At 51.7% G+C, this 140,962-nt stretch overlaps 1 protein-coding gene across 2 annotated transcripts; it reads left to right on the top strand.

Annotated features, from left to right (window-relative positions):
* Window positions 1-29,340: 29,340 nt before the first annotated feature.
* RGS3 (regulator of G protein signaling 3) lies at window positions 29,341-116,070 on the top strand. Of its 2 annotated transcripts, XM_054584497.1 has the most exons (16): window positions 29,341-29,438; window positions 33,442-33,523; window positions 34,303-34,408; window positions 35,165-35,516; window positions 36,398-36,437; window positions 41,728-41,924; window positions 44,530-44,613; window positions 50,085-50,196; window positions 56,288-56,331; window positions 61,505-61,627; window positions 100,888-101,856; window positions 109,422-109,486; window positions 113,136-113,237; window positions 113,614-113,675; window positions 114,240-114,406; window positions 115,151-116,070. In XM_054584497.1, exons 1-16 carry the CDS (start codon window positions 29,385-29,387, stop codon window positions 115,334-115,336), a joined length of 2,745 nt encoding a protein of 914 aa, XP_054440472.1. In that variant the 5' UTR covers window positions 29,341-29,384; the 3' UTR covers window positions 115,337-116,070. The 2 variants fall into 2 exon arrangements, with proteins under 2 accessions (XP_054440472.1, XP_054440473.1); XM_054584498.1 differs by lacking the exons at window positions 29,341-29,438; window positions 33,442-33,523; window positions 34,303-34,408; ... (7 more) ...; window positions 100,888-101,856; window positions 109,422-109,486 and adding an exon at window positions 112,824-113,036.
* The last annotated feature ends 24,892 nt before the right edge of the window (window positions 116,071-140,962 follow it).

The following is a 140,962-nucleotide window of genomic DNA, read 5'->3' as shown; positions in this document are numbered from 1 at the left end:
GTTTCCTGAATTAACTCTGTTTCCTTGACAAAAACCACCCCTTTTCCAGGCTGCTTGACTTTGTTTATACATCGAATGATCTTTGCTGGTCTGCTCATGAATGAAGATTCTTATAGTGGCTACTAACCTGGCCAATTATCAGGAGCACCTGGGGAGCCTGTTAAAAACACACACCCTCCCCTAGGATCTTCTCCCAGAAATCCCAGTTTACTAGATCTGGGAGAAAGCCTAAGAATCTCTAATTTTAAGAAACACTGCTGGCTGGTGTTGCTAGTGGATTGAGCACTAGCCTGCGAAACAAAAAGATCGCTGGTTCAACTCCGGTCAGGGCACAAGGCTGGGTTGAGGGCCAGGGCCCCACTTGGGGGTGTCCGAGAGGCAACCAATTGATGTATCTCTTGCACATTAATGTTTCTCTCCCTCTTTCTCCCTCTGTTCCCCTCTCTCTAACGGTAAATAAATAAAATCTTTAAAAAAAAAAAGCATTTTGGCAATCAGGCAGGTTTGGAGGCTATTTGGAGTGAGTTTTGGTCACCAACATAGACTCCCTTAACAGGAAGCTCATTGCTAAGTTTTCCTCACTTCATTGGTTTTTATCTAGCATAACAGGTAGCTCCTGGCCATCAGCAATGAGCTATGCCCTGGAAGAGCCAAACGAAAGTACTGCCTAGTTGTCAGTTTCCTGAGCCCCAGCATTTAAAAGGAAGCTTAATTTCCAGCATCTCGGGAACTATAGAGACAAATCATTTCGACCAGAATTCTTTTCAGGGAGAGTACTGTAGGGTATAAGTTGTGCTTTATGTTTTGTGTGTGTGTACACACATGGGTACAAACTCTTGTCCCCCAATAAGGAGCATGTTCAAGTAACATTAAGTGGCCATACACTGCCTTCTAAGGAGGTGACCTGACTTCGGTGGTGGTGGAGGGAAGTATGGAAACTGGGGTTAGAGCTCATCTACTCTAGAGGGATTTTTATTTATGAGAAATAATGTAATTTGAAGAAGTCATTGTAAGTCACATAAGTGCTAAAATTGCAATAACTTTATTGAGATATACATACATACAATTAACTCATTTAAAGTATACAATTAAATAGTTTTGGTATATTCACAGAGTTGTGTACCTATGACCACAGTCAAGTTTAGAACACTTTTATCCCTTTAAAAGGAAACATTGTACCATTTAGCTTATTGCCCCTAGTGTCCAGTCCCCCCGCCCCCTGCTCAGCCAGTCCTAGCCCATCTCTAATCTACTTTCTGTTCTATAAATGTGCCTATTCTAGACATTTCATACAAATGGAATCACATGTGGGTTTTTTTGGTGACTGGCTTCTTTCATTCCGCATAATGTTGTTAAGGTTCACTCATATTGTAGCATTGTCAGCACTTTATTCATTTTTTATGTCTGAATAATATTCCATTTTATGGATAAACCACATTTTGTTTATTCATTCATTAGGTGATACACATTTGGACTGTTTCTATCTTTTGGCTGTTAAGACTAATGCTCTGCTATGAACATTCATATCCAAGATTTTGTGTGGACAAATGTTTTCAGTTCTTTTGGGTATTTACCCAGGAATAGGATTTCTAGGTCAAATAGTAACTCTAGGTTTAACTGTTTGGGGAACTGCCAAACTCTTTTTCAAAATGGATACACCATTTTACACTCCCATCAGCAGTGTATGGGGGTTTTGATTTCTCCACAATTTCACCAACATTGGCTAGCTTTTGATTCTAGTCATCCTGTGGGTGTGAAGTGGCATCTTCTTGTGGTTTTGATTTGCATTCCTCGATGATCAGTGATATTGAACAGTTTTCACATGCTTATTGCTTATTTATATATGTTTTTTGGAGAAAAGTTTATTTAGATCCTTTGCCCATTTTTAAATTGGACTATTTGTCTTCTTATTGTTGAATTTTAAGAATTCTTTATATATTCTAGATACAAGTCATTTATCCAGAAGCCTCATGTTTGATGATATGTAGCTATTTTCTTTTTATCATTCAGTTCAAAATATTTTTAAATTTCATAGTCATATTCTGTGTGTACTTGAAGGGCTCTGTGGTGGTTGGGTATAGGGTTCTTTGTAGATGTCAGGTTTAGATCAAGTTTGCTAATTATGTTGTTCAGATATTCTATTTCTTTGCTGATTTTTCCCCATTTGTTCTATAGTTACTGAGGGAAGCATGTTAAAATTCTTACTATAATCGTAAACTTGTCTATTTTCCATTGTAGTTCCATCAGTTTTTCCTTTATATATTTTGGAGAAATATTAAAAGCACACAAATTTAGAATTATTATCTTTCTGGTGAATTGAGGCTTTTATTATAATGAAGTCTTCTTTTATTATTATGAAGTCTTCTTTTATAGTTATGAAATTTTTTTTTTACTTCTCGGGGAGATAAATTCGACTTTTACTGACATTAACAGAGCCACCCAGCCCTCTTTTGGTTTGTAATTGTTGGGCAGATCTTTTTCCATTCTATTTTTTTCAGTCTTTCTGTTTCTTTGCATTTTAGATGTACTGTGTCTATTATAAATGGTAGATACAGAGTTGTTATTTTTCTTCTTAATGCAGACCTGGGATGATAACTTCCTTCAAAAAGATCTTTATTCTCTTCTGTCAGGTGCTTGAGGTCACTAGCAATCTGGAATGATCTTAATTGAATGTTAGGGATTGAATGTTTGAAGTTGAGATTGTTTGAAAGTTGCAGTCCCTTGGGAAACTGTGTGTCGTCATGGTTAACTCTATTTCTAAGGAGAAACACTTTAGAGTTCCAATTCAAAAGGCTGGCGCTCAGAAGGACCCGGCTCTGGGCAGCCCTAATCTCCAACTCCTTCCCATTCCTTGAGTCCCAAGACACAGAGAGATCAGCCTCAGCCTTCAGTTACCTCTCTGAACTTAACTCCATAGACCACCACTCCCCAAAATCTTGCTTTGTACTTCTTCTCTATCTTGTTGCATCTCCAAGAAGCTTCTTTTAAATATTTTGTCTAGTTTTTATAGATTTCCTCAGTGGGTCTGTCATTCCAGAAATAGAAGTACCCTTCATATGCTTCCTAATATTTCTGAGTTGTTTCTTTTTCTCTCCTTCTTCCTTTCCTTTCTTCTTCCATCATTTCAGTGGGAGTGCCTTCTATTTGACAGGAGCTTCATATATACTAGCTCTCCGTTTTACAATAGCCCTATTAGAACTGTATTACTGTTATTCTTTCCCTTGTACAAATGAGGAAACTGAAGATGTGATTAAGATCATCATTTCGAACCTGGTTTGATCGTTGGATTCAAACGAGGTCTAACTCCAAAACTCATGCTTTGCTCATAGTTCCATGTTTCCTCTCTTTTTTAAAATTATGTTTTATTGATTATGCTCTTACAGTTGTCCTGATTTCTCCCCTTTTGCCTCCCTCGACACAGCACCCCCCACTCCTTAAGGCAATCCCCACACCATTGTTCATGCCCATGGGTCATGCATGTAAGTTCTTTGGCTACTCTATTTCCTGTATTGTACTTTACATCCCTGTGGCTATTCTGTAACTGCTTATTTGTATTTCTTAATCCCCTCACCTCTTCACCCATTCACCTCCACCCCCCTCCCATTTGGCAACCATCAAAACATTCTCTGTAACCAGGATTCTGCCTCTGTTCATCTTGTTTGCTTAGTCTGGTTTTTAGATTCAATTGTTGATAGGTTTGTATTTGTTGCCATCTTATTGTTCATAGTTTTGATTTTTTTCTTAAATAAGTCCCTTTAACATTTCATATAATAGTGGTTTGGTGATGATGACCTCCTTTAGTTTTTTCTTGTCTGGAAAGCTCTTTATTTGCCCTCTGACTCTAAATGATATCTATGCTGTGTAGAACAATCTTGGCTGTAGGTCCCTGATTTTCATGGCTTTGAATATTTCTTACCAGTCTCTTCTAGCCTGCCAAGCTGCTTGTGAGAAATCAGCTGACAGTCTTATGGGAACTCCCCTGTAGATAACTAACTTCTTTTGCTTCTTTTGAGATTCTCTCTTTATCTTTAACCTTTGGAATTTTAATTATGATGTGTCTTGGAGTGGGCCTCTATGTATCCATCTTGTTTGGGACTCCCTGTGCTTTCTGGGCTTGCATTTCTATGTCCTTCACCCAATTAGGGAAGTTTCCTTTCACTAATTTTTCAAGTAGATTTTCAATTTCTTGTTCTTTCTCTTCTCCTTATGGACCCCCTATGATGCAAATGTTGAACCTCTTGAAGTTGCCCCAGAGGCTGCTTATACTGTCCTCATTTCTTTTGGATTCTTTTTTCTTTTTGTTGTTTGATTGGTTGTTTTTTGCTTCCTTATGTTCCAAATCATTGATTTGATTCTCGGCTTTATCCACTCTACTGTTGTTTCCCTGTAAATTGTTCTTTATTTCAATTAGTGTATCCTTCATTTCTGACTAGGTTGTTTTTATGCTGTTGAGGTCCTCACTAAGTTCCTTGAGCATCCTTATAACCAGTGTTTTGAACTCTGCATCTGATAGATTGCTTATCTCCATTTCATTTAGCTATTTTTCTGGAGTTTTGATCTGTTCTTTCATTTGGGCCATGTTTCTTTGTCTCCTTGTTTTGGCAGCTTCCCTGTGTTTGTTTCTATGTATTAGGTAGAGCTGCTTTGACTCCATGTCATGGTGGTGTGGTCTAACGTAGTAGGTGTCCTGTAGGGTCCAGAAGCATAGCCTCCCCAATCACCCAAGCTGGGTACTCGAGGTGAGCCCTTCATGTGGGCTGAGTACACCTTCCTCTTGCAGTAGAACCTTGGTTTTTGTTGGCAGATTGATGGGAGGGAGTTACCCAGGCCAGTCAGCTGCAAGGATTGGCTGTGACCACTGACCACCAACCTCCACCCTCCATGCAGGATCAGCTGTGCACGGGCAGGGTGGTGGTGATCTGACATGGTCTGTAGCTGTCCACTGGGTGCGCTGGCCCTGGGGGTTCCTGGGTGGTGCAGATCAAGGTCAGTCGCCATCTGTGTTTTGCCCAGGGCACCCTGCCTGAGCTCTAAAGCAATCTGAGAAGGCTGCTACTTGTGCTGGGCTTGGAAATTCCCAGGCAAAACCAAGCTGTGAACGTAAGCTGTCTGCTGCTAGTTCCAGGCCTGGGGCTCACTGAAGCCAGCTGTTGCTTGTTTGAGACGACTTAGGAAGTTGTGTGGTATGAGCCAAGACTAGCTGTTCATATGGAAAAGCAGCTTAGATAGGCCTTAGCTGGGTGGGGAAGAGTCTGTGGGGATCTCTGAGGCGGGTCAAACAGTGTTAGCCAGGTTGATGGAGTCTCAAATATGGCACTAGTTTACTGGCTCTGTTGGGGAAGGGTTTAGCAAAGGGACAATAGCCTCTGCTTGCTTTGATGCCAGACACTTCAGTTCCTCCCTTTATGCCGCTGGTGCCTTTCAAGCTGCTACCCTGGTGCTGGAGCTCAGAGTGTGTGAGTCTGAGTAGGTGAGTCCGTGTGTAGTTTTTTAAGAGGAACTGCCTGGGGCTCCAGAATTTTCTTCCACCTTCTTCCACTGACTCAATCTCCACTGGTTTTTGCAGCCAGAAGTTGTGGGGACTTATCTTCCTGGCACTGTAACCCTGGGCTTTGGGGTCTGGCGTGGGGCAGGACTCATTTCTCCCGAGTTATCCCTCCAGAACTGTATCCACCACATGTGGGTGTGGGACCAGCCTGTTCTGAGCCTGCATCCCTCCTACCAGTCTGGATGGATGTAGTTTCTTTAATTCTGTAGTTGTCAGACTTCCATTTAGCTTGATTTCTGACAGTTCTGAGTGATGGTTTTTCTATATTTTAGTTGTAATTTTGATGTGTTTGTGCAAAGAGGTGAGCCATGTTTGCCTATGCTGCCATCTTGACCAGAAATCCCATGCTTCCTCCCTTGTGTTTTCCATGTTAAACTCATTCCACTGGGAAAATTTATTTGACAGTGAAAAAAACACCACAAATAGAAAACATAATGAAGAAATTATTGACTTCATTGTGTGACTTAAAGCTATCTATACGCACCTAACAGACGTTCATCATTATAAAGTAACATTTGACTATGGAAAAAAGTCTATTATAAAAGTAATAAGGATGCTGAGTAATTTATAAAATGTATTAAACTGACAATTTGGAATTAAAATTATATGACTTTATATGTGTGATTAAAAATTAAAATCTAGGTGATTGTGAATAGCAAAATGAGATTCGCTGAGTTGGTGCCGTACAACCTCACCAAGGCTGTGCACAGGGCCTTGGAGGATTTTTGTTCTGCTGCAGCCCAGCAACTTGATCTGGAAGTAGACAGCTACTCTCTCAACATTGAACCAGCTGATCAAGCAGATCCTTGCAAATTCCTGGCCTGTGGCAAGTTTGCCCAGTGCGTAAAGAATGAGTGGACTGAGGAAGCGGAGTGTCGCTGTAGACCAGCGTACCAGAGCCAGGGGCACCGGGACCACCGGGAGGAACTGGGCCTCTGTGCCCCCGGAGAAGAATGGGAGGTCATCCAGGGAGAGGGAGCTCCGTGCAGGTAACCAGGAAAAGAAATTCTGAATTACTGACTGCAGGATATGAAGAATTTAACCATCAAGATTGGGAAAGAAGTTAGAAAACTGAAAATGTACATATTATCATTTAATCGATCTCAAGAGAGATGGATTGCTTTCTCAAGGAAAACTGTATCCACTCTTGTCAAAATTCTGAAAAGATGGTCAGGCTTATTCACAGGTGTTCAGAAGCCAGGCTTATAGTCAACACTGAGAACCAGCACACAATGTTTCAAACAGAGAATCATGCACTCAGACAGGTACATTCTGAAGAAAAAGAAGCGTCTTTATCAAAACCCAAAACACAATCAGTGAAACCTTTCGGCTACTCCTGGGTGATAGCGAAGGTAGTATTAAACCAGGTTTGCTTCCAGCTGCCCTTAAAATATTACTCATAGATCATTTACAAGTGCAACTAGTTGGGGTTTTTTGGGGGAGGGTGAGCAATATATCAGGAAGCTCTTCATGTTAGAATGTACATAAAAGTTGACTACTTGTGCGAGGAGATGCCTGTTTCTAAATGCATGGATGCAAATAGTATGTAAGCACTGGCGAGGGTACATATGCTCCATACTTCAATGTGTGTAACACACACACACAATTTCATTTCTTAGACACATTAGTTTTATAAGAAATTATTGCTTATGTGGTAGATTGTTTTGATGCCAATTATTTCTGGTTTTTTAAAAGAGAAGATTACTGGGCTTCAGACACACACCATAGAAAATCTTTTCTTGTTACTGCATACAGCAACTTAAAGGAATACACTATACTAGGGGGTGGGGGTGATAAGGTTGTACTTTGTGACATAAGCAATTCCCGTTTCCCCCCACAGATGAACTGTCTTCCTATAATCCATTCATTCCATTACACTAACTCCAGCGTGTGTTTAGGTAGATTAGCAGCAAGGTAATCCAGTTCAGCCAGTTTTTAATGTGCTATTTAATGAAAAATGAATTCCTCTGTATCTTTTCAAATATTCCACTATCAAATACATTTGTTGCAAAATCTTAACTTCAATAAAATGTGAGCACCATATATTCATTGACTTATAATAAAGTGGCTATTAGTGGCTGTGTTTTAGTAAAAAAAAAAAAAAAAAAAAAATCTAAAGGAAAATTGTGAAAGGCAGAGTAAAGTGAATTTTTATATATTATAGTATTGTAGACAAAATATATAAAATAAAATCGTTTGGCCCTGGCTGGTGTGGCTCAGTGGATGAGTGCTGGCTTGCAAACCAAAAGGTCACCAGTTTGATTCCCAGTCAGAGTGCATGCCTGGGTTGTGAGCCAGGCCCCCAGTTGGGGGCACGTGAGAGGCAACTGATCAATGTATCTCTTGCACATCAATGTTTGTCTTGCTCCTTTACCCCCTCTCAAAAAATAAATAAATAAAATCTTTTTTAAAAAAGCACTGTTCTTTAAACAAAAAAAGAGAGAAAACCGTTTGTCCTGCAGGTGAAGCATTTTCATGAATGTGCTGGGCTGTCCTTGGGTTAATATGGAACAATTTCAGATTTTGCAGTTGTAGTGGTAACATGCAATATGGTTTGAATGTATCAAAATTCTTTATTATTTTGTTATTATTTAAAATTTTTTTATTGTTGGCCCCATTGCAGATGCCCCCATTTCCCCCACTTTGTCCCCCTTGTCCCAGTCCCCGTTCCCTCTTCCCTCTGGCCACCACCACAATGTTGTCCATGTCCATGGGTTAAACATAAACCCTTTATTACTAAGAAAATCCTTAACAGGAAGTCTTCTTAAAATGGTTTTTTCTTTACAAATTTTAAAATTGAAAAACTGCCTCAGAATTGAGATCAGATTGATGTCACCCAACTATGTAGGTAGTGTGGGTTTATATTAGTTATCTCCTGCTTCAAAACAAATTATCCCACTATCTATTGGCTTAAAAAAACCCATACATTTATTATCTCACTGTATCTGTAATTCAGAAATTTGGGAATGGCTTAGCTGGGTGGTTTTTGCTCAGGATCTCTCATGAGGATTGCAATCAAGATGTTGGCTGACTTAGGTTAGCCAGAGCAATCTATCCCTGAAAGGAAAAACAGCTTGGGAAACCACAGTAATACCAGGTTTCATAGGGAGCAGAGAGTCAAATGAAAGTGGTTGAAATTGACCCACCACGATTTTTATCCCACCTCAGCAGCTGCCTGCTCACTTTTGCTCTGCAGGTCTCTTCCTGCGAAGGGCTCCATCAAAAGCCAGGGCTGCCCCTCTGAATGGAACTCAAGATTCTCCCTCTTCAAAACAAGAGACACTTGAAATTCTCCAGGGCTGCATCCCAGAAGCCGTGTGGCTTCCAGTTCCCCAACACCGCTGCAGCTGACCTACCATTGCTCCCTTAGAGGGCAGAAAGTGAAATCGATAAATATTCACGGCCCTTTCTGAACCTTAATCGGGCTGCTGTTCGGGTGAGGTGGCTGGGGCCCACAGAGAGTGGGGTGCCTGGCAGCTGGCTAGGCTCCCCTCCCCATTCCTGCAAACATAGCTCAAGGTATAGACATGTCTCCACAAATGGAGGGAAGATCTTGAATGTTAGTGGTTGGCTAGGATCCACACAGACCCAGCCTCCTCCGTACATTTGTCCTCAAGTTATCTCCCTTTGAAATTATCCCCCTTCCTGTGGCTTTCACCGCATGACAGTTCTTTTTCTATTTTTTAAAGATTTTATTTGTTTATTTTTAGAGAGAGAGGGGAAGGGAGGGAGAAAGAGAGGGAGAGAAACATGGATGTGCAAGAGACATATTGATCAGTTGCTTCTCGCATGCCCCCAAATGGGCACCTGGCCTGCAACCCAGGCATGTGCCCTGACAGGGAATTGAACCAGCAACCTTTCAGTTCTCAGGCCACACTCAATCCACTGAGCCACACCAGCCAGGGCACATGACAGTTCTTAAATGGGAATTGTGTTTGGGGTGAGTTGGGTTTTGAGATGACTTTATGCTAGCCAGACAAGGCCCTCATAGATGCCTTCTCTGTCCACCCTGGGGTGGCAAGAGCTCTCTCTAGGACGCATTCTAGAGTATGCCTCTTCCCTACAGTGTCCTGAGTGTCAGAATTCATCTTCCTCAGATCCTCTACTGTGAGGGCAGTCTGCCAGACTGCATTTCTTTAGTCGGCTTCTGTGCCCTTTTCCCTCAGTGCTCAGTGAGTCTAGACTCCCCAGGTGCTGTGCCCAGCAGAATTTGGGTTCATTGCCTTCTCAGCACTTTGTGAAGCTCACTCTGATCCAGTATTTTTCCTGCTATCCAGGCCCCCTGCCTGTTCTTCCTTTGCCTCTGGGCCCCAGCTTTCTGGTGCATTCCTGCAGCCTCTCTGGGCACCCATCATCACCACCCTTTACAAACAGAGTTGGTACCCAACTGCAGGCTCATGGGAGCTGGGCCATGCCCTCCCCAGGGCCCCTGAAAGCCCTGATGAGGATGGCTTCAGGCCTTTTAGCCTGAACGTCCCTGGGTACTCTCATAGGCCATGCCCTTAGCCTGGGGAGAAAGTGGAGGTGTTGCCAATACTAGAAATTTGGAGGGCTTGTGAGGGGCTTAATTAGCTGGTATACAGACCAGCTGAAGGCCCCTTCTCCTAGTGACTTATTTTTCTAGACTTGGGGATGTTTCTTGGAGCCTGCCCTCTCTTTGGCTTTCTCCTGGCTTCTCGAGCAAAGCTGTGGCACACTGTCCCATGCCTGATGGCTCTCTCTGCTCCTGGACCTCAGGGTTGCACTGGCAGATTCAGTGGTCCACATTAGAGGCCAGTGAGTGTTCTAGAAGATGGGCCGATACCCAGGAAACGGTGCTGGAGCTGGGGCAGAATTCTAGTCTTAGTTCTGGCTCAGCTTACCCTGGTCACTCTGGGCCCAGGGCAAGTCACCCTCCGTCACTGGTCATAACTGTTTTGGCCACCAAATGAGGAGGCTGGGCAAGATGACTTCAGGATCCTCAGACATTTGATGCAATGGCTGAGTGGGGAGGACAGAGGGGACAGGCATGGCTGAAGGAAGGGCCTCGTTCTTCATCTTGCCTTTATCTGCGAGCCCTAGGCTGGGCTGGGGTCGGGTGTGCCCTGTATTGAGGCTGTCCTGGGTTTGGTTTCTCTGCTGTAACAGGGCGTAGAGCGTGCTGGCTGTTCCTGAAGAGCCGTGCTTGGCAGGGCCTGGAGGGGAGCTGTGTGGAGAGGTGCAGACCCACCCGATTTCTGAGTCAGTCTTCAGCCCAGGCCCGTCCTCCTCTTCAGCTCTGCCCTCGGCCTGGCCTGTGCCTCTGCGTTGTGAGCTCCCTGGGAGCAGGCACCAGGCTGCTCAGATCTGCCCTTCCTCACTAGGGTTTCGTGCCAGTGCCGGCAAATTTTTGTCGTATGGAATTAGTGACCTCTTGTGTTGGGAGATTTCAGAAAAAAATGTTTTGTGTTCTAAACATAGATACCTTTGGGTAGATGAGATCCAGCCGCTGACTGCTTGGCCTTGTGTGTCTGTTTCCAGCCTCCCTCTCCCACCCTACGCTGGGTCAGGCACAGTTTTTATAGGAGGTTTCTCAGTGTTGGGGAGTCCCAGAGTGGTAATTGCTCAGCCCTTGAGTTAATGATACCATGGATTCTCCTGGCGCCTTTCATCCAAGGGCCTCCTTAACCCCCCCCCCCCCCCCCCCGGCGTTATCTGATCCCCACACAGCTCAGAGAGTGCGATAACCCCTATAATTAGCTCCTTGTCACAGCCATGGACATTGTGGCTCTGAAAGAGATTAGCTGGTGCTGGAACGAGATAGAACAGGCCTCTTGGGCTTCTGAGATCGGTGTCCTGGGCAGGAGAGCAGCAGGGATTTCTGATCGGTGGCGATATGAACCGGAGTTTGTTGGAGTCTGGATTGCTAGGGGTTGTAGCTTAAATATCCCGAAGAATGAGGAGCAAGTGGTGCCAGGTCACAGTGGTTGGTGGACTGCTGCAGAGTCATGACACACGGAGCTTCCGTCCTTTCTATTCTCCAAACCCTGCTTGGCCTTCCTCCAGCCAGCGTCAAAGCACAAGCCCTGGTCACCACTCCCGTTCCATGGGGCATGGCCAGAGACGAACAGCCTAATGATGAGGGATGTCTCACTGTGCCATGAGGAACGGTGGAAGGATTTTTGACTTTGGTCTAGAGAAGGGATCCCACACTGCAGAATGAGGTCCACTCAATGAAAGGTGCTGAGAGGCCTCTCTTTCCTCAATAAAGATGGAGCATTGCACGATCAGAGCTATCTCAAAAGTGAAAGGGCTTCCATTTCAGGATACAAGCTTCTCATCACTGGAGGTGATCAAGCAGAAGCAGATGACAGGATTGTCATGGATGGAGCGGATGCAAGGGTCGCATGGGGTCGTCGCAGTCTGGGAGGTCCTGCCTGCCCTCTGTGCCTCCCCAGTCTGTGTCCACTGGGTGGGTTGAGTTCAGCAGCTTCTTGAGGTTTCAGGAAGAATCCTTTGCACTGAGGGAAGATTTTTCAGCATGTCGTTGTGGAAGAGGAATGTGGTCTTCTCCTCTGGGTGTTTGTGAAGATGACCCGATGTTTTGGGCTACCTGGTAAAGTAATGAGCTTCCCATCCCCAGAGGGGTGTAAGTCTAAGCTACAGAACCACTGCTGGGGTACTGCGGAAGGGACTCCTGTTATGGTGAGGAGGTTATACTAGGTGGCTTCTGAGCACCCTTCCAACACAGAGAATGTGTGCATCTTTGAATCTCTTCACATGACAAAAGAGCATTCCCGCCACTGTTACTCCACTTTTCACCCAATGAGGAGACGAGGTTGAAGCTGTTTCTGTTGTTATTTCCTTAGGTCAGCTGAAGCTGTCGATTGATGCCCAGGACCGGGTCCTGCTGCTCCACAGTGAGTATGGCTGCATGCCAGGTCCACCAGGGAGGCGGTGGGCCGCTCGGCCTCCTGCCTGGAGGTGGTGTCCATGCAGGCGAAGGCTTCTTTTCTCATCTCTGTGTAGTGTCCTTCCATGTGTCCATTGAAAAAAGTGGGTATTCACTTGGAACTCTTTCTAGAGACCCTTCCCTGGCCCCGCTCCTTTTGTGATGAAGTCCATACATACAGTAGTCTTTGCTTGCTGGCTGGCTGGAGCTGTTCCTGGGCACGTCCACATCACCCTCCGCCCCGGCGGAGCAGGGTCACAGAAGAGCCTCCCCGTCCTCCCTCTCTGGTGCTTTACTGCCGAGCAACCTTAAGCAAGCTCAGTTTTCTCATATGTCAAATGGTGGTAGTAACAGTACCTATCCTACCAGCTGTTATGAGGATTAAAGGAGTTAATATTAATAAAACACTTGGGACAGCACCCAGCATGTAAGCTGTATTTTAGTGTTTTTAAATAAGATAGAAAGCCATGCATTCCAAAAATAATAATTGAGCAGTGGCTATGTGCGAGGGGATGGCGACACCCAACGGGAAGCCCCCTCCCCTCCATCTAGGTGGCGCTAATAGGATGGCAGGGAAGACTTGGCAAAGTGGGTGGTGCCCACACTTTACCCTGAAGGAAGAGCGGGCCTCAGCCTGGCAGAAGGGAGCAGCAAGGCCAGGTGTTCCCTGCAGGGGGAGCGGCGAGTAGAAAGGGGTCAGGGAGAGCAGGATTCATGTGAAGAACTGTTTAATGCGACTAGGGCATGGCACAGGGTGGGGCAGAGGGGTGAGCTGGGGCCAGGTGCTGAAGGCCCTCTGTGCCACCCAGAGGGTTTTACACTTTACCTGTCCACTTCTTTGTTTGTCCATCCTTCTACCCAGCACAGGAATTGTTATCAAGCTGCTGTCACGGCCCCCTCCACATGGACTCTTCTGTTTGGCCCAGCAGGCCCTGCTGCCTCGCCAGCTTCCCTGGCTCTTGCTGCAAAGGCCCCATCCACCCCTGTTCTGTTCAGTGACTGCAGCCCCCTTGCATGCATCATGCTTGCTAATGCTTCTCTGCCTTTGCACCCTCTGTTCCTGCTCCTGCCTTCTTTTTGAACTCCGTTTGAAAAATAACTCTCTCTTTGATTTCGCAAGGCCTGTGCCTGCCTTCCTCATCAGTAAGACTCAGGAAGGAGGCTCATTTACCCTCATGTTTTCCCTTCTAGGAATCACCCCTCTGACCTAGCTGCCTCGGCTGAGTTTGTTGTTTCCTCCTCTGTGTCCTCATCACAGCCCTGATGACACTGTGTCGCTTTGATCTGTCCAGCAGGGGAGTGCATCCCCTGAGAACCAGGGAGACCCAGGGCTCAGGGACCACACCCTTGAGGGGACAGTAACTAGGATACCAGGAAGCATAGACCAGCAGGCGCCTGGGGCCCTGGGGTCTTGGCCTTGGGGGGGCCCAAGGTGAAGTTCCCAAGAACCAGCAGAGCGGGATTCTTTGCCCGCCAGAGCCTGACTCCAGCTGTGCAAACAGTTTTTGCAAAACGCCTGTTGGCCTGCACCGCTCCATTTGTCCTGCACAGTTTGCTTTGGCTTCTCCCCAGTCTCAGGCCTTCATCCCGTCCAGCCTGTTCCCCTCTCTCCTTTGACTTCCCAGGCCTCATGCCTCAGACTTCGGGAGTTCCGTTTGAGCCAAACCCCAGGGCTTAATCAAAACTGAACACAGAAGAAAATAGAAAAGAGGTTAAGCTTCTGTCTGGTCTGCTGATTTCTGCAGAACTCAGGCAAACGGGCCAAGCCTGCTTTCGTGACCCGGCCTGAACCCCCACCCCCACCTATTCCTTGCCTGTATTTATTATTCTTTTCTTTAACAAACATTTGTTGAGTAGTTACCTATTTGCCAGGCATTCTATTAGCCACTTTAGATATATTATTTCATTTAATCAGCACAACTACCCTGTGAAGCAGATAGTATTACCACAAACCCATTTTAAAAATGGCAAATTCATTCTTAGAGAGGTGACATTTCTTGCTCTGGCTCACATGGCTCATAAGTGGTAGTCACGCTTTGGTTTTTCTACGCCTGGACCCAGGTTTTGCCTCGTGTGCTGTGCTGTGGGTTAGTCGCAGCCCAGACTGCTGTGCAGGGTAAGTTCTGCACAGGAGGCAGTCTGTGTGGTGGAAGGAGCACTGGCCCGTGGAGTCAAGAGACGTGGATCCATCATCCCATTGCCCTGTGACTTTGGACAAGTTTCTTACTGGCTTTGGGCCCCCCTCATAACCTCATCTTCGTCACCGAATGAGGGGTTGGACCCAGTACATTTTATGTTCCCCTCTGGCTGTAAGAATCAGGGGATCGAGTGCACCCTGTAACACCTCGGTGAGGGTGCTGCCTGAGCATGCAAGATGGTAGGAGTAGACTGGACCAGACAGGGATTAATATCCAATGGTGGTTTTGCAGATTAGGGGCTTGGTAGTAATCTTTCCCACCAACCGACCCCAACATTTTAATTCTCTCTTTAGTCATGGAAGGCAAAGGTCTGATGAGCAAAAAGCCTGGCATCTGTGATCCCTACGTGAAGGTATGTAATGGAGGTGGGGGTGGGCATGTTGGGGTGGGGGGTGGCGAATGGCCCTTACTGGACTTAGTCCCAAGGTCCCAGCACATCTGTGGGCCTGGGGCCATTTGAGCTAACAGTGACTGCTTCATCATTTGGTCAGTAGGCATTTTTTTTTGCCCAGAGATGAAGGCCTGAGCTACAATAGACCCCTTCCCTTAGCCTCGCTTGGTTTCTAGGGCGTCCCACAAGAGTGGGAATCTTCCAGGTGGTCTTGGCCATCCATATGGGTGAGCACAGTGAGCTTGCGGATGGTAGAAACGTGCAGATAACCCCAAGCCCTTTCGTGGAAAGCAGCATCTTCGCCCCTCCCCTCCCCCAACCTAGAGGTGGCTTGGCCAGCTTTGTGTGGCGGGGTGGAGGGAGTGTCTCCGAGGGCTGGGCACTCCGCTTGAGCGGGGCCTTGCAGTGAAGGCAGAGGCCGCGTGCGGTGGGAGAACCACTAGCCAGAGCCAAAGGCCAGGTGCCTCCCAGAGTGTGGCAGCCTCAATGCCAGGGGCAGGATCGATGCACTTCTCTGCATTCTTCCAGATGCCCCCAGGCAGGTCAGAGGTCCCTGAGGACAAGAACTTAGCCAGGAGCAGGGCGGGAGCCTGGGGCAAGGGATGAACACACAAGGGTGACAGCATGGCATGGGGTCTTGGCAGAGGAACCTGGAGCCTCTGTAAAGGGGGCACTCGCAGCTGCCGGGAACTTAGAAGGGAGGAGGCCTGTGCTTTGGGGGCAATCCCTCTGCTTGGAGCAGGAATAGAGGTGGTCAAGTTGTACCCCATCTCTGGCTGGGCCTGTGGCTTCCTTTCTGGTACCAGCCACTATGGGGCCCTGTCCTGGTGTCTGATACCAACGCCTCTGGCCGGGACTCCTCGTTCTTCCCCAACATCTGACTGAGGACTCTGCCCCCAGAGGCTGGTGTGAAGGACACCTGGGGAGCCTTTGATGGGAGATGTGCAGAGTCAGCCTCTGGGCTTAGGTGACTACACAGCCACAAGTAATCATCTGATGCTCACCTTTCTCCCATTCAAGATTTCTTTGATCCCTGAAGATCATCGACTACGCCCTCAGAAGACGCAGACGGTTCCAGGCTGCAGAGACCCAGTCTTCCACGAGCACTTTTTCTTGTAAGAGTCTGGTATCCGGGCCCTCGACAGGAGAAGGAAGGGAGTGTTTATCTGGAAACAGCTCTGTTTGCCAAATCTAGAGCTAGATCTAAGCAGAAAAACAGTGACTTCTAAAGGATGTCTTTGTTTTCTCATTCACTGTGTCCTTGCATCCCTGGCACCTGGCCCGGCAGTGAGGTCCACGGTGATAAGGTCTCACTTGGCTGGTTCTCATAACTAAAATGCCCAGCCTGAGGCTGGCAGCCCCTGAGCAGTAGGCGATTTCCCACTGTGCCTCGGGCCAACCTTTCTTCTTTTAGCAGAAGGAATTTTCCAAGCTGAGGGATATTTTGCCTCCCTCCCTCCTTTGAAAACTTGCTAACCTCTTTGAGTCCTGGCTTCCTTATTTGTAAAGTAGGGTTATTAATAGTGCCAACCTGAGAGAGGTGAGGTGTAAATGAAACAGTAATACTGAGTGTTGTTGTTGTTATTATTACTATTATTGTTACTACTACTACTGCCACTACTACTATTTCTTTCCTCCATCCCTGAACTCTGGGGCCAATGGGAAGATAATGGACATTTTTGATTTTCCTATTAGTGCAAATTAATAACATTTTGTTATTTTTCAAACCTCCCAGGGTAATTTTGCTTATTATAGAAAAATGGAAACTATAGATAAGCAAAAAGGAGAAAAGAAAAAACCCCCTCAGCCCTACTACTCATGGATATGTCTTGGTTTATATCTTTTCAGATCTTTGAATTTGTGTGGGTGTGTATGTCTGCGTGTGTGTTTATAAAAATGGAATTGTTCTGTGATATTGTGTGGTAACCTCCCTTTTGTCCTTAACAACATAATGTAAACTCTCCTATGTGTGTTAATACTCACTTCCCACACTATTTTGCTTAAGTTTCTTTAACCAGCTCCTTATGGTTGGATGTACAAGTTATTTCCAAGTTTTGTAGTTCTGTCCAACTCTGGGTGGGTCTGGCCTGGAGCTCGGCCCCCTGAACACTCTGACAGCCTGGTTTGCTTTTACAGTCCTGTCCAAGGGGAAGATGAACAGAAGCGCCTCCTGGTCACTGTGTGGAACAGGGCAAGTGACGCCAGGTGAGGGGAGCTGCCGAGCCAGGGGAGAGGTCCTGCTCGGGACCTGTGGGTGGCAGCCAGGTGGCCAGCGTGCAGCAGGGGCTCCGTTAGTGGATGAATGAGTAGCAGTGGCAAAGCTATCACGTTATCAAAGAGCATTTGCTGTGTTCTTGGTATCAGCAAGACATTGTGTTGGCCACCAGGGATGCCAGCCAGCCTACATTCTGCCCTCAGGGGACCTACTTTCACTAAGGGACACCAGGTACTCCGTGGAGCCAAGTTATAGTAACAGCACCACCAGCTTAGTCCACAGGAGTAGAAGCTCCATGAAAAATGGGCCCACTTCTCTCTTTGTGACCACTGTACCCAGTGCCTGGCACATAGAAACTTAGTGAATATTAGTTCAATGAATAAAAGAATAAAATGAGTAATAAGACAGTAAACATGGGAAGAGGGAGAATTCATTGTGGGCCCCAGTGATCAAGGAAGCCTTCATGCTGAAAGGGGATTTTGAACTTGGTGCAGAGATCCCAAATAAGAGGAGAGAAGGTTGGAAAGGATAGTCCAGGCAGGGACACAGCATGAGCAAAGGCAAGGAGGCAGGGCTATGCCTGGCGGGCTCAGGTTGCCATGAGGAGGCCAGGTTAGGAGGCGCAGAAGTTTTGTGTTGGGGGGCTCCCAACAGGCTGATCCTGCAGGCAGCTCTGGGCCCAGGAGGCCAGCTGGGGCATTAGTGACAGCGTTTCGTGTGGAGCAGGGAAGGCGATCTAGGCAGGTGAGGGTGAGGATCCGGTGTGCAGGAAAGGGGGTGAGAGCGCTTGCCTGATGGCCGTGGCCGACTGTGAGCAGCAGGGGCGCGTTTGTCTGGTGCAGCCTGAGAAGTCTGGGCGGCTCTGAGGCCAGTAACATTGGTCAAAAGTTGTAGAACCAAAGAGTGACCAAAACTGGGTCTAGGTGCATGAAAGTCAGCTCAACTCACCTTCTTAGACCCAGAAAATATTTTTAGGTTGAACGCTTTTTAGTACCCTAACTTTTATAGCTAGTATGCTTTTTAAAGTTGAGCCTTATTTAATCTTCATGATCAAAGATTTGTCTTTTAATAGAGCATCTACTTTTTTACTATCGAATTGTACTTACGGTGCTTGTAGGCCTCATTCATCAAGCTGTCATTTCCTGGGTACCAATGTGCCACATTGTTGTAGGTACTGGGGACACAAGGGGTCAATCAGAGACCACCCCACTCTCCAGAGGATCTCTGATAGAGACTTGGGATGTGGGTCAGGAGGATGGCATCGCCTTGCTAATAGGAGCAACCCTTTACCAGTGTTGACCACAAGCCAGTGATTAACAGTGCATTACCTCATCTACTTCTTAAAACAACTCTAAAAGGAGTACATTTTTGTCTTAAGCTTTCAGAAGAGGAGACTGAAGCTAAGAAGGAAGTAACTTGCCCAAGGTCATACAGCCATTGAACTGCAGAGTCAGGATGGAACCCAGGCAGTTAGACCCCAGAGCCCTCACTCTCAACACTGTTTGTCTCCTGGATGCTCTAGTCAAAGGACAGAAGAAGCAGTAGAGTGCAGAGGGGAGGGGGCAGGGCAGGGGTGTGGAGGCATCTGCAAGCTCCTCAGTGTTGCTGGAGGGCAAGCACAAAGTAGGAACTGGCTAGAGATAAGATGAAGAAGTTGGCCCACACCCAGCCTGACGGTGATGCAGGTTTTCTCCTACGGGCCAGTGCTTCTCAATTCTAGACACACACCCGAATCACCTGGAATGCTTGTGAGGAACACAGATTCCCAGGTGCCACACCCGAAGCTTTATGGGCGGGGCCTAGGAATCTGCAAGTACACAAGTTCTCAGGGTAAACCCCATGTAGCCGGCTTGGTGTTGGGAATCTGGCAATGGGGACATCTTGAATGGTGCTGAGCAAGGGAATGATGAATGTGTATTCTAGACCTATTGTTCTGTTGGGTCCTGGGAAAGCTGGGGAGGAACTAGTTGAATCTTGGGGTGATCTGTAAGAGAGATGATCTAGGGATAGAGAGGAGGGAAACAGACCCAGGACATAGGACATATATCAATAGTATTTAGTGGTGATTTGAGTATGAGAACAGTGGGAGAATTTAAAAGGTTGACTCCTGGGAATTGGGCAGGGTCCCCAACAAAGCTAGTGTCCTGCAGGAGCAGGGAACCAGCTTTGGATAGGGGGAGACGGAGGGGCCTGGAGAGCAGCCAGGGCAGAGCTGTGAGGGGGGACTGCCTTTGCTGACCTGGGGATCAGGGGACAGAGAGGTCTGTGCCCATGGTGGGGGTGTGAGAGCCATAACCACCAAGGCGGTGGGCGAGGTTTTAAGCAGGTGAGATTGCCCAGGAAGAAAGTGAGGGCCAAGGACCAAGGGAAAGTGTCTTGAAGGGAAGGCCCTGAAGGAGTCAGGGGAGGGGCCAGAGAAACGCCCGGCAAGCCTGCTGGGTAGAGGCAAGGAGTGGAGCAGGTGCTGGGCGCAGACGCCAACCAGAGCTGTGGCTCCCCGCACTGTGGCCTGCCCTCCTGGGAGACCGGAGCAAGCAGCCGCGCAGTGCGTAGTTTTTGGAAAAGGAAGTGCAGCCCTGAGTGAGTCAGCACCCTGCAGCAGCATGACAGAGGCAGCGGGTGTCTCCACTTGTTGCCTATTTTGGGAAAGTGAGATTCCTTATTAACAAAACATAGTCGAACTTGTGGTCACAGTCCCAACCCAAAGCTTGAGGGACAGAGCAGGCTCAGGCAGGCCTGCTGGCGGAACAGAGGGCCCTGCCGAGGAAAGCTGCTGGCACCATGGAGCCGGCTCCTCCGGTGGGAGGCACAGTGCCGATCCATCATCTGACTGAGGAGCCTCTGGGCTGGAGAGGGCAGACAGAGTGAGTGCAGGAAACTTCTGCCCTGCTCAATGCTCTCAAATCAAATTGTGCTTCTTTGAGGGATGGACATTTAATTTATCAACATGAAAGACAATTACAGGAGGAAGGAAACAAACATTTATTGAACTCTTCTCTGTGCCAAGCACTTTACATACTTTACTTCATTTAATCCTCATAACAGCCTTGAGAGGTAGGAATTATTATTGTCTCTTCCTCAGAGAAGAGGAAAGTGAGGCTTATGAAGGCTCAGGAACTTGCCTAAGGATACATAACAGCTCATATTTACTAAGCACTGAACACTGTCCACTGATCGTGGACATTAAGCATATTCCATGCATTATCTAATTTAGCCCTCATAACACCTTATAAGGGAGATATTATTGTTGCTCTTTTACAGGTGAGGAAACAGAGGCACAGAGAGGTTAAGTAATTTGCCCAAGGTAGCACAGCTAGGGTGTGGTGCAAACAAGAGGCAAATCCATGCAACCTGGCCCCAAACTCGTGCTGGTAACCATGTTATAGTACACATGACTGTCTCACACAGGTGAAAAATGACTCCAAAACCATACTTTTTCTGCGTCAGTACATGTACTCCTCAGGCCTTGGGCTACTTCCCATAGCATGTATAATGTAGTTTTATAGGCCATCTAGCTGAACATGTGACAATTACATTTTGCAACTGATGGGAGATAAAAGGGAAGCATCTGCTTTATGAATTCTCATGATCCTTCCAGTGAAGGCTCTAAACTTGTATTATGGAAACAAGGTGAGCTGCGAAGAAGTTCTGGGGAAGGGCTGGCTGCTTCCAACTTCTCATGGTGATCACAGTGGGAGCTGAGGAGACCTGGGCTCAGCAGATTTTGGCCTTGCTCAGACTTGCTGTGAGCCCACGGTAAGTTCCTTCCCCACCCCTGGCTTCGGTTTCCTCATCTGTAAAATGCACAGATCTCTAAGGTGACTTTCGGTTTTTCAGGTTCTATGAGTTTTTAAGAAATTATAGACATTTTCAAACATGTGGAAAGGTGGAAAATATCATATAATAAACCCTCATGTTCATAGCGTGGCTTTGTCAATTATCAATATATGGCCAGTATTGTTTCATCTATGTTCCCACCCTCCTTCCCCTCTTCCAGTGGGTAATTTTAAAGCAAATCTCAGACATCCTATCATCTCATCTCTATATATCTATAAAAGATGGCTTTAAAAAACCACAATGACATTATCATGTTTAAATATTAAGAGCAACTTCTTAATATCATTGACTGAGGAACTGAGCTATTTAAAAGTTGTGTTTGATGATATAATAAAAGCCAAAATGAAGCTTATAGTCATAGCATTTTCAGAACTTGTGGCCGGACAACAATCTTAGAATTTTAATGTTATGCACCAAGTTAAACAGCAATAACAACACACACATAAGTTTGAAGACCATAATCTTTTATGTTAATGGTACCTACACTTGTGGAGAGTCTGCTTGCTCTGTCCCACATGGTCCTGGTTCCTCTAAATATACTCTTTCCTCTAATCTCCTTTCATTACTGGACCTCAGTGTCAAGTACAGTGCTGTAATGTTAGAAATCTTGCAACCAGAGATGGTGACTGAGCCTAAGGAAAGAAAGAAAGAAAAAAAAGAATGGAAAAATGTGTTCAGTTTAGCCCATCAAATTAAAAATAATTTGAGATTAAGTGGCGTAACCCTGGAACATTAACAGTTCAAGGTCCCTGAGAGAGAAAATTAAAGGGCTTTCCCTCAAAATAATGCCTTTTGTTTTGCAGCGTGTCTCCTACCTTATTCTCAGAAGTAAACTGAACCAAGTACTGTTCCCCATGAATGTTTCATGAAGCCTTACCTCTGAGCCTTTGCATTGACTATTCCCTCTGCCTGAAATGCTCTTCCTCTCACTCTCTCTGGCTTAACCCTCTAGGCCTTCTTCGAGCATCTCGGCTCCAAACTACCTCTTGCCTCCCAGAACTTTCACCATTTGTTGCCTCCGCTGGCCATCTGTCAATCTTGCCTTGTCTAGTGACATCCCCTGTATTGCTATTTAAATTCCTGCATGTTTGTCTTGTTTCCTTAATGCTGCGGCTCCTTGCCCAGTGCCTGCCAACCATGGGCATGATGGATTCATCCATTTGTCAAGCCGTCACTGAGTGCACCAAACCCTGAGCTCAGGACTTGGCACTCAGAGGTAACCGAGGCTTGGTCCCTGAGACTCAGTGCCTAGCAAAAGTTCAGGCAGTTTCTAGACTGAGTGCTAGTTCCTAATTTTATAAGCTGATTGGTACATTGCTGTACACTCAGGTTGCACATAAAAGAAGTCTTTTTTTTTTTTTCCCCCTGCCAGGATTTTGCAAAAGCAGGCTTAAGAAGTACCCATTTGAAGAACACTTAGCAAGAGGGTCCTGCTTATGGACATTAATTGCAACAATTTACTCTGCCTGAATTATTATAAAATCATTGGAGACCCCTTAGCAGGAAGCAAAGTTCACGGGAGGCCATTCACCATTTAGCATTCTTTAAGCACTGGGGAATGAAAACTGAACTTACCAAAGAGCAGAGAGAGACAGCCTTTATTACAGCTAATGCATTGTATCTGGAGACTTAAAAAGTTACAGCCTTACCCGGTGTGGAAGAAAAGTATATAGCCAGGCAGTGTGGGCATCTAGATACCAGCTGGCTTGCTCTTGCATGTGTTGACAACATTAAATCAGTGATGAGGATTTTGGCAAAATCTTGACGAGGCTTTTCTGGAATGGCAGCTCAGATCAGTGTCTGTGCTAGTGATGGTCCCTGCAGCTGCCTCAGCTGCCTCTCCCTGCTAGTGTGACTTGGCCACTTGCCAGGAGGGAGGAGTGTTTGTTTTTGGTAGTGGACTGGGGAGGGGGATGTGGAAGGGTCGCTTTACTGGGGTGATCACATGGTCCTCTTTGGGTGGATTATTAATATGGCCTTGTATGGTGGGAGCGGGGAGCAGGTGGAGCCCTGGCTGCAGGAAACGGGGGCAGGGAGCAAGGACAGGGAGAGTAGCTGGTGGGACCCAGCCAGGTGCAGAGTGTGTATCTGGAAGGCAGGTTTGCTGGTCCGAGGGTCTGGCCTCAGCATTTTGCGTGCCTGCCCTTCACCTGACTTGGTTACCCTCAAGAAGCCAGCTTTGTTTTGCTTAGGACTGTTAGGTGGTGAGCTGCCACGCCTTTTGGAGAGTCCAAACCATATGTATTTATGGAGGCCCTCTGGACCACTGGTCCTTGACTGGGGCAGGCACGGGAAGGTGCTTTCTCCAGGCTCGCATGCCTGGAACCTGCTGGGTATGGAGCTTTGGGAGCAGGCTCTGGGGCATAGGACTTGGACATCTCTTCAGGGGGTTCTGTGGTGCACCCATGGCTGCAGCCACCAGCCTTGCTTGGCCCCCCTCGCTCAGCGCTCTGGAGAGACACATCTCCAGGGAGTTCACTGCCCATCCAGGAGCTCATTCCAACTTTGGCTCTGCTATTGTGCCTTCCACAGAACATGGTAGATCTATGTGGGTTTTTGAGACATTGAAGTCACGTCAGCGTTATGCTCCAGTCTAAATACCCATGTTGTTCTTTGATTAACACTAAACCAGTCTATGAAGGGGTCTGAATTGAGGATGTGCTACAGAGAGGAGAATAGAAAAATTAAAAAGCAACTCTAGTGTTAGGATAGAGAATGATGTGGTAGAATAGAAGTACTTTCAAATACATTTATACTGTTTTTTTATTTTTTTCTGATTAGAGAAGTACTGCTTGTCCCTGTGAAAATTTGAAAACACCGAAAACCCAGAGAAAACAAAACCCCCTCAATCCCGCCTACCAAATATTCATAATACCATTGTGAATATTTTTTGTGGGCGTCTTTCTCATTAAACTACAGATTTGAAAATTCCCTTTTCTCCCATAGTAGCGAGATTATGTTTTGCATTTCACTAATATTAATCTATGCCATCATTACTGAAAGCTGCCAAACATATCAATCCGTCCCTGACTGTTGGGACTCAATGGCGGACAGTCGTTAAGGAACTTTGGATTACCCTTGGCCAAGAGGACCTGGCTGAACTCAGTCTGTTGCCACAATGACATCCCCATGAGGCCTGACCCTGGTTCATGCCCACCTGTCCAGCAGGTTAGGTTGGTCTCGATGACTTTTGGTTGGTTTGGATCTTGATCTGAAACTGTGAAACTGTCCAAGGACTGCCCAGGTCCTACTTGAGACAGAGCTCCTTGAGCTTGAGGTCCCATAACTTTTGTCTTCTATTGAGCATCACCAGCTAAGGTGGGGACCAGCTCTTCGGATCTATTGGCAGCAGAATAATGAAAACCTGTGAGGTAGCTCTGAGCTTCTGCAGTTGATGGAGGGAGTGCTGCTCCATGACCTAGGACACCTGGGTTTCCCACGGGACACTGCTACTGATTAGTCCAGTGACCTAGGGAAGGGGACCAACTCTGAGCCTTAGTTTTTTCATCTGTGAAATGGTGAACTAGCTTTTCTTCAGCCTAACTTATGAAGTTGGGAAGATCAAATGAGATGATGTACACTTGCAGTGCATTCGGCAAACCTGTGTTACACTTGATAATCGACTTCCTGATACAGCCCAGTGAAAAGGTGCTGACCCGAGTCTCGATTGTTCTCCCAGGCAGAGTGGACTCATCGGCTGTATGAGCTTTGGGGTGAAGTCTCTCCTGACTCCGGACAAGGTGAGTCCTGGGGAAGCTTCTGTCAGGGTCATGCCCCCTAAGCCAGCATTGGTTTTCCTGGAAACCCTTGGGCAGGGCCTCTGTTTGCGAGATGGTGCCCTACTGAGACAGGTGCCTTGTGGCCTGAAGAACAACACTGTATTTGTCCTCTGTGTGACCAAGGGTTCGGGTCTCCTTGGTTTGTTTTTGTCAGAGAGCAGTTGTTAGGAGGCGCTGGGTCTGGTGTCTGCCACTAAGGACGCTGGCAGCTCCCTTGGAGCCCTGAGCGGTCCTGGGACAGCCCTGGGGGAGGAGTATCAGGTTGCCTCCTAAGGTCTGCTCCAGGGGTCATCTCGATGTCATCTACCAGGTCCTGTGTTTTGTGGTCTAGCAGGTGCCCAGGAGTGAAGGGAGCATTTCCTTCCGGCTGGGTGAGGGGACTCTTGGGGTCTAGAGACCTCTCCCCTGGGCGGCCAGTCCCTTATGTGTCTCTACTCTGCGCTGCACCCCTCAGCTGGAGGCTTTTGAGCAGGGGAGGGACGTGCTCCTTTTGCACATCCCTGGGCATGTCCTGGTGACCTGCTGCATGGAGTTGCCAGGTGGTCATGTCACCGAGCTTTGTGTCCTGGAAATGAAGTCTAGTATTGGTGGTTGAGGACCCTTTATCCTGCACGTGGGTCTCTAATGTCTTGACTGCCACCTGGGCTTTGTTCCCTGCGGCAGATCTTCCGCCCTGGGGACTTCTCAGGAGCCTCAGGGTGCCATCTTTCTGCTGTCTCCATCACTCATTTCTTCCCTCCCTTGTTCTGTCAACACGTATTGGCTCCTACTGTATACCAGGTACAGTGCTAGGCACATCAAAGAGTCTGTGCACAGCCTAGTGCAGGAAGCAGGTGTGTGAGTAAACTGCTCTTCAGGGACCAGAGGCTGTGGGACTTTGGCAGAAGGGAGGGCCAGCTCTGTCCGTAGCATCAGGGAGGGCTTCCTGAAGGAGTAGGCATGGCAGTTCCTTTGGGGGCAAGGAGGCTGGAGTGTCCATCTCTGCAGAGACACTGCTCCTGAGGGAGGATCTCCAGCAGCTGCTTTTTGAGGGGGGCTGGTTGCTGCCTGACCTGTACCCTCTGCCTCCTCTGAGAGTGTCATATCTTCTCTTGTGACAGGAGATCAGCGGCTGGTACTACCTTCTGGGGGAGCACCTGGGCCGGACCAAGCACCTGAAGGTGGCTAGGCGGCGGCTGCGGCCCCTGAGAGGTGCGTGCACACCGCCTTCCGCCCCTGCCCCACCATGGCTTCCCCTCTTCTTCCCTTCCTGGGCAGTAGCTCCAGTGCCTGTGTTCTGTGGCAGCTGTCACCCCAGCTATGATCTGACCACGGGTCCAGGTACTTCTTATGAGTACCTACTAGAATGTAGGGGCAGGCGGCCTCTGGCCCACGTACCTTTATTTATCTGGTTGGACTTTCCTTGGAGAGGGTTATAGGCCTGACCCCATGTGGTTCAGCCCCATCCTTAGCTCATGGAGAGATGACTTCAGGAGCTTCCCATATCCCCCTTCCCAGGGTCCGTGGCTGCAGGATCACCCCGGCTGCCTTGCTAACGTTGGGGAACCCACCTCTGTGGATAGGGCACATGGGCCTGGCCATGAGTCCTGAGGTTCAGGACTTGGATTTCACATTTCCCCCGCTCTGACCTTCTCATACACAGCCCTGGCTCCTGAGCCCCTGCCTGACCTGAGCTCGGGTGTCCCCGTCCTTGGGCCAGGAACGGCGTGGGCAGCCCCATGGGCCTGGCTCCCTGGCCTCCTGCTCTCGGTGGTCTGTGGAACCAACTCTTATAGGCCAGCAGAAACTTTCCAACGCTGTTCTGTTGCCTTCCAGACCCGCTGCTGCAAATACCAGGAGGTGGGGACACTGAGAACGGGGGAAAACTTAAGGTAGGTGGTGAGGAGCTTGGGAGGACGCAGGGGACCTGAGCCCTGCTCCAGCCTCTAACCTGCCCCTGGTCAGTCCCTAAACAGGGAAGCATTTGGTATGTGAGGCTCAGGTTCACGGGGTGCTTGGGAACTCAGCAAGCTGGGCATTTTAACGGCTTATTTCTTAAGCTTTTCTCTGGTTACTCAGGCTGCGGGCAGGGGCAGGGGCAGGGGCAGGGAGAGCCAGGCCCTGGCGCCAGAAATGGAGGAGTCTGGATCTTCTGGCTTTCAGTCTCTTGAAGCTGAGTCCTCCTTTTGCACAGGTCCCCTTCCACAGAAAGACCCCTTGCCTTCTGTGGCACGGAGGCTGAATTACCCTCTCAGGTCAGGCCCTCTCGGTGTCAGGGAGTAGCTAAGTCTCATCCTGAGACCAATGGTTCTCACTCCATCAGGACTTGGAATCTAGGGAGGAACCTTCACATGGAGGGATTGGAGAATTCCCCCAAATTCGTTCTGTCTCTTTGCAGGACATGGCAGGTGATCTGTGGTACTCTCCGGCAACTAAGGCAGGGAGAAGCAAACTCCCAGAGACTGAGGAGCCCCCTTGTGTCAGGAGCCGTTGTTATTGAATTTAATCCTCTCTGCCCCCTCTGAGGTGGTTGTTACTTCCCCAGCTCACAGATGAGTGGGATGTGTAAGGTTCAGAGATGTTAGGTTGCTCACTGTGGCCCCACACAGCCATATGGCAAAGGCAGGATGCGAAGCAAAGATGAAACACCTTTTTTAAAAATCCTCACATGAGGCATGTTTAGTGTGAAAGAGAAACATCGATCGGTTACCTCTCGTATGTACCCTGACCAGGGATCGAACTTGCAACCTAGGAATGTGCCCTGAATGGGAATCGAGTCTGCAGCCTTTTGGTGTCGGGGACAATGCTCCAACCCACTGAACCACTCGGCTAGGGCAAGGCCTGGCAACCTTTTAAATGCATTATGTTGCACACTTCCCGCATGTGGCTTAGTTGGGAAGATATGATGGTGATATTTTACACATTAATATTTTATATATACTTATAATCTATAAAATATTTTCCCTTTCATTTACTCAGTTCATTCACTTATTCATTCATTAGGTATTTATTGAACATCTACGTGGGCTGGGCCCTATCCTGGGTGCTGGGATATAGCCGTGAATGTGTCAAAGGTCCCTGCCCTCTTGGGTCATACAGTCTAGAGTGACACTGTCTACTCTGGTAGCCGCTGGCCACCTGTGGCTACTGAGCACTGGAAATGTGTCTAGTATGACCAAGGTCCTGACGTTTACTTAATTTTGATTAAGTTTACCTCGCACATGTTATCTAGTTGCTACTGTATTAGTAGCACTGTGTTAGAATAACTTGAAAGTTACTGCCTTCTGTGGCTTTGCTAGAAGTTTAAGGCTGTCTTCCAGTTTCAGTGGAGGAGCCGCAATGACCTTTCTCCCTCTCTGTACTTGCTGAGCACTGAGGACACTGGGCACAAAGCCTCACTGATGATCTGTGGGGATCACAGGGGCATCAGCCCTGCAGGTTTCTAGGTGGCTTGGGAAAGTCCTGCTTCTGCACACAGGCCCTGAGCCCAGGGGGCATTGTTCGGAGGCGCATTTGCTTCCCGGGCTTGCACACTCAAAGCTGTCTGTGGGACTCAGCCATGTGGGCGTGATTGTTGGAGGCTTTGTTGGAGCAAGGGCAGAGCCCCTGAAGTCATCTATTTAACTCGCCCATCCTGCAGATGGGGAGATGGAAGCCCAGAAACTTGGGTGACCTACCCATTGTCTCAGCAACCAAACCTGGGCTGGAGGAAGGGACATTCTCTGGCTTCAAGGATGTGGGTATGTGGGTGGGGGGTGGTTTCCCTCAGGCCCTGAGGTGAGTGTCCAGTGGGCTGGGCTCACTGGGTGCTGCTGTGTAAGGCAGGGAGCAACGATGGGGTTCTGATCCAAGCTCCATCCTACCTGGCTGTGTGACCTTGACCGCGCTAGGCCCCTGCTTCTTCATGGGTAAAATCAGGAGCCTGGATGATCTGGTAAGGAAACTGACATTTAAGTAGCTGCTGAGTGGCAGGCAGGTAATCAGACTCCAAATGTTTCATGCTCCCTGTCGTGAAGTGATGTCTGAGGGTTCAACCCTCCAAAGTGTGCTTTGATTCTTTAGGCGGGGTAGGTCCTCTGGATTTGCCATGGGGACCCCGGGATTTGCAGAGGGGGGCCACCGTTGTTATAGAGCAGGCCGTGTTTTCTGCCTGGATTCTCCTCTGGCCAGGAGTGTTTGTGAGAACATTGGAATCACAAAGTGGCCCATGGCGGAGAATGCAGCCAGAACAAAGGCGCCCTCTCCCCGCTGGGCCCGGGGAATACTAACTAGTTGACAGGAATTTTAATATAAAACTCTCCCTCTTCCTTGTCATTCTGAAGTTTCAGGAAGCCTTCGGGCTTATCGTGCAGAGGCACACAGTACAGACAGGGCTTGGGGAGGTGAGAGGTGATTTCCTGCCATTCTTCTGAGGGGCGGGCTTCCCAGGGCGGTCATGCCAGGCTGACGGGGCGCAGTGTGGGCTCCCGCTGCTCGGGGGGAGAGCTGGGTTTTCATGGGGCAGCAGCCGAGGCAGGACCTGCAGCCATGAACCGCTTCAATGGGCTCTGCAAGGTGTGCTCGGAGCGCCGCTACCGCCAGGTGGGTGCTTGGCCCTTGGGGAGGCTGCCTGGGGTGTCGCTGGCAGGGAGGAAGGGGGTCAGGGTTGGACTTCTCTCCCCACAAGACCTTCCTTGTCCCCGCCTGCGCCTCGCAGGTTCATTCTGATCCAGGGGGAGCGCAGAGGCAGGGGCTGGACCCGAGATCCGGGCTGGACCCGCTGCCCCTCTCCAGCGGCAGATGGTCCTAACCACTGGCAGGGTGGTGCCCCTCGTGAGATTATGTATTGATTTTCTGTTATTTTTATTTTGTGGGAGTATAGGTTAAAAAAAGCATCCCAAGCCTGAGAATAGAAATGGCTAGGTGGCTGAGCGGCTGCGTTTTGTGTTTTTTGCTAAGTTTGTGTTTTTGCTAACTTTCCCTACTTCCGATGGGACAGCAGTGCCTGTTCTGCACTGTGTGTGTGTGTGTGTGTGTGTGTGTGTGTGATTGTGGGTTTCTGCCTCTGTTGGTGTGTGCCTGTATGTGAGACAGGATGTTTCTGTGTATATGTACACACGTAGGATTTTCCACGTATGATCACCCATGGATGTGCACACAGGATTTTCCTCTCCAGTGACCCTTGGAGGCAGAACCAGAGTCCTCTGGCCCTGGAGCCCAACGTCCCCAAGAGGGTCTGGCCCCTCAGCCTCTGGTCTTAGGATGTAGGGCTGAGCAGGGGTGGCGATCGCGCTGAGCCTCTGCTGGAACTTTGATAGACTTTTTTTTTTTTTTTTTATAAAAAGCCACAAGGTCAGCAAGGACCAAGGCAAAGGATGCCCAGATTTTGAGACTGCCGCGGTTGGAAGGGAGTTAAGAAATGGTTCTGATTTGATAAATACAGAAAAGTCCTACTGTGTGTTTTAATGACCAGACTGGAAGCTGGATGTTGGCTCCTCGGACAGGCAGCCTCAGGTCTGAGGGAGACGCCCAGAGGGGCCTCCTGCACTGTGACCCTCAGCCAGAGGACTCGCATGCTCTCCCTGTAGTCCTCCTGCCCTGCACGGCCCAGCCATGCACGGCCCAGCCGTGCACGACCCCTCCCTGCCCTCCTGCCCTCCTGGAGCCAGGCAGGGCAGCCCCTGCCACACCAGCGTCTGGATGGCAGAGTGGTGAGGCTGAGAGGCACTGGGTGGGAGGTCAAGAAGTCCTTGGTCACCTTGGGACTGCGGACCAGAAGACTGGGGCACATTGCAGTCGGAATGGTGCCAAGCAAGCGTGTGGGCTGGGCCTGGGGCCCTGGAGCTCTGGAGCTCAAGTTCAAGACAGCCCTGCGCTAGTAACCAGTGTAGTGTTGAGAGCACCAGCTTTTTGTCAGAACTGGGCTCAAATCCAGCTCTGCCTCGTTCAGCTGTGGCTCTGGAGCACGTCATTCTTCTTCCCTGAGCCTCAGTCTCCCTGTCTGTGGAAGGGGATGATGCTGTTCACTGATGATGCTGGGAGAATAAATGGGATGTTGTGTATACAGTGCCTGGCACAGCACCTGGTATGTGCCCTCAGAAGGTGTTCAATAAGTGGTGGCAGCTGGGGATGGAAGCCTAGACATGGGAGGGACCCTAAACCAGGCAGGAGAGCAGGAGTGAGGTGCCGGTGTGGGTGAGATTCGGCAGCAGTGGCCGTTCCTGCCCAGGGCAGGAAGGAGCAAGGACCACCCCCAGGAAGAACGGCCTTGGCCAGGAGCCACCAAGGTCCTGGAGTCAGGGCAGGGTTGCTGCCCTCCCCTCCTGAGCCTGAGGCCTGAGGTCAGAGAGGAGGGCTCAGAGCCGGGGCCGCCACTGGCCCACCTCGGGCTTCCCTTTGTCTCTCTTTACCATGGGCGTCCTGAACCAGCTTGGTGTTCCCCTCAGTGATGACCAGGTTCTCCGGACCCTGTCTTCTCAACGTGGCCAGCGCTCATGGTGGACAGAGAAGGAATTGTTTCCTTCACTTGGTCCCACCCCTTTGCTTTCTGGTACCCTCACCTCTTCCCGTCTTTTCCCACCCCCAGCTGGTTTGGACTGTTGTCCTAGCTGGTCCTTCTTAGGCTAGTGCCTAGGAAGGCAGAAGGAGCTCCTGTCCACAGTGCCGCCTGGATGAGGGTCCGGGGTGTGGGGGTGGGAGGCTGTTTTGCTGGATCACATGACTCAACTCTGGGACCAGTCCCCAAACTGTTAGCTCTGAGCCCATGGGTGCTAGGAGCTGTTTCCAGAGTCTGCACTGAGGTCGGGTGGGCTGTGGCCCTTGTGAGGTAGGACTGGGGAAGTGCTGGCAAGAGTTTGGCATCCCAGCTTCTGCTTGGGTTGAGGGTGAGTCCCCAGGGCCCTCAAACCCCTGCTGGTCCTATGGAGGGGACCAGGCTCCTGACAGCTTCCCTCAGCCTGCGCTTTCCGCACTTACTCCAGAGTTTGTTTTTCTTTCTTTCTTTCCATTTTTTTCCCTTCCGGTCTTAGCTGTGTGTTTTCCCAGAATTCTTATGGGAACAGGGTATTTTCCTGCCCCCTCCCCCTTCCCCTTGTCTGTCAGGTTTCCTGTTTTACAAACTTGCTTTGAATCCAGGCCCAGGGCTGGTGGGAAGCAGAGCCTCAGGGACCTCCTGGTAGCTTCCAAGGGCCTTGGTCATCCTAGGCCCCTGGCCCTCTCCTTCCTCGCGCCTGGCCTTTGGGACAGCTGGCAGGTGAATGCCAGGCACCCAACCTTGAAAAGACAACCTCTCAAGGAAGGAGAAAGAGTCTCCTGACAACAGGGCTGCCCTTGACCTTTTCCAGTCTTGCTGAGCTGGCTTCCTTCCCAGCCTGCCTGAGACACTCTCCCTGGGCCTCACCAGGGCCTACTCCACATCCACTTCCAGGGAGCCTCTTGGGGCCCCACTGAACCCTTTTTCTGGATTTTAGGTCTGTAGCTTTCATACACCTGCTGCCAGCAGCTTGGAATTGCTTTTTGGGTGAACCAGGCTTGGCCTTCTGCACTTCACCCAGTGCCTAATTGGGGATGCACAGAGGGGGAGCACAGCAAGGCTGAACTGAGCTGAGCCAGCAGCCTGCACCTCACCCCCACAGCTTCCTGCTGCCAGCGGGATGCTGCCAGGCTGTCCTCATTAACTTAGCACTTGCTGAGTTTCTGTGGTGCCCAAAACCAAACACAAAGGACCGTTCCTAACACAGTCTGCATGTTTTGCTGTAATGCTTGTCATGTCCTGCTTTGTTTTGGAGAGGTCTGTGTACACTCATGCCTCTCTGCGAGCCGGAGACCAAGGCCTCCCGCTTCTGTACCTCGGCAGAACCTGGCATGCAACAGAAACTCAATAATTGTATTCTAAAGACCATTTAGATGGCATAGCCCTTTCTGGGGACTTCTGAAAACAGGGGTTGCGGAGCTGCCATGCACATGGGCCTTAGCAGGCACAGTGAGGTCAGTGGCAAGTTCAGCTTCAGCAGGGAAGCCTATGTCCTCCCTGCCCCCTCACCTGGGAGCCCTCTCTGAATGCCTTGAGGTTCTGGTGATGGACTGCCCTGAGAGTCCCAGCACTTGCCCTGTAACTATGACTTGAGTTTGTGAGTGCGTGTGTCCCTGTCTTCCCTCCCCTGTTCTCTGGAAGGGCAGCAACTAGGTGGGCTTTGTTTCTGAGCCCTCAGCACAGGGCCAACCCTGGGCCAATGCTCTGTGAACTTCTGGGGAAAGGAGAAAGGGACCAAACAAGCAGTGGGTCACAGGCTAAGTGGAGACGTGCTGGTGCGGAGGGCCCTCTGGTAAAGGGCCGCGTGTCAGCTGGGGCTGAGGAAGGCGAGGTTTGTCCTTCCAAGGCTTTTTCTACCCTGGCCTCCTGCATCAGCCTGGGTCTGCCTCCTGAGCTCCCAGCCCACAGCCCAGCGGTCAGGGTGCCTGGGCCGAGACAAGGATGGCGAGGGCCTGGCCGGCCTCCTTTTCAGCTCCAGTTCCCGTGGAGAGGAGGGTGGCTCTGGGGTGGGGCCTGTGGGCTTCCCGACTGAGGATCTGCGTCCCAGAGTAACTGGGCCGGGCTGTGTCCTAGATCACCATCCCGAGGGGGAAGGACGGCTTTGGCTTCACCATCTGCTGTGACTCTCCGGTCCGAGTCCAGGCTGTGGATTCCGGTGAGTGTCGTGGGTGGTGCCAACCCCATTCACCCCGCAGTGCATGTGGGCTTCGCAGACAAGACCTTGGAGCTGTGAGAGGAGCCCCAGAGTGGAACAAAGTTGTGTCCTGGTGTTTCAGAACGAAAAGAATAATATTTTTCAATGAGCACAGATAAAATTAAGGTTTATGAAAATATACTCACTCTTTTTCTTTTTGTTTTTATCAAAATGAAAATAAGTTTTTATATTTTGTTTCCCAAGCATTTCAAACAGGAACTAAACCTATACTTTCAATAACGGCCGCATGGGAAAATGAGTCATTTCAGAACTCTGTTTGGAATTGATATTTTATCCTATCCCAAACTTGATTAGCACGTAAATACAGGCCTTCCCTCCCTATTTTTTACAAAGAAAAGATTTTTTCTAATGCCAGTGTGAGCCTGTGAGGATGAGAACCCAGGGCTTGGCGATCCGGGTGACCCCCAGCGCCTGGCGAGCGGTGCTGAGGGATGAAGTGTGTGAGCCTGGCAGCAAGGAAGGGTTCTCAGTGGGGTGGGAGGCCTGGGAGGTCAGAGGGGCGCTGGCCAGAAGGGCAAACAGCAGGGAAATGTGAACAGGTAAAGGGTGCGTTCCTTTAAGGTTCCAGGGAGCCACCAATGTTGGCCCCTCATTTCACAGACCAAGAAACAGAGAGGGGCAGGCCTTGCCCTAGTTCACTGGGGAAGGAAAGACCCCAGGCCCTTTGTGGGGGTTGTGGGTTTGAGGAGCCCTTGAGTGCCTTTTCTTTGTCCCTGAAGGGGGCCCGGCAGAGAGAGCAGGGCTGCAGCAGCTGGACACCGTGCTACAGCTGAACGAGAGGCCTGTGGAGCACTGGAAATGCGTGGAGCTGGCCCACGAGATCCGGTGAGAGAGGCGGGGGGCGTGGCCTGGGGCCCCAGGCGGCCGATGGCACACCTCCCCTCCCCTGCCCTGGGCACAGGGCCTCATCCTCCCCTCCTTTGCCCAGCTGTTCGCAATTCGCTTTGCTCCTCAGGGAATCAGGTTCTCAGCCTGCAAATGGAAGGTTCAGGCTCAGAGCAAACAGCGGGGAAGAAGCTTTCAAACGAACCCTGCGGTTCCTGATGCAGCTCCAGGGGGTGGCTTTCTACTTTAGCTAATTATTTCTGCTACCTCAGAGCTAAGCCCATTGTTTTTAAAGGATGTGTAGATGTTGCAATGTGTCAGTTGCACAATTAAATAAATTAGTCTTTAAAATGTTTGGGTCCTCTAAATTTTGACCTGCTGGGGTAGAACCCTCAGGGCCCATTGTAGGTTTGCTTCTAGAATGGCTAGCTGAGGGGTTGCATGTGGATGGTATGCCTGCTCCTCCTTGCTTATACTTTGTCCACAACAGACGTCATTAATTGAGTTTGCTACTCTTTCTTGCTCGATTTGGCCTTGGCCTCAGCATCCCTCTCAGCCTCTGTCAGTCGATTAGAGTTGTCTTAAGGGGCTGCTTGTGCTGTCTGTGCTCTCCATGGTCTCTCATCTAACTTCCCACCCTGACTTTAGGGCCTTCTCCCCCTCCCCGACTCCTCCTCTCTGCCCCTGCAGGCCCCTACCCTGGCTGACTTTGGGGCCCCCCAGACTCAACTTCTCTATGTGATTCATCCCCCCCAGGAGCTGCCCCAGTGAGATCATCCTGCTCGTGTGGCGCATGGTCCCCCAAGTCAAGCCAGGACCCGATGGTGGGGTCCTGCGGCGGGCGTCCTGCAAGTCAACGCATGACCTCCAGTCACCCCCAAACAAGCGGGAGAAGAACTGCACCCATGGGGCCCAGGCACGGCCTGAGCAGCGCCACAGCTGCCACCTGGTATGTGACAGCTCAGATGGGCTGCTGCTCGGAGGCTGGGAGCGCTACACCGAGGTGGCCAAGCGCGGGGGCCAGCACACCCTGCCTGCGCTGTCCCGTGCCACTGCCCCCACCGACCCCAACTACATCATCCTGGCCCCGCTGAACCCTGGGAGCCAGGTATGGACAGCTGGTTTGGGGAAGGTGAGGGGCTTGGGTCCCTGTGTGAGGCCAGGAAAGGACTCAAATTTGTGCGGGGAGGAGCCTGCAAGGGGCTGGGAACATTGAGCAGGGAAGTGGGGTATGTGCCCTCCCCACTGCTGCGGGCTGTCCTGGGTCAAGAGAGCAGGCAGGTCTTTGTGGCCTCGGCACAAATCCAGAACCAGGGATGCCACAAAGTAGAAGATTGCACCTCAAAAGAAGGGAGGGCTTTGTGCCAGTCTGCACTTTTCCACAATGGAAAGGGCTGCTGTGTGGCAGGTAGCGAGTCCCCTGTGACTAGAGGTATAAAAGCAGATGCTGCGTGATGGCAGGGTGGGATGATGGATTGCATGTCCCCCAAACATTAATGCCTTGAGATACTCTGGGAAAAAAAGTGTTCTGAGGTCAAACAAGTTTGAGAAGTGTCCCGGTGCATATTAGCCAATTCTAGGTGCTGAGGGCGTTCAGCAGGGGAGACGGTGGTTTAGCCTTGAGCCTTGTTTAACTTGGCATTTCCCCGGACTCCTCTGATGTGCACCCTTTGTGACTGGGTGGTTAGCATCCCACGGTGCCAGTGTTCCACCGAATGCTCTTTGGAACAAAGCTGTCATCAAGGAAGTTGGGGACTTGGCCAAGGGATTAGACTTGTTAACAGCTATAGCCTTGTTCAACTCTAATATCCTGGAGGATTCTGGGTTCTGTGTTCCTTCTGAGCCCCCTCTCAGCTTGGTAGCAGGACTGCTGTGTTGCCTCGTGCCCCGGGGTGCTCCTTCCCCGTCCCCGTGCTGGCGTGAGCAGCCTGCCGGGTCGTCCTGCCCCGTTCTGGGGCCTGAGGTGGGTCTCCTGTCTTTGCCTTGCAGCTGCTGCGGCCTGTGTACCAGGAGGATGCCATCCCCGAAGGTGAGTGAGGCCTCGGCTGCTGTGCCCTCAGAGCCCTTGAGAGATTGCGAGGCCAGCTGGGTGGCCAGGCCCAGCCTCCTCCTCCGAGATCGGAGGCCTTCTCCACAGAGTCAAGGTGCCCCCGCACGTTGCCCCAGGCTCTGCCTCCTCTCGGTGCGTTTTCTCCCTCACTGCCCCACAGTGTCTTTCTGCCGTGGAGCCTGCCTCAGGGGGAACAGAGGGGATCTTACCAGAGCGTCTAAGAGGTGGTGTTTAGGACTCAGGCATTCAACTGAGAGTCATCCAATTTTACTGTGCAACCAATACATGTTAGGTGTTATAGGCAGTATGGTCAGGCCCACGTGGAAGGAGGCATGGAGCTTGGAGCTGGGAGGTCGCAGCTTGGAGTTCTTTCTAGCTGTGTGACTTCGATCAACTCTCGTCCCTTCACTAAGCCTCAGTTTTTTTAAATCTATAAAATGGGGCTGATAATTCCTACCTCAGAGGGTTGTGGGAGGGTTAAAGAAGGTAGTGGTTGTGGGAGGGTTAAAGAAGATAGTGGTTGTGGGTGGTAGCCTGTCTATCAAGGGGTGCTCCACAGAGAGTAGTTGTCTTTGACGTGTGCAGGTGTCTCTGCTGTTTGAATGATTCTCCTCCTTTGGCCTTCAAACCCTGGCCCTGTTTCTTTAAGGGCCAGGGAGAGAAGCTGGGCTCAAAACCAATTCCCTCTCTTAGGAAGCCTGAGGTATCAGTCTTGATGCTGGAGCTGGCTGGGCATTTCTTCAGGCCCCTATGCGCCTGCTGGAGACCCCTGACTCAAGCATCCGGGAGGTTGAGACCACCCTTGCCAGGTGGTTCATGGTGCCTCGCCGGGATATGCCTGAGCCCTTCCTCTAGTGCCCGCAGAATGCCCTTTGACCTCCTTCCTCGAGAGTGACCTTTTCCCAGCCACTTGCACTTGTGTCCTTGCCATCCGCCCTATCGGTCGGGAGAAGGTGATGCTTGCTTAGAACAGGTATTTGGAAGCATGCCTGTGCCTTCTCGGGGGGAAGGAGCTCCCATCAGGCTCAGCGCTACTGATGGAAGACATCTTCGTTCTCCCCTGGCTGGGGCATTCGGGCCTGTTCTGTAGAAAATGAATCTGCATTCTTTCTGGAGAGAGGTCTGGTAGTGATTCCACCCTGAGTTTTAAAAAGCTTGTAATTGGTACATTAGGTTAGAGTGGAGATGCCACTGCTAAATGGCGACTTCATTAAGGGTAGGGCCCCGGCCGGCTTGTTTCTGTGTGCAATGCCTGCTGCGGGACGGAGAGCAGGAGCACAGTAGAATTTCCACTACTCAGCCGACTGAAGGAGCATGCCTTCGGTCGCCTCTAAGGGCTTGCAGACTGGCCCTGGAATAAGGGAGCTGGACAGGTATGTCTCCTGTGTTGGGCCAGTGGCTAGGAATCGGTCCTCTTTCGGCCTGAGAGGTGCCCCTGAGTCTCCCTGCTATCTTCCCAACCTGTGTCCATGTTTCAGTTCCCCTCTGAGAATATACTACGTAGTGGCCCAAGAAAGGCAGAGTCATCTAAGCTGTGGGGAGAGGGACAAGTAAGGCAACGAGGATGACATTAGTAGTGCCAGTACCTTTCTGAATGTGTTATATGAAGAACTTGTCCTTCCTTCATGATAAAAACCCTTTTGATATCCAAGAACATCTTTGCTCTTTACCAGGGGTCAAGTCTTCATAGCTCCAAGGCCTGGGGTTCAGAGGAAGGGGTGGAATTCAGGGCGCAAAGCTTCCTTTAAACACACTCAGGGATCTCCAGAGGCTAAGGCCGTCACCACTGTGGCGGCTCCTGTCCCCTCCTCTGGCTGGGCTGCCTGGCCTCCTCTCAGGAGGGAGGATTGAGCCATCCTGAGGTGAATGGTGTCTGGTGCCCTTCTGGGGCCTGGGGTGCCTGCCTGCCTGTGTTTGGCATGTTCCCCAGGGCTGCTGGTCCCTCAGCATTGTCCACTGCTTTGTGAAGTTGGCCCAGCCTCAGATTAGCCTCTGCTGGTGTGGAATGACAGCCAGGGCTTGCCTCAGAAGCTGGAGCAAAGCCAAGTAATTACTGTGTTTGGTCAGTGAAGCAGGTGTTAGAGCAAAAAGGGGTTTTTTTATATGTGGGGGTTTGGAGCAGAGACGGTAAGGGGGTAGCAGGAGGGGAGTCAAAGTAATTTGCCTTCACAGCACTCAGTAGGTGGATTGTAATCGGGATCGTTTTTTAAAAAGATACTTTAAAAAAATCAGTTTTGGTGACCTATGCCCACTTGCCAAACATCATCAAGGGGTTTGTGGAGATGGGGCTTGAGGGTATGACGGCCATGCAAGTTGGGTTGTTCCTGCCATGTACCATTTACTGGCCAAATGACCCCAGGCCTCGGCAGCCTTGTCTATGAAACAGAGCTGAGCAGACCTTTCGCACCTGAAGGCAGAGGTGTGTGCCGAATGTGCCGTTCATGGTCGTCCAGGCCCAAGGCCGAGAGACTGACGGCCCTGCGCGGCTGGGCTCGGGGAGGGAAGAGATGCCTTCTTTTTATTTTCATTTTATTTTTAAAAAATGAATTTAAATCCTTACCTGAAGATATGTTTATTGATTTTAGAGAGGGAGGAAGTGGGGGGTGGGGGGAGAGAATGAGGGTGGAGAAGGAGGGGGGGTGGAGGGAGAGAATGAGGGTGGAGAAGGAGAGAGAGAGAGAGAGAGAGAGAGAGAGAGAGAGAGAGAGAGATTGATATGGGAGAAATATCAGTTGGTTACTTCTTGTGCTTGCTCTGCCTGGGGATCGAACCCACAGCTGTTTGGTGTACAGGACGATGCCCCAACTAACTGAGCCACCCAGCAAGGGCAGAAATGCATCCTTTTAAACATCTGAGACTAGGGGGCATGGTGTTCGGCATTAGCAAAAGTTATCTTTCTCTAATTTTGTTCTATTTTGCCTCAGTTCTCTGCCTATCAGTCCTGTGTGGTTTTGCCTTCTATGGTCTAGGCTTGCCTGTGTGCTATCAGACCGTCTAGCCCCAGGCTGTCCCTGTGACCCCAGTCACAGCGTGGTGTGAGGCCCAGCAGTCCTGTCCTATGCCAGCTGGGATGGGTAGATCGTTTGTCTCTTCGGGTTTGTAGTAACCACTTGTGCACTCACACTCTGGTACCATTCACCGAGCCCTTTCCCATCAGTCTCTCCTGTGCGCCCCCGACACTGGCCCTGGGACAGGCGAGGCGGCGGCCTGAGTAGCTACACTTTGCAGCGGAGATGGCGCGGGCTTAGAGGGGGAAGGAACCCACTCAGGGCCGCAGAGCCAGGCTCTGGGGAAGCAGTGCTCAATTCGGGTGTCTCATCCAAGTCAAATTACAGGATGGGGTCTTTTTTAAAATTTTACTTAAATTTTCAATGACAGTTGACATTCCATATTATTTTAGTTTCGGATATTAGACATTCATGTAATGTACAAAGTGATCCCCTGCTAAGTCTAGTACAAGACGGGTTCTTTCAGCAAAGGGGCCAGGGCTGATGTCAGGGCCAGGGCACACAAGATATGTGACTTCATCTGTGTGGTTCTCTATACACCCCTACGTGCCCACCCCCACCCTGGACTCAGGCTCTTTCTTCTCTTCTCTTAGTGCCTCCTGAAAAGGCAGGAAGTGGTTTTAGTGATGATGATTTGAGTGCTGCCCCAAGATAGGCAGGGATAGGTGGTCACTTGGGGGTGGTGTTGACATGTTTTTCTCACCTCACTTGATGAGAAGGGGTGTGAGGTGGGCGTAGGAAGCAAGTGTGAAACCTTCTGAGCTGAGTTTTTCCTCTGAGGTTGTGGACCTCGCGTTGGTGGGGAGCTTCCCCGAGATGTATCTGGGGTCAGGACACCTGTTTACCCCCTGGCTTCCAAGACGGGGTGGCAGAAGGAGACCTTGGCCCCAGGACATGCAGGTCAGGGAGGGCTGGTCAGCTGCCCACCAGGCAGCGGGCACCCTTGGAGGGGCCAGGGGCCTGTGGAGCCTGAATGCTCCAGAGTTTGCCTCCTACCTGCTTGTGTCCGAGAGTCCCTGGCTTTTTAGTTCCTCTGTGTTTTGCTCCTCTGCCCATTGGATGGGACATGATCAAGTCCTGTATGCCACCTCTGTTCAATGTGAGGGTGTGTGTCCAGCTGTGTCCCCTTCAAGAGCGACCCCTGCAGCCTCCTGTTCTCTTTCCCGGCAATGTCTCCCACCCCTTTGTCTTCTTCTTTTTCTGACTGGAATAATTTGTGACTTAGTGGTCAAGCTGGGAGGACATTGTGGCTGTGACAAAGCCTAGGATTCCCAGGCTCCCTGAAGCATCTGATTAATTTGCTTTTCCATGTGGAGAAATTACAACAACAAGCACCACCATCAGCTGGCAGCTTATTTTAATTGTGCACTTAGAGGTCCCAGGCACTGTTCTAGGGCCTTTACTTGGAGCATCTCATATAATCCTCGCAGCAACCCAGTGGGCTTGGTCCTGTTGTAGTTGAGGCAGGCAAGATTCTGAGGGGGAAGCGAGCTGCCAAAGGTCACCAAGCTAGTAAGCAGAGGAGTGGGGTTTGGGCACAGCCACCTGGCTTCTTGCTGGCGCTCTTTTGTGACAACTGAAACAGCAGGCGCCTCATCCTGGACTGACTTTAGTGAGCCCGGCTGCTCCAGCTCCCTTGGCTAATAAAGGCCGGACCTCGATACACCCTGGGAAAGCCCACTGTCTCTGTTGCCACTGCAGAGACTGGCTTTCCAGACTCTTTGTTCATGGGACATGGGAGGTGATGGAATGGGTGAGTGGCACAGGGTGTATGCGGGGAGTGGCAGGGATGGCGGAAAGCAGAGGGCATGAGCTGTGCCACCCGGGCAGTCCCTGCTCTGCCCCAAGCGATTGTTCCAGGTGGGACGGTGGACCCGGTGAGGTCAGACCTTCTGGCTTATCAAATATGAGAGATTTCCTGATTTCATAAGTATGAGGCCAAACTGATAGGCTGATTTGGGCCCTGGGTCGCCAGATGGGGTCTGTGTCCTCCATCACAGTTGGCGGTTTCCAGCTCCATCCTAGCTGTGCGGTTGGTAGCTTATTTACATGTCCTCATCTCTCACACAGTCTGAGGGAAGGACTTGAGGTTCAAGGCCCTTCTGAGGCCTCCCTATAGTCTGAGCACCTTGCACAGGGCCTGGCATATAGCAGATGCTCACAGCAAGTGGCTGATGACTGAGCCTGTTCCTGTTTCTCAAGGGGGGATACCTTTGCGGGGTAATGGAAATGCCTCACGTTCTCCCATCTCTGTCCTACAGAATCAGGGAGTCCCAGCAAAGGGAAGTCCTATACAGGCCTGGGGAAGAAGTCTCGACTGATGAAGACGGTGCAGACCATGAAGGGCCACGGGAACTACCAGAACTGCTCGGTCATGAGGCCACACACCCCACACTCAAGCTATGGCACCTATGTCACTCTGGCTCCCAAGGTCTTGGTGTTCCCCGTCTTTGTTCAGGTGAGCTGGGGGCTGGCCCCAAGGACCCCCTCTGGGGGAGATGGCAAACAGGAGGATTGTTACCCCAGGACTCAGGGACGGGGGCTCCTTCCAGGACTGGGGGCCATCTTTAGGGAGAGACAAATAGCATCAGTGCTCAGGATCCTGGGGGTTATACAGAGGGAGCACAGGTCTCCAGGAGGGGGAGCGGGAGAGGTGGGGGCAGGGGAGCCCAGCAACAAGAGGGTCTTTTCCTTGCTTCCCCCCAGCCTTCCCTTTCTCTGGGGAGGGGCCAGGCACTCTGCTCTTGCTTGTTGTACGGGCTCAGGGCCTGTGTGCTGAGGCTTCTGCTTCCTGGCTCCTCTACTGGTTTGTTGTTCGGCAATGACCAAGGCAGAGGCTCGAGGTCTGGCATCTTGTCTGGTCTCTTCGGTCTAAGCAAACCTGTCAGGCCAGCAGTAGCTGGAGGCCTGAGATTCACTTAAATCTCCCTTTTCCTACTTTTCCTTCTTCTTCCCTCTCTTTCTCCTTGTTTTCAAACCTTTATTTCACCACGCAGATCAAACCAGTGTGAGTATTTAGGTGTCTTTTCTGTGTGCATGTACACATTTTAAAAAAAACAAACCCAAACAGGTCTTATTGTACATTTTATATACTGTTGCTCTTTTTAAAGGAAAATTGCATGGACATTTCCTACATCATTAAATACTCTTTGAATCTGTATTTTGTAGTGATTGCATACTCTTCTATTATATGGGTGTTCCATAGTTATTTAACCAGTTCTCTATTCCGACACTTATGTGTCTAACTTTTTTTGGTATTATAAAATAACTCTACCATGAATCGCCTCTCTGATTATATTCCTTGGAAGAGATTCCTAGAAGTAGACTGACTGAGTCATGAGTCATAAACGTTTTAAAGGCTCTTTATACATATTGACAAATTGCTCTCTATAAAGATTTGATTCATTTAACCTCTTGTCAGCAACACAGTAGTGACAATGTCCCAAGGGCTTCATTTCTGACCATTACTTCCTTCTCTTGTCCTCTCGGCATCTGAGTCTAGGCCTGTCACTATTGAGTAGATCTTAGACACATTTTTTTAGGGCACCATGCACCTCTGGCAGGTGACATGCCTCTTCCAGAAAGCTCCATCAGTAGGGCTTTTCCTCTGCCTTCCTCTTGGTCTCTTCTCTTTCTTGGGATGTAGCCACAAAGGTCTTGGCATCCATGGGGGTTATTTTTTGTTTGTTTGTTTTTAAATTTTTACAAAAAAACTGACATAAGTTTTTTAAAAGTTGTAAAAAATTTTAAATCATAAAATATATAACCCTCCAAAATGGCACAACACTTAAATGTACAGTTCAACAAATAATTATAAAGCGGATATTCACTAAGATAAAGGAAGGACCCTCGCCACCACCCCAAGGCCGCGTATGTACCTCTTCTTGATCAGAACACCCTCCTCTCCAGCGGATGTGCCACTAGCCTGGCGTTATGACAATCATTTCCTCTCTTCTCTTTAGTTTTACCATCTATGTGGGCTTTCCTAAATAACATATTTGGTTTGGCCTCTTTTTGAATGTTTTTTAAAAGATTTTATTTATTTATTTTTAGAGAGAGGGGAAGGGAGAGAAAAAGGAGGGGGGGAACATTGATGTGAGAGAGAAACATTGATTGGTTTCCTCTCGTGTGCCTTCTCTGGGGACACCCTGTACAGGGACAGAACCCGCAACCCAGGCATGTGCCCGACCAGGAATCGAACCCATGGCCTTTCGCTGTGCGGGGTGATTTCCCAACCAACAGAGCCACATTCGTCAGGGCAGGGCTTGAATGTTTTTTAATGGAACCATAGCACATGTATTCTTTTGAGTTCTGCTCCCTTTGCTTCACATTATTTGTAAGACCCATCCAGGTAGTTGTGTGTCATTGACGTTTATTTCAGTCTCTTTCCTCCAGCACCTTGCTTGGTGTCCGGTGCCTGAAAGCTGTGTTATAAATATGCATTCATGAGGCGAAGTCCTGCTGGGGAGTCCAGAACTTAGGGAGCTTTCTCTGGGGTGGGTAGGGCATGGGGCAGGGTGATGGGGTGGGGTAGGTAAGATGTTTGTACAAGAATTGGTGCCTGGGAACTGATGGCTGACAAGGAGTCAGTGAACTTTTGAGTGTCATGAATGTAAAGCAGGGACTGGCCTGGCTTTGAAGGTACTCAGGTGACCAAATCTGGCCTAGTTTGGTATCCTGAGGCTTCTCCCGAGGTGTCCTGAGAGCCTGGACCTCGCAGCAGGGGCTATCCCGTGAGGGGTGCACAGCGGGACAGGTGGGGGAGTGTGGGGCTGGGAAGTCCCAGGAGCCAGTGTAGCAGAGGAGCCTGGGGGTTGGGAGGACTGCAACACGTGGTTGGACTTCCTGCCAGAGAGTGTGGCTCTCGCGCTGAGGGCTGGTGGTGAAGGTGGCAGCAACAGTTCCGCCCAGAGCGTCTGTCTTTCTGTTTCCATCTGTGTGTGAGGGGGCGGATGGGTTTTTGGGGTGCGAGGAGGGCTGGCAGGTTTTTCTGTGTCAGGCTGTGTCAAGCTGTCTCCCCCACCACCCATCAGGCCTCTTTGAACTGCCCACTTTGCTTTCAGCCTTTAGATCTCTGTAACCCTGCCCGGACCCTGCTGTTATCAGAGGAGCTGCTGCTGTACGAGGGGAGGAACAAGGCTGCCGAGGTAAGGCTGGCGCGCAGTGTTCCCAGGTGGGGCGTCCTGGTGGGCTTCAGGGGCCGCCCTCCGGGCCCTAACTCTTCTGTCTTCCTCATGGTCTTAGAATTGCACGATCTCAGGGTAGAGAAAATCTGAAAAAGCTCCCACCCTGCTCCATGCTTTCCTTACCACATGGTGACCCAGCTTTTTCTTGTACATTTCCAGCAGGAAGAAACTCACTACCTCTCAACCCTGTTTAGTCCATCTTTGATGGTTAGAAAGTTTTCCCAGCCCCTAAAGACATCCCATTGTTCGCTCTAACCTCCTCTAAGGGGCGGAAGAGATGGCCGTTCCTCCCAGCTGTGATGAAGAACTTTGTAGGTGAGAAGATGAAAGCTGTTAGCTAAAGAGCATTTTTAGATGAGCATCAGTTATGCGGGTTTTATGGGTCTGTATTAACCCAGATCCTCTTCTAAGGGGATAAGTCTGTGGTTTCTCCTGGGCTTTAGCTCTGCCAGCGGAGGTCTGGGTGTGGAGACCATGCCTCTTCCTGGGAGCTGGCCCCTGCTGATATCTGACCCAGGGAACTGGACTCACCCACCAATCCCCAGAGCTGGCCAGGTTCCAGCTCAGTCCCGTGAACGTACACCTACCTGGGCACAGAAGCTAGAACCCTGAGGTCTTCAAGGCCCCCCAGGGACCTGGAGGAGAGGGTAAGGGGCTTGCTGCAGCTCAGGCCCTGGCTCAGCGCTGGCAGCGGAGCCGGCTGGGTTGAGTGACAGCTTGGGGTGCTGTGGAAAGATCAGGAAACTCGAAGGCAAGACACATGGAGCCAGCTCCTGCTCTGCTGCTGGCTAACTCATGACTCCTTTCTTCTTCCTCAGTCCTCTCATCCAAACGGCATGTGTGTATTTGAGGCAGCTGCTCTGTAAGGCCCTTTCAGGCCCAGCATTCTGGGACATTATTTGTAATTGTGGCTAAAGCAGGAGGCTGCTTCTGGTTTTTTTCTTTTCTTTTCTTTTCTTTTCTTTTTGAACAAGCAGACCAGAACTCATACAGTCCAATGAGCATCATCTCAAAGGAGCTCCCTGGGGAGACCGCATGCTTGTGTCTACCACACTGGCACTGCTCACTACCTTTCCAGACCCCTTCTTGGGGAACTTTCTTAAGGACCTTGGCACATCATCTGAGTTGCCTTGATGGGAGTAACATTTTATCTGTTGAGGGGGATTTGAATTTTAGCAATAAGAAGTCACTTGGAGCTGTGCTTGGTGAATGAGGGCGTAGCAGAGCTAAGTCCGGTGGCCAGGGGTTGGAAAATGGGGCTATAAAGTCACAGGATTCCAAAGAAGGCACTTAGAAATGGCAGCCACCCTGAAATACATACATATGCCTAAGTTTGCCCTTTTGTCTGTCCACTCACCGTTAAATCTGCAAACACTGAGCACTTATTATGTTACCCGTGCTGCACATGCATTTCACATACCAGATCTCGCCACCCCCCAGAGAGGCACAATTGTCCCCACTCCGTAGATGAGGAACCTGAGGCTCCCATGAGATTAACTGGGACCCGAGGGGCCCAAGGCTCACAAGGGGTGGGGCTAGGGTTAGTTCTCGGATCTCTGGCTCAGGAGCGCTTCCCATGATCCCATGCTGCCTCTGGCCTGTTTGTTTAAAAGCAAGCTAGCAAACACAAGCTGAAGCCATCGCCTGATTACAGTCTGTCCCAAAACTCTTTGCTAGCGGATCTTTGGAGCCTTAGAACTAAGAAGACCTCCTTTGAAGACTGAAAGAAGCGATTCGAAGACAAGTAAAAATAAATATATTTGTTTTTCTTAAATTACGCTAGGAAGCAAATATGTGCATCTTGGTGGCCTGTCATGTTATTCAGGCCCAAAATATAAACCAGTGCAAGAGGGACTTGAGTAAGTTGGTAGAATTGCCGCCCTGGTTAGTCTTCAGGAGCTGTTCCTTCTGATTGTCTCTCTGTAACCTCCAGCTGATGGTTTTCCAGCAAGCTGTTGCTGGGTCTCAGAGGCAGCCCCTCCAAACATTGGTTTTGTTAACGGAGAGCGCTAACTTGTAGCAAGTTTTCCCTACCATCAACAGGAATCTTTATTCCGGGAATGTTCCCCCTTGGTTCTCCGTCTCTGCTCTGAGCATGAGTTTGATAAAGCCTGTGAGCTGATCCAGACCCACACCATGAACTTCCCTCATCATGCCCCCCCCCCCAGAAGTCACAGACTTCATTAATGTGCCCTGAGATCAAATCAGCGTCATGGAGCAGCCTGATTTATGTACTCAAACAATAGGGACTGAGCGTCTGCAGTGCAGCCAGGCCCTTGCGCAAGAGATTTCAGGGATACTATGGGGCCCAAGACAGACACACCCGCACTTTACACACTGACTCACTGAGTTTACCATTAACCAAGGCACCAAGGTCTTTTTTGCAAACCTTGCCCTTAGGCCAGATCCCTGGAGGAAGCTTGGTTAGGGCTACTTTGGAGAAGTGACCCTCCAAGTTGCATGGATTCCCTACCCAAGCAATTCCTCAATCCTTGACCCTTGGGGAAAACCGATGTGCCCTTGGAGCGGGTGTGGAGAAGACACTTGGCGGGCACCAGGTAACAGGGCCGTGGACACGGGCATCATTCCACTGTGGGCCGCTGTGGCTCCTGCTGAAGTAGAGGCTGCAGGATGCTGGTGAGATGGGAGAGGGGCCACCTGCCTCCCCTGGCACACTCGCCGCTCGCCTTGCCTTCAGCTCTGTGCCAGCTCTGTCCTTTCCATGACCCAGCCTTTGGGGAAATTCTTCGTTCATGCCTTAATCACTTCCTGTCTAGACCACATTTCCAGCCCTGGGAATCAGGGTCAGACCCGCAGCCTGGGGAAAACAGAGCAAGCTTTTCGCACCTTGCCCCTGGGCACTTAGCATCTATCCAGGCCTTTCTGGGCTTGGGCCATTTTTTGACTTTATAGGTTCCTAACAGGTTGTCTTCTCCAACCCTTCCCCTGCCAGCTTCCCAGTGGGTCCGCAGGTGACAGCCAGGTTTTCCTCGAGAGGGCCAGGGAGCCTGAGGGGTTGCTTGTGTTGGGTGAGTTTAGAACCTTCTCCTTTACACTGGTTGGATTTTGAAGACCTAATCTCAGAAAACCAACCCCTCAAATCCTTCTGAACCTTCGGATCATTTTCTTTGCCACGCCCCCCCCCCCGCCCCCGTTAACTTTATTTATATTTTTGATCTTCTTTGCTCTTCTTTTCTGGTCCCTGCTTGGATTCTTTCACATTCAGGGATAGGACAACTGTAGGTATTGAATATATTGCTGCCTCTCTGTATTGTGACCACTTTGGTGTCAGCCATACCTGGGCAATGGTCCCCAACTGTGTTGTCTTAGGCAGGTCACTTAACCTCTCTGAGCTGCAGGGTCCTCATCTATAAATGAGGGCAATGATGTTATTTACAAGTGAGGGTCCACTGAGCAGAAAGTCAGTGGGTGACAAATGGAGGCGTTTCTTGGGCTGCACTGGGACAGGGCTGTGGTGGGCAGAGGGTTGGACAGCCTCATCACCAGGGCCCCTTCCAGCCCAGGGTCTCAGAGCCCTCGTATTTAGTCCCATGAGCGGGAGGCCTCTCGTTTAAGGACGCTCCCATTGTCTCTGTGGCCCAGATTTCCCCGCACCTCTGTGTTCTCGCTATGCTCAAGAAGCCAGGGGGTCCTTTGGAAAAATATTTACCTGCTTTTTAAATTACAAAAGTAACAGATTGTTATTGTAAAATAAATCAAATTAAGCAGAAATGTAGGAAGTAAAATCCATTCCCCAGAGTGAAGAGTGTGGTATCTTAAGACATTTAAAAAATGTTAAATGTAGACAGAGTTATAGTTTTATTTTACAAAATTGGATTATACTCTTGGTATTTTTGCACGTTGCACTATTTTGACTTGTGATAAACAGATTTCAGCTTCCGTCCACGTAGCCCTACTTTATTCTTTTAATAGTTGCATAAAATCTTACCATATGAAGGTAGTGTAATTTATTTTATCCATGTTCTCTTTAGGGGCACTTATGATTATTTTTACCTCTCTCTTGTTTATTTTATTCCATTTTTTTTTACTTCATCCCCACTCCCCAATGCCATTAGTTTATGTACTTTTTAAATAATTTAAATACAGTGGGGTGACATTGATTATAAGATTATGCAAGTTTTGCATTGTGTGCTCACACCTGAAGTCTAGTCTCCTTCTGTCGCCACATGTTTGTCCCTTTACACTCTTCAACGTCAGTGTATGTACTTTTTTTTTTTAAACAAAATATTGCTGAGAACATCCATATAGGTTTCTATTCATATAGCCTTGTTTTTCGGTAGGGTGATCTCAGAAGTAGAGTTGTTAGGTCATCTTTAATAGTCTGACAGCTAAATGTCAACATGTCGGCTTTTTAAACATCAGTGACAATCCAGCGCACACTCACTGTAGTCCTTAGTAGTGCATGCCAAGCTCTCCTGGCTGACTCTTCTTACTTCGGAAGAGATGAAGTATCAGATTTTGACACCTCAAAGGGAAGTTCACATAATTAATCATATTTTGTTTTCTTCAGAGACTCTAAACTTGGACTTTATAGCTCTTGACTAAGGGCCACTGCGGGATTTATAAAACAAAGAACAGTGTAATCGTTAGTGGCATTAGGATCAAATAGATTTTTGCAGCACAAAAATATGCTGAGCATGCCTGTTGGTTTACCTATAATGTCTAAAAATAGCTTTCGCCTTTATTTTTGGAGCAGCTAGCGCATAAAAGAGATAAAAGTCATGCACATGTCTGTACCGGAGCGTAAGTAACTGGCTTCTCCTTAAATTGATTGCACACTACTGCAGTTAAAATTACCGCATGCAATTTGGTAACAGTGCCTCACATTGCTCATTGCTTCTATTCATCGTCTGCACAGAGCTTGTGAAAGGAGACCAAGGGAGCTGGGCAGGGATTCTCCCCCAGTTTGTACAGATGAGAAAACTTGGGAGACTTAACCAGGTTTTTATGGCTGCTTAGGGGGATAGAGCCTCATGACTTCTGAGCCCAGTCCCAGCGCTCTTTCAGCCAGATGTTCAGAGGAGAATACAAGCAGATGCGGGACATCCTGCAGCTCAAGGGTGGCTCGAAGCCAAGGAGATTCCAGGGCTTTTGGCCAGAGATGTGGGCCTGTGAGGTGTCAGGCTGTGGAGAGCGTTCACGGGGGCCATCTGCCACAGAGGGTGAGGGTCCTTACTGTTGTTGTTTATTTTTTTCTACTGTGAGGAGAGGAGCTATAGAAAACTGCAGGGCAAGAGGTCGGTCTGGACTCCAGGGCAGCTCTCTGCCCTTGGTTGAGGCCACGCTGAGTCTGCTCCTGGTTCTGCCTAAGATGACAAGGACTCCTTACCCTCCTGGCCTTTGGGGAGGCTGTGGCTCCTGGCCTCTGGGACAGCTGAAGAGCCCGTTCTGTTTGCTCTCACCTGACGCAGGTGACGCTGTTTGCCTATTCGGACCTGCTGCTCTTTACCAAGGAAGACGAGCCGGGCCGCTGCAACGTCCTGAGGAACCCGCTCTACCTCCAGAGTGTGAAGCTTCAGGAAGGTAAGTGTGTCCCCAAGATGCCCAGGGCCCCTCCCCACCTGTCCTGAGTCCACTGCTCTGGGAAGCCTGGGTGCCCAGTTTGGTCCAGCCCCTCTGGTGCTGAGTGGTCAGTGGTCCATAGGGCGCTTGAGCATGTGCGGTCAGGTCCTGCCCCTGGCTGTGGGCCCTCAGACACTGGTATTCCATTCCTGGCTGGCAAACCTCCCTGTACACCCCGACCTTTGCTGGGAGGCTGTGGAGTGAGGTGGGAAGAACTTTGGACTTAGACCTATGCTCAGATCTTGGCCCTGCCCTTCACTGCCTGTATGGCCTTGGGCAAGTTACTCAACCTCTCTGAGCTTGTTTCCGCATGTGTGAATGTGGGAGACGAATAGTGTCTCAGAAGGTTGTTGTGAAGATTAAATTAGGTCATGTATGCAAAGTACCTGACCCACACCAGGTGCCCGATAAATGCTAGTCACCACCACACTCACCACACATCCGGCACAGGAGACCACTGCTCCACTCCACTCAGTTTTATTGCTTTGACCAGAGCCCTAGGAGCCTGGAGCATGTGTGGCTGGGTGCTGGCGAGCAGGAGCCCAGGGAGCGCGGAGCGAACCTCTCCCCCAAACTTTCCATCGTGCTCTCCTCCACGCTGGAACGGAAAGCCAGCTGGGAGTATCTGCCGAGCAGTTTGATTTGGCGCCTGAGGTCTCCGCTGAAAGGGGCTTGATTTCCTCTCCCAGATTATGAAAACAACAACAGACCTGTTTGAGCATGGGTGACAGGGGCAGGGAGGAAAATATTACCCAGTGAAAGAATTCTGTTTTGACGGGTTTTGCTCCAGGAAAACTTCCTGCCTGTTTGCAAACCCGACCCGTGTGCTCAGCCCCTGCTGGCCTTCCTCCTTAGACACCAGGCAGTGTGAGAGCCTCCGCTTTCGCCACCCCACAGGAAGTCACTCACAACTTCTCTGCCTCGGGCTTTCTCCTTCCCCTTCCCGCTGAGGGGACAAAGCAAGGCACCTTCCCCAGAGGCCAGCCCCTCCCTCGGGGCACCCGCCCCCCACCCCGGCCAAGGTCAGTGGTGAGGAGTGGTCCTTTGAACAAGTTCAGCTCAGATCCTGGAGTTGCAGGGAGCTCCATGGGAGGAGGGCAGGTGAGAATTACTGCCTTTGGTTTCCCACTGCTCTGCCCTTCCCTCCTTCCTTCTAACCAGCTTCCCCTACCTACATGCCCAACGTCAAGAGCTTCCCACCCCCTGGCATGCACGTGTACACACTAGCACACACAACATACACTCTTTTCCTCTGTGCATCTGCCCGTCCCCAGCTCAGACAGTCTGGGACCCAGCGAGCTGTGAGGAATACTGGGGGCAGTGCTTGGTGACCTGGGCTGACTGATTATAGAACTGAACTCTGATTGGAGGGTGGTGCTCATCCTTCTGCTAAAAGGAGGGAGGGCAAAGAAGCGGGGCTCAAACTGGCTGTGCTTTGGGTGGGGGTTGGGATGAGAGTGACAAGGGCAGTGGAAGAGCCCAGCCCAGCAGCTGGACATTTGGGGTCTGGGCTCAGCTTTGCTGCTAACATGCTGTGTGACTTCAGCTGGACTTTCCCTTTTCTGGGCTTCTGGGGTCAGTTCTTAGCATTCACTCCGAGCCCTGAAGTCCCCAGACAGACCCTGAGGTAGCCGTAAGAAGCTGGACGGTGCCCGTATGTCCAGTCTCCATCCCTCAGGGGAGCGGAGCCTGACTGGAAATTGGTTGGCTCTTCCCCTTCTGGGTCCCCCAGACCCAAGGTTTGAAGTTAGAGGCAGGGTGAGCTCCATCCTCCAGCGGGTGGTGGACAGTTGTGGTAGGCGGTGCAGGGCCTTGGGTGCTGCAGAGATGTTTTCCATGTGCTGAGCCCCCGGAGTCTTGTGCAGGCACGGCTTCCTTGGTCTGGAGACCACATCCTCTCTCTGCAGATGGCAAGCTGAGTTGTGGCCAAGGCTAGCACTCCTTACGGGAGATGACCCGAGCCCGCTGGGTTGGCATGGGAGGGGTGCGTGCGTGTGTGTGTGCACGCCCATGCCTTTGCGTATGCCTGTACTGACCCTGCCAGGCAGATGGTTTGGTGCAGACAAATTGCCTTGCCCTTCTCCAGCAGTGTCAGTGAGCAAACACAGTGAATAGGGCTCTCCAGGGAGCCCATGAGCTGAGAGCAAAGGAAATGGCTCAGTGACATTGAGCACTCAAGGTGCACATTCCATTGCTTAGATTTCTTTCCAGGCATTGGTGGAGCCCTTGCCTCCTCCCCAGCCCACTCCTCCCCTGAGACAGCCCTGTGGGTCCTGGGGTTCACAGAACTCCAGTGACCCCTTCTCCTGCAGCCCACGCCCCATTTCCTGCCTGCCTCCCTTGTGCCCCCAGAGACCCACTGCAGAGGCAAAGGCTTGAGTGAAGCTTTTAAGAGATGCATTTGGGGCTCAGCTGGAGCTTCTGTTGGCTGAATGGTCTCTGATTAACACTGCTCACACTCCTAGGTTTTTTGTTTCAACATGTGTGAAGAGTTCAATTTGGGGTGAAGGAGGCGGTAAACAAGGAGCACGCTCAGCCTTTCCTGGGGGCTAGGACTGGTGAGGGTTGTTCCCTGGTCGGGGAGAATCTGCCCAACCCAGGGACCAAGGACTCACTTGGGTGTGTGCCTTGTCTGGAGGGTACTCTCGGGGTCCGTCATGTGGCCCAGAACATCGTGGGTGCTCAAGGAATGTTTGTTGGATGAGTGAATGAATGAGTGAAAGACCAGAAACAGTGCCTCAGCTTGGGGGCCAGGAGTGCCCTCCTCACCCAGGGCTCCAGGCTGGTGGCTGCTTAAACCTCCCCTGCCCTCCTCCTGCCCAGCTGTCCCCAAGCTTCAGCGGGGTTGGACGGCAGTGTAATGGGAACAGGCGGAGGGCTGGCGCTAACAATTGGGACATCTCCGGTCAGCCAGGGCCCATTGTGGTCTCTTCCTGTCTCTGCCACCCACTGACTTTGTGGCTCTTTTGTGTTTCTGCCTCCCAGGCGGCCAGCATCCCGCCCACAGTGTGTCTTCCTGGACACTCTGGTCTCTCAGGGTGGCTCGGAAATACCTAGTTGATTCTTGGGCTGTCCATCCACCCTACTGACTCAGGTGCCCAGTCTTGGAAACTCGGCTGCTGAGGTCCCAGCCACTGGAATGCCCAGAGTTCAGTGTAGTCAGCCAGTTGCCGTTCTCTGAGCACGTCCTCAGAGCCCACCTCAGCACTGGCCATCAGGGCGAGTGGAGGAAAGGAAACTTTTCCACCTCTGGGGCACGTGGCCCCGGGGGAATGACAGAGAAGTAAACTGGTTTGGGGGCAGAAGTGTGGTGTAGTGGTCAGAACATAGGCTTTGGAGGCAGGTGTCCTAGGTTCAAATCTCAGCTCTTGCTTTCTTCTTGTATGCCTCGTGTAAGTTGTTTTCCCTCCCGGGGACTCAGTTTCTGCCTCTGGAAAATGGAGACAGTAGCCCTCTGGCTTGTCTTACAGGGTAGAGAGGGCTTGGTGAATGGCTGAGTTTGTGATCACAGTTCAGCCTAGAGAGGACTTCAGGAAAATGACAGAGGGGTCAGACCTGGGTGGGGAAGCCCCTCTGAGCCTACTCAGCCCATGGCTAGGGATCCCCCCTAGGTGGACCCACAGTTTCATTGGTGGCAAGCAAGGCCCACCCAAAAACCAATGGCTCCTTGTTACATTTCATAATGGCAAAAGCATTTGGAGTGTTAGATGGAAACCCAAATGTGCCTGTCCCTTTGACTTTACAGGGTCCCCATGTCCACACTCAGGAGAGTCTGGAGCTCAATCTAATGTTTCAGAAGGGTTTCTGGTGGGGCTGAGGTCCCTCTCCTAGGCCAGCCGCCTTGCAGCCGGCGGTCCCACCTCTGCGACTCCTTCCTGGCACCTTGGCTGCGAAGGCTCATCATCCTTTTCTGAGGCTCTGAGTGTGCTGAGCACTTCCCCATTCTGTCTCGCCCTCAGAGCGCTGCCAGTGCACAGCCAGGATGGGAAGTAGACATCAGTGAAGTCTTGGGGTCATGCAGGAGAGTGGGGACAGGTCACAGCACAGAAACGTTGTCAAGGCAATCGCTGGCTGTCCCGCCTCATGGGGAATGTGTCCTAGGCTGCATTCCTCAAACCTCAGCCTCCTCTCCCCCTGAGGCTCCCAAATCCTTGGCTTTCCCCTCCCTCCTAGATAGAGCCTTCTCTTCTCTCACTGCCAGCTTCTAAAACCCAAATTTCTGTTATTTTATTTCTTGAATTTTTTTTGTTTCTCTCTAGGCACTAAGGTCTGCTTCTGGAAAGTCAAGGAAATGTCCCACTGTGTTTTCTTAAACAAAAGAGACCAACTCCTTTTGTTTCCACTCTCAGCAACTCAAAGAAGTGGCAAAAAGCTTTGAAATGACAGGGTCCTTAAACATGACAGACTTCTTAGTCAGGGCTCCCTCCCTCCCAACCCACCTCTAGGTGAGGAGAAGTAGGATTCATCCCAAGTCCAAAGTGAACCCATTTACTCATGGGATTTTCTTCATCTGGCTCTGTTTGGCGGCCCTGGCCCAGGGGACGGTTTTGCCCAGGGAACTGCCCCCATGCTTGCTCTGAGGGCCTGGCCTTCACTCACTGCTTCTCTTGGGAGTAGGCTTGACCCACTGTCTCTGTTTGTACCTTGCCACCTTTACTTTGCAACACAACTTGCAATTTCTTTGGTAATTTCTTTGATTCGGATATGTGTGGAGGGGTCTACTTTGAGCCTAGCACTGGGCTGGTTCCCTAAAGGCGGCAGAGGCCTTCGAGAGGCAGGCATATAGTGGCTCAGAGCGTGGGCCCAGGAGCCAGGCTTCCTAGGCGGGAATTCCTCAGACTTGTTACTTGAGCCATCTGTGCCTCAGCTTTCTCACATGAATCATGGATGATAATACCCCCTGCCTCACAGGGGGAGTTATGAGGGTTAATCAAGCTCATACAGGCAGAGCATTTGGCCCAGCGGTTGGCACATAGCACTGTGGTGCTCTGAAGTTCTATGATGCTTCAAGTGTTTGCTATTATACGATGTGCAGTATGGTTGCTTCCCTCAAAAATGACGACCTGCCTGATGCGGTCTATTGCCTGAAGTGTGGGAAGTCACTGAGCGTCCCCGACCTGTGCCCAGACAATTGCTGGGTGAGGAGCAGGCTGCGCGGGCAGGCTTGAGCACACCTTGTGCTTCTCCGTCCCCGCGCCGTCGCCTGCTGTGCCCGCCTCCTGGCATGCCCTTTCTTGTCCTCTCGAGTTCCAGCTCAAAAGGGTCCTCCACCAGGAAACCCTCCCCAAGAGCTGGGGGTCATCCCTTAGCCCTGGTGCTTCCGAAGTGCTCTGACTGGGTCATCTGCTGCCCTATGGTGGGGGTTCCACTGTAGCCCCTGTGCTGGAGGAGGTGGGAGCGGCCCACCGCCCCTCTCAGCTGCCCTCCTTTGGAGAGCGCCTGGTGAATGGTTGACTTTGGGATTCTAGACCAAGAGCCAGGTGGCTGCAGAAAACGTGCTGAGGGGTTGTGCCTGAGCCAGGAGGCCGTCTCTGTGCTCCACCCAGCACACGGTTAGGGTCCCCTTCCCGCACAGCCCATGAATTCCTTGGGGGAAACAAGGCCAGCTCAGTGACTAAGTGGCTTCTTAGTGAATCTCAAGTGGCAAAGACATTTGGGATGTTTAAAGGAAAACCCAAATGTCTGCTGCCTCCACGTCCCTCATCACAGAGAGCATGGGAAGGAAGAGGCCCCCCGCAGCAGATGACAGCCCCCTGCACCTGGCCGTTCGATGCCCAAAGGGGGCTCCTGGCTGCCTCTCATGGGGGTGTGACCTCAACAGTCTCCGAGTCAGGCTGACCCACGGGCCAAGGCCTTACAGCTATGCCTCTACCTGGTTGGTTATTAAATGGCATTTCCTCCAGAGACTTCCCTGTCTCCTGTGCCTGCTCCTTGCTCTTTTTCCAGGAAGTCCCACACACAGCCCTCTGGGTGGGGCAGCTGGCTGTGCTTGAGCAAACTGCTGAGACTCTGGAGCCGATTCTAATGCAAGCCTTACTTTTTGTTCCCAAAGGTTCTTCAGAAGACCTGAAATTCTGTGTGCTGTATCTGGCAGAGGTGAGCCCTTCTCTCTGAATCTGAGGGGACATCTGTGACCTGCTACTTGTGGGGACATGTTGGGATGGATTCTTGTCCAGGGTTCTGATGCCACCTCCATCCCACCTCATGCAGTGGCGCTGGGTGTGTTCAGCATGGCAGTCTCCTGCCCTGCAGAAGAGGAAGTGGCCCCTGTGTCCCTTCCCTTCGTGTAGAGCAACAGAGGACTCTGTGACCTCCTGCTCAGGGCCCCCGGTCTGCAGCCCCTGCTGGGGTCACAGTGAGGATGTGGCCTCACCGCTGGGCGTCACCCCGTTTACTTGGGAGCCCTTCCTCTGGAGATCGCCCTCATTCCTGGGCCTGCCTCTGCCTTCCTCTTTTTCCAGGAAGTGCCACCCAGGACCCCTTCTAAGGGTCTTATCAGTGTTTAAAGTGGCCTGGAGGTAATGAAACCCTCGCCCCACCCAGATAACACAGGCTACAGAGCACGTCGAACGTCTGTGGTTTGGGGCTGGAATGACACGTGCTCAGTGTGATTGGTATTCCTGGTTATCTCCGTCTGATCGGGAGCTTGGATGGGCAGTGCTATGCCTTTGCTGAGCAAAATTGGGCAAACAGCTTATTGCTTGATATGGTTTGGGAGATAAAATATCATTAAACCAGGGGATTAATCAGAGGTTCTTGGTGATGAAAAGGCTGAGAGCTCCTGAGCCATCAAATTCATTTAGATTTTTAGCGAATTTTTTATTCCCAACTGGTGTCTCTGCTAATATGAGCAAGGGAGCTCTCTGTCCCAAGCAAGGATTCATTAGACCCATTCTTGTCCTCTGCTTCTACTTAAGTCTATCCCACCCAATAGTCCTCAGAACCTGTCTGACTTGTGGGAGTCTACCCTGGCCACGCCCTGTGGGTGGGGCATGGTCTACTCTAGAAGGCCAAGAGGAGTACACCCTTTTGAGAAGGAATGGGCAACTGAAAATCATTCCCTCAGTTCCTGGCTAAGATGAGAGGTGCAGGCTGAGCGAGAGTCCCCTCCGGTAAACAGCCCTCTGGGGAGAAGACGATTTGATGAGATAGCTTCAGGGGAGAGCAGAGAGTTGCAGAGGGCAGTGCACATTGTCAGAGCTGAGCTGGGGACCCTGGCTGCCTAGAACGGCAACCCGAGGGCCCAGAAGACATTGGCTATCCTCCCCTGTGTCAGCACATCCCACCAGCCACTGGCCGAGGCACTTCAGAGCTAGAGGGTGTTCAGTTCTGCAGAGCCTGGTGAGCCCTCAGGGGCTGTGACCTGGGCTGGGAAGAGCCGGAGCGTTTGCCCCTCTGTCCTCACCACTCTGGGTTCTGATTATTTCTGGCAGGGTGCAAAATGAAGCTCTGGGTTCTTTAATGCCAAGAGAGCTTCCTGCCAAGCTGGGTTTGTTTTTCCCAGAGAAAAGCACTTCTGCTCATTCACTTCCTGGGAACTGGGACCTCCTAGCCTTCCAAAGGCTGATGAAGGGATATTGATCTGGGGCCTTTTATTTCAGTTAAGTGCCAGGTGATCTGACCCCAAGGGGCTGGAGGATTGAAGTTCATAGCAGCTAGAAGCCTTTCTTTTCTCTTAATGGGCTGCTATTTATGAAAGGCATGTCTGTAATGAAGGAAGACCAGATGCCTGCTGGCTCTGTGGCCTGGAGCAGGCTTGGCACGGTGGTTTTGGACCGCTCGGAGAGCCCCAAACTCACGTCTTAGTTGGAACTTCCAACAAGTGGTTTCTCTTCATTGCCTAGCAGGCAGGTGGCACCCAGAGAAAAAACCAGGGCAAGAGAGTCAGGATTTGGAGAGGGTATTCCACTGCATTGAGAAAGCACTGATTGCTTTGCTCTGCTCTGACTGTGCCCCAGCGGTAGGTCCCGGGTGGGGTTCCTTGGCCTTTGGGTCTCTATTCCCCTGGACAGGTGTCCCTCATCTGCAAATCCATAGGGCAGATGCAGCCCACTACTCGTTTCTGAGTACTAGGAGCAGCGAGTCAAAGTTCACACTGGCCAGTGACCATTCTCTAACTGATACTGGCTGCATTCATTTCAGCCTGCACTTTGGGGTTGAGAAGACCTAGACTGGAATCTTGGCTCTGCCATTGCCTATCTGAGTGATCTAGGCAAGTCACTTACTCATCTCTGAAACAAGGCCAATGAGGCCTATTTTGCGAGGTGGTTGTAATGATTAAGTGAGATTCAATAAGATACTATGTCCAAGGCACTTACTTAGCTCAGAGCCTGGCACACAGTGAGTTTAACAATAAATGGTCATTGTTATTTTGTCAGCTTCACAACAGGGGGAGAGCTTTCCATACTCATTTCCTCTCCATTACAGACATCACCAATGAGTTATTGATCTTTTGAAAAGAAAGCTAGGAGGACTATCTCATGTTCTTTCCAATGTACATATGCAGTTATACAAATGTGACAAGACCCCAGGCTCTGGAGGAGACAGAAGTCAGACTTTGAATGTCCCCTCTCCTGAGACCTCCTGGAGCCAGCCTAACCTCCCTGAACCTCTGTTTTCACATCTGAAAAACAGCAGCACCTGTGCCTTTCCTTCCTCCCTATGTTGAGGGGGGGGGGGAGGTAGCTGGGAGAACGTCAAAGCAAGTGAACAAATGTAAATTAGCACAAGAAGAGGTTTTCTTTTTTACAAAGACAGTATTAATTTTAGGGACAAGGGGGTGAGGTGAGACGGGGGTTTTAGAGAGGCCCAGAGGAGCTGGGTTTCTGTTGGATTTGGGGGTGCTCCCATTGGAATGGAGAGGCCTGGGCCCGGGGCTGCTGTACCTGGAGAGTCAATGTTTCCTAAACACCCTGCAGTCAGGAGGCCCTGCCTCTGAATGAGTTAAGCGAGAACACCTTCAGGGCAGCTTACACCCTTGACCCTGGAGCCTGCTGCTGAGGGCAGGGTGTGCACCAGCTTGCCACTGATGGGTTGGATCACACAGTGGACTAAGAGCGACGATTCCCCTGCAGGGGCAGCCAGGACGGCACGAGGCCCCCATTTAGGCAGATTTAGGCAGATGGGAATTTGGCGGCGCCTCCTGAGCGGGCTGGCTCCGCGCTGTCTCTCCCGGCCAGGCCAGCCTCGAAGCCCTAAGCAGCACCTCAGGAGGAGTCTTGGGAGCAATGGTTTCCTAATGGTGCGTACAGCTGGCCACCGGGCCACCGGGCCAGGCCTGGGTGTAGATCCTTAAGATGAGAAACATTTCTTGAGAACATGGATGGGAAAGTGCTTTTTTAAAAATTGATAATTAGATAAAGGGAGTTGTTATTATGGCAGAATTCCTGCTTTGGAACTGAAAGAGAAGAGGGTTTGGGGCTCAGGGAAATTAAAGGATTTGCCAAACACTGAACGGCAAGGTAGAGGCAGGACCTGGGAGGCTCTGCCAGGGCCAACTCTGTGGGGTGATGGCCTTTTCCAAGCTGGAAGGGCCCAGAGTCCCTGCCTCCTCCCTCCCCCCGCAGGGGGAGCGCCCTGACACTGGGAGCAGAGGGCCTACTCGTTGTCTCCCGCCCCACCCGACTTCTCCCTGGGGAATCTTAGGGTCTCTTTGCTGGGCATGTCACGCTCTCGTGGGTTGGCGGTTCTGGGAAGTGGAGGGAACCTGTTGTTAAGTGATAGGATTGCCTCACCTATCCACCCAATTCCCAGAAGCCCTGAGGCAGGGCTTTCTTCCCTCTCCACTCAGTGTTTTTAGGAAGATCAGCTGCTGAGCACTTTTGGGCAGGAGAGGAATGGCTGTACCCAGGGAACACTTAGCATGGGAGGTGCCCCACCCTGAAGGGTGGCTTCCCTAGGGTTGTGTTGGGTGGCATGGTAGAGAATGTTCTGAGATGCTCTTAGGTGATGCCAATAACCACCTAGCCCAGAGCCTTTGCACCTGACACATAGCAGGTGCTCAATAAATATGTATTCAACGAATGAAGTACTGAGTAAAAATAGCAACAGTTGCTGTTTGTTGAGGCCTGAGATGGCCTTTGTCACTTGCCTCCACAGTAGCTCTGAGACATGGGTGATAGCATTATCATTCCCATTTTACAGACTTTCCTGAGGACATGAGCTAGGAAGCGGCAAAGCTGGGATTCAATCAGGGCCTGTCCAACTGCAAAACAAAGGACTGCATATAAACACTGTCTTCTCTGTTTCAAGCTATCCAGCTCATGCTCTTAGCTCCCTGGCTGAGTTCATCTAATCGCAGCCCTGTGCGGTTATAATCAAATTCCAGCAGAGTCAGAAAGAGCTCCTAATCCCCTGCTCAGAGTGTGCTGTAGGGGATGATAGCACTGGGCACGCTGCAGCGCTCCTCCCCGCCCCTGCACATCCTGACTGCTCCGGAGCCCTCTCCCTGGGTCCCCGCAGCGCTGGCCTGGCTTTGACCTCATCCCGGGAGGCCCTCCAGGGAGCCAGGGCTTACCGACGCATTACTTGCCAAGCACTGTGCTAGGTCCAGATGAAAAGGCCTTCCAAGAAGGAGATCCTGGTCTAGTTGGGGAGACAAGACTGCAGCACTTAACAAGGTTAAACAGCAAAGTGAGATTCAAATGACAGCAGTGCCAGAGACTGTTGTTGCTCTCAATGGAGCCGAGCCGTCATGGATCAGACCCAGCTCATATGCCAGGCAGTAGTGGGGCTGGAAGGCCGCGTGGCTGTGCCTGCCAAAGGCTTTCTGAAGGCTTCCGTTGGTATGTCCAGCCATCAGACCTTGGCCTGGTGATCAGATGAGTCTGCCCTGTGTCGGGGAGGGGGTCCTAGAGCCTGGGGAGGAGGCTCCTGGCCCCACAGAGCCTCAGAAGGGCAGAGACCGTGGCCCTCTGGGCTCCCCACATGCTCTCCCAGCTGCTGCTTTGTGCTGCCTGTCCCTGGGGTGACCTCACCATTTCTGCTCTGTGGCTCTCCACAGACCTCCACTGTGTTGGGAACCACCACCTTCTTCCCTTCCCCCAGCCTGGGGGCACCAGGCTCTCCAGCTGGCCCCCGAGCCAGCTTCCCTGCTCTTCTGGCTGCCTCGATGTCACCAGGGATTAGAGTGCATTTGTGGCTTTTAGTGGACACTCCCCTCCCCGCGGCAGCCTCGCCCGCCGGAGCCCAGCGATGGGCTTGGACCTGGGAGCCCCCAGAACCAGGGAGCAGCCCTGACCGTCCCTTTCTCTATTTTCCCTGACGTCAGAAGGCAGAGTGCTTATTCACTTTGGAAGCGCACTCGCAGGAGCAGAAGAAGAGAGTGTGCTGGTGCTTGTCAGAGAACATCGCGAAGCAGCAACAGCTGGTGGCCTCGCCCCCGCAGAGCAAGGTAAGGGTCTTGCCAGCAGCTGCAGCCCCAGCCGCCTGGCTTCTCCTCATTGTCCTGGATCCTTGAGCCCCCGAATTAAGCTTGGGACCAGTCTGAGCTCCAGACTTAAATCTGGACAAGCGCTTGTCAAGGAGGGCCGTGCTTGAACGTCTCCCCCCTTGGCATTTTACTGGGTCTATTGAGCGGGTTTCATATTGCTCGGGTAGTGACAGAGCCGAACTGAGCATGACCCATCAATTCTCAGCTCTGTTCTTCGGTTTGCCCACGGCAACGTCTAATTTGGGTTGGCCTCCCTGTGCCGCGGGGCGGGTTGTGCCGGGGGCAGCACGCTGGTGTCTAACACTGGCCCAAGGCAGACATGATCGGGAGGGGATGTGTGCAGCAGAAGCTGTCCTAATAGTTCGATGCAGGTCACGGCCCGCTGGAGCCGATGGAGTTTGCTGGGGACTGGGGGCACTCGAGCTGGGGTATCAGGGTAGATTAGAGACTGCCATCTGAGGCTGATCTGGAACTGGCCCCCTCAGTGGGTCCCATGTCTATAGAGGGGATGGGTTGGGAGCTTGTCACCCAGATGCCAGCCACAAGGCACAGTGTATTTCCCCATTTCTGAGTTGCTCGGGTCCCTTTTCTTGCTGAAATTGTTGGCCGTTTTGGGATTTGGTCTGATTGGCTGCAAAAGGAGCCAAGGTGGTTGGTCCGCTGGACGGGCGGAAAAGATGATAAATGAAAGCGAGTAGCAGCCTGTAATCCTGCTGGCCTTGTTGCTTCTTCTGGATGCATTAAGTCCATCGTGCCCCGGGCAGCAGGCATATGGGGGTGGGTCGTGGGGTCTGCGGAGAACGGGAACGGGGGCAGAGGGTGGCGAGGAGTCTGGGCAGCGATGCTCAGCAGCTCCCCAGCTATTCCCTGTGGGAGTAAGCATCTGGGGAATTATATAATCGCAGACTTGACAGTTACTTTGTTTCACACTAGCCAAAGGGCAAGAATAACTTTGATGAGGGAAGACTGTAGGAAGAGCATGGACGTTTGATTCGCACTATGCTGCTGACTGGGGGCATGACCTTGAGCAAGTCATTATACTAACTTGGAGCTGTGCTATCCTCGTCTGGGGACAATAGTTCTCCCTCAAAGGGTTGTTGTGAGATTTGAATGGGATGGTGCATATACAGTTCATAGCACAGTGCTTGGTATGCAGTAGGCGCTCAGTAGCTGTGGGTAGTGCACTGCCCCCACCTCCATCAAGGCTGCACGTTGCTACATTGGATGGTTCCCACTGTCAGTTTCTCCTACTGAACAGAGACCTGCAGACTCTGTAGGCTGCCTTGTGCTCTTCGTCCTGGGTTGGTTACAGTCAGAAGCCGGGCCACTCCCTTTTCACTGGGGCAGTGCCAGGGATGTTGCATGGCTGAACTCGTGCTCCCCAGCTTTCTTGTGTCTTGGGCCTAGCTCCTTCTGGTGTCGGGGGAAAAGGTTCTTCCTGCTCCAGCTCCAGAGTCCTTGGGCTTGGAGCGCATTGGCAACGGCCTCCTCAGTGCCTTGGGGAGCCTCGCCGTCATCGGCTGACTAAAGGTAGGCCGGGCTTCTCATTCAGGCTCTGGTCCCTGCAGCTGCGGGTTTGGCTGACTGATCCTGGGAGGGCCCCAGGAGTTGAGACCTGGCTTCTGGACCACACCAAGATATGCACATTCATCCTGGGCAGGCAACACTTGGATGCCTCTTCAAATTAAAACTCTTTAAACGTGTGTCTTATGGAGAAGTTGTATGCTGGGCAAGAGAAAGGTAAAGGAGAGGCTGACCGCTGGGACAGTCTGAGAATGGCCTCCTCCCCTGAGACCCGGGCCCAGCCCCAGGCGTGCACACCTGACTTGGCCCACCGTCCTTAGAAGGCAGTTATGCCACTTCTTTTATTCGGCAGGCCCGTGGGGGTTTCACTGCCCAACTTTATGCACTCCCACCATACATGCTTAAAGAGTTTTTTAGCAACTTATTCCTTCTGGTCACTCATAGAGTGCTCCCTGAGAAAAGTTTGGTAAATACGATTTTCTCTAGCCACTTATAGTTGCAGGAGTGCTTTAGCAGACTTAACAACTCGGCCCAGGTGGCTGTCCAGCCAGCCACAGGTTGTCCGCCTGTGCTCAGCTTGGGCAGGTCCTGGCAACCTCAGAGGTGACTGTGAACCTCCTTGCCAAGGACTGGGCCACAGCCTTTCCCCTAGGGTGCTGTCCTCCAGGGAAGAGAGAAGAGGGAAGGCCAAGCAGAACTCGGACACTGGCTTCTTGCTTTTTAAGCAAAAAGAGCCCGGCTTGGCCAACTTGTCTTGACTGAGTAGCATGCCTTTTTTAACATCTGTTCTTTGTTCTTTCTGGATGTTCTGCCTTCTGCTGCGCAGAGACCGCTGCGTAAGCCTTCCCTGTGTGCCCCCACCCCGAACTCTAATGTTTCTCTGGGGAAAGACACCTTTGAATGAGGATTCTTCAAACATTTCAGGGAATGCAAAGTTTTCCCCAAATTTGCAACACATAATAAATCTGATATGTCCTGAACAAACATGAAGTGCTTGTTGGGAAGGATGGAGGGGACTAGAGCAAAATGGATTCCAAGAAGGAGAGAGAGGCAGCCGTGCCACTGCCTGCTGTGTGACCTTTGGCAACCGCTTCCCACTGTGGCCTCAGTGGTTCTATATGGGCATCGGTCTGGTGGCTGTTGCCGGCTCTCCAAGCTTTGTGATTACCAGGAACGCCAAGGACCTGGGGCCACCCAGTCTCCATTAGAAAACTAAATCCTGAAGATGTGTACGCAACTTGACTGCCTATGAAATCTACTGTCTTAGGGGCCAGGCCTGCTACTCTCCAGGGGATGGGACGGGCAGGCACAGGCTCGCTGTGCTGTCTTTGAGGTGCCTGTGGCCTGTGGGTTGCAGGGCGGGGTGTCCCAGCTGTGGCAGGGAGAACACACGGAGCAGGCAGAAGGCGGACTGCATCCCTTCCCGGGAGAGCCCACTGCCTTTTTCTGGCTCACTCTTAGCTGCCCACGGAGGGCGGGAGGCTGCTCGGAGGTGGCCTGCATGCTCTCCATCTTTGTAGAAATAAATGGCCCATTCCCTCTGCTCTCCCAACCTCTGTCTTTTGTTCACCACTCCCTTCTTCCTCATTATCTGTCCCCCCTCTTGCTTCATTATCTATTGCTGCAGGGCACCTTCCTTTCTTCTGCTGCTGGGGATAAGTTTTACTAAACTCCCTGCATGGGGCATGCTGTGATGCATCTCATCTACAATAAATCACAGGTGGCCCTACCTGTGCCCATTGAGGTTCTTAGATAGTAGGGACAGGCAGATACATATTACTTTGGTTATTCAATCAAATATACATAATAAATGCCTGCTCTGTGCCAGACACTAGTTCAGGTCCTTTGGGGTCACAGAGATGAGTGAAACCTGATTCCTATCCTTATGGAATTCTGCTTTCATTCACAGCCAGATGTGACAAGGGCACACACTGGCAATCTGAGCATTAAAAGCTGTGCCTAAGAGCAGTCCAGTGGAGTCTTGGCTGCGCATATGTTGTCCACTTGGTGAAACTCCTCTGAGCCCCACCACATATACAGCGTTGGGCAGGGCGACGGGAAGCCTCTGAGGAGACCGGGCTTTTGATTGAGCCATCAGGGATGAGAAGGGGGTGCAGTGCAGCAAGTACTGCGCTGTTCTCAGGGTGTGCCCTGGGCTCGATGGTGGCAATGCACGGACGAATCTGTCACGCTCTTTCCTTGGGAGATCACAGTCCAGCGGTGGAGACAGATATACCAACAGATCCTTCAAAAATAACATAGCAAGTGATATGGGAGATATAAACTCTTACCACTCTGTGACCTCAGGCGAGGCACTGAGCTACTCTGAGACTCAGTTTTTTCATCAGTGAAGTACATGGATTAATAGGGCTCTTGGGAGTATTAGACTCATGTCATATGTTTAGCAAAGTGGCACACAAGAAGAACTCTGTGAACTATTATTATTATTAAAGTTATGTCTGTGTAGGAAGATTCATCTAGTGGCCTATTGTTTATTGAAGCCGAATGCTGCTGCTCTGAGCACATGTGACAACTGCTCCATGTCACTTCCTGTACCAACTGCTGTATTCCAGGGCCCAGGCAGGGAAACTGAGGCTGCCTGGCTCTGCTCTGGCTGTAAGACTTTTCCCAGATGTGATGCTGAAGTGCCTGACACCTTGCCATCTCTACTGGGCAGCTAGAGGGGTCCCAGAGATGCCAGAGTCTGTCTGAGTGCCTTAGAAAGGAGCAGGGGCAGGTCCTGGAGTCTGGCCGCCCAGGCCTGAGTAGACAGCAAGCTAATTCCAGTTCTGTCTGGTTCCACAGAAACTCCACCCTTATGGCTCTCTCCAGCAGGAGATGGGGCTGGCCAACTCAACCAATGCTACCCAGGATAGAAGCTTTACCTCACCAGGACAGACTCTGATTGGCTGAGCAAACCCAAGGGCGGGACTCTGCTTCTGGCAACTTAACCCTTTCTTGGGCATCCCCTACCACACAGTAACCTCACCTCAACTGGACCCAAAACTGAGGACCAAGATGGTGGGCCTAGGGTCATCCGAAGGGAGCAGCCCCCCAGGTGTGTGTGGACTGGATCAGAAGGACTGCAGCGGTGCGAGAGGCACTGGGGGTGCGCGCAGACTGGCTTCAGAGAGTCCCCAAGTGGAGAAGACTCAGAAACGTATTCCCTGCGAGGAAGAAGGAGGCGAAATAGCATCTGGGCTTCTGGTGATTCCAGTGCCTGCCTTCGGGGCAGCAGGAGAGGGCGGAAGAGGTCAGCCCTGGTGGAGAATAATGCCATGACCCTCCACTGCGAAGACGCCTTCACCCAGTCACTCATCTGTGCTCATTCCTTCCTTCCTTCAGCAGATATTTGGGGGCACCTGCCTTATGCCAGGCTCTTTGCTAGGAGCTGGGGGTACTGTGGAGAATGAGATGGGCATGGTCTCTGTTCTTGTCAAGATTTCAGCTCTAGAAGGGGAGTTGCATTTAATAAATGGTCATCAACACGCATGTGTACATGCGCATGCACACACATACACTCACATGATTACAAACTGTGATAATCCATGAAGGAAAAGAACAGATTCCGTTACAAAAGAATATTATTTAGAATTGCTGTGTGTATGTGTGTGTGTGTGTGTGTGTGTGTGTGTGTGTGTGGGGTGGGGTGAGGTGGTGGAGATCATAACTTTTAAGCTGGGATCGGCAGACCAGAAAGGATTTAGTGAGTCAGGGCGTTTGGAAAGTGTGTTCCAGACACGGGGAACAGCCCACAGGGGGTACCTGAGACAGGAAGCTTGGCGTTCTGGAGGAACGGGGCCAGGCCCGTGTGGCTGGCTCTTCGCGAGGAGGGCGGGGGCCAGATTACAGGTGGCTGTGGTGGTTAATATTTATTGATTTTATTCTAGATACAATGGGAAGCCAGTGAAGGCTTTTGAGAAAGGGAGTCACAGAGTTTCAGGCATATTTCTAGAAGATCGGTCTCAAGAGGGGCCTGAGTAGCTGTGAGAAGATCAGTTAGGGGGTCCCTTTAGCCCTCGGGGTGAAGGGCGGTGATGGCCTGTCCTGGATGGTGGCTGGGGAGGTGGGGATGTGAATGCCCAGACCCTGGGGTGTGGCAGAAGCTCTGGAACAAGTAGAGAGAATTTCCTGCTTCTTCACCACCCCCTACTCCCCCCGCTGTGCCTTGCTCTCTCAGTGGACTCAAGTGAAGATTGGGGGCTTCCTTCCAGAGGCTCCTCCTGGCTGGGCCTGAGTAGGGACCAGTGCTGAGCTGTGGGACTGTCTCCAGGAATGGGAGCAGTGGGTGCTTCTGGTCAAAGTGGGGACATTCACAGCCCCCAGCCTCAGCAGGGGTTGCCTGTGCTGCCCCTCCATCCTATGCTGAACGACCTGGCCGGAAGCTAGAACACAGCCCTCAGGAAACTGATTTGGTTATTTTTCGGCAGAGCTCCTAAAGTCAGGGACCAGGGTGAGGCATGGTTTAGCACTCTGGGAGACTGTCCTGCCACAAGGCTAAAGGAGGACCTCCCAGGGGACAGTGATTAGAGCCCAGCCTGCTTTCTGCCTGCTGCAGCCCCCACTGGAGCCCAGGGCTGGGCAGCTCTCACGCCCTTCCCCGTCTGTGAGACCCAGAGCGAGGGAAGCACAAGGCCACAGCTGCAAGTGACAGAGCTTACGCGTGATGGGGACGTGTAGGATCAGGATCGCTTGTATGGGAGCAGGGGAGTCAGAGAGACTCGAGAGGTGGTTCAGGCCAGAGGAGCTCCAGACCCTGGACACTCTGCATTGTGTCCTGTAAGACGTCCTAAGTGTCTTCAGAGAGGGATCTCATGCCCTGGTGAGTTTGCTTCATTGCTGCGGCCACTTGAACCCCAAGAAGGGTGACCCAGGAAAGAATTCTTTCCCCACCTCTCACCCTCCTCCCAGTCCAGGAAAGATCAGGCCCGTGACATCAGTGGTCCAACAGGGGATGGAATGTATCTGGCCATGACCAGGCCCGTTCCCCCGCCTGGTGGGGAAATAGACTCGGCCTGATGTGGGACAAGTGATACACAGTGTCTGTCAGCCAGGACACAGCCGCGGGGCTAATTCTGAGAGGCCGAGCAGCTGAGTCTGCACAGACGGCATTGCAGCTGCGCCTCGATTTCATTTGATTCCCTTACAAAATGACATTAAGGAGAATCGCCTGTCTGGGAAGGCAGCAAGCTTGTCTCTCTGGGACCTGGTGACCTACCTCTGTCCACCAGACAGGTGCAGAGGACAGGAGTTCTGGGCATGGCGAAATGGAGAATCAGAACGCAGCACCCAGCCCTGGGCACAGGGCTTTTTGCCCAGCTTGCCCTAGCAAGCTGCTGAGTTGGTTGGACGCTATGTCAGGGTCCTCGCCCCCGTCAGCGGCTGGGACAGCAGATGTCAGCTCCTGAAGGGCCAGTGACTGTGGTGAGCCAGAGTGCCATTGCTGCTCAGCCTCTCAAATCGATGACACAATTAATTTGGCTCCACGGGCTTGAGACGATGATATCTTATCGGTGGCCACTGCTCTTCAGTACCCTCGTCCATCCCAGCCGTCCAGGAAGATGAACAAGCTATCAGAATTGCATTTGAGAGTCATAATCACGGGAAACACAGCCGAGCCCCTCCCTCCACATAAATCACACTAAGAAGCACACACAATGGTCTCTTTCCTGATGGGCCAATTGTCTTGGTGTGGTGTCTCAGGGCCTAGGAGCTGGGAGGATGGGAGCATAAGCAGTTATTGTTGAAAAGGCCATCTGTGTGATTTGAATACAAAGTGATCTTTTTAGTTCCCCTGTATGCCCTCTGATCTCGTTTTCGTGTTTTCTTGTGTCCCAGGCTCTGGGTCTTTTGAAACTCTCAGTGTCTTCTGCTTGCAGTCACACGTGGGTCTCTGCTGGCCCTGGGTCTTTTGGCCCTTTGGGATGTGGAACCTGCTGGAAATAATGATGATATTTATTTATGTATGTCTAGTATTTTTAATTCTTTTCAAAAATTCTGCCACCAAAACCCTCATTTCTTAAGCATGTTACCAAGGGGATTCTGTAAAGTGAAGGCGCACTTTCATAGTGCGGGAGGGCTCCCCACAGTGAGGGCATGGGCTTCAGCGATGGCAGCTGGGGTCCCCAGGCATCATCTCCCCTCGGCCTCCCAGGAGCCTGGTTTTATGGATGAAAGAGACTAGAACTCAGGCACAGTAAGGGATTTAGCCAAGGTCACACAGCTGGTAAGAGGCCGAGTTATGTAGCTCTTAAGCCAAGGCCATTGAACCGAATCCATTGCTCTTTCCAATACAAAGACTTGTCTTTTAGGGATGAAAGTGAGAGCAACCAATCACCTCCTCCAGGAAGATGCAGGAAGGGGCTATCCCACACGTAGAAGTTCTGGCCCTTTAAGCTCTGGATGGGGTGTTTTAGGACAAATAAGTGAGATGCAATATTCTCCACACAGTGGAGAATGAACTTCCAGAGTTCATATCTCTGAGATCCAGGCTGAAAGGATCAGTAGTTTCATACAAGATCTGAAAAGTCTGATATGAAAGACAAGGTGGAGCTCCTTAAGACAGACTGGGGGGTGGGGTGGGGGTTGGTACTGGGACTGTTGGGCCACTTCCTTCCCCTTTTGAGCCTGGCATTCAACAGGACCAGCAGACACAGCCTTGGGGTGTCCGGCGGCAGTGGGGTGTTGGCCAGAGGCAGAAAGGGATAGTTTCAGGCTCAGGCCAGGTACCCTGAGCCTAACTCTAGAAGGAGTCCTTTGGCTCAAGCCCTGACGAGGGCGGGAGAGACTGTTCCAGGTTCTGGGCCCAGATTTTGCTAATCGACTTGTTTCAAATCTTTACTCTTAGTTACTGGGAATCAACCGGACTGGATTTCAGATATCTCCCCAAAGAAGCAGGCTCTTTCCTGACATGCTCAGCTGTTTTCCAGGCTCTCCAGTTCCCCTCTCACCTCCTTACTGCCTGTCTGGCTGTGGATAGACTGCCTGCTTCAGCATCTTGCCCTTGGACTCAGCCACCTAGTTCTTCTTTTTTTAGCTCTTAAAAAAGGCAGCACCATCTTAATATCTCTTCTGTCTTGAATTTATCTTCCCTCCAGCCTTTCTCTGGAGCGGGCTACCACCCTCCAAATTATTCCCAGATCTTTGGTTGAAGGGTAGAGTAATAACACTAGGTAATTTGGGGAGCCTGTGTACTGTGAGTCTAGCACAATGCTGAGCTTTCGCCCGGCATTGTCTCTTCGGTCCTCATTTCAGCCTCACGCAGTTCATTATCCCTATTATACCTTTACTCTCATTATACCCAGTTGCTATATAAAGGCCGTGTCTTGGAGAAGTTAAGAAACTTGCCCAAGGTCACACAGCTAGTGGGCGTCTGCGATTAGAACTTGGATGGCCCAGCCCCAGAGCACCCGCTTTTGATTATTCAGTTCTATTGCTTTCCAGCAAACATGGACCATCCAAGCTGGAAGGGGAAGGAGAGGCTGAGCAGTCACAGTCCTGCCTCAAGGCCAGTGTGGAAGGCCCCAGTCTTCAGAATCAAGCTCAGGCCTCGGCTTGGCCCTCGAGGCTCTCCCTGGTTGCACTGCACTCCTGCTTTGTGCTCGCGCCCTGGCCGCACCGGACTGCTTCTCCTCCAAATTCCCCACACGCATTCGTGGTTAGGGTACTTCTGTCTGATGTTGCTTGCCTTTCTCTGTTGTCTCTGCCAATGCGATCCCCAACCTTCACGGCTTGGCACCTCCTTGAGACACCTGTCTCAGGCTTGCATCAGAAGTCATGGCTTCTCCCTGTGCCGCCCATGGTGTTTTGTCTGTCCTTTGTACAGTGTGGCAGGCAGATATGTCTCACCTGCGAGACTGTGGGCTCCTTGGAAGCCAATAGAGGCCATATCTTATTTATTTTTCTCTTACTGCCTGGTCCTTAGGAAATGTTGTAGGATTCAATTGGGTTGCGTGGTTCAGACCTTTCCTGTTCTAGAATCTAGGTGAGGAAACTGAGGCTCACAAACAGGAAGTGATGTGGCCAGGGTCATGAGACAAGTTAGTGGCAGAGCTAGGACTAGAACTCAGGCCTCTTGGCTCTCTTGGCTCTGAGCTTTTCCATTGCACCTCAGCTTTGCAAGACCAGAACCTGGATTCCCACTTGGTTAATTAAGCGACATGGCCAGATTCACTTCAGGGCCATGGATGCCATCGTATTCCGTGCTGACTTCTGTGTATCCTCTGAGGGAAAGGAGACCCGATGAGAACTACTCCTATGGTTCCCTTCCCCTCTCACTGAGCCCCTGGCCCTCGGAGAATACGAGAGTAGAGTTCTGAAGGTCAAATCCTGATTTTTCTGGTAACTCACTGTGTGATTTCGGACCAATTACTTCACCTCTCTTCAACACAAACCCCAAACTGAGGACTGTAGTACAGTATTTATTTTATAAGTGTTTACAAATTTGAAAGAACCATAGACTCTTCGAATGTGGAGCTGAAAAGCTCCCCGCACTGAGATCAATTGATGAACAAGCTTATTTGTAGAAACTAGGACCAAGAGAGGCGAGAACTTGGTCAAGGGCACATGGTTGGTGCTGGAGCTGGAACCGGGACCCAACCCCCTACCTTCTAGGCCAGTGCTCCTCTTTAGTGACTTTTGAAGAGTTTGCCAGGTTGAGAAAGGGGAGGGGACATGGATTGCCTGAGATGCTCTCGTCATCTCACTTAGCTGTGTTGTCAGGAAAAGTAAGTCACCACTTGGGGCTGTAATAGAGATTGTGAGAAAGGGCCCAGCTAAAGGTGTGGGGGGAGGTTGCCTAGTCGGCTGGCTCGTCTAGAGGGTCCTGGTATGTTCTTGCTGAAGAGAATGAATGAGGCTGCTGTGTTTCACTTGGAGGTCAGAGCGTGGCAGGACTAGTGGAGACGCTCCCTGTGGTCTATTCTAAAAATAGCAGTGGGATGGAGCTGAGGGGAAGAGGAGAGGTCTCCTTCGGGAGCTGGGTGGGACCTTACCCCCTTCCTCTTCCTGCCAGACCCTTTGTGAGGAAGCCCCACAGAGGCAGAGGGTTTGGATCTGGGAGGATCCTGGAGCCATCCTCCCTCACATCCCCTTCTCTTAGAGAAGAGGAGGCCCTGGAGGCTGGGAGAGGGGAGAGGACTGGCCAGCAGCCGCCAAGCCTCGGGAGAAGGTCCCAGATGGCAGGCTGTCTTCCTCCTGCTGTTTGAGCAGGGCGGTGGCAGGCAGTGAGGTTTTCTCTCACTGCCTCTGGACAAGCACAGGGCCTGGGAATTCCTGGGGCCGGATGTGGTCGGGCTTCCTGAGAGTCGCCCAGCAGGCGAGAGTCCTCCTCTAGTCTGCCCTGAGCCCTGACCTCGGGCCAGCTGGTGTTCAGCACCACGGCCACGCCTTCCCTTCACTGGTGTTCCCATCTTTGCTGATTTGTCCTTCTGTTGCCCCATCTTTGGTAGACTGTCTGCAGGGAGTGAGGACAAGGGCTGGCATAGAACTGGTCTGCAGGACAGAGGGTCTAGTGGCATGGAACCTTTTTTCTGCCCTGTCCCAGAAAAAAGGTAGAGGCAGGGACCTGGGTTTAGAGGCCGGCCAGCAAGGGTTCTAATCCCCGCTGTGCCTCTTACTAGCTGTGGGATTACTGGTGGTCACCTAGCATCTGTCAAATGAGACAAGGACACCTATTTCCGTGGGTTTTTGTGAGGATTAAAAGGGATGGTCTGTCAAAGGGCCCCTGGCATGTAGAAGGTCCTCAGTAAAGGTAGCCATCGTCACTAGATCAAGCAGGAGCACAAGCTCGACTCTGTACAACCCACCCCTTCCTTGAGGCCTCCAAGCATGGGGGCGTGGCAGGTGTTTATTTTTAATGCAGTTAACATCTTTTGTTATGTTATTGCAAAATTACCCATGTTGTCATGAAGAAAACATTTAATACAGATGAACCAGGAGAAGGAAATGAAGTCCACCCTTAACCCCAACACCCAGAGATAACCACTGCTAACATTTTAGTCATTTTAGTGTGTATCCTGTCAGGCAATTGTTTATACATACATATATCTTATTTGCAAATTGGGGTTATTAGTGCACACAATTTTCTAACTTGCTTTTTTCCCATTTAACAATGTAGTGTATCCATGTTTCCATGTCAATAAATGTTCTTCTACAACACCATTTTTAGTGCCTGCAGAGTATTTCATTGTGTAGATGAAACAGGCTTTATTTAATTAATCTCCAGAAGTTTAACATTTAGGTTGTTTCTAATTTTTCATTATTACAAAAACCTGATATTAAAAAAAAGCCTTGTAAGTATATCTTGGTATCTCCCGCTTCCAGTGAATATGATTGACTCTCCACAAATATTTGTTGAACGAATGAATATTTTGTTAAAAGTAAATTGCTGGTAGTGGAATTTCCATGTCAAAGAATACATATTTATAACATAGGTCCCTGATACCTGTCGCCAAATGACCCTCCAGAGCAGTTGTACTATACAGGGTCTGGCGCAAATAACACCCCTTTTTTATTACAAAAACTTTTACTATGAAACCATAAGCCTACAATTCTGTAGCATAACAATATCACACTCAAGCACACCATATGACATTTCAGGTGAGATGTTCAAATTAAAACTTCAAATTATTACACCGATATTATTACCCTACCAACCACTCTCAGGCAAGCATTACTTCTGCTGGACCCTGCACTCAGTACTTTAGATCGACCGATCACCCTGCTTTGCCAGAACTTTCCCTTCTGAGCAGAGAAAGTCTGCTTCCCGGGAAACCCCTTAGTCCCAAGCAAACTGAGAGGCTGGGTAAAAGAACGCCCATTTCCCCACGCTCTCACCGACACTGTGCATTATTACGTTTTTTTCAGGAGGTTCATTTCTTAGATTACTAGAAATGTTGAATATTGATTTATATGTCTTTGCATTACTTATGTTGCCTCTTTTGTGAGTAGCCTGCTCAATTTTTTCATTTTAAAAATGATAAAAAATAAAAGGCTAACACAAATATCTTATTATATAAGATATATAAAAATTACAAATGTTTCTGATTTTTAGGTAATTGTAATTATAAATTGTTTTGGTAGCAGCTTTCTTGAGATATTATTCAATACACAATTGATCTCCTAAAAGTATATAATTCAGTGCTTTTTTAGTATATTTACACACTTGTGTGACCATCACCACAATCAATTTTACAACATGGTTATTGGCTCCGGAGGAAACCGCACCCTTTAGCTGTCACCTACCAGTTCATCTCCTCGCCTTAAGCGCCCACTAATCCATTTCTGCCTCTGTAGATTTGGACATTTTACATAAACAGAATCGCAGTATTTGGTCTTTCGTGACTGGCTTCTTTCAGTTCACGCAATGTTTTCAAGGCTCACCATGTTGTAGTTTGTGTCATCCCTTTTTTTGGCCAAAGAGTATCCCATTGTGTGGATCTACCACACTTCGTGTGTCCATTTATCTGCTGATGAACATTTGGGTCCTTTTTACCTTTTGCCTATCATGAACAATGCTGCTATAAATTTTTCTATGAAAGACTTAATGTGGACTTACATTTTCATGTCATGGGTATATGCCTAAGAGTGGAATTGCTGGGTCAAATGATAACTCTCTGTTACCTTTTTGAGGAACTGCTAGACTGTTTTCGAAAGTGGCTGCATGATTTTACATTCCCGCCATCAGTATATGCGGATCCCAATTTGTCCACATGCTCTCTAACACTTATTATTTTCCCATTTCTTAAATTATAGCCATCCTGTAGGTGTAAAGTAGTAGCTCACTGTGGTTGCCAATTGCATTTTCTGATGACTAATATCATATCTATAAGTTTTTAATAATATTTCTTCCTTTGGTGTTGTGTTAGTCACCCCAGGGTTATATAATAGTCATTGTCCCTCCCTTGAACTTTATGATTTTATTTTTCAAATTTTAACATTTTAGAGTATTTGGAATTTACTTTGGTATATGGTATGAGGCAGAATGCTCTTTGTTTTTCTCAGTTATTTGTTTCAATATTTTTACATTATGTTAGCATAAGTACTCTCTCATTACTCTTCCTTAAATTAAAAAAAAATTATTCTCACATATTGGTCTTGTTAAGTGAAATTTAGTATAATTTTGTTTAGTCCCTGCCCTCTCCAAGAATCTCATTGAGATTTTTATTATACTTATATTAAAAATATACATCAGAAAGGAGGGTACTGAGGTCTATACAATACTCTCTATCCAGGATTAGGATTATGTCTTCTCATTTATTCAAATCTTCTTTTATGATTTCCCAAGTGAAGTTTTGAAAAAAAATTTTTTTTATGTAAGTCTTGCACATTTTTTGTTAAAACTTATCTCAGGAAATTAAAATTTTTTAACCTATTTATAAATAAAAATATTTATTTATTTATTTAGCATTATGTATGTTCTTTTTGTAAAAATCCTCACCTGAGGATATGTTTATTAATTTGAGAGAGAGAGGGAGTAGGGGAGAGAGAGAAAGAGAGAATCACTGATGTGAGAGAGAAACTCAGTCAGTTGCCTCCCTACATGCCCTGAGTGGGGATCGAACCTGAAACCTTTTGGTGTATGGAACAACACTCCAACCAACTGATCCACCTGGCCAGGGCTAGCATTATATATGTTCTTTGATAATATACTTGTACAAAACTTGTATAAAAAATCTGCAACATAACTGGCCTGAATAAAATGAATAAAGAAAATCCCTATTCTCACAGGCCTGCTGTAAGTTTAGTGTAACCTCTTCAAAATTATTCCATGCACATATGTAGACATATACTATGTTTTATTTTACTAAATAATATTTTATCATATAAAAGTTTCTATAACTCAGTTTAAAATTCAATATAGCGTATAAATCTTTAACATCTGTACCTAATGTTCTCTCTCTTTCTTTTTAGTAGCCAGTGGACCATAATTTATTCTACTCCCCTGTTGATGTGCAACCAGGGGTTTCCAGTGTTTTGATACTACGAGTAATGCTGCAATAAACATCCTAACAATGTCCTGTATATTATGTCTTACTGCATTTTTCTGTAGGACATAGCGTGATACACACTTCCAAGGTGCTCTACAAATATTTTCCTTCTGTTTAAACATGTGACTTGCCCAACACTATTCCTTTCATCCCCTTTTTACAGATGAAAAAGCAATGGGACAGAGAAGTTAAGTAAACGCACAATTTGCATGCCTACCGCCAGTGAATGAGAGTATCTGTTTCCCTGCCAAGCACTTAATATTACATATGACGCCTCCTTTAACTCTTTATTAGTATGAGAAGTGAAAAAATATATTTCATTTTAATTTGCAATTGTTGGTTATTAGTGAGGTTGGGCTTCTCTTTACATTTACTAGTCATTTATATTTCTTCTTCTTTGGCTTATCAGTTCATATCAGTTGCCCAATTTTCTACTGGGGCTTTTGACTTATTTGTAAGATCCTTTTATATGGTTAGAATATTAACCATTTACTTATTATATAGGTTACAAATATCTTTTCCAGTTTGGCACTTGTCTTTTAACTTTATTTATAGCATCTTTTATCATTCAGAAATGAACATCTTTTGGTAATCAAACCTTTTCATAATCACATCTTTTGGGAGAGGTGGGTAGAGGGCTATACTTTCCTAGGGCCTTTCACACTCCAAGATTATAATGAATATTCTTCTATATTTTATTCAAGTACCTTCATATTTTCAATTTATGTGCACTTAATTTAGTGCCTGGTATCAAATGGAACGCTCCTTAATTTTTTTCTTTAAATGGCTAACTAATTTTTCCAAACCTATTTTTTGAATGGTTTTTCCTTTCCTCACTCACAGACCAAATTTCCACACAAAAGTGGGTGGGTTTTTGAATGCTCTTGTTCTCCCTCATTAATCTGTCTAATACTACATCAGGGTGAGACTTAAATGCTATAGCTTCATAATATGATTTTTTAATTTTTAATTTTTAAAGATCTTACCTATTTATTTTTAGAGAGAGGGGAAGGGAGGGAGAAAGAGAGGGAGAGAAATACCGATGTGCGAGAGATGCATCAATCAGTTGCCTCTTACACGCCCCCGACTAAGGACCTGGCCTGCAGCCCCGGCACATGCCCTGACTGGGAATTGAACCAGCGACCTTTCGGTTTGCAGGCGGGCACGCAGTCCACTGAGCCACACCAGCCAGGGCATATTATATGTTTTAATAGTACTCACCATCCTAAGGCCAATCACCATTCCTCTGCAAAACTTCCTCTGAAGTTACACATCCTAATTCTAGTCTTCCAGCAGTTTTACCCTTACTTTTTCACAAATGCATTTCAGTATCAGGAATGACAGCAGATCTATAATAGTTTGTCCTCACCTCTGACTACCCATAATGAGTGTGTGGACTGGCCCATGCTTCTTTTTGCTTTTCTTCATGCATCTTCAGTATTGTTCAAATCATCTAGAATTTCAGTTTCTGATTGTAACTGTTTTTAAACATTAATTCTATTATGTTTTAAGAATCTGTTATATCAATTGCATTTAACTTCTCAATTACGTTATCAGTAGTTAAGTGAATAAATGTCCTTAGCTTCATTGCTTCTCAGTCTCTCATACATTTCATCATCTCACTCTTGACTTCTTGATTTTCATGCATTTTTGTCTGGAGAGCTTTCTTGAGTGATTTTTCCAGAAGGGGTCTGTGGGTAGCATACTTTCTTAGTCTTTGTAAGTCTGAAAATATTTGCCCTTTTTCTGAGTAACGGATTCCAGACTAAGAGTCTGTCTTCCCAGAAACCTGGGAGCAGTGCTTTGCGCTCCCAGCATCCAGTGCTGGCACAAGTGCAGCGCTCGCTCAATGCTCTCAGTTTCCTTTATGGAAACGAGCAGGATTTCTCTGCCTAATCTTTGGAGTTTAGAAATTTCACTAGATTATTTCTAGTTGTTTGTTTTCTCTTTGTAGTTTTTCCTGGTACTAACTTTAGCTCTTTTAGTCTGAAGACTCAAGTGTTCCCTTAATTCAGGGAAATTTTCTATTAATTTTTGGAATTTATTTTCTATGTGTTCAATTCCCTCTTTCTTGATTTTCTACTACAAATAATAATAATAGCAATAATGGTACCTAACATTTGTCGAATGTGCTTTCTCCTTCTGCTATAATATGTAGTCTGCCCAACACTATTAGTATTTCATAGGTGAAGAAACAAAGGAACGGAGAGGTTAAGTAGATTGTGTAAGGTCTTGTAGCTGGGAGGTGCGGGCTGTGATCCAAACCCAAGCATCTGACTCCAGAACCCGTCTTTTTAGCTACCACATTATACTCCCTGCTTATCAAATCCAACCAAGACCCAACCCAGTGGGAGAAAACATGGGGCTGCTAGAATGATGGAAGCAAAACAACTTGGGAGACGAGACCAAAGAGGAGGTAGGATCATCAAAGGTTTCCCAGTGAGTTTAGAGTTGGGGACCCCCTCCCTTCCCTTCCACCTGCTTGGCCACCTGCCTCAGGCTTCATCCCTGTCCCTGGGACTACTGCATGTCATCTCGCCGACCTCTCTCTACCTTCCCCTGACCCTTTAGTCACCTCTCTAAACAGCAGCCAAGATGACTCTCCCTAAAGAGCAAACCTGGCACCTTCTCACTGCAGAATGTTTGTTGAATGAATGAGTGAACAAATAATTTCAGTGTGCCTATTGTAGGTCAGACACTGTGCTAAGTACTGGTGATGCAGTATGCGTTAGTCAGAAATCTTCCAGTTGCAAGTGACGAGAGCCCAACTCAAGTTAGCTTCAGTCAGAAAATGAAGTCGATGGGTTCAGGACCTTGAACAATATCACTAAGACCTGGCCTCACCCACTCCATCTCTTGATTCTGCTTATGTATTGGCTCGCTCCCTTCGTGGTGGCAGTAATGCTCTCAGAAGTACCTGGGTTTTGGCCTCTGATTTGGTGGCCTGGGCATAGGCCCAGCAATCCAAGCAAGGGATGGACTTGGGGGAGTATATGGATGAACCACATCTAGCAGCCAAGGTCGCAGGGCTGGCCTCCACATATCTGAGTCAGTTGCTCTGTGCTGAACACTTCCCTGGAACTTGGGTGGTCAGGACATGGCCTATCCCTGAAGCTGGCAAGCACAGTGGGCTGAGGATTGGTCCCAAAAGCCTGAAATCTCAGGCCAGCATATGGCTGCCTGGACTGGAGCCAGGAAAGGCGATGATCATGGGTCTTGGCCATCCTGTGCCGCTTCAGCCGCCCAAGGTCAGGCTGAGGCTGCTAAGGTGACTGCAATATGTGCCCAGCCAGTGACAGCTCACAGGGCCAGCTCTCCAGATGGGACACTTGGTCTCCTGGCTTTCACTGCACACAGGCTTCTTCTTGCTGTGGCTGGGAGTTAGAGTTCCCATGAGCAGGTTGGGAATTGTCCTTGCAGCCTGAAGCTGCTAAGGAAGAGGCAGATGGCAAAGGCAGAGACATTTCGGGAACATGAGTTGGGGGCAGAGCATGCAGGTTAAGAACGTAGGCGCTGGAGCTGTACTGCCTGTTTGCCATTACTTTAGCCATCTAACCTTTTGGAACCTTAATTTCCCCATCTGTAAGGTAGGGGTGATGACAGTAGCCTGTTACTCAATAAATGTTCGTGTTTATCAGCTATTAGTACATGCCAGGTGCCAACTCTGCTCTTTTTGTTGACCCTCTCAGGGTAAAGTCTGACCTTTTACAGATGATGACAACAGAACAATGATACCCTTATTTATCGAGCACTGACCTCGTGCCAGGCACTGCGCCTACGCCGTTTGTTTAGTCCCCAGAGGGCCCAGCGAGGCCGATGGTGATAGCCCCATTGTATAGAGGAGGAAACCGATGCTCAGAGCCATTGGAGGGACTTGCCCAAGATAACTCACACTCAGGTGTTTTGGATTCCAAAGCCTGTGCTCTTTCTAAATCCCACTGACTGAAACCAGTCAGCGAGACAGCCTGGAGGGGCCTGGGCCCGACCATGGAAGGGGAGGAGTGGGACCAGGGCCACCAGACACCCCTGTGTGGCCTCATTTTAGAGATGTGACTCTGAGGCCAGGAAACGGGAAGGGACCTCCTCCCCCCGGGCTCTGCAGGCTCCAGGCCAGAGCTCCCCGTGAGTCTGAACCCGGGGATACCTGCTCTGTCCCACCCCACCTCACCACGTGCAGCCTGGGCCCCAAGGTCAAGGCAAGCGCCACCAGGAAGAGCCAGGGACATGGCCTTAGCAAGCAGTGGGAGAGTGCGTCCCCTGCCCTGGTGGTAGGGTCACAGAGGCCAGATGTGGCAGGACAGTCCCTGCTTGCAGCATCAGAGCCAGGGGCAGCCATGCCCCGCTTCAAGTCAGACCCTAGTGGTGGGCTGCGTCCCTGTCAGTCTGTGTCCGCAGTTCTGAGCACAGGCTCTGGCACACAGTAGGGATCCAGTGGCTATAGGAATAACAAATACATGTTTCTTGACCCAGTCTTTGGTGGGGAGGACCTTTCTGCATGCCGTGCGCAGATCCCCAAACCAAGGCTATGAGACCCAAGGAGTAAAAGCCCAGAGCTTCATAAGTGGGTTAGCAGATGCAAAGCTTGGGCACGTATGGATAATTTCAGAGCCTCACAGGGGAGCCCAGGATCATCACCCAATTCTGTAGCAGGTTGGGTGGGGGGCAGGGCTCTGTAGAAGGTGGGGCCAGAGTGTCGCAGTTTAGCTTCTGTTACCCTGGACACCCAAGCCCAGGCCTGGCCCTTTCATTGTCCAGGGGTAATGAAAGCCTGAGCAGCTGCTGGTGGGGGCAAGGCTTGGTCTTAGTCTGTCATATGCTCTGGAATTCCTTGGACCACACCTCTCCCTTGCTTTGTGCCCAGTTTCTGTCATAGCAGCATCACGCTCCTCCCAACCCTGGAACAAATTCCTGGTGGACTTTGGATCAGAAGCCAGGATGGGGAAGCTCATTAAAGCCTTTGGCAAGTACCCTCCTTTCTCTGAGGCGGGCATCCCCCAGTCTGGGCCTCCCCCAGGTGCAGTCTGCAGGAGGCAGGTGGGTGGGTTTCCGTCTGTGCAGGGCTTCGGATAGGATCTTGGGAATACAAGCCTGGATGTACCGGCTTTAACACAGTGGAGACAGCAGGGCAGGGCCGGGGGTGGGGGGGGGGGAACCTTGCTGAGGTGCAGGCCACAGGGGAGTGTTCTGTCCAGGGGGTCTGGGCTGTATCCTGCAGCTGCCGTACTACCCTAGGGCCCCTCTGGAGCCTTGGGCTCTGCCTGGGAGTGCTGCCCTGCCTCCCTGCCCCTTCCCCAAAAAATGGGGAGTATGCGCACACGGCCCCCTGCTGACCCTTCCTGGTCCCAGCCCTGGCAGCTGCTGCCGGCTTGCCTGAACAGCAGGAAGTTTTTGTCTGCTCAGTGCTCCTGGGCGCTTGTCTGTTCCCCGGGCTGCCTGCCCTGTGCCAGGCTCAGTGGGAAGTGGATTAGACTTGATCCATGGCTGTGCTCTTACTGGTGTGTGACCTTGAGCAGGTTTCCTAATCTCTCCATGCTCTGCTTACCCATCTATAAAATGGGGTCATTAGACATCGTACCTGATAGGGTTATGAAGATTTAATAAGTCAGTAACCAGAAAGTGCTTTGAACAGTGCTGACACATAGTAAGTATCAAGTAAGTGTCTGGTAAATAAAATATGCAGATCGATAAACGGGGCCTAGGCTCTGAGTGCCCAGGCGCCAATCTCTGTGGCCTGTGGGCCACCTGGACCCTGCTGCTTCCTAGACCCCAGTTCCTGCTACACTGAACAGCACCAACATTTACGTGGGTCTGAGAAGCACTGGGGTGCAGTGGAAGGAGCACTAGACTGGGAGTTCGCAATCCCTGGGCCTGGCCCTGCCTCTTGGTTGCGCCGTTTCCTTGGTGAAGTCACTTTCCCTCTCTGGGCCTCAGTTTCACTGGCTGTCAATGGGGAATAGGAGTGGACGTTCTCCAAGGGCCCTCCAGCTTAGACAGCCTGGCTGTCAGTGTGCTCCCTCCCTGGCCCAGGCTGTGCCCTGGGAGGGTCCCATGTCCCTCTGATTTGTGTCTGGAACTATGGGAAGGCAGAGGGCAGAGGCAGCCCGGGCTTCCCCAGACGCTGGATGCTCTCCTAGCCTGGCCAATGCCTGGGCCTCCCGCTGACTGTTATGCCCTTTCCTGACCATCCTTGTGGTCCAGAGCACTGACAGTGAATTCTGGATCTGTCCCGGACCCAGTGCCCTGGGCTGGCAGAGCTGCTCTGCCTGCTGTGGCACGGTGTTTATTTACGGACTCATTAGCCTGACTCTGTGGCTGACGCGGTCTCCCTCACTGGACAGGCAGCTTTGAGAGTGCAGGGCCCAGTCCTCAGGGCCTAGCACGGAGCCTGGCACACAGCTGGTGCTCGGAGCTGTTTGTTGATTGAAAGATGATAAAGACTGAGCTGCAGCTCAAGGGCTCCCCACATGACGAGGAGCCCTATGTTCAGGTACCGCACCCTAAGGAATCTTATCCCAAGCACCACAAATTTCATCCTGGGAACCGGTCTGCCCCACTGGGAACTGGTCAGCCCTGCTGGAATTGGCCATCTCCTGAGACCCACTTCCTTAGTTTCCCAGGACAAGTGTGGGTCCCACTTCCTAGGAGCCTTCAGGATGACAGCCTTCCAATCTGGAAGCTTCCTTCAAAGGCTGCCCTAGCTGTGCCCTCAGGGACAAGACAAAGCGTTGACTGGCGTTTGTAAGTGCCCAACTCAATAAGGGCTGTTTCGGGATGTTTTCTTACACCAGCATGCATGCGCATGCTTGTGTGTGTGAGCGACAGGAACAGAATCAGACAGACGGGCTGGGAGACAGGCAGATTTAGACAGATATTCAGAGGCATTGGGACAAGTATAAGCAGAATAAAGGGCAAAGGGACAGCACCTCAGCCCAGGGTGGCCGCCGTGGGGCGGGGCTGGAAAGGAGGATGGGGCTCCCCCTGCCCCACGTTGTCTGCGCCGGTGCCCTAGGGTGCCTGCCTCGCTGGCAGTTAGCATGTTCCCGTCGGAGCTGGCTGTGGGGTGGGCGCCCCCAACCTGGGCCCCAGGCACAGGCCAGGGTGTGTTTGTTGGCATCGCACAACCAATCACAGCAGCCATAGCCGCAGCACCGAACAGCTTTGTACTGGCAGAGCAGCTCCCTGCAGCCATGGCGCTGCACAGTGGCTGGGGGCGGGCACCTTGGAGTTGGACCGAGTGATCGACCACGGGCAACGTCCTCACCGTTCCGTACCTCGGGGCCTTCCTAGGGTAATAACAGCCTCTGCCTGACAAGGTGCTGGTGCTGACTAATTAAATAAATTAGTGAAGGCCAAGCTCTCAGAATAGTGCCTGGCACGTGAGCATTGAAGCCTCTCTTCATCCCACAGGTGGGCAGGTCAAGGGCTATCAGCCCCAATTTACAGATGAGGAAACCAAGGGTCAGGAGTGGGCAAGGACTTGCTCAGTGATACCCAGCCAAACAGTGCTGCAACTGGAGCTAGAATTGGGGACCCTTGCCTCCCAGTCCTGTGCTCTTCCTTTCCTCTGCCCTCCATGGTCCCTCTGTTAGGGATGCCCCCTTTACTTGTGGCCCTCACTCTTGAGCTGTTGTACTGGGCCATTAGATTGAGGGGAGGAAGCCCCGAGCGCTCTGTCCATGTGATTCTCCAGAGTTAGGTACACAAAAGTGCTAAGTAAAAACATGTGTGTTGCGCTGCACTGGATGGTGCTGCTGGGAGGTGACGCAAGCAGCCGCTCCCCGCCCCCACCCCGCCCCCCCACCGCCCGAGGGGTGGGGGTGGCATGCTCAGAGAGCCTGTGTTGGCTGCAGGACCCTGGGTTGAACTGCTGTCACCCACTGGGCTGAGGGCAGCCTGGGGTTGGGGGTGTGACAGGGAAGCATCAGTGATTGGCTCTGAGTCCTGCCAGAGCCTGGCCAGTGGCTTTGTGCTGCCCCCGCAGGGAAGCCCTCAGGATGTGTGTGGGGAGCAGCCAGCCCCAGATCCTAGTGCCAGGGGGGTGCCACTGTGAGGGATGGATGCCTCTTCTTTCCAAGTGGCACTTCTGAGCCCTTGGGACAGATGGTAGGGGAGCCAGGGCTTGCAAGTGTGAACGGGTAACCCAGGAGCTAGCTGGGTCCCTCACAGGTGGAAGGAAGGGCTGGCAGAGGGCTCTTCCTCGAGACATCCCGGATTCCTTGGATGAAAGTGGCTTGGGAAATCACAGAGTTTTCTGTTTGATGGAAGCAAGATCCAGCCTCTCTCCGGAGTGGTGGCAGCCGGCTGGACAGGGTGTGTGTTTGGGAAGGGCTGTGGAGGAGGAGGAGGAAGAGGAGGAAGAGGAGGAGGGCAAGGAGGAGGAGAAGGAGGAGGGCCGAGTGATGCAAGGGTTTTGAAAACGCTACCTAGATGTGGGAGGTGGAACCTGGTCATTTGGTTCTGCTTTTCCCAGCAGGTATCGCTCCCTTGGGGAACTTGGGTAAGTCCATAAATAGCTCTGCTGACACAAAGGAGCTCTGTCTGGGAAGGCAGCTGCTTGACACGGCCGCCAGGAGCTGCCACTGACACGGCTGCCTGTCCGCCTGCGGGAGGAGCCGGGCGGAGAGCCGGGCGGAGACCTGGGTGGGCGGGCTGGCAGGAGCGGCAGCCTGAGTCGCCTGAGTCCCTGCCGGAGTGTGCTGGGTAGGTGCCTCGGTGACAGGGTGTGTGTGTGGTGGGCGGCAGTGGGGGGGGGGGGGGGGGGGGGTCTTGTCCAAGTCACCCTGTGCCCCTGTTTCCATTGTTTCTTCCCCAGGGCAGCCATTGATGGGCATGTTGCAACCAAGCTGTGTGTGTTCTGATCCGAGATAGCTCTGTGTGTGTGTGTGTGTGTGTGTGTGTGTGTGTGTGTGTGTGTGTCAGGGGTAGGGGAACTAGGGGGCCATGCTTCCTCTGTGTGCTGCTCTCCACTTCTGGGCTGGTCAGTCGGCTTTTCTTTCTGGGAGAAAGGAATGTTTGGTGACCAGAAGTCGGGACAGTGCCTGGGAAGGGAGTGCTCAGCTAGCGGTGCTGGGGACCCCGTCAGTGATGCCGACCGCACACCAGGCACCAGGGTACAGGTCAGGGGAGGGGGTGGTGGCAGGGGCTGGTCCTTGGGGGTTGTCTCTGATCCCTGGGACTTCTGCTGAAATGTCCCCTGGAAGCAGAAGGGATGCTGTGCCTGCCGAGCCCTTTGGGAAAGGTCCTGCACTTGCTCCCTTGGCTCCAGCTGAGACCTGTAAGGAAGGGGTAATGGTTAAGGACCCCACAGAGCCAGCCACTGTGAGTAGGCAGAGGCCAATTCTTTTTTCAGCTTGGAGGCCTCACATCTCTGCTCTTATCCCGAGGTTTCCAGGAAGAGCGCTTGTGCCCTGGGACCTCAGGGCTGAGGGAGGGCCTGGGCAGGGGCCATGTCTGAGGGTCCTATGGCCAGGACTGAGACAGGACTTCTGCCTCCTGGAACAGTGAGGACGGGATATGTGGGTGCCTTTACCCCCACCTGAGCTACATAATTCAGCTGTGAACCTGGCACTCCTGACCTGAGATACCTAGCTCAGGACAGGGCCACCAGGCCACTCACCAAAAACTTTCCACATTCCTGCTGCCCTAAGACTCGTGGCTGGGGGCTATCTCTTTCCCCTCCCGAGATGGCTGGCATGGCTGAACCTCCTAGAAGGAAGGAGCTGCAGTGCCTGCCCCACCAATGCCTGTGGGATCCCAGCCAGGGCGCTGCGGCCATAGTCAAAGTTTCCACCAGGGCCCCCGGAGTCCTCCTTTGCCAGCCAAGGGGCACCTCCCGTCCTCCCCAGCCCTAGCACGTGACATGACTTAGCCCAGGGCGAGCCCTTCAGGAAGCCAAGTTCCACAGCAGGGCTCGCTCCAGGCCCAGCCAGGCATGTGAAGATAGAGGCAGCTGAGGCAAAGTGACCCCCCTTTAGGATGTCTGCGGGGCTTTGAACCAGAAATCATTGACGAGGCTTCCGATTACAAGTATTCTGTATCAATGAACTCACCCCACCCCCAGCTTTCTTGCCTTTGCACATGCTGTCCCTGCTGCCTGGAAGGCCCATCTCTTCTTTTCTTTCCAGACCTTAATCCCACCCAAACTTCTAGGACCAGAGCAAATACTCCAGTTGGGGTCTGTCTGTCCATTGGGGGTACACCCATGGTGGTTGCTTCATGTCCTGTACGTGTGGAATCTGGGCCTTATTTGTCCTTTGCTCCCAAGGGTCTATCGTGGGGGCTAGGGCATGGGAAGAAAAGGCTAGGATGGGTTTTCCTTGAGGACAAGCACCGATGTCCAAGTTAGCCTTCTTTCCATCTCCTAGGTCTGCCTGGCGCAGAGTGGCACCGCCCACCAGAAGGCCCGGCGAGGAGTCCCTTTGGAGGGGCTCCAGTTTCTGCATGTGAGGGTTGCTTCCGTAGGGCCAAGGAGTGGATAGGGGGTGGATTTGACAGGAGGTGAGGCAGGGAGAATCTTGGCCGAGGCCACGGGAAGATCCCACTCAGGGGTCATACTGGGGTAGGATCGTGTCCACACCGTGGCCTGGGCTCGAGGGTAGAAGGGACAGCCCTGACTCGTTTGAATGCAATGCTCATGGTCCTTTGCACAGACCATAGTGGCTTGGAGCTCAGTTTGAGCCCCTTCCAGACGGTGCCGACCAGGGGAGGTGGATCTAGGTGGCTCTTTAGCCCAGTGGTCTGCCTGGTTCCCCCAGAAGAGGCACAGCTGAGGACAGGAGTGCGCATGCCCAGCTGGGTTTCTGGGGCTCCTTAGAGCTTTCTCCCATCTGTTCTCCAAGACCTGGGAGGCAGTTGAGTCCGTTTGCCTTCTGGACAGATTGGGGAAGGAGACAGGAGAGGGGGGACTTGCTTGGGGTTACATGCAACTGAGCAGCACAGTGGGGACAAGACCCAGGTCTCCAGCTGCCCAGCCCAAGTCTCTCTCCATTACACCAGCTGGATCCCTCAGGGCACCTGGCTTTCGTTTTGGTGCTCCTTTTATTGGGACTGCCCACTGACACTTTTTTCCTAGGACCTCTGGGCTTACAGGTTGGAGCCCAGCTCTCCTCTGGGAGAGCAGTGTGTGCAGTAGAGGAAGCCGTTGGTTGGCCAGGAGGCTGGAGACTGAGGCACACTCTAGTCCCCGCTCTCTAGAAGATCGCAGGCAACTCTGCTTTTTTTCACTCTGGCTCAGTTTCCTCTTTGCAGCAACCAGGGACTGAACCCAGTATTGCCAGACCTCTTCCATCCATCTGACTTTTGATTCTCTGCAGACCCTCTCTTCTTGCTAGGTTCCAAGAGTCATTGGTCAAGACCAGGGTCTGACTCAGCAAGGAAGCAGCCCCCAACCTGTTATCAGGCGCTTCTGGTCAGGAGCCTTTTCATGCAAGCTGGAGCCCAGGCCGAGGCTGGGAGGTTTGTTGTTGTTTGTGGAGCCAGGCCGTTTCCAAGATGTCATTGCTCAGGGAAAGCCATCATTCCTCCCAGGGATAAACAAGACTGCTTATGGCTCAGCCCGCTCAGCCCACAGAGGCTGGAGACACTCACCGCAGGCCAGCCAGGCTCAGCCCCAGGGAGCCGCCACCTTTCCCTGCGCCCAGCTGTATCCAGGCACCCGGATGGGGTGGGGGCGGGTAGGATTGGGGAGAGGGCTGCCGCGGCCATGAGCCACTTGTGAGATCAAAGCTCCCAGGCACAGAAGAGAGGGGAAAGGGTCCCAGGATACCCTCATCCTCTGGCAGTGGGCCGAGGTCACCACTCCAGATGGCCCAGGGCTTCTCTCCTCTCTGTCCTGCCATAGGCCAGCCCGCCTGTACCTGGCACTGTGGCTGAGGCTGCTGCCAGAGAACTGTCAGCAGCTCCCAACTTAGAAAGGTGGGGGGCACAATAAGTTATTTGGAAGCAGAACACTTTCCCTTGTGTAGCCAAGAAGACCCTCTGTGGTGTCCTCCTTATCTTTTGCGGGGGGCGGGGGTGGTTATCTGGGGGCTAAAGGCAGAGCTCCGACACTTGGGGCAGGGTGGAGAGTGTGGGGGACCCGGGGAGAGGCAGAGAAGAGCTGGGCAGAGCCGCTGGGAGCCAAATGGCCGGTGATATCTTGAGCAGAGGCCGGAGGCAGCCGGGGGAAGGACTGGGATGAAAGGTGGCGTGGTTGTGCCATTCCTCAGCTCCAGGGTTGGAACGGATGTCCATCCAGAACATGGAAACCTCCCCTGCTCACACCTCAATTCATGAAGTTCCCAGTTGATCTGAATTGCTGCTCTCTGCTTGTCCTCTCTGCCTGCCTCCCTCCTTCCTTCGCTTCCTTTGCTTCCTTCCTTTCACATGTGTTTAATATCTACTGACTACCAGGCATTACCAAGTACTGAAAGTATCGACATAAAAGGCCCAATCTTTAATCCAGTGCCAGGGTAGGCATGTAATGGACGGTAACAACAGAGCTTTGATGGGGAGGCTTGGGGAAGGGATTGTGGGAATCCTGGGAAAGCTTCCCACCCAGCCTGGGAGCCTCAGTGAAGTTTTCTGCAGGAGGCGAGCCTGAATCTGGTTCCTTACCCACTTGTCCATCAAAGGAACAGGTCTCTATCCTGGTCCGTGCACCCCTCTGAGGTGTAGACATGATTCCTGTCCAGCCACATGTACCTTCTTATCCCCCGGGAGGCCACACTGATGTGTTGTGTGAAGGTAGGTGGGCACTGGGCTAGGACACGCCCTCCCACTTTACAGTTGTGTGCCCTTGGGCAAGGCACTGGACTTCTCCGAGTGTCCTTTTCCTCAGGCAATGGCCCGGCCTTATCGGGCTAAATGGGACGATGTGTGTCCCTGAAATGCTTCCTGTGCGTTGCCACAGAGCCATGCTGACAGCAGGGGTGCACTAGCACCCCACCTCACGGCGGCTGTTACTGGATGAGTTGCTACGGGCCAAGCGAGGCCCTGGGCACAGCGTGTGGCACAGGGCGAGCGTGCGGTACACAGGAGGTGGCACAGCAGCTTTTTGCAGGGGAGAGTCAGTTGGAATGTGCTGTCAGATGGTACAAAGGAAAGGGGCTCAGGGCAGAGGCCTAGTCCAGGGGGCAGGGGAGGCCCTGGGAGGAAGGCTTTTGTTTATTTTTTTAAATAAACTTTTAAATTGAAGTGAAACTTATCGGAAGATTAGAAGTATAGAGCCGATGAATTTTCACAAAGTGAACACACCTTTTAGATCAAGAAATGAAACATTCTAGTACCCTGGGAAACCCTCCCCTCTGCCCCTTTGTAGTCACTACTGCCTCAAAGTTAACCCCTTTCCTGACTTCCCTCATTGATTAGTGTCACCGGGTTTTGAACTTTGTGTACATGCAATCACTGAGCATGTATTCTTTTAGGCTCGCTTCTTTCAATCAGCAGTTTGATGGTGAGATTTGTCCATGCTATTATATGAAGTTTTATTCATTCTCATTGCTATATGGTGTTTCATTGTGTAGATATACCACAGTTTATCCATTCTCTTGTTGATGAATATTTGGGTTATTGCCTGTTGGAGGTCATAATGAATAGTGCTGCTATGAATACTCTTGCCCATGTCTACTGATGCACTGTATATACTTTTCTGCTGGGCAAATACTTAGGTTTGCAAGTGTGAGTCATAAAATTGCATATAATTAACTTTAGTAGATACCATCATATAATTTCCCGAAGTGTGACACCAATACACCCTTCTTGGCATTGTAAGAGTGAGTGCCTGTCACTCCACGTCCTCACCGACATTATCAGTATTAGCCGTGGTGATAACTGAGTGTGGCTTTTGTTTGCATTTCCTCAATGACTAATGACGTCCAGCACCTTTTCATATGTTGATTGGCCATTTGGATAAGCTCTTGGGAAGGTGTCTGTTCAAGTCTTTCTCCCAGTTTTCTATTGGATTATCTGCTCTTTTTCTGACTGATTTGTGGGAGCTTAAAAATACTCTGGGTAGTGTTTATTGTTGCATATACTCACCACAAATATCCCCACCCCCTCTGTGGCTTGTATTCTTAGTCTTTTAAGGGTATCTTTTGAAGAAGTTCTTAATTTAATGCAGTCCAGCTTCTCAGTTGACTTTTTTCTTTATGGAGAATGTTCTTTGAAACCTGTTTCTTGGCCTATTAAAAAGTTTTGGATATACTCTCCTATGTTATCATCTAGAAGTTTAATTGTTCTGCATTTTATATTTAGATCTAAAAATCCACTTGAAATAGATTCTTATGCACAGTGTGAGGTAGAGGTCAAGACTCCTTTTCTCTGAGTGAATATCCAATTTATTTAAAAGGCCATTCTTTCTCACTGTAGAGCAATATCACCTTTGTTAGAAATCAGGGGCAATATGTGTGTGGGTGAGCTCAGTTTGGAAGGACGAGTAGGAGTTTGCCAGGTAGACAAGGGAAGGCAGCGTGTTCTAGGTAGGGAGTAGAGCAAGCACAGGTTTAGAGATGCCTGAGAGTACAACACGGGGATTCGGGGCACTGACCCTGTTCCCAGTCAGCAATCCATGTGTAACTTTTGACTCTCCAAAAGCTTAACTACTAATAGCCCACTGTTGATCTTCAACCTTACTGATAACATAAACAGTTGATAACATATATTTTGTATTTATATATTATATACTGTATTACTATAATAATGTAAACTAGAGAAAAGAAAATGCTATTAAGAAAATCATAAGGAAGAGAAAAATACTTGTACAGTATTTTATGGAAAAAAAAATCACATATAAGTGGACCCATGCAGTTCAAAGCTGTGTTGTTCAAGGGACAACTGTAGTTCAGAGTGGCTGGAGGGGAGAAAGGAGCCATGGTACAGGAGAGAGCTCAGCTGGCAGGGGCAGAGCGAGCAGGTGAGGATCTGGGACTATCCCAGAGGGATGGAGAGATTTTAAGCAGGAGACAAATATAGTCAGGTTCATGTGAGAGATATGGAGAAAGTCCCATGCAGAGGATGATGGGAGAATGAGTTTGGAGCAGACTGTACCCCCAGCCAAACCCAGCCTCAACATCTCTCCTCAGCAGAGAAGGAAGGTGTCTGCTTCAGGGGAGCGGTGGGAGAGGCAGCAGCATGCCTAGAGCCTTGAAGGGTGACCTTTGGCCACAGGGTCACAGCTGAGTCCAACGGCCAGATGTCCACCCCAGTGTCTTCAAGAGGAAGAACCCCTTCCTCACTCCCCTTCCGGTGCCACCAGGACTACATGCCCTGAATGTGGAGATATTTTAGGAACTGGGGCAGGCAGACAAGGCCTAGGGAATCTCTGGAAAGGGGGCTCTTTCTGCTTCTCCTGCCCCTGATGCACCCACTGGGAGACCTGGTCACATCTTGGGTCCTGAGACCGGAACCCTCCGGGCTGGCTGAGGTTCAGAGCTGGACAGACCCCCTTCTGGAGAGTGCAGCACAGAGAGGGGAGTAACGTGGCCCAGGCCATATGGTAAGCCAGACAGACCCAGCCTAGGAGAGGCTGAGTCTCTCCAGAGCCTTTGGTGTGGGCCTCCTCTCCTCCCCTGAAATGCGCAGATAATAGCGCCCCTATCCTCAGGCTGTTGTAAGGGTCAGAATATGTCAAGTGCCCTCCCCCAGGGTGGCATGCAGAGCAGGAGGCTGCTGCTGATGAGAGTAATCACTACGATTATAGAAATTGTGAATGTTCATTGAACACCTACTATGTGCCAGGCTCCTTTATGTGGATTGCCTCCCAGCCATGCTGTGCTGTAGGGTAATTGCTACTTGTGTCACCATTTACAGATAAGGAAATTGAGCCCTGAAGAGGTTAAGCAGCCTGGCCAAGGGCACCTGGTTGGGAAATGACAGGGACAGGATTTGAACCTGGCTTTTTCTGTCTCCAGGCTGTACTCCTTTGCTGGCAATAGGGCTTCTTTCTACTAACCTGGCTCTGAAAGTGCTCCCTGTTCTGAGCTGTTGCTTGGAGTTAAGCCATAGATTTTGGGTTGGTCGCCATGAAGGAGAGTCAGGCAGTGGAGAGGAAGGGCATGGGGGGCTGAGCATGCTGTGCCCCAGGCCCTGCCTCCCACCCCCTGGCAACCCTGCGAGGGAGGTGGCACATGACTCAGCCATACCGGAAGTGGAGTTCAACCCCAGGCCTGCCTGATTCCAAATCCTGGTCTCATGGCCACAGGGCTATTTGTGCCATTCCCTAGGGTCCTCCTAGCTTGGCGGCACTTTTTTTGTTTGACACCTAATGTAGACATCACAGAGAAGCCACATGGTACTGGCTGTGCCTTTGAGGTGGTCCCTGGGAGGGACAAAGTTTGGGAGGTTGCCAGGCGTATGGAATTCTGTACCATTCCTCCCCACACCGGGTGAGTTGGACATCTGCCCCTCGATCTCCACCTACGTGGGGTAAGAGCAGGGACCCTGCATCTGGTATTGCTCACCATGCCTAGCACAGTGCCCGGCCCAGGTGGGTGTTCTGGAAAAGTCTTTTGAAGGAAGGGAGGAAGGGAAGAGGGGAGGGAGGGAAGGAGGAAAGGCAGGACGGGGGCAGGAGACAAGGTCGTGGGGTTGTAGAAAGAGCAGGGCTTTAGAGCTAGGCGGACCGTGGATTCAGCCCTGACTCTTCTGCCTGCTTTTCGTTCTTGCACAAGTTACTTCACCTCTTTGAGTCCCAGTTTCCTTATTTGCAAAATGGGGCCAAAGATGTGGACCCTCATGGGGTTGCTGGAAGTGAGACTATATGTAAAACAACCGTCACAGTGCCTGGTGTCTAGTAGATGCTCAATTAATGGTTTCTCACTCCCTCTTCCTCTGCCTTTTTCACCATTTTCTGTTTCTACCATCTCTAGCTCTGCCTTCCCTATCCCTACAGCACCAAATATACACGGCTTTCAGGGTAAAGTTCAAATTCCCTGACAGCGCCACACTTCTGCTCCACGGAACCCCCTGTGCTTCCTTGAACGTCCCATGCTGTCTCTCTCCCATCCCTTTTCGATGTCACAGTTCCCTTGGGGGGTAGAGAGTGGCTGGCAGATTGCCTTGGCCTCTTACCTGGTCCTCTCTCCCATAGACGTAATGCCTTCAGGGAAGAAAGCCTGTCTTGCCACCGTTTGGCTCCACTGTCCTGCACAGGGCACAGGCCCTGGCTCATGGCTGGGGCTCGCTAGGTATTTGCTGAGTAACCCTGGGGGTGGGGGTGAAGGTGGAGGTGGAGGTGAGTAAGCAGAGACTCAGTCCTGATGAGTCAAAGCAGAACCTGCCCTGCAGGCCCTGAGAGGAGGTCAGGCCAGGCACTTGCAGGAGAGTAGAGAGCCCTCCAGCCAGGCCATCCCAGGGAGGCGGTTCGCTGGGCTCCAAGGGACGGGCAGGAAATGGGCTTGAGGAGACAGATGTCATAGGAAGATTTTCTCTGAGGCAGAGAAAGAGGGTGCTGGGTGGGAAGGGGAGTGGTGGTGGAGTCCACAGGCGGAGTGGTTCCTTCTGCCAGAGGGGAGCACCAGTCCCCACAGGGACAGGAAGAGACTGGGGAATCCCCGGCTCTCAGCGCTCATACCTTTCAGATGAGAAGAGAACTAGAGGTATGGAGGGGGGCTCTGGGACTGTGGGGGGTGGGGTGCGGGCACGACAAGTCCCCAGAGAAGAAGCTTGGCAAGGCGTGACAGGGCTTAGTACTGGAAACCCAGGCCTTGGGAACTGCCTCCTCCTGCCAAGTGAGAGGCTGGGCATCCGGGGGGAGGGGACTTCCCAGCAGGCTCCATAGGCCTCACCTGGTGGCAGCGCCAAGAGTAGGGAAGGCTTCCAAGGAGGGGCTCCTCTCTTCTCATGGCTCAGGGGTTTCTCTTCCCGATGTAGTGGTTTTGTCTTGAGAGTTTCTGAGTTGTGTGAGCTACTTCTCTGAACTTCAGTGCTGCTGTCCGTAGAATGGGTACCCTGCCCGTCCTCCCGAGCCCCTGAGAGACCTGTGAGTTGCTGTGGGATCCTTTAGGAATAGAGAATTTTCGGTCTGCATTTCAATTCCTCTTCCCCTCGCTCCTCTCCCAGCTCGGCCTCTGTTCCTAGGGGATGCGAATGGGTGGCTGACTCCAGCGAGCTTGCCAGCTCCCCATCCTGGCCCAGGCGCTGCCGAGGCCATGCCTCTTCTCGCGGGCTTCCGTCGCAGGGAGCGGTGTGGTTGGCACTGGTCCCGAGCTGGATTCTGGTCTGGATTCTGTCCTGATTCTGTGGTGTGGCCTTGGGCATGTCATTGTCCTCTGGGCCTTACTCACTTACCTCGTCTGTTAGCTGAGGCTGCTCCCCAGAATTTTCTGAATGGTCAGAAAAAAGTCAAGAGGCCCAGGCCCTACTTTTATGGAATCCAATAGGTCTGGAATTGGGCCCAGACAGAGATATTTTTAAATGCTCCACAGGTGAGCATTTAGTGCTCTACAGAGTTCCTTTCTGTTGAGAACCAATAGTCTAGATCAGTGCTTTTCAACCTTTAATATGCAAATTAATCACCTGGGATTTTGGTAAAATGCAAATTCTGACCCAGGAGGTGCGGATTGAGGCCTAAGATTCTGTATTTCATATGAGCTCCTAGTGATGCTGCCGCTGGTTCACAGGCCACACTTTGAGGAAGAAGAGTCTAGATGTTCCCATGAAGTTTATTGGATTTCTCATTCATTCATTCATTCATTCATTCATTCATTCATTCATTCTTTCTTCAATCGTCAAACACTGAAGGTGGGGAGTGATGAGGCTAGAGGGAGAACAGAGCCCAGAGTCTCCCGGGGCTACAGAATCTGGGCATTTTGGAAGAGTGGAGCCGCATCAAGTGTCGAGCAGGAGAAGTGACAGGGTCAGGTTTAAAAGAGAAGCCTCCCCTGGCGTGGCTCGGAGAAAGACCAGAGGGGCCTGGACTGCTGCCAGAAGGTCGATGTCAACCTCAGCGGAAGATGACAGTGGTCTGGAGGGAGGTGGTGGCCGTGGAGATGGACGGAGTGGAAGGATTTTTAAAAAATTAATAGTCTTTTTTTTTTTTAGAGTAGTTTTAGGAATCCAAAGGAAAAGTACAGAGAGTTCCTGTATGCTTCTTGTCCCCACACATGCATAGCCTCCCCCGTGGAGTGATTCTTAAGGTTTTATGAGGGACAATCAGGAGGGTTTGGTGACTGACCAAGGAGGTAGTAGGAAGGAAAAGCGGGGAGAATGATACCCAGGCCCCTGGTGTGGGCAACTGCTGTTGACATCATTGACACAGAGGCCCTGAGAGGAGGAAAGGACTCGGGGAAGACCGTACATTCCCTTTGGGACACACTGAGTTGGGGGCCCTGGCGGGACATCCAGAGGAAGGTCTCTGACTGCGCGCCCGCACTCCAGCCGCGCAGGCGCCCTCTCTGCCTGGCCCTGGCGCTGGCCTTTCAGGCTCAGTGTCAGCCCACAGTCCGCCACGCCCTGTTCTTCTCTCCCACAGCTCCTTACAGTTGTCCCTCACGTAATGGGTCTCAGTTTGTATTCATTCTATATTTCTGCGGGTGGTGACTTGGTTAATGTCAGTCCTTCCTCTCTGGCCTGTAAGCTCCACTGGGGCAGGGATCACGTCTTTCTCATTCCCTTTTGAGTCCACAGAGCCTAGAACAGTGTTAGGGAGCAGCGCCGTCCCATGAGTGCTTGGGGAACACTCACTCATGGGACTGGACTTAGGAGGCAGATCTGGGCTGGCAGAGGGGACTGGACACTGTCAAGGGCCAGTTCGTATAGATGTGGGTGGTAGTCTGGGGAGTTTGGTGGGTGCCTGAGAGTAAGCAGGACCGAGATGAGAGGGGGCCTGGGCCGGTTCCAATGAACGGGAGGTGACGGAGTAGAGAAGGGGTCGTCAGATCTGTTGGAAGAAATCTAGGGAGGGTGATGTCAAAGCTGGGCTCCGCTGGGGTGGACATGGCTGCCGTTTGTGGAGCGATTCATGTGCCAGACCCATGCTGAGTTCTTTGTGAACATCAGCTCGGCCACTCCTTCCACAGCACTGTGAGGAGCTTGATTGGTTCCATGTCATGGCTAAGGAAACTGAGGCCCAGAGAGGTCACACCTGAGGTCGCCAGCCAGCAAGTATGAAGTCAGGATCAGTATCCATGGCTGGCAGCCCAAGGCAGCATGATGGTTCCAGCCTTTGGGTGTTAAGAAGCCAGGCGAGAGGTGCTGGACTGAGCTAGGTGTCAGCCGAGCAACTGAGGTTCCTGGAAGCCAGCGTTGAGCCAGGAACACAGAGCCAGACCCGTAGTCTGCCAGACTTGAAGGAGTAACCGTCTCAAAAGTCAAGCCTGGAGGTCAGACGCTAGGCCAGAATTCTAATCGCCTCGCCCTTTCTCCAAGGACTTTCCAGCCCACAGAGCACTCTCCTGTCCTTTCTCAGACTTGACCCCCTGAGCTCTCTCTCTGGGACAGGGGGCAAGAGGCATCCTCGCCCCATTTTATGGTAGAGAAAACCAGAAGCGATAGCCTGGGACCACACAGCTAGCAGTAATGGAGTGAGGATTCCAGCCCAGGCTTTCTGGCTTTACGTCCAGTGCTCTTTCTGTAAAATCCTAGCTGCATAATCCTGAGATGGAGGCAAACCCCAGTTCACACCTCCCCAGGCCGCCTCCCCCGCCCCACCTCATTCAGGAAGTGGTTTTTGAGGGCACATGGGAGCCCGGCACATGTAGTGGATGTGATGAGTCATCTCGGAGTGAGAGTTGCAGGCTGACCCCGGGGTCAGCAGACTTAGCTCCACATTTAGTATCTGTGTGACATTGAGCAAGTCAGTTCCAACGGCCCACTGCCACCCCCCATCGCGACAGCAGGTGGGGACTTGGAACCTAGAAGACAGAGCTGGTGGGAGCAAGAGCTCTGGTGACACACCTGCTACCCTTCCTCGGCCTGTTCTGAGCCCTGGCTTGGATTGGGGAGAGGATGTGATTAGATCCTAATAGGGGCTCCATTCATTTAGAGGTCCTGGTTCATCTCCTGTGTGTTTCTAGCAGGCGAGACCTGAACAGAGTTAACCCTGGTCTAGCCAAGTCGAAGAAGTGATGGATGGGAGCAAGAGGCTCCCTGCAAGAGAGGGGCGGCTGCGCCGAGGTCTCCTGACTCGAACTCCTGCGCCAGCAGGCTGGTCTCTCTGGTTGGATTCTTGTCACCCCAGATAATTGCCACAGCTGCCTAACTGGGTGTCCCCAGCTGCCTACACTTCCTCCGTCAGAGCACTCACTGCACTTGATAAGACCAGTTGTCCAACATCTTGCTTTTTCTGCTCAACTGACAGCAAGGAGTGTGTCTGACTTGTCCCCTGCTGTCCCTCAGGGCCTCACTCAGTGCCTGGGGAATGAATGAACGTGTGTATGTCCCAGTCCTCCCTCACCCCCTGTCCTGCTTATACTGCCCAGAGCACTTTTCATGTAGCACAGCTCTGCGCGTGTCATTTCTTTGCTCATAGGACAGCCCCATGCCTGGCATCTCTTCTGTGACACCCTCTCATCTTTATCTCCACTCCTTTTCTAATTCCTTCCTCCCAAATCTCAGAGGTTTCCTGTATTTGTTCCAGAGGCCCCCTCCGCCCAGGGAACCCCCCCACTCCAGCTCTCTCAAGAACACCGGCCTGACCAAACCTGCCTGGGCGGCCCATCCAGGAGCGCAGGACAGAACCAAGGAGCTCCGGTCCTTGTTTGCTACCATCTGCCTGTGTGGGATGGACCCAGGTTTGGCAGTGCTCAGCCTGCTCCCCCTCCTTCTAGACCCCTGGGGTCCCAAACACTTGTGTGTAAGGGTCTAAGGAAGCAGGGACAGACCCTCTGCCAGGAGACATGACTGAATCAACCTCCAATTTCTTAGGTAATTTTCTTAGCCTCTGGGATCTCAGTTTCCTCATCCCTGAAATAAGACTAGACTGGTCATAGCCACCATTTCCTCAAATGCTTCTCCTGGGCCAGGCCCTGTGGGGACTTGCTCTTGTGAGTCCAGTGTGACATCATGGCTCTGTGTCTTCCAGAGGTTGGGAGGCTTGGCTAGGGTTGCACAGCTGGAAAGTGACACCACAGAGGTCAAAGCCAAAGTCCTGCTCTGGCATCTGAACACGGAGCTCCTGGGCACTAGAGAGCCCTTTGGTCCTTGGTGGTTTCTCAGCTACCCTGGGCAGGGGACCTCTGGGGACAGCTGTACTTCCCTTCTCTGTTTTGTTTAGTTTGGCCTGGGTTTAGGGCAAGATTGGTGGAGGCAGGCTGACTTGCATTTCTGGTTTGGGGTTTGTTGCTGCACTTTCCCGAGGTGTGGGCGGGTTCACACGGGCAGGCGGCAGTCACCGCTGGGACTGGCCTTGGCCACCCCCCAGGAAAAGGGAAATGCGGCCTGCTCCCCTCTCGAGGCCACTCTGCGCCAGGCCCCAGGGCACTGGTTGCTGCTTCCTTCCATCTGTCCTTCCAGGTTGGGGTGAGCAAACAAGGATTGTCAAGGAGCTGGCTTTGGGCAGTTTGTTTTTCTTGTATACGAGAACGCTTCCCAGTGGGTGGGGCGGTGGGCGGGGATCTTGGGCTGCTCTGAGGACTGAGCTCTGAAGTAGGCTTGGGAAGCAGGAGCTACAGGCCTGAGGCTCCAACCCCTGCCTGGCCCCACTGGGGCCTTTGGGCGCGTCCCCAGGTCTCTGACCAGGCTGGGCTGTCAGTCTTCTCAGTTCAGCCAAGGGCTTCTCTGTCCACCTGGGGACAGCCTGGTGGGGCAAAGCACAGCTCTTAGCTTCCAGGTGAGATTTCTGGACTGGGGGACCTGGCATCACCGTCGCCAACTTTGATTCGGGGTGTCTGACTGAGCTCTAGGGATCCCTGGGAAAGGTGGTTGAGGTCTGTGGTCTCAGCATTTCCCTCTAGATGTATTTTTAAGGTGACCACGACTACCACCACCGTAATCCCATTGAAAGCCTTAAACTTTCTATAGTATGTTTTCCTGGTTGTTACTTGGGCATGGTGGCTGTCCCATTGGATAGGTGGGGGACCGCGAGGCCCAGAGGATTCAGTGACTGACTCCACCCGGCCCCGCCCTGTGAGGCTGGGTGGACCCCGCCCATCTCTGGGCCTCTTGTCCCTCCCTGTGCACTGGGGGTTTGGGATGCCGGCGTTTCAGAGTCTGAGGCTGTGAGGTCTGAGGGCCCACGGGTAGCGTCCTCTCCCAGGTACAAGCGGGATTTCTAGGGCAGGGAGTCCAGATACAAGCGGGATTTCTAGGGGGTGAGTGGGTGCCTGTCTCTGGCTGTGCCTGGGAATCAGAACCTTCAGGTCATCCTAGTTCTCTGAGGCTTTCCCCGCTTTTGGCAGCCACCATCTACTATGGGGTGCGGGTGCTTTCCTTTTCATGTCCCCAGGATGTGGTTCTTATCCACAATGTGCTTTCACATCCCCTCTGGGGCTCACAGAAGCCAGTGTAACCCCTGACATGCGTGTGCAACCCCTGGCTGCTCACTCCCAGATGTGAGGTCTGGCCGGGGTTTCACAATCACAGACTCCTGAGGGCTGAGGGGGTTTCTCAGCTTCCGGTACAGCCTTTCCGTCTCTGGGTGGCTGTGCAGTAGTGGGTAAGTCACTGCTCTTTGGCTCAGCCTTCTCACTTGTCAAGTGGACACTACAGTGAGAGCTCTTAACCTATGTTCTGGGCGTATGCACCCCTGAAATCCTTGGCTTCTGTGCGTGCGTGTGTATGTACGCACACCTTCTTATGTGTCTGCACCGTTTCAGCGTAGGTGTGGTGCCTGACTTTTCCTTTAGTTCTGACTGGTTATGCCCTCTTCCTGGGTGAAGACTGGGCTCTGAATAGTTCTAGCAATAGTGTTCCAAGACCTTGACTCGGATGAGCCCTGAGACCTGCTTGCCCTGTTGGCTGCGGCACTGCGGGCGCTCCTGACCCCTGAGCCCTGGTCGGCCTGCGAGGCAGCTGCTTTACAGGCTCTATCAAGGGCCCTATTTTCCCCTTCGTAAATGAAACCTACAGGAACTTAGCAAAAACTTCGAGGACTCTGACAGTTGTGTACAGGCATAAAAGTCTTTCTTTTCTCTGTATGCAACGCGCGAGGTTCCTCTAAGCACAGTTTAAAAGTCACTGGATGCCTCCTCAGTGAGGTTCCCTGTGTCTGTGATGTCGTTCAGTCCAGGTGTCAGCAGCATTTTGAAGTTCTTATTTCATTCCATTTAGTATCAAAAGCTACTTAAACATTGAGAGCAAGTTCTCACTGGAATGACTCAAGAGGATTTTTTGAAATAGTTTGGTTCAGGTAAAAGATGCCCTTCGGCCGGGTCCCAGAGTCTCCCACTCAGAGATTGCTCTGGTTTGGAGCTGGTTTGGCCGTGCTCTGTGAATGCAGAGACTGCCTGGCTTCTTCTTACTCACAGAGGGACCACGACACTCGCCTTAGGGGGCCATTGGGAAGATTGTATGGGGGGGGGGGTTGATCTGGCATGGTCCCCAGTGCGTAATAGGGGCCAGGTAAAGGTTGCTACCTCTCCTCCTCCTCTCAATGAAACCGTGTTTTTCAGGCCGGGGCCCCTCATACAGTTAAGCCAAAAGGGCTTTCAAGTGTCCATCCAGTGCTTCGGCTTTCAGCCTGTGGGGTGTGGGGTTCCGGCTGCTGCCTGGTTTTGTTTCGGCCTCTGTGTGCACAGTACCCAGCGTCTCGTAGCCTCCTCTTCTGAACTTGTTTGTTTTCTCCTTGTTTCTCAGATGTTTGAGTCAGAGGCAGATGAGAAGAGGGAGATGCCCTCAGAGGAGGGGAAGGCGCCAGGTGCCGAGGAGCCCCCACCCTGCAAGGACCCCTGTCCTGGCCAGGAGCCTCCTCCAGGACAAGACCTTCCACCCAATAGGGACTCCTCTCCTGGCCGGGAACCGTCTCCTGGCCAAGAAGCCCTGTCCAGCAAAGACTCCCCTTCCTGCAAGGAACCCACAATATGGCAGGAACCCTCAGCAAACGAGGACTCCCCATCATGCCAGAAATCCCCTGAAGCCCCTCCCAGCCAGGACCTTCCTGCCAGGGAAGAAGCCCCTCCCAGCCAAGACCCTCTGCTCAGCGAAGACCTCCCCGCCACCCAGGAACCCCCTGCTCAGGACCTCCTGCCATGTCAAGGCCTGCCCCCCAGCCAGGCCCCCTTGCCAGCTGAGGCCCTTGCTGAGGAGACCACGAGCCCTGGGGACCCGCCAGCAGCCACCGGGGACCCACCCGCGGCCTCCAGGCCAGCTTTCATCATTCCTGAGGTCCGGCTGGATAGCACCTACAGCGAGAAGGCAGAGGCGGAGGGCGGCAGCTCTGGTGACGAAGAGAATGCAGAAGAGGCTGAGGAGGGAGACGAGGGGGACGAGGGGGAGGAAGACGACGATGAGGACACGAGTGATGACAACTACGGAGAGCACGGCGGGGTCAAGCGCAGCAGCATGATAGAGACGGGCCAGGGTGCTGAGGGCGGCCTCTCTCTGCGTGTGCAGAACTCGCTGCGGCGCCGGACGCACAGCGAGGGGAGCCTGCTGCAGGAGCCCCGCGGGCCCTGCTTCTCCTCCGACACCACCTTGAACTGCTCGGACGGAGAGGGCACTGCGTCCTCCTGGGCCTTACCTTCGCCCCGCACCCTCAAGAAGGAACTGGGCCGCAATGGCGGCTCCATGCACCACCTTTCCCTCTTTTTCACAGGACACAGGAAGGTAAGAAGGCCGAGGGTAATGGGGGGGGGGGGGTACGTGAGATGGTGGGGCACGATTGCGTCCAGGAGCTGCCGGGAAAGAGCGGTCACTTTGTCCCACCCCTACCAGGACCTTCCTGCTAAGCCTTCCAATGAGCTCTTTCGATGAGCCTTATATCCACTTGACAGAGAAGAAAACTAAGACCCAGGGAGACCAGAAGGCACAACCTGCACTTAAACCCATGACTTTGTGACTCCAGATACTGTGTTCTTACAGCTCTGTTGTGCTGGGCATCCCCACAGCAAGTAGAGCAGATGCGACCTAGCCCAGAACACTGTGTGTTTGGATCATAAAGACCCAAGATAGTAGCTAGAGAAATAGTTACAATTTCACCTTGGTCTGTGCAGAGCAAGATTAGAAATCCAGCAATAATGGCAACACATATCTACTCGGTGCTGGCATTATTCTAAGCCGTTTATGTTAACTCATTAATTCTCACAACAGCCCTGTGAAGTAGATCCTGTTATTGCTCCCTATAGATGGGGAAACTGAGGCATGGAGAGGTCACCTCGCTTGCCCCAGGGTTCTGACTGTCAGAACCAGAATCAGAACCTGGCTCTGGGGTTGGCACTCTTAGCCACCATGCTGTTTGCCGCCTGCAAATCTTTATAAGCAGGGGAATAAGTGTTGATGGATTCCTTGCTGTGTGCCAGGCCGTGTGCTCTGCGCCACCACAGGGGCCAGGAATGTGCGAGGCTGGGCGCAGCCTGGGAGAAAGGAGCTCTCCGTGTGGGCCAGGAAGGTGGCCGAGCAGTGAAATGCTTGGGCTGTGTCCTTGAAACTCATTAACCAGCCTGAGTCAGGTTCTGCCTTTTACTTACTGTGTGGCCTTGGGTGAGTCACTCAGCTCCTCTGAACCTGAGTGTCCTTCTCTGAAAAGTGGAGATTAACAGGCTTCACGTCCCAGGGTGATTGAGGATGAACCAGAAGTGTCTGGCGCCTGATGACATCAGTGCAGGCGCAAGGTGAATGCTGTTGAGGTGCCAACAGACAGTGCAGTGCAAGGCGTTGTTATGACAACAGTTGGGAGGCCAGGCGGGTGGGGGTGGGCAGTACCTACAGAGGGCAGCCGACCCCCAGAGACCTGGGAGTTCAGGGAGGCGAGATCCCAGGACCTTGGGCCATCAGAGAAGGCTTCCAGAGAAGTCTTCAGTTCTCTCAGCTTCCCTCAGCTCAGCCTTGAAGCTTGAACAGGTTTGGAACAGACAGAAAGGCTGAGGCAGATGTTTTGTGAAAGAGGGCATGACCTAGACAAAAAACGTTCCCAGAAGCCAGTTACGGCCAGAGCGGGGGATTCCTGAGCCGCAGGCATGACAGGCATGCCTCCGGACCCAGGGTGGACTTGACTAGTGGGTGCCAGCGTGCTTCCCCACAGAGGCGGGACGTGGCTTCAGAAACCTTAGCTTCGAAGCCACTAGCAATAGAGCAGACTTGGCACTTGGGAGGACACCTATGGAAAGGTGGTTGGGCTAAAGAAGCAGGCTGAGACCCTGAAGAACAGGGCCTTAAACTTGGGGTCCAGGAATTGGAACTAAATCCCAAAGGAATTAGGACTGAATCGCAGTTTTCTCATCCGTAAACACAAGTGGGTCTCAAACTTTGATGTGCTTCAAGATCACCAGGGGGAGGTGATTCCAGACGTCTGGAATCAGGATTTCCATGGGGAGATGCTCAGACCCTGCATCTTAAACAAGCCACCCAGGGATTGCGAAGTTCCTCACAGTTTGAGTATCATAGCCTTAGGCCTTGGTGCAGCCGCTGCAGGGGAGCCCAGGCCTCTGTCCTACTGAGGTGAGGCCTCGGCTGACCCAGGGAGGCCTGGGTACTCTCCTCTGAGGGTGGCCGAGGTCCCAGGGCCCACCACCTACCTTGGACCTCCCAATCCTGATCCCCCCACCAGACCCTTCAAAGCTTTCTCTCCTCCCCACCTTGTTCCAATACAAATACATATAGTACACATAAGTTCACACACATTCATGCATCCACTTCTCGTTCCCCAAAATAATTGACCGCCGCTCCTATTTTGGGGCTGATACTTCCGCCTGGGCGTCCAGCAGGCCTGGACAAGTTTTCTCCTGTCTCAGCTTCCTCCTTTGGGTGCCCGGGGTTCCCACTGCATCTTCTTCTCCCCTACCCTCTTTTGACCGGCTGCTTCTTTTCTTGAGCTTGAGTGACTAAGCCTGCAGAGCCCCCGAGGCTGCCCCCAGCCCCGTGGTGGCTGCTTTTCTGTGTGGCTTCTGCTTACCAAGTCTCAAGTCCTTTGTCATCTCTTATACACTGCTCCCTCCAGCCAGCCCGCTTTAGTAAGAGACCTCCCCTTGTGGTAAGGGTGGGGAAGTAAGGTTGCAGCTGGACCAGCACCCTAGTCTCATACCATCCCTCATTGGGAGCGGGCCTTGGGCAAGTCCCCGTGCCTCTCTGAGCCTCAGTTTCCTCATCAGTGAAATGGGCATGGTAACAATACCTCCTTTGTAGGGTTGCTGAGAAGAAGAAAGGGCCCAGCTCGGGCAAAGCGTTAAGGGCAGGCCTGGCACTCGGCACCTGGTGGGTGCTCCGTAACCAGGAATCATGTTGCCGGTGAAGAGGGGGAGGGGAGGAAGAGAGCAGCCGCAGGAGGAGTCACGGTTATCCTGACATTCATCAAGCACGGCCAGCTCCCTTTCCTAACTTTCACAACACAGCTTTGAGGTGGGCCCAGCTGTGCTCATCTTATATTGGGGAGCCTGAGGCCGAAGGGGAAATGTTTTGTCACAGCCCACCCAGCGTGTGCAGCTGGGCACCGACTTCATCCTTGTCCAGTCTTCTGTGGCTCTCCTCCAGACCCCGCACCCCTGCTGCTGGTGGGGGCAGGGGCCGTGCTTCCCAGGACTCCCATCTTCCTGGCCTAGGCCTCACTTTCCTGGCAGGGTCAGTGGAGGCCGACAAGCTGCTGTTTGCAGACAGCGCCAGAGAGAAGGCGAAGAGGAGAGAGGGGTGCAGTCTTCAGGCTATGGAATCAGACAGACCCAGGTTCAAGTCTCAGCTCTGGCTCCTCCCACCTGGTACTGAGATCTTTCTTTGAGCTTTAGTTTTCTCTTATAAAATGGGCGGACCGAGTCTGCATGGAGTTGTCCAGGGGTTCAGGAAGGCTGCAGAGTGCACAAAGCTCCGTGTCCATGGCGCTGATCCTGTGATGGCGTGAGACCTAGGAGGGCCACACAGAGCTGCTGTGTGGCTGAGCTGAGGCTGCCTAGATCACAAATTGTCTATCACTGGGTGACAGCCCCTATGTTGACCCTCCCCTCACTTGCCACCCTGCCCTCTTATGTACTGAGGGATGTCTTCTGGGAGTACGCGTGTCCAAACCAGACCACCCTGAGAGATGGCCTCCGTGGCTGTGGTCCCCTTACAGACGGGCCTCCTGAGGTCCAGAGAGGGGAAGACCCCGCACAGTTATCCCAGGAGTTCTCCCTGGGTCTGGCTCTCCATGCTGAGTTGAGCTGCCTCACAGTGCCCTCTGCTGCCAGACCCTCACCCTGCCACCGTTCCCGGGAGGCCGCACGGGGCAGATCCACAGGCCTGTGCCCCCCTTTGCCTGGGAGCCAGCGGAGCCCCGAGAGCACCCATCTCTGGGCCCAGGGCGCTGCCATTGAATCCCGCCCCAGCCCGGCCTGGCTTTGCCCAGAGTCACAGGTCATTCTTTGACTCTGAGGAGATGGAGGCGGGGGCCCCTCCCTGGCCATGCATCCTTGTCCCCTCCTCCTGTGCGGGCCTGGCTTGTGCGGAGGTTGTCGGGGAGGATGCCAACCCTGCGGCACCTGTCCTCCCACCTAGGCAGCTGTCAGAGGAGGACCTTTAAGATACCTTCCAGCTCCAAGATGTGACAACACCTTCCAGCCTCCTATTTAAGTAAAGCCTAAAGGAAAATTTTTTCCTAAGTCTAAACAAGTAAGTGTAGAATTTAGATCCCCTGTTTCCACAAGGCCCCATGGGGGCTTGCCAGGCTGGGCTGCTCAGAGAGCGGCAAGGCTGGCCGTGGGGCCCAGAAGTCAGGTCAGGACCGGAGGGGAAACCAGGTGAGGCCCTGCCCACAGGAGAGCCCCTGTCATGGGTGGGATCTGGACCTGCACCTGCAACTCTGCTACTTGCCGGCCCTGAGCACCTGTGCAACTAACTGAGCTGTTCGGGGCCTCCATTTCCTCACCTGTAAACTGGGAGAAATAATAGCAAATGGCTTAGAATTGCTGTGAAGATTAAATTAGGTAACATTTGTAACGACACTTTAGCTCAGTGCCTGGCACATAGTGAGTGCTCAGCAATTAACAGCAATAACCACAATGGCTCATAGTTACTGAGCACATCCTCAGACAGGCACTATGCTGAGCACTTCACGTGTGTCAACTTAACTAACCCTCATAACAGCCCTGGGAGGCGTGCGTAACTATCATCCTCATCTTACAAATAATCCAAGGCACAGAGGAGGGATGTAGCTTGGCTGTGGTAGGTTTAGCTAATAAAGGACTGAGCTGGGATTCAAATCCAGGCAATTTAGAATTTACATTTTTCACCACTACTATGATTATAGTTCTAATTACAATAAAAAGTATAATTATCGTTCCAGGAGGCAGTGAGCTCCCAGTCCCTGGAGGTGGCCTGGTGGGGCCGGGCAGGCCCCAGGGATCCCTGCCTGGAGTGAAGGGAGGTGGCTCTGGCTCGCCTCTGTTAGCCGTTTGGCAGGGGTGGCCATGTCGCATAGAGATGGTGGGGAGCAGACGGGAAGGGGGGGGTGCGTCCTGGGCCCTGGGCAGGCCTTGCTGCAGCTCCTGGAGGGAGGAGCCTTGGGAGCCACTCTGGGGCTGCAAATCAGAAACTCTCCATCTCAGTTTCTTCTCTTTCTGCCCACAGTTCCCACACCTCCCTCCCCTGTGCCTGGGTTTCCCTGGCTGCTTTGGGGGCCAGCTCCTGGGGCAGAGCTGCCCGGCTGCTCTGTCAGGGTGATTGGCATGGGCTGGTCCCCGCCGAAGATGACCCCCCGCCCCGCAGTGGAAGGAAGAGCCCGTTTCCCAGCAGTGCAGAGGCTGGGGGTGGCGGGCCGGTGGGAGCGGTCCTGAGGCCCATTGTGTGGTGCTGATAAAGTACGGAAGCTGAGGTTAGAATGGGAGGAAGCGCAGCACCAGGGGCCCTTTCCCACGGGTGGGGGCTTTGGGCACTGCCTAGACAGGCCAGCATGACCACAGCCTGTATATCCAGTAGGCAACAGTAGTAACACTCACTGGGCAATGAACACTGGCAGCCCCCGGTTAGTGAGGGCGTCCTGTGTGCCAGGGTTGGGCCATGGGATCCCAGGCTTTTTCCTAGTGCATCTTCCAACAGTGGGGTGGGTGGTCATCATCATGCTGGAACTAAAGAAGCTGAAGCTGCGAGGCGGGGAAACTTCTTCAAAGTCAGCGGAAGTAGGATCTATACCCAGGTCTGGCTGTACACTGAGCTCTGGACTCTTACATCCCAGACGGGCGTGTGCCTGTGTGTGCACGTACGCACACGTGTTTACGACCTTGGTGGGGCAGCGTTCTCAGGAAGGAGGCGGCATTTCCCAAGTCTTTCACTGAAAACATTCAAAATGTGCTCTGCTCTTGCATTTGAGTAGCAGCATCCTCTGGTGGAAAAACACACGGCTTGATTTCAGAGAGACCTAGATTCTAGCTGTCAGTTAAACACTGGATGTCCTTGGCCAAGTGACTTAACTTCTCTGAGCCTCTGTTTCCTTTACTCTGAAGATTAATGAGATAGTATCTGAATAATGCCCATTCCAAGATCTGGCCTATAGTACAAGCTCTATAAATAATGCTGCACTTCATCTGTCCATATCTGTCGGTCCATCCACCCATCCGTCCGTCCATCCATCCATCAGTGAAGTATCCATGGGTGAGTGCTTCACTGAGGCTAGTAGCTCCTCCTGCTGGATATCTCTAGATGACTTTCCTTTCCAGAATCCACACAGTATTTTAAAGCTTAGCTCATTTTCTGTATTTTACAAATGAGGAAACTGAGGCCCAGGGTAGGACTCAGGGGGAGTCAAAGCCAAGATCCACACCTGGTGGTCCTCTGTCTTGTCTCAGAACACAGTGTCCAAGTCCATCCCTCTTTGAACTCCAGCTCCTCTGGAGTCTCAGAGCATTTCCTGGGCTTCTGCTCTGGGTGGCACAGCTGGGACCCTGGCTCCCCTAGGGGACAGGCTAACACAGGCAAGGCAAGGGAGCCAGAGGGAGCCCCCACAGAGACAGCGGGAGTCTGGAGCGGTCAGCGGAGGTGGGGGGGAGGTAGACACTGGGGAGGAGAGGAGAGGGCATTCCAGGAAGGGGGCACAGCACAGTCAAAGGCAAGGAGAAGGGGTGCAGTGGGTGGAATTTGTGGGATGAAGTGGAGCCTGAGGGACAGAATTGCAGGCCTTGAATCAATCAGCAAGAGCCTCAAGATGCATCTTTCCCAGCCTGCTTTCCCTCCCTCTTCATTCATTCTACGCATATTTATTGGGTCCTAATGTGTGCTAAGTCTGGTGAAGGTGACCCAGACAGAGGTGAAGACAGGCAGAAGCCTGCTCTTGGGAACTCACAATCCAATTGAGGAGAAAGATTTCAAACAAGCCATTTTGGGTGTAGTAGGGACCTCAAAGAGGGTAAAGTGGGCACAACCTTGGTCTAGGGGTCAGGGAGGTCCTCGAGGTGAGGAGGCATGTACGTGGCTTTCCTGAGGCTGGATCTTAGGGAGGAAAGAGGGGTGGGAGAGTCACAGAGGCACCCCTGTGCCTTTCTGGAATGAATACCATGTGCAGGCCTGTGGTGAGCAGACAAGGCGGGGGAGACACCCTGCTTGGTTGGAGGGCAGGTAGAGGAGGCTGCTGGAGTCGGAGGCAGGCTGCAGAGATAACTGAAGGGGCTGTAACAGACATAAATGGACCTTTCTGCCCAAGGACACAGCATAATAGAGGCTATAAAAACCTGTATGGCCGGTTGCGGAGTTTGGATGTTATCCCAAGGGCACTAGGGAATCATGGAAAGTGTTATGGCAAGAGAGGTGCTCTCAGACCTGTGTCATAATTCACGTTACATGCTCTGACCAATCCCAGGTATCTTTCAGTCCTCAGAATCCGGAGCTAGTCGTTATGCTCTCAATTTCGATTAGGACAGCAATTGGCCCGCGTCGCCCAGCAGAACCCCTGCTGGAGCGCTGCTCCCCGGCCTGCCCCACTGCCTGCAGCGGCGCCCTGGCCATTGACGCCGTGTCTCTGGCTTCTTCCCAGCAAGCCAGGGCCTAGGCGCCCTAGGAGGGGACCCCTGTGGGTGGAGGCTCCCCCAGCCAGCGGCACTCTGGGAACAGGCTGTTTCTAGGAGTGAAGTCTCCCTGCCTCGTCTGTTTTGTGAGGGGTGGGAGCTTTGGGAGGCTTGGGGGGCCTACTTTGCAGGAGCTGTTGGATCCCTGAGCCTCCCTTTGCTCAGGCAGCAGCCCCTGGAAGCCCAGACGACTACATAGCTGTCTTTTCTCCACAGATGAGTGGGCCCGACACGGTTGGGGACAACGATGAAGGCTCCCGGAAGAGAAAGAGCAAAAACTTGTATGTTGGAAAGATCCATTGCCCTCACCCTTGCAATCAGGGAGGCCCCCCGTACCCCTCTTCCTCCTCCAGGGGTATGGGTGGGGGGAAGGGGCTGCGCCCAGTCCTGCCCCAGGCAGACACCATGAACAGCAGGATCCTGGGACTTAGCAGTGGCCCCAGGGTGGGGTAACCGGTGTTCTAAGCATTCAGCACTGCCCTCAACATCTACGTAACATGAGGCAAGGTGCTGGTTCGGTACCTGGAAGCCACAGCGAACCAAACAGAGGCAACCAGCCAGGTTGCCGTGGCCCTGGCCCAGCCTCTAAGATAAGTAGTGGCCTAGTGACCTCAACAAGTTCTTTGTTCCCTCTGAGAAAGGGCTGAACAGACAGTTCATATGATTCCTCTTTCTCCTCTTGGCTCTTGAGTGCTAACAGTCCCAGACATTGCCAGGAGGGGGCGCTGCTGGCCAGATAGTGTATCCCATAGTCCCCCAAGCCTTTCTGGTCAAGCTCAGGGCCCCTTATGCTTTCGTTTTGGGATTTCTTAGAAGTGCCTATTAACAGGGTAGAGAATCTCCTTAGGTCTCCTTGTAGCCCTAGGCCTGAGGCCCTGGAGATTACAGAGAGGGACACATAGTGGCAACTGGAGGGGGCCCCCGCATCCCCTCCAGGACCTGTAGTGCCCATTATTATGCACAAATTGGGCCTGGGAGACAACAGGGATCCTTCCCAGATGCCTCCTGCAGCCTTCTTCCCTTGCCTCGCTCTTAGCTGGGGTTCACTGCCCCAGAAACTCCCCCAGCTGCCCTGCCCTCACCAGTTTCCTGCAGCAGCGTATGCAGGCTTCTCTCTGCAGCCAGGAGCAATCGCACTTTCTAGGGAAGGTGAAATGCACACAGAAAAATAGTCCTTTGCAGCCACCATCTATCTGGTCCAGGCCAGAGCTGCCTTGGGGGCGTTCCCAGCGGTGGGGTTGTGGGGGGCCGTGGTGGGCCGTCCCCCACGGTGCCGGAGCTGCCCTGGCCCAGCAGCTCTGGCCTCCTTTCAGAGTGTGCACTGCCTTTTGAATGCCCGAAGCTCACGTTCTTAAGAGTTTACTGAAGACTCTTAGAGTCTGGGATAATAATAAAAATAACTAATATGTATTGTGCTAGACGCTGTTCTGTGTATATCACACATATTATCTAATTTAATTTTCACCATTATTTTTATTTTACATTTTCTTACCTTATTTTACAAATAAACTGTGGTAGAAAGAAGTTACTTGTCTAAGATCACATAGCAAGTAAGTGGTAGAGCTGGGACCTGAAAACTGGCATGCTGGCTCTAAAAAATACATAAATATATATATGTATACACACACATATACATATTTTTTTCTTCAGAGTCTGTTATTTTTTTTAATCCTTATCTGAGGATAAATTTATTGATTTGAGAGAGAGAAAGAGAGAAACATCCATCGATTGGTCCGCATGCACCCCAACTGGGGATAGAACATGCAACCTAGATATGTGCCCTGACTGAAGATTGAACCTACAACCTCTTGGTATATGGGATGGTGCTCCAACCCACTGCGCCACCCGGCCAGGGCCGGAGCCTGAGCCTGTTCCTTTTAAGCTCGCTGCAAAGCACTCTGAAGGAAATCCACAGCACCCCCGCTAAGTAGCCTTTGAGCCCAGAGGCCACTCTCCATCTTTTCACGGCTCTGATTGGAGGAAAGCGCTCCTTTAGCTTCCTCTTATGAGTTCCTGTTCTGTCCTCTGACCTCTGCCTTCCTTTCTTGAGATGTCCATGTGCCAATCAGGGGCCTTCCAAGGACCTTCACAGGTGTGCCCTGCTGCTGTTGGTCTGCCCAGCTATGCATCTGGGAGGAAAGGCGTGGCTGGGCCAGTCACAGAGAAACAATGTGGGCTCTGAGCCAGCAAGGAGCCCCCGAAGGTTGGACCTCAGACAAGCCCCTCCCCTGCCCCGGGCTTCTGAGTACCCACCTGGACAGCAGGCCTGCAGCAGGGGCTCTCAGAGCACAGTGCTCAGGAAGTTGTGCTCTCTCACTCCCGGCCACCCCAGGGCCCCCAGTCCTCATCCAGAGGGCTGACAATCCCTGGACTCCTTGGCCTTGTCTCATTGGCTTGGAACCTTCTAGAAGAGGGTCCTCATCTGGGGGTGGCTGCTCCAGACCCTCAGGAGGCATTTAGACTTCAGCTCCTAAGCCTGAGCAGTTTTGCTCCAAGCACTGTGTAAAGCTTTATGTGCATTTGCCTTGAAACAACCCCAGCAGACTAAGTGCCTTTATCACACCTGTTTAATAGGTGACAAAACAGGACATTCAGAGAGGTTAGGTAACTTCACAAAGGGCACACAGCTGGTAACTCCTGGAGCTGGGATTTGAACCCTGGGCTATCTGGCTTCAGATTCTCACTCATAACCTCTACCGGGTACCACTTCCCTCAATTACAGAGGATGTCCCATGGGTCATAGTGTCATTTGAAGCTTGAATAACTTCAGAAGTATAAATGCTATAGACTTAAAAAACACTTTTGAAAGTTGAATTATTTAAACTTATTTTACACTTATTTAACTTTGTGATTTAGATCCTACATTTTAAGCTTTTGGTTTCCATCAGCAATTTTTCATGTTTAATCAGAGAATGGAGACCAAAAATTAAAACAAAAATTTTAGTATTCAAAAATCATAAAAATGAGTATCTTAAAAATTAAATAATTAAACTTTCAAAAGTTGCTTTTGAAAGTTTTTAAGACTTGGACTTCTGAAGTTATTCAAGCTTCAAATGGCACTAAGACATTTGCTGCATTCTGCATGTTCACGGGTGGGAGCATCTAAAGCCAGTGACGGAGGCTGTGGGGCCAGCAGGCAGGAGCTATTCTCCAGAGGTGCCCAGGGCAGGGGGTCTGGAGAAGGGGGCGGGGGCTGGCGGGTGAAGAGGAGCATGGGACATTTAACCCTTTTCCTGCCAGCAGCTTTGCCCAGTGCTGGAATCTGCTGCCTTGGTGGGGGGAGTGGCAAAGCTAAAAATAGTTCTTGGCTAAAAATAGCCAGTCCTGCCACCCTGGCTTGCGGAGCCTCCCCCCCTCCCCTTTTCCCTCCCAGCAATTTGCTGACTTGTTTTCTCCTCCTTCCCCTGGTGCTGCCATGGTAACGGGGGAGGCCAGTCACAAATAACTGGTTCTGGCTTCCTGCCTGGGCGGGCCCCAGAGGCCGCCCCTTGCAGACACATGCCCCTTTCACGGGCTCCCTCTCAGGGTTGGCCAGGAGGGATTTTTTTCCTGCTTTCTGTCCTGGTCCCTCCCATTTCCTGGCTCCTCCTGTCTAAGTCCCAGCCCAGCCTATGCCTGGGAGTCCAGTTGTCCGGCTGGAATCCCTGCAAGCACACTCGGCTGCATCTTGCCCCGCTGCTGCCCGCCTGCTGCCCGGAGTGTGTGGAGCAGCAGCCCAGGAGTTCCCTGTAGAATATTCCTGGGTTCCAAGGTGGGGGGCCCTACGGACATGCTCCGAGGCATGTACCTCACTCGCAACGGGAACCTACAGAGGCGGCACACGATGAAGGAGTAGGTGTCCCTCGCCCCAGCCCACAGCCTCCCCACCCTGAATTTGCAGGGGCCGAGTGTGCCAGGCTGACTGACCCCCTTCTCTGCTTCTGCTTCCAGAGCCAAGGACATGAAGAACAAGCTGGGCATCTTCAGGCGGCGGAATGAGTCCCCTGGGGCCCAGCCAGCAGGCAAGGCGGACAAAGTGATGAAGTCATTCAAGTAGGTGCTCCCTGGGACCCCTCGGGCACTCACTGGTTCCTGGGGAGCAGGGCTGGCGGTGGGGTTACGGGGGAAGGGGTTGCTGGCCGGATCCCGCTCTGGGTTGGATGGGGGCTCTGACAGAGGGAGCCTGGTACCTGCAAGCAGCGGCCCTCAGGGGGAGCAGCCGTCCTGGGGAGGATGGCCAGGCAGGGGCGAGGTGGGGGCTAGAGGCGATGCTGGCCCCGAGAAAGGGGGTGGGCCCCCTTCGGAGCTCCCCAGTCAGGATCAGCCACTGCCTGGGCCAAGGGCAGCGGGCAGGGGCTGCGTGGACCCAGCCACCCCACTTTTCGGAGCTTCGCGATGCCCTCACTGTGTCCCTCCTCCCTCCCCTCAGGCCCACCTCGGAGGAAGCCCTCAAGTGGGGCGAGTCCTTGGAGAAGCTGCTGCTTCATAAATGTAAGTGGGGCTCCGTGGTCCGTTCCCCTCCCTGTGTTCTCTCCCTCTCTCTCGTCCTCCCTTCCCTGACTGACCCTGGAGAAGTAGCCTCCCCCTCTTTCCTGGGCCTAGCGAGGTGCCCCTGTTGTCGGGAAAGGCTGAGCCTGGGCCGAGGCCCTCGGTCTGGCCTTGGACCTGGCCCCTGCCAGCCAGAGGCCACTGGGACCAGTGTGCTCAGACCCGCATTCCCAGAATAACAATAAACATTTCCACGAACCGAGGGCCTGCACTGGGCCAAGTGTGCCTGTCCTCTCATGGGCAGGACCCCCTCGATCCTCACAGGGCTGCAGGGGACTGGCTGGCCATCCCTGTTTTACAGATGAGGAAACTGAGGCGCAAGTGGGGACAGACCTGGCCAAGGCCCACAAAGAGGCAATGGCAGGGCCGGGACCACCTCCCGGGGCTGCTGGTTCTCGGGAGCCCGCCATCTGACTAAGCTCCCTGCGTCTGCACCCTGACAACTCTAGGGGGGGACCTGGGGTCCTGGACCAGCCTCTCACCCACCGTCCGGGCTTCTCCTCACAGATGGATTAGCAGTGTTCCAGACCTTCCTTCGCACCGAGTTTAGTGAGGAGAACTTGGAATTCTGGCTGGCATGTGAGGATTTTAAGAAGGTCAAGTCACAGTCCAAGATGGCAGCCAAGGCCAAGAAGATCTTTGCCGAGTACATCGCAATCCAGGCGTGCAAGGAGGTAGGGCCTCCAGCTGACCCCTGCCCAGTCCCAGTGCCCCGTGGCCTCTTAGTGGTTGGGGGGTACCTGGATGCCTGAAGGAAAAGAGATCAGGGAGGGGAGAGGGCAGAGTGATTCTTAGGGACCCTGCGCCCTGGGTGGAGAGGAAGCCCACCGGGGCCTCAGGAAGAGGTGAGTTCTGTTGATAACAAAAATGGCCTCCGTAGAGATGCTGAGCGCTTTATGAACGGGCTCTTGCATTTCACCCTCAGGACAACCTGTAAAATAGGTTGTAATATCATCATCCTCGTTAAAATGAGGGACAGTTTTGGAGAGCCGAGTCATGTAGCTGACGTCTATCGAGTGTGTGCAGGCACTGTATACAAACTTTGGGGATGATCTGCTTTAATCCCAATTCTTTAATATGGATGATCTTGCTTAATGATCTTCAAATACATTTGAAGAATGTATTATTCCTAATCTACAAATAAGACAACTGAGGCTCAGAGCACTTAAGTGATTTGCGTAGAGCCACACACCTCCGTATGGTGCAGGCAGCCTGACCCTCGCAGCGGTGTTTCAGGCCCTACAGTAGGTGACCAAGCTAGGACTTGAATCTGCTGACCCAGGGGCCCCCACTCTGAACCTTAAGATGTGCAGCAGAGGGGCTTGAAGGTGAGAGGCTCGACAGGTCCCACCCCCGCCCTGGTCCCCAGGGTCGGGCCCCTGCGGGCAGCCCTGACCATGCCACCTCTGCCCCTGTAGGTAAACCTGGACTCCTACACACGGGAACACACCAAGGACAACCTGCAGAGCGTCACACGGGGCTGCTTCGACCTGGCACAGAAGCGCATCTTTGGACTCATGGAAAAGGACTCGTACCCCCGCTTCCTCCGCTCTGACCTCTACCTGGACCTCATTAACCAGAAGAAGATGAGCCCCCCGCTTTAGGGGCCACCAGGGTAGAACTCAGCGTTCACACCGGGAGGGCTGGGCCCCCTCCCCTGCGACGGAGGAGGCAACCAAGCCCCCAGAGGCCACGTCTCCGGACAGATGGACATTTGGACGAGAAGCTTGGACCAAGAGAGGCCCAGGCGACTGGAGGAGAGAAGGCCTGGCCCCATTGGGTCCCCAGTGCCCCGGTACGAGGAGGCCCAAGGGCCCTGGCGGGTCGGGGCCCTGGCTGAGCCAGATCCGGAGCTGCTGCTCCTTGCTGCGGAGACCTCGCATTGACCAAGTTCCTTAAAGAACTGGCTGATGGGGCGGGGGCATGGCCGGGGCTCTGGGGCTGTCTAGGGCGGCCGCTGGGGCTCGCAGCACAGACCCCCGCCTTGAGTTTTATTTATTTAAACAGTAGTAGGATGCTTGGCACGTCTTCCTGTAATAGGAAACCTTTGCCTCATCAGTTTTCCTAATTTACAAGTGCAATATTTTAACCAACGCCTTGTGAAAAGCCACCTGGCAGAAAAGGTGGGCATCATTTTCCAGTTTCAGGGGATTTGCTGGTCCCGGGAGCCAGTGGCAGGCAGCTGGGCCTTCTGGACTGATGAGGCCTGGAGGGGCAGGTGATGGAGCCTGACCTCACCCACACATCCAGCCGCCTCGCGTGAGGAGGTCCCTTAGGGGCTCTGGGAAAGCATGACACCCTCAGACCACACAGCAGCCAAGTTCTGGAGCAAATAAAAGGCCTGTGTTATTTCTTGGTTTTGATCCTTTCTGTGTGTTCCTGGTTGCGAGGCTTCCCATGGTGACAGGGGTTGGAAGGGTTGGTTGTTGGGCCGGTGGTGCGGCTTCTCTCCTCTCTATGTGTCGCCTGCCTCCCACCCTGGAGCCGTAGACATGACACACGGGCGAGAGATGCTCCCTGACCACCTCTGCCTCTGTGACAGATGCTCTGCCACGCTTGTTCCTTTTGTCATCTCATCTCCACGATCCTGGGAGGTGGGAGTTATCCCCATATTACAGATGAAGAAAGTGAAACACAGGCAGGTAAGGTGACTTGTCCAAGGTCACACAGCAGGCACATGGCAGAGACAGGGTTCAGCCTAAGCCCTCTGGCTGCAAAGCTCTTGATCTCTTGTCTTCTGCCAGCTACAGATGGAGTCCGACCTTGGCCACCAACTGGCTGTGTCACCTTCAGCAAGTTCCTTCACTTCTCTGCCTTGTCACACCCTGAGATTCTGGTTGGTGGCGGTGGATGGGGCCAGAAGCTTTGGGAGGGCAGCAGCTACAGATGGGCAGGGTTGCAGAGGCTTTTAGGACAGGAAGAGCTGGGGCGGTGACAGGGAGAGGGGTTCACAGAGAGTCCCTCTGCACCTAACAGGAGATGAAAACTTAGCAAAGGCCTTGTCTAAAGCCGCAGTTCAGAGGCAGCCCTGGACCACCCTCCCGGAGGGGTGGAGGAGAGCCTGGAACCCGGGCCACGCTGGTGCCCAAGCTTCCCCTGATGCCCACACGTACTACCTGCCAGGGCCTTGGGACCGGGGCCAAGCCATGGAAGGCCTGGGGATGGGGCCTGGCTCAGCCGGGCTGACTTAAAGCCGGACAGAATTGGTGGGTGGAGGAGGGGCTGGCTGCCTCTCCTTGGACTCTGTTCCCTGCCTGGGGTCCCGGGGTTGGGTCTGCCCATTGGGGACTTGGAGATGCAAAGCACATGGGGCTGTCCAGCTGCACCCCTCCCTGCTTTTCCTCGCTGGCCTCCCTGCGTGAGGCCACCCCCAGGAGCCCCCACAAGGAGAACATGGAGGTCTAACCTGGGGCCCGACATGCAGTAGGCGCTCAGTTCATGTTGCAGCCTTTCCCCGAGCACCAGAATATGAGCTCTTCCAGGCCCTGGCCCCAGCCATTGAGCCCTGCTTGGCTGTGCCATGGCGAGGCCTTTCCTGCCTCGAAGCTGCCAGTACCCCAATGAGGCAGGAAGGACAGGGGAGCAGAGACATGCTCCTCATTGGGAGCAAGGGTATCTTCTGCTCAGAGGAGACACTCAGCCCTCGAGAAGACTCCCTTTTCTTTATTCGAGGGATTTAGCCCCGTTCTAGGTCCTCTACCTTCCCACTCCAAATCGCCATGGAAACCAGAGTCCAGGGGAAGAAAGTCAGGCAGATGGAATTCCCATTTCGGAAGGCCCCACTGCCTGGTTTCCATTACTCAAACCCAGGTCCCTTGGCCTCAGAGGGGCTTTGGCTACGCCAAGCTGCTGGAGAGCAGACTGGAAAGGCTCCTGGATCCTCCTGCGTTGGGCTTCTGCGGGACCTTGGGCACGGCTCCTGCCCCCTTCGGCCTTAGTCCCCTCACCTGTACAGTGTTGTTTGGGCCGGTCCCCATTTTTCTTGCGCATGTGAGGAAGGAGCAGGCTTCTTGGCTTCTGTCTGGCGGTCCCTGGCTGGTCAGTGTGGGATCTGAGAGCTGTGAGGTCAGCGTGCCCAGCCCCCTTCCCATCCCACTGTGAGGAGGGGGATTGAGGTAGAGGGAGGGAGCAGCACCCAGTAAGGTGAGGGCCCAGAGCCCGCAGCTGGGCTCCAGGTGCCGGCTCCTGGCTCCACCACGACTAGCTGCATATCTTTGAGTCTGTCTCATAACCTCTCTCTGCCTCAGTTTTCTCATCTATAAATTGTGCACGTTGGCACCTATACCAGAGTTGTGATGACTGAGCAAGGTCATTCCTGCCACAAGTTCAGCCCAGCGTCTGGCGCAGGGATCTGCTCTTTCTGCATGAGCTGCTATTAGTGACATCATTATCCAGGGTCAGAGGAGGTGGCAAAGCTCATTCTCTGCTTGCCCAGCCCAGGCGCTACGGTTCTTAGAGCAGAGAGGGAACCTTGAGTTTCAGACCCCAGATCCCTGTCCTTCCAGGAATAGTTTTGCTGGTGGACAAAGCCAGCCTGTTCCAGGGACTAAGAACAGCCTGTCCCCATGCCTCTGCCCAGTCTTGGCCTAGCTGGGCACAGTGGGGTCAGCTGGCAAATAGGGTGTGAAGGGTAGAAAGGGGAAAGGGCACCACAGTGCTGCTTGGTTGGAAGCCAGTGGGTGGAGACTCAGCACTGGCCCGCCTGTGCCAACTTCAGCTGACTTCTTGCAGGCGAGTCAAGTCCCTCACACCCTCGGCCTCTTGGTCTGGCTTGGGCCAGGTATGGCCTCCCAGGCTCTCCATCTGGTCCAAATGGCTGCCTGGTGTTTGGGTCCCTTCTTGGGTTAGTACTTGCCTTCCTCCTGTATCAGGGGGCTCATTATCTTCAGAAACACTTGGGGCGGGGGGCGGGGCCTGAGAACCTCTAGAGTCCTAAAGTTATTGCCCTGGGAAGGGGGTATCCTCGGGTGAGGGTGGGGCAATGGTGGCAGATTTCAGTCCTCTCTGTTCCCCTCAGCCTCACCAGATTCTTCTGAGCTCCCTGCACTTCCCTCCCCCCTTGGCTTGTTCTCCGCTTTCTGGGTCCCTCCCACTGACAGCCCACCCTGGCGTCTCCAGCTCACCTTGCTTCTCAGGCCTGCCCCAGGCCCTCCCCCGCCTCTTCCTCGGAGCCCTTGGGCCCTCAAGCAACAGCCCCTGAGCCTCAGAGGAGCACTGCTCCAGTGCTATTGTTTGCTTACAATCGGCAACATCTGGAAAACATCTGGCTTTGCTTGTCTTCTCCCCGGCTGGGCGGGAGGGAAGGAAGGGGTTACCCTGGGCCCCCTGACACTGAGGAGCCCCTTTGGGGGGGGTGGAGGCGGCGGGGGTGGGGGGCGATGAGGAAGAGCTGTGGGGCTGATCCCAGCCTCCTCCGCCTGGTTGGGGGCAAAGGCATGGCTGGGTGGGGGCAGGGGCACAGACAGGTTCAGATACAAAATAATAGCAGCTGCAGTCACACACTCCAAGGGCGCGCCGTGCCTTATCTCCATCAGGCCTCGCAACGGGTCTGGAGAAGGTCTGAGTACTGTGCTCATTTTACAAATAAGGAGGCTATGGTTCAGAGAGAGTGGACAAGTATGTCGTGACTGAGAAGGGACTACGACCCGGCTCCCAAACTTCCCAGCAGCCTCACCTCCAGCCAGTCTGAGGTTCAGTGGTGTGGCGGGGGCTCCTACCCCAGATTCTCCTTGGCTTGAGGGCAGAGCTCCTCTAAGTGGGGCCCACAAAAGGCGGGAGTGGAAGGGCCCAGAGACACCCGGCCCTGAGTTGAATCTTGGTTCTCAGTATAGCTGCGTGTTAAGCTGCCCCACCTCTCTGAGCCTCAGTCATCTCGTCTATGAAATGGGAATAATAATCCACCTCATGGGACTCTCATGGACTCAGGGAGATAAGAAATATGGGTAAACCCTCCGCACAGGGCCAACCACAGAGGGGCGCCCTGCATAGGGGTGGAGGAGGGAGGCCTGGGCTGTGACAGCCACCTGGGAGGGGAGGTCCGGCCCAGTCCCAGTCAGCTGCCCAGGAGGAAGTTGCCTCTGCTGTTTCTGAGAAAAACTGGTCAGTGACTCGATGACAAGGGCAGGGCCTTAGGAGGGCAGGCTTGGGCCCCCGGCTCCACAGGGGCTCAGCAGGGTCCTACCTGTGAGTCTCAGGAGCAATGGAATAGCACCTAAGCCGTCAAGCAGCTGGCCTGCCCTGGATCTGTCCCAAACTCTCCTGTGATCTTGGATGAAGCCCCTCCCCCTTCCTGTTGGTTTCTTCTAGAAAACAAGGAGAATCAATCTTTTCCCCCCTGTCTGAGGACCTTCTGAAGGGGCAGATGGTGCTTTGCAAGGTGTGAGGGGCTGGGATCCAGGCCAAGTGTAAATGTGTGTGTGCATGGTATGTTTCCACGAGTTGCAGGACGCTAAAAACGGAGTTTAGCCACTTCCCCCGAGGACTGACTTGGATGGAGCTGTCCAGTCACCGCTCGCCCCTGGCCTCCGTGGATCGCCTCGCTCGGGACACTGCCCTCCACGTCCTCTAGCCAGGCTGGGCTGAGGAAGGGTCTGCTGGTGAGCTACACGCTCCTTCCCTTGGAGTCAAGTCCTCACCCCACCCCGCCTCTACCCAACACTCTGCGCCACTGAGCCCAGGCCAGGGCAGCCCCTGGGGGCGGCGAGGGCTCCGTTTACACCCTGCGGAAGATAGAAAAACATGCAGTGGGTGGAAAGGCAAAGCGGAAGGTCGCTGGACTGGGGAGGAAGGGGGTCCGGCTCTGCTGCCAATTTGTGGTAAGTCCCTCCCCTCATTGCGCCTCGCTCTCCACACCTGAAAAGTGGGTGGGGAGGTATTCGAGGTTCTCGCCAGGAGCTGCCGCTGCTTCCCCCTCCTGGCTGGATCCCGGGAGTCTGTCCACCGCAAAGTGGTGGAGGACGTGACTAGGAGCATGGGCTTTGGAGGCTGACAGACCGGGGTTTGAGTCCAGGCTCAGATGTTCATTCACTGTGTGACCTTGGGCAAGTCACTGAACCTCTCTGAGGCACTGTGCCCTCATTTAGAAAGAGGATGTACTAGCAGTTCCCACTAAGAGTGCTGCTGTGAAGAATAGAAGCAGGCGGCGGGCCCGGCCTGCCTTCCATTCCTTGACTGCAATGCGCTTCCGACCGTCTCAGGACCTCCATTTGTGCGCCTCCCTTCGCCGAGAACATGCTTTCTTCCCACCCTTATTTATTAATGATAATGATGATGAGAGCAATAGCGAACCTTTATCAAGCACTTCATATTTATCAGGCACTGTGCTCTGTATTGACTGATGTTTTTTATTTTATGCTCACAGCACCACGAGTTAAGAACTAGTATTATGAACCGCTACGGCGTAGTGTTCTGAGGACAGACTCTGGAGCCAGATTGCTTGGGGCAACTCTCAGCTCTTCCACTGAGATGTGTGACTCCCAGCAAGTTGCTTCGCTTTCTGGGCCTCAGTTGACCCATCTGTACATGGGGATAGAAATAGTATCTGTACCGTAAGGTAGCTGTAATGAGAATTACAAGAGCTAATACCTGTATAGTCCGTGGAACATCGCCTCGCACATAGTGAATGTTATATAAATGTTCTGTTAACTAAACCTGTATTTCTCAGATAAGAAAACTGAGTCACAGAGAGCTTGGGCCTTGCCCAAGGTTACACAGCGACAGGAGGGAGATGAGACTTGAACACAGACTGGCTGGCTTCAGAACTCACGCTCTTGAGATCTAGGCTATACTCCCTTCCTCTTCTCCCCAGAGCTCACTTCCCCCAGGAAGCCTTCCCTGATAGCCCTTATTGGAGAAGGGCCCCTGCCATCTACTCATAAAATGCTTTGTGCTTTCCTTTCATGGAACTTGTCATAGATTGTAATTACTTATACACCTGTGTCCATTTCATTATTGTTTGTCTCTTCCGCTCAACTATAAAGTCCTTGAGGGCAGGGACATGTCGTCTTGTTCCTTGCTGTTTCCCCAGTGTTATCATATTGCCTGATATATAGTAAGTGCTTCATAAATGCTTATTTAGTGTGTGGAAGGCATGCAGTGCTTAGCACAGTTGGTTGCACAGGGTAAGCTCATGAGAAAGGACAGCCCAGATAATGAGCCCCGGTATAAAACTGCGTTCTGTTGTGAGTGATCGAAAACGTAAAATAGAAGGTCATATCTCTACTGCATAAAGGAAATTCATATATAAGGAGCCCAGAGCTGGTGTGGCATCTCTGTGATGTATGGGCACCCTAATTCTTTCTCTTTCATTGCTTTGCCATTCTCAAAATGTAGCTTCTACCTCATATCCAACACAGCCGCTTGAGCTCCAGCCATCACTTCAGCATTCCAATCTGTGGGAAGGATGACAGGGCTAAGAAAGACGTGGTCAAAGGTGGATGTCTGTTCTTCCTTAGAGCAGGATCCCAGAAACTGTCACATGACACTTTCTCTTACTTCCCATTGATCAGAACTTAGTTACATGGTCACTAATTACTAGAGGCTGGAAATGTAGTCTTAATCCAGATAGCCATATAACCAGATAAAATTCAGAGATACTACTCCCTTGGAGTAACAGAAAGGTAGTACAGATACGGGAGGACAGCTAGCTGTCTGTGCCCTAGTTACCAATGCCAGACACCCATCCCTCAGGGCTGTGGAGAGAAGGTGAGGCAAGGAGGCGTGTATTAGTTAGCTTTTGTCAGACTAGTGCTTCAAAACAAATCCTCCAAAGCTCAGCAGCTTAAAACAACCATCACATATTCTCTCATACAGCGCAGCCAGAGTCAACCGACCCAGGAGGAGCTGGCTGGACTTGACTCCTCACTGTGGACGGGGCTCAGGTCCGCTCCACGTAACCCTCCCCCACAGGCAGAAGGGCCGGCACCTACCTGGGGAAAGTTCTCATGGAAACGAAAGTGGTTTGGGGTTGTTTCATTTTTAATTTTGAAATCATTACATATTCACAAGAAATTGCAAAGATAGTACAGCGACGTTCCATATACCCTTCACCTAGCTCCCCCAGTGGTTACATCTTACGTGATTAGAGTTCAATATCAAAACCAGAATCCGACAGTGGATAGTTGGTTCCATGTCACTTTATCACGTGGGTAGATTATAGAACCGCGACTGCAATCAACATACAGCCCATTTCACCACAAAGATCTCCCTCGACAATTTTGTCTAGTCACACCCATCCTCCGCCCCCGCCATCCCTACTCCCCAGCAACCGCTGATCTCCCTATCTATATAATTTTGTCATTTTAAGAATGTTCTATAAAGGGAACCATGCAGTGTGTGACCTTATGAGATTGGCTATCTTCACCCGTCATCTCGTCCTTGCGTTCCACCCAAATTATCTATATTGATAGTTCAGTCCTGTTTGTTTCTGAGTAGCGTTCCGTGGTGGGGATGCTCAACAGCCGGTTTCACTATTCACTCATTGAGGGACATTTTGTTTGTTTCCAATTCTTGGCTGTTCCATAGAAAGCTGCTGTGAAGAATTGTGTGGAAAGTTTTGTGTGGATACAGTTTTCATTTCTCCGGGATACATGTCCAGCAGTGCAATTGTTGGGTTGCATGGTAAGTATAGGTTTAATATTTAAGAAACTGCCAAACTATTGCCCAGAGTGGCTGTGTCATGAGAGATCCAGTTTCTCTGCAACTTTGCCAGCACTTAAAGTTGCCCCTGTGTTTTATTTTGGCTGGCTGTTGTGATAGGTGTGAGGCGAGAGCTCACTGGGGTCTTCATTTACACTTCGCTAATGGCTAGTGTCGGTGGGCATCTCTTCAAGTGCATTTATTTGGTGAAGGGTCTCCTCATGTCTTTTGCCTATTTCCCAGTTAGAGTGTTTGCTTTTTTACTACCGAGTTTGAGAGCACGTCATGTATTCCATATATGAATCCTTTGCCAGGTATGTGATTTGCAAATAATTTCTCTCAGTCTGTAGACTGTCCTTTCATCCTTCTAATGTGCATTTTGCAAAACAAATGCTTTTCAGTTTTGGTCACTTTCAATTTATTATTTTATGGATCATGCTTTTGGTGTTATGTCTAAGAAATTTTTTACCAGTCCTTAGGTCCTAAAGATTTCTCCTATGTTTTCTTCTAAAAGTTTTTATAGCTGTCCATTTAAATCTATGGTCCCTTTTGAGTTAATTCTTGTGCAAGATGTAAGGTTTAGGTTGATGTTCTTTTTTTTTTTTTTTCATAAAGATGTCCAATTACTTTAGCACCATTTGTTGAAAAGATTGCCCTTCATCCACTGTTTGTTTGTTTTTTTTTTAAAACAGCTTCACTGAGATGTAACCTGTTTAAAACATACAACTCAATGGTTTTTAGAATATTTACAAAGTTGTGCAATGCTCACCACAATCAGTTTTAGACCATTTTCCTCACCCCCTAAAAAACCTCCATACCTGTTAGTCGTCACTCCCTTCTCTATGCCCTGACCTTCTCAGCCTTGGGCAACCACTGATCTACTTTTCTGTCTCAGATTTGCCTGTTGTGGATGTTTCATGTAATTGGAATCATAAAATATGGGGTCCCTTATGCCTGGCTTCTTTCACTTAGCATAATGTTTTCAAGGTTCCTCATGTTGTAGCATGTGTCAGTACTACGTTTTTGTTTTTGTTTTTGTTTTTATTGCCTCATACTATTCCATAGTATATATCCTATTTCAAGTACCACATAATATACCATATTTTATTCCATTCACGAGTTGATGGAAATTTGAGTTATTTCCACTTTGGCGCTATTATGAATAATATTGCTATGGGCATTCATGTACAAGCTTTTGTGTGGACATATGTTTCCAGTTCTCTTGGGTGTAGAATTGCTGTGTCACAAACAAACTCTGTTTCACTTTTGGGGGAATTGCCAAACTGCACCATTTACACTCAGTCTGTGAGGGTTCCAGTCTCTCCCTAACTTCACCAACACTTGTTATAATGTCTTTTTTAGTATACTCATCCTAGTGGGTGTCAAGTCTTATTGAAGTGCCTTTGCACCTTTGTAAAATTCAGTTGTCCATACTTGTATGGGTCTATTTCGAGCTTCTCTATTCTGCTCCATACATCTATGTTTCTATCCCTCCACCAAAGCCACACAGTCTTGAAATTAGGTAGAGTGATTCTTCCCACTTTATTCTTTTTTTTTTCCAAAATTGTTTTCACTATTGTGGTTTCTTAGCCTTTCTGTGTGAATTTTAGGCTAATCTTGCCTATTCTACAAAACGTCTCCCTGAGGTCCTGACAGTAATTGCACTGGACTTCAGTGTGCGGAGCACTGGTACCTTTACTCTGCTGAATTTTTTCATTCATGAGCTTGGCACGTCTCTCCATTTATTCAGAGCTTTGATTTCTTTCATCATCACTTTGTAGTTTTCAGAATACAAGTCCTGTTTTGTTAGATTTACACCTTAGTATATAATTCTTTTTTTTAGTGATTGTACATGACATTCTATTTTTAATTTCAGTTTCCACATGTTATTTGCCAGCACAGAGAAATATACTGGGTTTTTCTACATTGTGACTTTGCTGAACTTACTTCATTATTCTAGGATATTTTTTTTTGTAGATGTCTTGAACTTTTCTACATAATTAATCATGTCCTCTGCAAATAAGTACAGTTTTATGTTTTCCTTTCTGATCCATAAGCCAGTTGTTTCCCTTTCTTGCTTTATTGGGCTTCAGTCTTCCATCAACAAGTCCGATATTAGCTGTCAGTTGTTTTATAGATGTTATTGCTTTATTTAGGAACTACTTTATTTATATATATTTACATAAATATTATATGGGAACTTTTTTTTCCCTGTAGAATGTTGCTCTTGATTCCAAATTTTCTGACAGTTTTTATGAGTGGATGTGGAATTTTGTTAAATTCTTTTTTGTGTCAGTTAATATGATCATGTGGCTTTTCTGTTTAGCCTGTGAACGTGGTGGGTTACACAGACTGATTTTTCAAGTATGTGAATGTGGTGGGTTACACAGACTGATTTTTCAAGTATTGAACTAGGCTTGCATCCCTGGAAGAAACTACATTTGGTAATGGTGTATAAGTTTTAATATGTTTCTGAATTTTTATTTGCTAATATTTTGTTAAGAATTTTTGCATCATTTCTATTAGGGATACTGGCCTATAATTTTTTGTGTGTGCTGTTTTTATTAGGTTTTGGGATCAAGGTAATACTGCTTCCTAAAAATGAATTGGGAAGTGCTCCCTGTCTATTTTCTGGAGGAGATTACTTAGAATGGTGTTAATTTTTCTTTCAGATGCAAATGTATTTTAAGCCTCAGTTTGAAACTAGTCTGCTATGGTCCACCTCCAACAGGCAGAACTACAAGTTTACAGGGCAGAGGGCATGGATGCTGGAGGCGCGAAGCCCAGGAACCAAGGAGGGAATCACAGAGGCCTGGGAACTCATCTCTGGGGTGTATTTCACCCAAATGAAGCTTCTCATTCCGGGCTGCAAGCTCCACGGAGCAGTGCAAGCGGGGCCTCCCTGGGACCCACGCCTGACTGTACCTTCCCAGGAGGGGCTTTGAGGGGCTACCTGTGCAACGCAGGTACCCTCACTCTGAACACAGCTAATGAATCAAAACCCTGATGTACAAACGGCACCAGGCTTTCATAACAGAACAATTAATGCTCAAATTCCCAGACTCTGAGTTTAAAAGGTAGGATTTAATATACTCAAATTGGTTGATTCTTATTGTTCCAACAATTTCGTCCATCAGCCCTTCTGTGGGTGACAACTGTGTTTGTATCCATGAGGGGTTCCGAGAAGGCTAGGATCGGACTCCCGAAGACCTTTGCAGCCTCATTGTCCCCGCACCGCATCTCTGCCCAGTCCCCGCGCACCACCCCTACACCTCCGCCCCCCGCCCCCGCCCCCAGCTAGACTCCTGTGCACCCTGGAGCCTTTGTTCAGAGGCTGTGTCCCCCAGAACCTTTTGGGGATGTCCCAAGTCTAGAGGAGGGCCCTTCCCTGGGCTGTCCCAGCACGTGCTCGGGTGACTCAGCCCTGGAGTTGCCTCTTCACTTGTCTGCTTCTCCCCTGGACTGCCAGCCCCTCAAGGGCTATAACTGAGCAGCCAGGGACCCAGCGCAGAGCAGGTGCGTGACAGCTGATGGTTGAAGACCCGAATGGATGAAGGCTGACTGTGGCATTCATAGCCCACAGGCAGAGCCTCTGGGGTCTGTGCGATGTGTCTCTGGTGAGCAAGCCCCTCCCTGAGGCCCCAGCGGCGCGCAAAAGGCCCCCTCTCCATCCTCGCCACTCCTTGGCTCCTCCCCCAGGGCTGTGACTGCCACTGAGACAGGAGCCCTGGAAGTAAGGCGGTCTGGGGACCCACCCAGGCAAGGTGTGGCCTCGAAGGGCAGCAAAGCCTTGCCTGGCATTCAGGGCGCTGCTCAGCTGAGCCTGAGATCCCCTTGAAGACTCCCTTTTTGCGCTACCAACTGGGCTTCCCACAGCCTCTCATCGTCCTGGTCGGCCGCTTCCCTCGTCCCTTTGCTTCCACTGTTCATGCCACCTGGAATGCCTTTCCTCGTTTCTCTTCACTTTGCCCGTTATAGCCTGTTCTCCTCGGCCCTTCCTCCCGACCCACCGCAGGCCGAGCCTGAAAGTCTGCGCCAAGGCTCGGCCTTCACAACCGCCGCCGGCCTTGAATTTTTGGCGGAATGTTTTGCGGGTGTAAGTTTGGACTCTCCCCTGAGGGCGACCTGGGAGCTGGCCAGGGTGGACTCCCTCCAGAGCAGTGGCCAGGGGGAGTGGGGCAGCTCCTGACCCCCGGAGTGAGATAAGCAGCTGGACCCCGATGCTCCGCAGCTATTTTTAGCTGCTGGTTCCCGGCACGCCTGGCCTGGTTTGGGCCTGGAGGGAGAACAATGGGCCATTGAGCCTTACCCAGCCCGGGCCCGCTGAGGCCCTGGGGAGGGCCATAACAATGGGTGTTGGGGACTGGAGGCAGTGTTCAGACCGCAGGGGGGCCCAGGTTGCCTGCCCCGCCCCGCCCCCGTGCCCACCAGCAGGAAATCTCCCACCGAGAGCTCTTTGTCAGACTTCCTGTGGCGCCAGGTGCTGGGCCAGCTGGATGATTCCAGAAGCCAGTCTTCAAGAGCAGCACCACCGCCACCATTTCTTGAGCCCTTTCTGTGGGCTTGACACCATGTGAAGCGCCACATGTCCTATTTCATATTCACCAGGTCATTCACTGTACAGATGTGGAAACTGAGGCCCCCGATCAGAAAGGTCAGTAACTTGCCCCCACACAGCAAACAAGAGGAGCCATCAGGATTCAAACTCGCGTCTTTTCTGTCTCCTTCCAGAGGGCGGGACACGCAGAGCCTTCCTATCCCAGCTTTTCCCTCTCAGGTCCTCCTGGGACCAATGGGCTTTGGTCTGTCCTCCCTAACGGCTTTGACCCTGTAAATGACCTTGGGCAAGTCACTTGCCTTTTCTGTGCCTTCTGGGAAATGGAGGGGCGCTTTCTCTCAGGGCTGTTGAGGGCGGAACCGGAGGCCTGGTGAGGGAGGAACATGGAGGTGCAGGGATGTTATCAGTTTTCCCCCTTCCCAGCGTTTGATGATTAAAAGGGCCCATGAACCAAAATGCTGTTTCTCCCCGAAGGTGTTTGTCCAGGCAACGAATGCTCTGTGACACTCACAGGGGGCGGCGTGTCCGGCTCAGAGGGACAGACCGGTCAGACCTGTCCAGTGCCTTCTGGGAAGTCACAGTCTGAAAGGGGAGACAGGACCAGACACAGGTGATGACAGCGCAACCAAAGAGATGCCACCGCAACAGAGTGCCACCGACCAGGTGACTCAAACAACGGAAATTGCTTTTTTCACAGTTCCGGAGGCTGGAAGTCCAAGATCAAGGCATCAGCAGAGATGTTTCTTCTGAATTCTTTCTCCTGGGGTTGTAGATGGCTTTCTTTTCCTATGTCTTCGTATCATCTTCCCTTGGTGCGCACCTGTGTCTGAGCTGCCTCTTCTTAAAAGGACACCAGTCTTATTGGATTTGGGCCCATCCTTTAATGACCTTGTTTTAAGTCGTCTTTGGAGACCCTATCTCCAAATGTCATCACATTCTGAGGTACTGAGGATTAGGACCTCAACATATGACTTTGGGGGGGATACAGCCCAGCCTAGAACAATGGATATTTAAGATAACTGACAGCAGCTGCTTTTGCATATTGGCAGAGAGCGAATCTGCCTCACCAGGGGCCCCTCCTGGGTCTCCAAGGCGTCAGCCGGACAGAGTTCTCAGTCAGAGCAGGAGAAACGGGAGGGGCTCAGGGGGGAGGGGGAGGGGTTCTGAGAGAGGATGGGGAGGGGTTTCAGAACACACCTCCCAGAGGTCAGGTCGCCCTCCCATACCAGCTAGTGAGAAATTATCTGGGTGAGGGATAGTTGAGAAATTCCTAAGAATTACATTGTTGAACTGAACATCAACTTGTTTTGTGCTCAGCCTGGGAATTCCTCTCTGCCATCTCTAGAATATCAAATTAGTTTTGATGTTGCAAGGCCTTTGGGATAAAGGTGGTGTGGGGTGTATCCAGAATGGAAAAAGTGGGCCTCTGGGGCTGAGGACAGGCATGGGGGCTGAGAGCAAGGAGGACTGATGGGCAGATGTTAAGCCCCCCTGAACTCCACAAGACCTTGGGGGAGACATGCCAGGCCTGTGGAGAGGGTTACCTCATCCAGATAGGACAGCAATGACAGGAGAATCTAGGGACACCAGGCAGCCCTGCTTGAGAAGAAGACACCTACACTGGCCTGGAGGGGTGGGTATCAAGGCAGGCTTCCTGGAGGAGGTGTGAGTCAGAGGTTGCCAGAAGAGGGCAATGGCATTTCAAGCAGAGGATCCTTTGAGGGCAGAACCTGGTGTCTCTGCTGACTCTGGCTCAGAGCTTGCTGAGCAATCTCCCATGTGCCAGCTCCTGAACTTGCCTCTTCCTGTGGGTAAGGAAAGCATGTGGTCATAGGTTACTGCCATAGCTGACACGAGGGGTGCAAGGTGAAGAGGTGCAACAGAGAGCATAGGGAGTGCTGGCCAGGCTGGGAGGGGCCTGGACTGCTCAGGAATAGACTAAGGACTTTATGCCCAAGGTGTGGAGCCAGCAGAGGCTTTGAGTAGAGGAGGACCAGGTGAGATGTCCCCGCGGAGCGGGGCGGGGCGGGGGGAGTGCCTGATGGCGTCGGGTAGACATGGAGTGGTGAATAGGACCGTGTGAGACAGGTGAGAGGTCGCGCAGTGCCACCCCAGGCCAGGCGGTCGGTGTGGCTGCCGGTGACATCTTGACGAATGTCCCGCCTGTTCCGCGGAGTGCTTGACGGTGGCTTTCCAAGAACTGCTGTTACTTTCTGCCCCACAGCTTCTGCTGAGGCCAGGAGGGGAGGAGCCTTGAGGCAGTCAAGCCTTGTTTGTCACTTGCGCTAACCGGAGCAGCCAGGGACAGAAACAGGACATACGTCCATCAAGGGCCTCCCTCGTGCCAGGCCTGTGCCAAGTCCTCCACCCACCCACCCACACGTGATGCCCCCGCCCTCCCTGGAGGCAGCTGCTGTTAGCCCCATGTCACAGGGAGGTTCGGGGAAGAGGGAATTCTCCCTCTGGCTGGCAAGGCCTTGAGCCTGTGCCTTTTACCAGAAAAGCCCATCTCCTAAGAGGCCCCCCTTGGCCCGAGCTGGGCTGCCTCAGTTTCCAAGAAGTCGAGGGCGCGTCTCTCGCAGCCCTTGCTGCCTGGAGACAGAGCGGTTACATGGGTAAGAGGGGGCCTGGCCGCGCTGTGCCCTGCTCCGTCGCTGCCCACACCTCCTGGCTCCAGTCCTCAGCAGGGCCTGGAGCTCCGCAGTCAGGAACGATAAAGGCCACACCCCTCATGGAGCTAAAACCCTATAAGCCCGCGAGCCACCCCTAACTTCCCTGCCTGATCCCCAAGGCCAAGAGGCTGCCTTCCCGGCTCCCAGGGGCCTGTCAGTGTCACCTCTGCCCGCCTCTGAGCCTGTTTTCCCCTCTGATAAAATGGGTGTGAGCATGAAGTGAGGTTGTGTCTGCAGGTGTCCCAGGCCCGAGTGCTGGCTCCGGGTGCCTTCGCAGGGACAGCTGTGGTCTTTGCTCTTGTCGCCGCCTTGCCACTTTGCTTGCTGGCTCTTCTGCACTGAAGGCCAGCCACCCTGGGGAGGGGAAAGGGGGCTCCGGCTTCTGTTCTGCAGGCAACATTGGCCACATGTTTCTCTGAACTGCTTCTTTGTCACCTGTACATACCAGGACTCCAGGCGCAAGAGTGGGGACCCCTGGTTCCATCACCCCCTTCCTGGGGGACTTCGGACAAAGTCCGCCTCCCTCTGCCAACTGTCCTTCACCCGGTGCATGGCTTCCCTCAACCCGTGTCACAGGACCAGGGCCGAGGGCATGCATCCGAGCGCTGCAGCCTGAGTGCCCAGTTGTGCTTGTATGTGTGTCCGGGGTCGAGGGCAGGCAGTGGGCCGGGCAGCCTCCCCCACTGTGTCTATGAGCTCATAAACCGCTGTCCTGAGGATCCTCCCGCGGAGAAACCTCCCCACCAGCTCCACCCAGAAGGGAGAGCAGATGGAAAATTGGAGCAAGCCCTCATCTTGGGTCAGGGAAAAAATATTCTTTTTCCCTACTCTCTAAAAATATGCTCAGGCCTTTTTTGAGCCTTGATGCAATAAAAACCAGCTGTGGCTCAGATGGCCCCCACAGCCTCTGCCTGAGGAGAAGGGAAATAACAACAGCCCTGGAGGCGGAGTCAATGCATGTGTCCAGGCGCGGCGCCCAGCCTCCGGCCGCCTCCAACCTGGAAGCTGAGTCCCAAATGGGCACCAAACCGTCTATTTGCTTATCCCGGGGAGGGCTCAGGGCATGGGGCCGGGGGGGGGGGGGGCGGGTCATGTAGGCCTTACTCTTTTTAATTCTCGGTGCTGAGGATGACAAGAAGACCCGAGGTGGGCGTGACTTGGGCTCTGCTCCCAGGTGCCTCCCCATCTCCTGGGGGAGACAGGTGGGCACTCCAGGTACCCAGGGCCAACCTACAGGAGCGTTCTGGTAGCCTAGAGGAGGGTGAGGCTGTGTCTGATTTGGGGAGCAGAAAGGCTTCCTGGAGCAGGTGACATTTGTATGGCCTTAAAGGATGGAGATGGGAAAGGGTGTCCTCGGAGGAGGGACCAGCTTCAACAAAGTTTTGGAGAGGAGGGGCAGAGGGTACTGCCTGGCGACCAGAAAGTAAGGCAAAGGTGTGGGGGGGCACAAGAAGATCAGCCTTGGGAGGGAGACTGGGGCTCTGAACGCTGGGTGAGATGTTCAGAGGGAGACAGGGAGCCATGTAAGGTGCTTGAGCAGAGCAGGGACTTGTCCAGAAGCGTGCCGCTTGGAGGATGTTCAGAGAAGTCTGATCACATAATTAGAACTGAGGTTTTATCAGGAGTCCCTTCAAGAGGGAGTCACATCGGCTAATGGGGCTTCTTGGTACCCTGGCCCATCTCCAGGGCACAAGACCCTCTGCAGGAGAGTGTGGGAGGTGACGTGGGTTTGGAGTCAGGAGATCTGGCTTTTAGTTCCGACTCAGTGTGGCCTTGAATAGCTTACTCTCCTTTCTAGGTCTCTGCTTTCCCACCTACATAAAGGGACCATGGGGTTGTTACCCTCCCTGGAATATCGGTGCTGGGCAGGCTCATGGCGCACAGATGGGGAAGACGACCCCAGAGAGGGTATTTGTCTTTTTGGACTTTGGCTCACGTATTTCACTTAGCATAATGTCCTCACGTTTCATCCATGTTGTAGCATGTGTCAGGATGTCCTTCCTTTTTAAGACTGAACGATATTCCACTGCATGTATAAACCACATTTTTCTCATCCATTCATCTGTTAACAGACACTTGGGTTGCTTCCCTGTTTTGGTTATTGTCAATAGTGCTGCTGTGAACACGGGTGTCATTTTCTGTTTTATTTGATAGCAGCCATCCTAATGGGGATGCGGTGCTATCATATTGTGGTTTTGATTTGTGTTTCTCTAATGGTTAGTGATGTGGAGCATCTTTCCATGTGCTTTTTGGGCATTTGTGTATCATTTGGAGTGGGTGGCTGCTTTTCTCTCCTTCCAGCCCCCAGCCATGGGCTTCCTGTTCCTGGAGGGCCTCCCTCTGTGTACCACCCTCAGCCTGGAGGCCCCCTGAGACTTGACCCAGGATAGGCACAGGGTCCTGGGCTCCCTCAGTGAGAAGGGGGCCCAGCAGTCTCCAGGTCCAGCCCCTCCTTGTACAGATGAGCGGACTGCAGTCCAGGCAAGTTAAGTAACTAGTCCAGGGTTGTCCCGAGAAGCGTGAAGGTGCTGGATCCTGGCGCTGTGGGTGGTTGGCACAGCTCTGAGCTTCAAGTCCCTTTTCCCCGCCCCTTCCCTGGAGCCCTTTCTTCCCCCACCCCCTTCCCTGGAGCTCTGCTCAGCAACCACCCTCTTGCATTTTTGCAAAGTGATGTCAGCTGCAGATAATGGTTTTTCCGTTCCTGGTGGAGCAGGAGTTCCAGATACTGCGCTTTGGGGGAGGGGCTCAGGAGAGTTGATTGTTTACCCCTCAGGCATTGGGGGGTGGGTAGACCCCCTCACCCCTGACAGCCTCATCAGAGATGCCAAGGGCAGGCCCATTGTCTCAGCCTCCAGAGGGCCCCTGAGAGGAGCCTCCGCCTCTTCCCTGTGCAGATGGGAGTCTGAGATCCAGCGAGAGCGGAGCCTTGTCCAAGCTCACTCAGCCCTTAGAGACAAAACCTGGACTCACACCCAGACTCCTAACATCCTGGGCCACTTGCCCATAGGTCAGGGTCAGAGATCTGACATTTTGGGCAAGGGGGTTTTGTTTTGGGGACTGTCCTGTGCATTCTAAGATGCTTAGCAGCATCCCTTGGCTCCTACCCACTAGATGCCAGTAGCACTTCCCCTGAGTTGTGACAGCCAAAAATGTGTCCAGCGGTTGCCACATGTCCCCTTGCACCCTTAGGAGAGAGTGAAATTGTCCCCTCTGACAACTGTCCCATAGCTGTGGAACCTGACAGCAACCACATCTCCACCCCTCCCGTTTTTAGACATGTTTTGGGGTGAGGGCAATAGAAGAGTCTGGAAAAAATTTCTTTGTCCCCAGGAAGAAAGTAATCCTCCGTCTTCCGAGCCTTCTTGAATCCGAAGCCCAAAAGTACTTTGTCTGAGGACCCGACTTCATGTCTAACACCTTCAGGATGAAGAGGCAACCCTGGAGGGGCTGCAAGGGGCTGGCGGGGGTCCAGGACCTCCTCCTGGCTAGCAGCCCTGCTTCCTCTGACCGCTCTTCTTGGAGCAAATCTGCTGCTTTATTTTCTTGGAGAAATAAAAATAAGTGCTGGTTTTCGTAATCCCATCCCCAATCCCATCTGGAAAAACCAGGCTCCCGCAGCTTGGCAGCCAGCGCTCTGAGGGCTGTGTCTGGCAGAGTCTGGAGTCACAATGGGCGCTCGAACATCGGAACAGGCACGGCGGACATTTCCTTTCCTGTTACAAGGCTCCTTGGAATGCGAGCGGCCCCGGGAGGCAGTCCGTGGGCAGGCGGAATTCGGTGGAGAGAAGCCCTGGGCAGGCCAGAGGCCAGCTCAGCTTCTGACTTGCTGCGTGACTCCGAGTCAGTGCCCCTGTCTTCTCTGGGCCTCAATTTCCCCATCTGTGCCATGGGAAGAGCATTGTTTCCATGGACCACGTGCGCTGGCATCATTTAAGGAATGTGTTTTTAAAAATGCATATTTTTGATTCCTTCCCCAGATGTCCAAAAGTTGATGAGCTTCCCTCCAAGTGATTTTGGCACCCTTTACTTTTGGGACCCACTGCCCCAAAAGACCCAGAATTTTCCCTCCAGGCCTCAAGTTTGAACACTCGACAGTTCTGCAGGGTCTCCCATTTCCCCTCACAACCAGCGTGAAGCTCTCCCCTGAGGCGATAAGGTAAAATTACGTGGTGGGTCAGGCCTGAGCATTGCTCCTGAAAATTATCTGCTATCAAGCTCTTGGCAGGGTCCCCGAGGTCCCCAATCCAAATGAAATCATTGTTAAAGCACTTTATTCCTGCCACGATGCAACTCTAGCTGCTAGTTACAGAGTTTGGTTTCAAAATTGTGCTATTTATTATTCTGGTTGGATTGGCTTGTAAACCCGTGTGTAGTCATACATCATTTATAACTGCTTTATTCCACAAGAATGCATTTTCCAGATGAGGGTTATTCCTTCTGTGAAAGACTAAAACATTTTTTTCTTTCTTTTTCTATTAAATGGAAGTCTATCGCAATGTGTTACCTATTTATGCCATCTTAAATGGAGGTCAGGGAACATAATTTTACTCATTCTTGATGCCCAAGGGCTGTTACTATGAGCTTTAACTATTGTACTTGATGTTTTTAGGGACTCCTAAAACTGTATGGTCACTGTCCTTGTGTTTGTTTTTTACAGTTTCGTTTTGCTTTTATTTTTCTATTAAATATTTCTTCTTCACAGCATGTCAGCGGTTCCTTCTTACCACGGTCCTGAGAGTGCCCTGTAGTGGGAAACCAATAACCCATGGGTATTAGAATTGTTTGTGTTACAAGAGTTAATAAACAATGAAGAGAAGATTCTCTGGTGAGTTAAAGACATGGACTTTTCACTTTTATTTTGGTGGCTGGGAGTAGGGGGTAGTTTGTGTCTTTCTAATGTTAAGCCCCATTCCATATGCCTCTGATAGCTTTCTGGAAAATGAGGAATTGGTATAAACTTTTCCATGTACGTAACTAACTCACATTCCAGGTGGATTTGTTTTGTTTCTGAGTTGGAGAGGCCTTCATTTCCTCCTCATCCACATCCTGCTCTTGGAGAAGCTGCTCCGCCCCAGCCCGCCACTCAGGCCCAGCTCGCTGACCACCTGATCTCACTTGGGCCAATCAGGTTCTCTGGCTAGGAAATTTGCACCTGCGAGCCAGGACAGGGGAAAAAAAGTGACCTTTGGGAACTGAATTTGCAGGCCATGAGACTCGGAGGCTGAGACTGCCATGAGGAGCTGCCCTTGTGGGTCATGGGCAAACCCCGAAACCAGGCTGTGGAACCGTCCTGAGCAGAGATGCAGGCGGTGGCAGGGGCGGCGGGGTGGGGGTGGTTGTTGCTGTTGGTAGTGGTGGTGGTGGTGGTGGGGAAGACACAAGGGTACCAAACTCCTGAGGGAGGGGCTTGCCCTGTCACAGAAAATCAGGGCAAAGAGGGGCCTGAAAGAGCCCGGGCCTCCCTCTGCAGTTGGGAGACTGAGACCCTGGGACAGGCAGAGACTGACCCAAGGTCACCCGGGAGGGGCGTGGCTAAGCTGGACTTGAACCCTGCCACGCTTGTTCTGCTCTCCTTTCCAGACATCTGGCTCATGGGATGGAGAGGCCATGCCTCCTCGCTCTCTCCTGCCACATTCTCCTCTGCTGGAATCTGAGGACCAGGCAGATGGCTGGCTGGCATGACATGGTTTGCTTTAAAAAAATCTCCCCAACAGCTGGTCACAATGTATACAATTCCACCAACTTCCCTTCCCAGAAGTAGTCCTGGGAAGGTGAACGCTATGTGTCTTGTTCCCAGGAGGAATTAAGTCATGGTTTTGAAAGCCCAAGTTAAGGAAAACCCACAGTTATTGAATCCCCAGGCAATCTACCCCCATCGCTTCCAGTTTACAGGGGAGGAAACTGAGGCTCCGAGAGATAGAAGAGGTGACTTGTGCAAGGCCACACAGCAAGTTGGGAGCAGGTCTCAAACCTGCTTCCAGAAGCCAGGCTCCTTGCTCTAAAGAGCACAGGTGCTGCGGTGCAGCGGTCAGGGGGTGGGCGGAGGGGGTGGGTGGGTACACGATGGAATCATTGGGTGGGGAGAGACCTTGGGCTCCTTTCTGGGCCTCAGTTTCCTCACCTCCAAAGGAGGGTGTTCCCTGTGGTCTCAGAGAACTCCGGGCGGAGGGTGAGGCCGGGTGCGGGGGCCTGAAGCGGGAGGACCTCGTTGCAGGAGCTGACTGTCCACCCAGGGTCCAGGTTCCAAGGAACAGGACAAGCATGGACTCCTGGGCTTGGCTGCCCCGTTTCTCATTACCCTGCTCCACCCACTGCTGCCATGTGGGCTCAGGCAGGTTCAATGAATGGCTCCAACCTCGGTTTCTTCATCTATAAAATGGGGATAATAATAGTATCTGCCAGGAAGTGAGGATGAAATAAGTTACTATGTATGAAGTCAGAGCAGTGCCTGGCTAGCGAAGCCCCCATCCCCACACCTGTGGCACCCTTGGGGTGAGAAGGGCGAAGCTTCCGGTCCTGCTGAGCACCCACCTCCTCCCAGATGAGGCAGCAGCTCTGCCATCCAGCAGCTGGTCCCCATTTCCTGGGCAGAGTGAGTGCATGAACACTCAGACATGACACATGGCCTGGCCATCCCCACCGTGACCACAAACTGGCCAGTTCTGGGCTAAAAATACCACTTTCATGAATGGAGCCAGGGAGGGCCGTTCCGGGACCGCAATTAGTGTTTGTGTTAAAACCCAGTCTCCGGCTCTCCACCCCTGCCCTAAGCCCACCCCTCCGTGCTGATGGGCCGGGGAGACTCACTCGGGGTTGGGGGGATTGTGTGCGGTGGGGGAGGGGCTGAGGAGGGTAGAGTCTGCCAACGGCTCTTTTCACAAATAAGGAGCCAAGAGCCTGACTCCCAACTCCCTTACAATGTTGAGAGGTAGCAATAAAAATCTTCCCTTTTGTGGAGGATGTGGAAGTTTCCAGAGTTCACAGCCAGGGGGCATATTGTCAAATTTGGGCTCTGGATCTGTGCCTCATTCCAAAGTTTCTTCCCCTCCACCTGCTGCTGCCCTGGGAGAGCCATTGGAGGAGGGATGCTGATTGGGCCGGGGGGCCTGAGCGGGCTTTCTTCTGTCCCTGAATCCCGGAGGTGTGGTCACTCATGAGGATCAGGGATGGAAGGGGGTCCGGCTCAGGGAGCAGCAGAGCCGGAGGTGAAGCTGACCTGGAGATGCCCCAATGGGGTATGAGGTGAAAGAGCAAGCGTGGTGTGGGCAGATGAAGCAGCAGGTCCAAGCCCGCGGGGAGCCAAGCAGGCAGCGGTCTCAGGGTGCCTACCAGCTCCACGCGGAGCCTCCGAGAGTCTTCCTCCTGCAGCAGGAGCCCAGGACTGCCGTGCATGGGAGGCGATTTGGGTGCAGCTGGCAGGTGGGGAGGCCATGGGTGGTAGGGAGGGGCCCAAGCCCCCCACAGGAGTCATACCTGGCCTTGCCACGGCCCTGCGAAAGCCTTTCCAGGGCCCCTGACTGCTTGACTGTCTGCCCCCAACTAGGCTGGGAGCTCCCTGAGGGCGGCATGCTTTGGAATAAGTGAGGAGGTGGAACTTGGGGGCCAGAGCCCCAGACAGCGCTGCCCTTCCCTAAAGAAGAATTAGGGGCTCCGAGGGACCTGGAGAAGAACTAAGGTCCCGCTCCGGGACCTCTCAGGTTTCTTATGAAGACTACTCTGATCTCAGAAAATTCTGTCCCACCCCGGACACTCAGGGACAGTCCTGTGTAAGGGGGTAGCCACAGCCTCTGCCCACAGAAAAAGCAGGAGATGAAGATCGCGGCCCTGCTCCTTTTACGTTTCTGAAGCTACATTCTGCGTGGGCCCCAAGTGGGTCTGGGGTAGCCTTTTAGGGTCTGGGGAGCTGAGGCCTCTGGAACTTTGAGCATCTTCAAAACTTGAGAGCTCAAGATCTGTAGAAGTCTAGGAATCTTGGAAATTTTGGAACGTTGAGAATCTTAAAATCTGGAGCACTTTTAGAATCTTGGGCCCCTCTGACGTTCTGGAATGTGAGGGATTTAGACTGGGGGCCCTTTTGGTGTCAAGACAGATGCTCCCCAGCAGGCCTGACCCTTCTCCCATCAGCCCTCGGGGGCCAGCGTTCTGAATACCTCGTTCCTGTGCAGTTTTTCATTTCAGGTTTTTAAAATACAATTGTGTTGATCATTGTAAAGTTTTTGAAGTGTTTCTTTTCTTTCGTATTTTATTGGTCAATTTTATTTTTTAATTATATTTTATTGATTATGCTATTACAGTTGTCCTAATTTTTCCCTCTTTGCTCCCCTCCACCTAGTGCCCCTCCCAGGCCATCCCCCACCCTTGTTCCTGTCCATGGGTCATTTGATGTGTTTCTCAAACACATGATGATAGTATTTGCTGACTTACTGGATTTTTAAATTCAGTTTTTTTTAAAGATGATTTTTGCCTCTCATGTCACGAATTCACCAGATACTCACTCTGGGATGGGACGCAGAAGTCAGCTACTTTTGTAGATGGGGAAACTGAGGTCCAGAGAGGGTACAGGGTTTGTGGAGGCTCCTACAGTGATCCAGAGCCAGATCTGGGCTTCTTGGCTCCTGGATCTGAGCTGTGCCTGCCGCCTCTCTCGTGCCGACCCAGCACCCTGTTCTCATTTGCTGCCCATCTGCTCAGATGGAGGATGTTCAATGCCTTTTCACAGAACTTGCTCCCGCTTCCAAGTTCCCCTCTGGCAAGTGAGGCTGGGGTTTCCAGAGCCAGGCCCAGACCCACGTGTCTGGAAGGTGCAATGTGTGTAAGGAGCTCAGATGCAGCCAGGTCACTTCCGGCAAGCAGGATCCAGGAGGCGATGAGGAAAACAGCGGCTCCGCTGCTGCTCAGCCAGGGCTCACGGAGTCTGGGAAACTCCTTAGAGAGCTGGAGAGCTGTTCGGATCCAGGTGCTTATCTTCTCCAGTAGCCTTCTCTGATCCGGTGGTGCCCATTAGGACTTCCCCAGCCCTCTCTGGCTCTTCCTCCTGCCGCTGTGGCTGGCTGCCTCTTCTCCTCGCCTTCTGTCCCGGGTTTCTGTGACCTGTGGCCTCTGCCTCCTCTCGGTTTTTCCTGCTTTGTGGTCCTGTGAGCTCCTGGCTTCTGCAGCCCTTAGTTTTTCTTCATTTCCTTTTCTGTGTCTCTCCGCTTTGGTTCTCCCTCCCAACTTCTCAACTTACGCAAAGAAAGAAAGTCACCTACCACGAGCGGCCGTGGATGAAATAGGTCATATACCCAGTTTCTGATTCTTTGACACCAACTGGGTGTTCAATAATTAATTCAATGGTGACATGAACCCCCAGAGTTAGAGCACACCCCACAGGTTTAGGGTTCAGTCCCACAAGACTGCCCCCACTTCACGTGCCACCTGCGAGTCCCAGGATCACCCATATTTCTGACTGACTAGCTATGCATTTGGGGGTTCCCATAACCCCCTCCTCGTTTTCCATAATCTGCTAGAATAACTCACAACCCCCAGGAACATGCTTTACTTACTATTACCAATTTATTATGAAGGATACAACTCCAAAGAGATGCATAGGATGTAACACAGCAGAGGGTGGCTGGGATGCAGTGTCCGTGCCACCTCCAGACACCTCACCCTCCCAGCACGCTGATAGAGTCGCCAGCCCAGAAGCTCTCCAAACCCTGTTGTTAGGGGTTTTTATGGAAGTTTCATTATGTACGCATGCCAGATATAATCCTTGCCCCTTGTGGTTGAATGCAGTCTCCAGTCTCCTTTCCCTCCCAGGAGTCGGGGTGGGGACAACCAGATCCCATCCTGAACCTCTCTAGCCTGGTGACCCGCCCCCATGGGTCATCTCATTAGCACGCAAAAGACAATAAATACCAAGGGATGTAGGACCTCTGTGCCACGAACCAGGGACTATATTTATATATATTTTTATATATTTATATTTTATTATACTGTACTGGGCCACTTCGCAGGCCACTAACCAACTTCCAGATGGGCTACTCTTAGGTCAAACACTCCTTTTGGTCCGGGGAGCCCTGGCCAGAGTGGAAGGAAGGATCATGCAGTGTAGTGTGTGCCAGCCCTCGTGGAAGCTGCTCAGGTTGGGCACAGACATGGCAGGTGGCCGCAGTGACTAGGCAACTGGTAGTTCTCAGCCTGGTTAGTGTAAGGACATATAGGGCGAGAACCCATTTGTTTAAGGGTCCATTTCAGAAACTCTCTCCCCGCAACCCCTTCCTTCTCATCGTCTCTCCTTTGCTTTTTTAAGATGACACATTGAATGCCCTGACTGGCGTGGCTCAGTTAGTTCAGTGTCATCTCGCAAAGTGAAAGGTTGCTGG

Source organism: Pteronotus mesoamericanus, unplaced genomic scaffold, assembly GCF_021234165.1.
Source record: "Pteronotus mesoamericanus isolate MK-2021 breed Mesoamerican mustached bat unplaced genomic scaffold, CSHL_Meso_final contig_78, whole genome shotgun sequence".
NCBI classification, from domain to species: Eukaryota; Metazoa; Chordata; class Mammalia; order Chiroptera; family Mormoopidae; genus Pteronotus; species Pteronotus mesoamericanus.
The sequence above is the reverse complement of the archived record's forward strand: the minus strand, read 5'-3'. Positions and strand labels throughout refer to the sequence as shown.

What these genes read in the sequence shown, in the direction of transcription:
- RGS3 (XM_054584497.1), top strand. Translation starts at nt 29,385, where the DNA reads ATGAACCGCTTCAATGGGCTCTGCAAGGTGTGCTCGGAGCGCCGCTAC. An exon ending in GTGTGCTGTATCTGGCAGAG is followed by an intron (nt 56,332 to 61,504) that starts GTGAGCCCTTCT and finishes CCCTGACGTCAG; the next exon opens with AAGGCAGAGTGCTTATTCAC. An exon ending in GAAGCTGCTGCTTCATAAAT is followed by an intron (nt 113,676 to 114,239) that starts GTAAGTGGGGCT and finishes TTCTCCTCACAG; the next exon opens with ATGGATTAGCAGTGTTCCAG.